Source organism: Sus scrofa, chromosome 7 (genome assembly GCF_000003025.6).
Source record: "Sus scrofa isolate TJ Tabasco breed Duroc chromosome 7, Sscrofa11.1, whole genome shotgun sequence".
Classification (NCBI taxonomy): Eukaryota; Metazoa; Chordata; class Mammalia; order Artiodactyla; family Suidae; genus Sus; species Sus scrofa.
In genome coordinates, this window is record NC_010449.5 from 53313139 (window position 1) to 53452166 (window position 139028).

The window sequence follows — 139028 nt, forward strand, 5'->3', positions numbered from 1 at the left end:
TTAGACCCATATCTTGACAGAGACAACATCAGGTCCTTAACCTGCAGAACCACAATGGGAACTCTGGACACAGGACAGTTTTGTTTTTCTTCCTCTGATATTAGATATTCCATTATGTTTCTGAGCTGGCTGTCTGGTTTGCCTGTGACCCTGGTACATCCCTTGCTCTCTGCCACCACCTATGTGCCTAAATTCTGATGCCTAAAGGGAAACCTGGTCAAGGTTACTACTAACTGTGCCGTTATAAAAATTATTGGAGGAGTTCCCGTTGTGGCACAGCAGAAGCGAATCCAACTGGTATCCATGAGGATGTGGGTTCGATCCCTGGCCTCGTTCAGTGGGTTAAGGATCCAGCGTTGCTGTAAGCTGTGGTGTAGGTTGCAGACGCGGCTTGGATCTGGCGTTGCTGTGGCTGTGGTATAAGCTGGCAGCTCAACTCTAATTCGACCCTTAGCCTGGGAATCTCCATATGCTATGGGTGCGGCCCTAAAAAAAACAAAAAATAAATAAATAAAAGATAGAAACTTTTGGAGATGGTTACTTTCCCCAGAAGGCACCTGCCTCATGTCAGCCAACCTCCTGACCCACTGGAGAGAGGACCACTCACTCCTCGGTGCCGTCACCTACTGTCGCCTACTTGTGCTCCACGTCTTCAGCCATGAGCTCTTCTCCGTGATGGTTACAGACAATACCACTCATCACTACATATACTTTGCTAAATTATCAGCTCATATCCTCCAACAGCATAACTGCCTGACCCAAGAAACATACGTACACATTATTATCATCCATACTTTTAACATACGACTCCACCAAAGTATTGTTGTCTTGTTAGAGACTGCTTGCAAAACGCCGCATAAACAGAAAACCTAGTTGTGGGCTAACTGAGAAGCCCTCCTTACACTTTCACCCGTATTCTACCTTTCTACTTTCATAATAAAATGTTTCCTTTGTTGTTTAGGGCAACATATGCCCTAGTCCCTGAACATCTCCTTATCATCACCCCAGAGTTTCCTTAACATGATGCCAAAGAGCCACAGGGCCAGTTGGTTCGTGTTTTCTTAGATTGTGTATTTGTCCTTTTGATGTCTATTAACCATAGGGTCAAATTAATAACCAAAAGTTGTTTACATCTCCCCTGCAATCTTGCTTTCGTGAGCATGGATGTCATATAACAAACTCTCCAACCAATCCCAGGTCTGTTTCCACAGCCACCTCCTTTAACTAATCCCACATGCCATGCCAAGATTTTCCCTGTCCTAAATCAACCCAGCGCCTTGTACCAGACATATAGGAAAAGCCCTTTTGCCTGAGGTTCAAAAGAATTATTTAAACTAGCTAATCATGGAGTTCCTGTCATGGCTCAGTGGTTAACAAATCTGACTAGGAACCATGAGGCTGCAGGTTTGATCCCTGGCCTCACTCAGTGGGTTAAGGATCTGACGTTGCCGTGAGCTGTGGTGTAGGTTGCAGAAGGCTTGGATCTGGTGTTGCTGTGGCTGTGGTGTAGGCCGGCAGCTGCAGCTCCGATTCGACCCCTAGCCTGGGAACCTCCATATGCCACAGGTGCAGCCCTAGAAAATACCAAAAAAAAAAAAAAAAAAAAAAACCACCAAAAAACCTAATCATTAGCTATTTTCCCTGATATAGCTTCTCTTTCCTGCAGAAACCCCAGGAAAGCCTCTGACTTAGACTTTCCCCTTGCTCCTTTCTGCCTCCTGACCAAGCCTGGTGCTTCTCCATGTGGCCCCAGGTAATGTGCCTCCTTGTCTCAGGAAATGTAAGCAATAAATTCTTTCAAAGGAATCACTTCTTTCCATGCCATTACTCTGTCACTTCCATAAATTAAAATTCTGCAGTTATAATTGAGTCAGGAGTTGCCACTACTGAGTTCTCAGACCTGGAACACCACCAGCCTTGTGCACATGTCTGAGTCTGTGTGTGTGTTGAAGTGTACGTAACATAAAATTTACTATTTAACCATTTCTAGATGTATGGTTCAGTGTTATTAATCACATTTGCATTGTTGTGCAACCACCACCATTCTCCATCTCCAGAATTTTCCATCACTCCAAACAGAAACATTACCTATTACCCCCCCCTCACCTCAAAATCCTAGGCACCACTGTTCTAGTTTCTCCCTCTGAATTATAGGTGTCTCACATAGTGGAATCAAAAACTATTTGTCCTTTTGTGACTGGCTTATTTCATTTAGCCTAATGTCTTCAGAGTTCATTCTTGTTGTGGTATATATCAGAATCCTTAATGTACGGAGCAAGACCAGGGATCAAATCTGCATCCTCATGGACACTAGTCAGGCTCGTTACCACTGAGCCACAACAGGAACTTCCAAGGATAGATCTTTTTATAAACTAACAGTGTTGTTCCTTATCTCAAAGACAATGAAAGGTATGGAGCCCTTATAGAATCAGATATCCCATAAAGGTGTTCTAGAAAACACCTCATTTTTTACTGGATACTCTGTAATGGTTTTTAGAACATCACGAAGTTTTTCAGTTTTTCTCTACATTACACAGTAAGAAAAGAGGAGGAACTACTGGTACACAAACATAGATGAAGCTCACAGATATTATATTCAGCAAAAAAAAAAAAAAGACAAAAAGGAATATACGCTGTATGATCCCACTGATCCTAGGTTACCTCTGGGGGCAGAGACAGACGCCACAAAGGAAGCTCCCCAAGGGAATCTTATGGGGTGCTGGAAATGGTACAGATCTTGATTTGGGTGATGGAGGTACATATGTAAAAGCATATATAAAATCACTGATTTTACTTAAGATTAGTACACAAATACTAATATGTCCCACTCGTCCTTTTAACAATTGCCATTTGCCTTCAGAGTGAAAACCAAACTGAGGTCTGGTATCTGTTTCCTCTCATTGTGTCATTTCCCTCTATTCCTCTTTTCTTGACAGCTTCTGAAAAGTACCTCGGGTTGTCTTTCCAGTCTCATGGCCTTTGCCTTCAAGTCACACGTGTTATTTATCTCTCAGGTGTCAGGACGCCCTCTGAAAACCTTACTTAACCCTGCAAATCTGCCCTCTTAGGTGCCTCCATAACAGGAGTCAGCATTATTACCGCTTGTGTTGTCATGATAAAGTGCACAAGTGTCTGCCTTTTCAAAAGCTATCTAAAAGACTCTGTGTTCCATGAACACTCCAGGGTGTAGTAGAATGCCTGGCACTAAACAAGGCCACAAAATTGAAGGACAGTGAAGAAGAAAAAAGTAAAAGGAGAATTCAGGCACTGTGTGGTCAAGGCAATTTCAGCTGACTGTCACCCCTCATTGAGTTCTGAGGGAGGATCCCTTTGATTCTAAATGTTAGCGGTAAATGATTTACATCTTGTTCTTTGTCCCTATCCTGCTTCCTATTTGGCCATTTTGCTATTAAAAGTCTGCCTAATTTACACTGCTTTTGCTTTTTCCTATAGAGAGTAACCTAACAATGATGTGCTTTGTTTGGCTGCATCATTTAGTTTTCTTTTTGTAACATTTTTATTCAATTTTTTTTTTTTTTTTTTTTTTGGTCTTTTTCTAGGGCCGCACCTGGGGCATATGGACATTCCCAGGCTAAGGGTGCATTCGGAGCTACAGCTGCCAGCCACAGCCACAGCCACAGCAATGGGGGATCTGAGCCATGTCTGCGACCTACACCACAGCTCACGGCATCTTGCGATCCTTAACCCACTGAGCGAGGCCAGGCATGGAACTGGCAACCTCATGGTTCCTAGTTGGATTTGTTAACCACCGAGCCACGAGGGGAACTGTGTAACATTTTTAAAATGGCAGTTTTCACACACAAAATAGGAACAAAAGTAAGATCTGGCATCACAAGGACCACAGTACCCTGTGAGAACAATCAGCAGGAACCTCAGTGTGGGTTGTCACCCAAGTACTGCACGTGTCCCTGGAGTCATCTGCTTGACACCCCTTTCGACATCATCAATTTCCAGAGCATAGACAGGGCAGAGGCCAGCGTTACTATGCAGTTGGAGAGGAGACAGCCAAAGCCCCAGAATCAAAGAGAGCTGGCCAAAACCTTGTCCTGGCCTGTGGGAAGTGGCAAATCTCAGGCTCTCCTTAAACTCTGGGGTTTTCAGTCCCTCCAAAGTCTGGTCCAAGGCACCTGTTTTATTTTCAGCCTTTACCAACACTGTGGGACACACTGAAAAACAAAGAACCGCCCCCTCCTTCCCCAGCCCTGGAAGCCAGGGAGTTTAACCGCGGTCACCTGACCTCGCGTTCCCGGCTCTGATTGGACTTTGGAAATACGTGTCTCTCTCCGCCCCAGCAGCCCAAGCGGGGCGGGGACAGGTGCCACGGGGCGACGGTATTGGTCGGCTTCTTCAGGACGCAGCCAATCGGAATCTGCCGACCTCAGGCGCGAAGTGAGCTGGCGCGCTGCGCGGGGGCTGCGGCGGCGCGGGGAGTTTGGATCCTGGTTCCGCCCGCTCCGACCTTGTGGGAGAGGTGAGTGTGGTCCCGTACTTTGCAGGTTCGCCTGGCCCAGTCCCATTTTCGGCCACCTGGCCCGGGGGTGGAGAAGAAGCCCTCGCTGGTTCCTCCAGTTGCCCGACCCGGTCCGGCTAGGCCTGCTGAGTCCACTTTTCCCGGGAGCAGCCTGTGAGGAAAGCACAGACGCACGTGGGTTCTTAGAGTGGGAAACAGAGGCTCGCGGGCGGCGGAGAGCTTTACCAGGGTGTCCCAGGGCGTTGTGGCAGAGCCGGCCTAGCACCCCTTATGTTCTCGTTTATGTACTCCAGTGCCTCCCCTGATGCCAGGCCCAGTGCAGTCACTACCCTGATCTCTGGCACTATCCCCGTTTACCTCTCGAGAGAAAACTAAAACTCTTCTATTTTTTCTATAGCCTTCCACAGTCATGGGCCAGGCTATGGTATTTTGAGTGTCTTCTATGTGCCACGTTCATGGCACCCCCTTTATCTTTGTGTGTGTGTGTGTGTGTGTGTGTCTTTTCTGTCTTTTTAGGGCGGCACCCGCGGCCTACAGAGATTCCCAGGCTAGGGGTCTAATCGGAGCTGTGGCCGCCGGCCTACGCCACTGCCACAGCAACACCAGATCCAAGCCGCCTCTACTACCTACACCACAGCTCATGGCAACGCCAGATCCTTAACCCACTGAACGAGGCTAGGGATCGAACCCGCGACCTCATGGTTCCTAGTCAGATTCGTTTCAGCTGTGCCACGACGGGAACTCTGGCACCCCTGTATCTTAACAATTGTAGTTTAACAATACCCCAGCAAAGGGAAATGGTTAAGGACTTGGGCTGTATCAGGTTGCCTGGGTTCGAGTCCCGGCTCTTTCGAGTACTAGCTCAGTGACGATTCAACTGTTACTTAAAGTGCCTTGGTTTCCTTCTGTCATTTGAGAGAAAGGACCTATTCTTCATTCTGGAGTTTTTGTTAGTATCGAACGACTTAATACTTGTAGTAAGTGCTTCAAAGAGTACTTGGTATATGCATAATAATGGTTCTGTTACCACCATCCAGAGAAGCAGACGATTGTTCTCATTTTAGGCGTGGAGACTCTATCCCAAAGAAGCATCTGATGGTTGAGTTCCCGTCGTGGCGCAGTGGTTAACGAATCCGACTAGGAACCATGGGGTTGCGGGTTTTGTCCCTGCCCTTGCTCAGTGGGTTAACGATCCGGCGTTGCCGTCAGCTGTGGTGTAGGTTTCAGACGCGCGGCTCGGATCCCGAGTTGCTGTGGCTCTGGCGTAGGCCGGTGGCTACAGCTCCTATTGGACCCCTAGCCTGGGAACCTCCATATGCCGCGGGAGCTGCCCAAGAAATAACAAAAAAAGACAAAAAAAAAAAAAAAAAAAAAAAAGAAGCATCTGATGGTTAAATGCTAGAGATAAGATTTGAACTACGTACTGCCTGACTCCAAAACATCTTACACGACGTGATTTCTCCTGTACACCTTAGGTGCCCTTAGGTTACTTGGAACTTTGAACGCCTAAATGGAGCCTGAGATGGAGCAAGGTGCCTGACAGCTCCTGGTGCTACCAGCGTGGATAAATAACACTCCTGTGCCTCTGTCAAGATTAAGAGGCAGAAATGAGGGAGACTGGGTGAGAAACCAGAAATTGGAGATGGGGAGAGGCAGAGTATTCTGTGTGAAGAATAGTAAATGGAATTAAATTGAACCAACATTTAGTTAGCCAGGCTGCTGTGAGAACGTAGCTTATAGTCTAGTAGGAGGAAATGAAATTTCTGGATCTTGAGTCCTTTTTGTTTTGTTTTGTTCTGTTTTGTTTAGGCCCACACCTGCGGCATATAGAGGTTCCCAGGCTAGGGGTCATTTTGGAGCTGTAAAGGCTGGCCTCTGCCACAGCAACGAGGGATCTGAGCCTCCTCTGTGACCTACACCACAGCTCAGGGCAACACCGGATCTTTAAAACCCACTGAGCAAGGCCAGGGATTGAACCCGCATCCTCATGGATATTAGATTCGTTTCCACTGAGCCACGATGGGGAACTCCTTGAGTTCTTTGCAGTGTCAGTCCCTGTGATAATCACCTTATACCTCCCAGTAACCAGGAGTGGTAGCCTTTATTTTACCAATGAAGAAACCCAGAGCGTAAAAATTGGGCAGACACCATAATCTAGTGTTGTAAAAGAACAATACACAGGGGAATTAGACACATCCAGTTTAGGTAGTCACTGTTACTGTCCATGAGGAGAGATAGAAGGGAAGGAAATAAGGGGAGTAAGATTTTAAATATATCTGAAATCTCTTAAGCTTTTAAAAAAGAAGTGGGATGGAGTTTAACTTCTTAAATTTGATTAGTGGGTACCTGGGTATCTATTTCATGTTCTTTTCTAAATGTTTGATATATTTAAAGTTAAAAAGAATATATATAATATACAATTAAATATGAACATCTTAAATATAATAATAGTTAAATATACATATTTATTTTTTTATAATTTATTTTAAATGTAACACATTACATTCTATTGAAGTATAGTTGATTTGCAATATTGTGTTAGTTTCAGATGTATAGCGTAGTGATTCAGCATTTTTGCAGATTATACTCCATTAAAAGTTATTTCAAGATGATGACTAATGCGCTGTTCAAAGTCAGAAAGAGACAAAAATCCATATGATATCACTTTAAGTGGAGTTTAAAATGTGACGCAAATAAATTTATCTACGAAACAGAAACAGACTCACAGACATAGAGAATTGTGGTTGCAGGGTGGGAGAGGGATAGACTGGGAATTTAGGATTGGCAGATGCAAACAATTATGTGTAGGATAGATACACAACAAGGAACTACTGTGTAGCACAAGGAACTGTATTCAACTATATCCTGTAATAAGCCATACTGGGAAAATATAGAAAAGAAATATATATATATATTTCACTTTTGCTGTCTATCAGAAACTAACAGCATTGTAAATCAACCATACCTCAATAAAATAAATTTAAAAATATATATATCCTTGTTACTTATCTAGTTTATACATAGTTTGTTAATACCATACCCCTAATTTGTTTCTCCCCTTTGATAACCTTCCTTCAATAGTTTGTCTATATCTGTGAGTCTTTTACTGTATGCACATGCATTTGTTTGTATTATTTTTTAGATTTCACATCATAAGTGATATCATACAGTATTTGTCTTTGATTTATTTCACTAAGCATAGTATTCTCTATGTCCACCCATGTTACACCAAATGGCTTTCATTCTTTTTTATGGCTGAGTCATATTCCTTTGTATACATACACCACTTCTTTTTTATCCATTCACCTGTCTGGTGGGCACTTGGGTTGCTTCCATGTCTTAGCTATTGTAAATAGTGCTGCTTATGAACATTAGGGTTCATGTATCTTTTTAAATTGGTATTTTCATTTTTTCTGGATGTATATCCAGGAATGGAATTGCTATCATATGGTAGTTCTGTTTTTAGGTTTTGGGTTTTTTTCCTGACTATTCCCACAGCACATGGACATTCCTGAGCCAGGAATCAAACCTGCATCATAGCAGCAACCCCAAGCTGCTGCAGTGACAACACTAGATCCTTAACCCACTGCATCACAAGGGAACTCCTGTTTTTATTTTTTGAGGAACCTCCATATTGTTTTCCATAGTGGCTGTATCCTGTCAATGGTGTACAAGAGTTCCCTTTTCTCCACTTCCTCTCCAAAATGTTATTTGTAGGCTTTTTGATGACAGCCATTCTAGTAGATGTGAGGTGATATCTTACAGTTGTTTTGATTTGCATTTCTCTGATAATTAACAGTGTTGAGCATCTTTTCATGTGCTTGTATGTCTCCTTTGGAAAAAATGTCTATTCAGGTCTTCTGCCCATTTTTTTACTGGGTTTTTTGTCTACCCAGCACCACTTGTTGAAGAGACTGTCTTTTCTCCATCGTATGTATGTTCTTGCCTCCTTTGTTATAGGTTAATTGAGCATAGGTGTGTGGTTTTATTTCTGGGCTCTCTACTCTGTTTTGTTGATCTCTGTGTGTGTTTTTGTGCCGATATCATGCTGTTTTGATTACTGTAGCTTTGTAGTATAGTCTGAAGCCTGAAAGAGCCTTGGTTTTTTCCTCAAGGTTGCTTTGGCAATTCAAGGTCTTTTGGTTCCATATGAATTTTAAAATTATTTGTTCTAATTATGTGAAAAATGTGGATATTTTGATAAGAAGTGTGTTAAATCTGTAGATTGCTTTGGATTATGATCTCTGTGTTCCTTTTAAGGGAAGAAAGGACAGAACAAAGAGGTCCAAGGTAATTGCAGGATTTGGGGAGCTAAATGCCAAAAGCCTCTGTGGGTCTCCATCGCCTTTAGCATGATACATGAGGACTTAACCACCTGCTATTCTACCTTTTACAACCTTCACCCTGTCTGGAATGTTCCAGTTGTGCTTCAAGGTCCATTTCAGTGATCTTTGAAAAGCTGCTCTATGATTTTCCTGAGTTTTACCTTCATCTGGGAAGCCATAAGACCTACCCCATTTCATGTAATTATTTATTGACATGTCTATTATATCATGCTGGTCTAGAAGCTCACTGAGGGGAGTAATTAGGTCTTGCTCATCTGTGTTCTCAGGTACCTCCTGTGATCTCTGGCATAGAGTGGAAAATACAAGTCGAAATCACCTAAAGGGAGTTCTTGGAGTTAGGACATGGGGACTTTTTTCTCTAGCATAGTAAGGAACTTTCGAATTTACTTTATCTGAAAAGTCCTCTATTGTTGTTGTTTTTCTTTTTTTCTTTCTTTCTTTTTTTTTTACAGCAGCACCCACAGCATGTGGAAGTTCCCAGACTAGGGGTCACATCAGAGCCACAGCTTTAGGCCTGTGCCAAAGCCACAGCAACACCTGTGGCTGAGCCACATTTGTAACATATACCGCAACTTGCAGCAATGCCTGATCCTCACTGAGCAAGGCTAGGGATTGCACTCACATCCTCATGGAAACCAGTCAGGTTCCTAACCCGCTGAGCCACAAGGGAACTCCTAAAAAAGTCCTTTCTCTCTTTTTTTTTTTTTTTTTGCTTTTTAGGGCCACACCCGCGGCATATGGATGTTCCCAGGCTGGGGATCAAATCAGAGCTGCAGCTGGCGGCCTATACCACACCAACTAGGGATCCGAGCCAGGTCTTCAACCTACACCACAGCTCATGGCAATGCTGGACCCTCAATCCACTGAGCAAGGCCAGGGGTCAAACCTGTGTCCTCATGGATACTAGTCAGATTTGGTAACTGCTGGACCATGACAGGAACTCCAAAAGTCCTCTCTCTTAATGAAACATATTCTCAGTGTCAAGAAAAATATTGCAGTCTTGGAAACACTTCACCCATTTTTATTTTTTCATGAAATTTAAATGTAAAATTTTCCAAATTTTGGCCATACAGATTTCTTAGATAGCTGTAACTCTAATGTGCTCATAATTTAGTGGATTTTTTTCAATTTTAAATTAACCCTTGTAGTTTCTCAGTCTTCATGGTTGTCATTTATCTTGTAAATTATCACAGTATTTCACTTTTCTTCTTGGTTTAACAGGTGTGAAATGTTGCTTCATGCTATTAATTATTAGAAAAGTTGAACATTTTTCCATAAGATTATTTTGTGTGTGTATATTTTGGTGAACTGTGTGTTTATATTCCCTGATCATATGTTCATAGGAACTTTATGTGTTATTAATATTAATCCTTTGGGGATTTTTTGGGGTTTTTTTGTTTGTTTTGTTTTTTTGTCTTTTTGCTATTTCTTGGGCCACTCCCGAGGCATATGGAGGTCCCCAGGCTAGGGGTCTAATTGGAGCTGTAGCCACTGGCCTATGCCAGAGCCATAGCAACGCAGGATCTGAGCCTCAATTGCAACCTACACCACAGCTCATGGCAATGCCAGGTCCTTAACCCACTGAGCAAGGCCAAGGATCGAACCCACAACCTCATGGTTCCTAGTCGGATTTGTTAACCACTGAGCCACAAAGGGAACTCCTGTGTGTGTTCTTATACATATGTCCTGGTGCACATGTTCCTACATTTGTATTTAAGTAAATGTAGGACTGTTGGGTCAGAGTATGTGCATTTCACTTTCTGATATAGTGCCATGTTGTTTTCAGAAGTAGTTGCAGTCCTACCAGTGTATTAGGCTTGCCATTGCCTCACACCCTTTCTAATATTTGGTGTTGTGTTTTTGATTTTTGTCTAATGGATATATATTTTTTTTCTTAGGTTTTAATAACCTGGATTTTTAGTGAAGTTGAGCACCTTGTTTGTATGTTTGTTTTAAGAGCCTCTTTAAGTTTTCTGTCTTTTCTATGGAGCTGTTGTTTTCTTATTTTGTAAGAGTTATTTTTTTATATTCCACATAATAGTTAATTTGTTATATATGTATATATAGATGTATATGTATTGCAGATATCCTCTACTCTGTGGCTTTTAAAATGGATTTAATATAATTGTAGTCAGCTATTTTAAAACACATTTTATTGTGAAATAACATATTTCATACAGAAATGTGCAAGGAAAATCTATATAAGCTGTGCAGGAATGAGTTAACATAGGAGGCCTGAGACTTATCTTTAGAAAGACCTGCTTACAAAATTGGCCCTTGGCAGGTGTCTGGGAACTTGGCTTTTGAAACCTTTCATAAGCTGATAAGATTGTTTTGCCCACCTGGGGCACTAACACTTGCTTTCATTCTGAGAATCTGGAATTTTGGTGTTAAAGAGTTCCTATATGACCAGCCCTGGATAAAAACCGTAGACAGTGTATCTGTAGTGAGTTTCCTAGGGCAGAAATACGGCACACACATAGCTGCACTTTCCTCGAGAGAGAATGTGCTGTCCTGGGAGGCAGAGAGCAAAGGAAGCCGACACATGGGTTCTTGCAGACTGATTCATCTTTTCTCCTTGCTGATCTGGCGAGGTGTCCTTACTGTCTGTTGCTGTAATAAAACTTAGCTGTCAGTAGGACTGTATGCCAAGTCCTGGAAGTTGTTCATCACTGAACATGAGGGAGTGGTCTCTGGGGATGGCAGAAACAGCAGCTTAATGACATTTATCAAAGCAAACACCTATGTCCCAGGTAAGAAATAGAACATTGCTAAAACCCTTAGAAGCCTCTTGTCTGCTGCTATCTCATCCTCTACCCCAAAGATAACTATTATCCTAACTTTTGTGCTAATCAGTACCTTGCTTTCTTTTATATTCAGGTGTCTCAAGTCTTAGTGCTATTTTAAGCTAGTTGGCACACAAAAGAGTATTAATTAAAATGTAATTCAATTTTCTAATCTTTTTTTTTTTTTTTTTTTTTTTTGTCTTTTTGCCATTTCTTGGGCCACTCCCAAGGCATATGGAGGTTCCCAGGCTAGGGGTCGAATTGGAGCTATAGCCACTGGCTTATGCCAGAGCCACAGCAACTCGGGATCCAAACTGCGTCTGCAGCCTACACCACAGCTCACGGCAACGCCGGATCCTTAACCCATTGAGCAAGGGCAGGGATCGAACCGCAACCTCATGGTTCCTAGTTGGATTCGTTAACCACTGCACTGCGATGGGAACTCCTCTAATCTTTTTCTTGTTAGTCCTTTTTGTTTCTTGGTTGAGCAATCTTTTTTTTTTTTTTTTTTTTTTTTTTTTGCTATTTAGGGCTGTACTTGTGGCATATGGAAGTTTCCAGGTGAGGGGTCAAATCTGGGCTTCAGCTGTAGGCCTGTGCCACAGCTTGCAGCAATGCTAAATCCTTAACCCACTGAATGAGGCCAGGGAGGAACCTACATCCTCATGGACAGTAGTCAGGTTCCTAACCCGCTGAGCCATAATGGGAACTCCTGAGAAATCTCTCGGAAGTTAGGAAATTATTCTTCTGTAGTATTTTCCAGAAAATTTATTGTTTTGCCCTTTACATGTAGATCTGCAGTTCACTTGAAAGTGATTAATGTGCATGGAGTGAAGTAGGGTTTAAATTTAATTTCTTCCCCATGTAGATATCTAATGTCGCAGCACCATTTACTAAGAAGACTCCTTCCCTAGTGCTCTCTAGTGCCACTTTTGTCATAAATTAAGTGTCTGTACGTTGGCTTGCTTGTTCCACTGGTCTGTTTGCCTGTCCTTACATCAATATCTCATTGCTTTTAAAGATTTTTAGTTAAGTCCTTTTATGTCTGTCAGAGCAAGTTTTCTCATCTTGTAGTTCTTTAGTAGTATATTGACTATTTTTAGAATTTTGCATCTCCATATAAATTTTACACTCAGTTATTAAGTTCTTCCAGGGGGGAAAAATAAAATTTGGATTGGAGTTGCCTGAAGTTATAGATCAATTTGGGAAGAATTGGCGTCTTGATAATATTGTCTTCCAGTCATGACTATGGTTCACATATTTGTCTTTTTCCTTAATTTCTTTTAATTATTTATAATTTTTTGAATAGTCATGGAGATAGTTTGGTAGATTTACTATTTTTAATATTTAAATTTGTATGCCATTGTGAGTGGTAAGTTTTCTGAAATTTTATTTTCTAAATATTGCTGGTATATAAAAATATAATTAATTTTTGTTATTATTTTTTAATAGTTATTTCCCCAACACAGTTTTTTTTCTACTGTTACACATACATGTACACATTCTATTTTCTCACATTATCCTGCTCCATCGTAAGTGACTAGACATAGTTCCCAGGGCTACACAGCAGGATCTCATTGCTCATCCATTCCAAAGGCAATAGTTTGTATCAATCCCAAGCTCCCAAATTACCCTACTCCCTCCCCCTCGGCAACCACAAATCTATTCTCCAAGTCCGTGATGTTCTTTTCTGTGGGAGGAAGGTTCACTTATGCCTTCTATTAGATTCCAGATACAAGTGATATCATATGGTGTCTGTCTCTCTCTTTCTGACTTACTTCACTCAGTGTGAGAGTTTCTAGTTCCATCCATGTTGCTGCAAATGGCATTATTTCGTTCTGTAGAATTAATTTTTATGTATTGATCTCATATCCAGCAGTCTCCCTAAACTCACTGCACTAGTTTTCTGCTGTAGCAGATTACCACAAATTCAGTGGCTGAAAACAGCACAGATTTATTATCTTACAGTTCTATAGCTGCAAAGTTGAATGAGTCTCACTGGGGTAAATTCAAGGTATTGGTAAGGCTGCGTGCCTTTCTGGAAGCTCTGGGAAAGAATCTGCTTCCTTTGCCCTTCACAGCCTCTTGAGCCTCCATTAATCTGAAGATACTTTTAGTTGTTCTGTATACAAATTGTATCACTTGTTAATGTTAATGTTCTTGCTTCTTTCCTGTTCTTGTACCTTTTATGTACTGTTCTTGCCTTCCTGCTCTGGCTTAAGCTTCCAGGGCATATCATATGGAAGTAAGGAGGGTAGGCATCCTTGTACTGCTCCTGATCTAAAATGATAAGCTTTCTGGAAGTTTCTATTGTGGCCCAGCAGTAACGAGCCCGACTAGTATCCATGAGGACACGGGTTTGATCCCTGGCCTTGCTCAGCAGGTTAAGGATCTAGTGTGCTGTGAGCTGTGGTGTAGGCCGGCCCCTGTAGCAATGATTCAACCCCTAGCCTGGGAACTTCCATATGCCACAGGTGCAGCCCTTTACTAGAAAGCAAAAAAATGAAATGAAATGAAAGCTTTCTAAATTTCATCTTACTGGAGGTTTGTTAATTTTTAAATTATGTATCGCCTTTGTAGGATTAGGGAAGTTCCCTATTATTGCTTATTTGATAAGAGTTTTCATCATGATTGTATTTCATTGTGAATGCATAGTTGATTTTATTATTCTGCAGCTCTTGAGAAAAATCATGATTTTTCTGCTTTAATAATTTATCAAACTATATTAATTGATTTTTTAAAAGGTTACCAATCATGATTCCTGAGACAATACAACTTGGACATAGTATATTTTATACATGGCTGGATTTGGTTTGGTAACATATTGTTTGGGATTTTTTTGTAGCTACATTTATGCATAAGAATTGGCCTATAGTTTTTCACTGCCTTTGCAGAATTTTGTACCAAAATTATGCTAGCGTCATAGAGTGAATTGGGAGGTTGGGTCTTTCTGTACTTTGGAATCATTCATAAAATTGGAATTTTAAATAAATTTTAAATTTAAAAACTGGGATACTGTCATAATTGCTCAGAAGAATTAACCAGCTCTCTACTGTTGATGCTATCTTTATAGGTAGATTTTTAACCACAGATTTTTTTTTTTTAAACTGGCTATAAAGGCTGTTAGGTTTTCTATTTCTTTTTATATGAGTTTTGATAAGTAACTTCGTAAAGAAATTTGCCCCTTTTGTCTAACTTTTAAATTTTATTAACACAGTTGTTTGTGACAACCTATTACTGTATTTTAACGTCTCTAGTATATGTAGTTAATTTTCTTCCTTTAGTCCTGATATTGACTTATTTGTATCTTTTCTCTTGTTTTTAATAAGTCTTTTCACAGAACAAACTTGGTTTATTGATTCTATTATATGTGTATCATTTTAGCTCTTTATAATTTCCTTTTTTTTCTGTTCTCTTTGGGCTTATTTTGTTTTTCATTTCCACGTGAAAAAGATATGAGAGATACTTTCTGTTCATTCATTTTCATCTGTCTTTTCTCATAATTAAGGCTGTATATTTCCCTGTAATTACTTCTTTTTTTTTTTTGCTTTTTTTTTTTTTTTTTTTGCTTTTTAAGGCTGCACCTGTAGCATGTGGAAGTTCCCAGGCTAGGGGTTGATTCAGAACTACAGCTGCCAGCCTACACCACGGCCACAGCAACACGGGGTCCAAGCTTTATATGTGATGTACAGCACAGCTCATGGCAATCAATGCCTGATCCCCAACCCACTGAGCAAGGCCAAGGATCAAACCCACATCTTCATGGGTACTAGTCAGGTTTCTTTCTGCTGCACCACAACGGGAACTCCTGTAATTATTTCTTTAGTTGCACTTCACAAGTTTTTTATATGTAGACTCATTATTGTTCAGTTCAGAAATATATTCTAATGTGCACTCTGTAATCTTATTTGATCTATGGGGTTTTTTTTGTTTTTTGTTTTTTGTCTTTTTGCTATTTCTTTGGGCCACTCCCGCGGAATATGGAGATTCCCAGGCTAGGGGTTGAATCCGAGCTGTAGCCACCAGCCTACGCCAGAGCCACAGCAACGCGGGATCCGAGCCGCGTCTGCCACAGCTCACAGCAACCCACTGAGCAAGGGCAGGGACCGAACCCGCAACCTCATGGTTCCTAGTCGGATTCGTTAACCACTGCGCCATGACGGGAACTCCTGATCTATGGTTTTTAAAAGAAGTATATTTCTTTATTTCCAAACATGAGGATTTTCTAGATCCATCTCTCTTTCCCTCATTTTTTTTTTTTTTTTTTTTTGCTTGAAAAATTAGGAGCTCCTGTCGTGGCTCAGTGGTTAATGAATCTGACTAGGAATCATGAGGTTGTGGGTTCAATCCCTGGCCTCGCACAGTTGGTTAAGGATCTGGCATTGCTGTGAGCTGTGGTGTAGGTCGCAGATGTGTCTTGGATCTGGTGTTGCTGTGGCTCTGGTGCTCCAATTAGACCCCTAGCCTGGGAACCTCCATATACTGCGGGTGTAGCCCTAGAAAAGACCAAAATAAAATAAAATAAAAAAATAAAACCTATGGAAAGGTAGCAGGATTAGTCCAGTAATAATATATCTTCTCAGGTGTGCATTTTACATCCATAAAAATGGCTCAGGAGTTCCCATCGTGGCGCAGCGGAAATGAATCTGACTAGAAACCATGAGGTTGCGGGTTTGATCCCTGGCCTTGCTCCGTGGGTTAAGGATCTGGTGTTGCCGTGAGCTGTGGTGTAGGTCGCAGACTTGGCTCGGATCTAGTGTTGCTGTGGCTGTGGTGTAGGCTGGCAGCTGTAGTAGCTCTGATTAGCCTCCTAGCCTGGGAACCTCCATATGCCATGGATGTGGCCCTAAAAAGCAAAAAAAAAAAAAAAAAAAAAAAGCCTCATATTAATCAACCTTAAAAATAAAATATCCTGGAGCTCCTGTTGGGGCTCAGCAGTAACAAATCCAACTAGTATCATGAGGATGTGGGTTTGATCCTGGCCTTGCTTGGTTGAGGATCTGGCATTGCTATGGCTGTGGTGTAGGTCGGCAGCTGTAACTCTGATTCCACCTCTAGCCTGGGAATTTCCATATGCCACAGGTGCAGCCATAAAAGAAAAAAAAATCCAACTTCAGTGGCTCTGGTTGTGATGGAGGCATAAGTTTGATCCTGGCCAGCGGAGTGAGCTAAAGGATCCAGAGTTGCAGCTTGGATTCAGTTCCTGGCTTGGGAACTTCCATATGCCATGGGTGCAGCCCTTAAACAACAAAAGAAAGAAACAATTTGAGCATCAATGTAAATAATGACAGTAATGGATTACAACCCACTGAATAAATTAAGAATCTCTATTGATAGAAGTTCCAGGCCAAGGATCAAATCCGAGTCCTTTGGTGGCAAAACTTCAACCTTTGCCACCACTGTGGCAACATGAGATCCTTAACTCACCTCACCAGGTGGGGGATGAAACCAGTGCTGCTACAGAGACAAGCTGGATCATTAACCCACTGGGCCACAGTAGGAACCCCCCACATTCACTTTTGGAATAACTTCATCAGCCCAGAGAAACTTCATACCCCTAGCCATCACCCCTCAATCTAACCAGCAGCCCTTGCCCCAGTCAGTCATTAATCCTGCTCTCTATAGGTTTGCTTATCCAACTATAATATTCCAAGTTTCATCATTATTGTAGCATTTATCAGTACTATTTTCTTGAATCTGAGGATTCGTGTCTCTTTCATTCTGGAAACTTCCCAGCTGTTACCATTTCAAATATTCTGTCCCAAGTTCTCCTCTTTTTCTGTAACTAGATTCCTAAGCTAGATTTATGTCAAACTTTCTTACTTTAGCTTCCATATCTTTTAACTTCTCATATTTTCCATGTGTTTTCTTTTTTCTGTGTATACATCTATTAAGTCAGAAACTATGAAGGCTCTTAAAATTTACCCTGCTTCTAATCTGACAAGTTAGCTTCTTACAGATATTTATACAAACACACACACACTTACACGTGTACTGCCAGGACGCAAGACCCCTGGTCAGAAATACGGTTGATTTATCACAGGAATATCTCACACCTACTCCCTGTACTCTGACTCCCACAAGGTGATGTGATGAGGGCTAGATGATACATGTGCATACAATTGAGTGCGTCATGGGGAAGGACCCCCCAAATTCAGAGACTCTGAGAACTGGCACATCTGCACTTCTTTCCAAAGAGATTACTTTCTACTTTCAAATGTAGGTGAGAGGGGAAGAGGCCTTGAGGTTTATAATGCTGAATGTAGGGCAAGGTCTCCAGGGAGAGAAAAGAAAGGGTTTCCTCTTAACTACTGTGAGACATCTCTGGAGGGGTAACTCCAGGTCTTTCCAAAGGAATACAGTATCTCTAGGTGCTGAGACCATTTGCTGCTTAACATGTCCTTTGCTCAGAAGGCTTGGCCTGTGTAGGAATGTGAGAAATCCTTGGAGACAGATCCTGGACACTTACTTCTGATTCTCCCCTGTTTGCTAGTTATCTCTTTAGCTGTGTATAGTCCATAGTCTACTGGTAAATCCACCTGCTGAATTCTGAATTTTGGTTATTGTATCTTTCATCCCCAGCAGTTTGGTTGGCAAGGTCAAATTTATAGTTTTCTGTTTACTGCAGGTATTTCCAAGCTTTGCCTTTATTTTTGTAAACATAAGTTTAATTGCCTTATCTGATGTCTGATACTGTTTGACTGTTTCTGTTACAACTAGTTCTCATTCCTGGTACCTAGTTTCCTTGTGTGCTTAGCTATTTTTGTCTGTGCTTGCTCCATTGTCTTGTTGTGGAAACTATTTAAGGCCTAAGATCAGGGATAATCCTCCAGAGACATTTTTGCATTTGCTTCTGCCAGGTGTCTTGGAGTTAGAACTACTTTAATCTAAATTCATGACTTGAATTTTTTTTTTTTTGATTATGTAGGTAATAAAAATTGTTTTGAGCAGTTTCTGTCGTGGCTCAGCAGAAATGAATCTGACTAGCAACCATGAAGATGTAGGTTCGATCCCTGGCCTTGATCAGTGGGTTAAGGATCTGGTATGGCTGTGGCTGTGGCATAGGCCAGCAGCTACAGCTCTGATTCGACCCCTAGCCTGGAAACCTCCATATGCTGTGGGTTCAGCCCTGAAAAGCAATAATAATAATAATAATAATAATAATAGTGTTGATGGGCGTTCCCGTTGTGGCGCAGCAGAAACAAATCTTACTCAGAATCGTGAGGTTGTGGGTTCGACCCCAGCCTTGCTCAGTGGGTTAAGGATCTGGCATGGCTGTGAGCTGTGGTGTAGGTCACAGATTCAGCTAGGATCTGGCGTTCTGTGGCTCTGGCATAGGCCGGCAGCTACAGCTCTGATTAGACCCCTAGCCTGGGAACCTGCATATGCCATGGGTGCGGCCCTAAAAAGACAAAAAATAATATAATAATAATAATTGTGTTGAGGTGATTTGGGGGCTTGTGGTTTCATTTAACTTCCTGTAAGAGACTTAGGATATTTAATAATTTCTTATTTTATCCAGCAATAATCTAGAGCAATTGTCAACAAGGCTTTTCTGTAAAGGGCTAGATAGCAAATATTTCAGGCTTTGCAGACTAGACATTCTCTGTTGTAATTACCTACTGGGTGCTTAAAGCAACCATCGGAAGTCTGTGAGCAAATGGGCATGGTTGTGTTTCAGTAAAACTTTTATTTTCAAAAATGGGCTGCAGGCCAGATTTGGCCTATGACTCATAGTTTCCCAACTCCTGATCTAAAATATATTGCTTACTGATTATTCCAATAACATTTGTTAAATATTGATTATTTTCCCTAGTTTGTTATGTGTCTCTCATTACATATTAAACATTATATTTTGGAGCTAGGTTTTTCTTTTTTAAAGGTGAGTACCATGCCATTTAAATTACTGTTCCATTTAATATGATTATAATATTTCTAATGCTAGTTTCCACCCCATTGCTATTTAATACGCTTGTCTCGTGCTTTTGTCAAGTGAATTTTTTTATTTTTTTTAATCTTATAATTAATGATTTTTATTTTTTCCATTATAGCTGGTTTACAGTGTTCTTTTAATTTTCTATTGTACAGCAAGGTGATCCAGTCACACATATATGTATATATTATTTTTTCTCACATTATCATGCTCCATTATAAGTGACTAGATATAGCTCCCAGTGCTACACAGCAGAATCTCATTGCTTATCCATTCCAAAGGCAGTAGTTTGCATCTATTAACCCCAAATTCCCAATCCATCCCACCCTCTCCCCCTCAGCAACCACAAGTCTGTTCTCCATGTCCATGAGTTTCTTTTCTGTGGAAAGGTTCATTTGTGCCGTATATTAGATTCCAGATATAAGTGATATCATATGGTATTTGTCTTTCTCTTTTTGACTTACTTCATTTAATATGAGAGTCTCTAGTTCCATCCATGTTGCTGCAAATGGCATTATTTTGTTCTTTTTTATGGCTAAGTAGTATTCCTGTGTGTGTGCGCGCCACATCTTTTTTTTTTTTTTTTTTTTTGTCTCTCTTTTGAGGGCCACACCCACAGCATATGGAAATTCTCAGGCTGGGGATCTAATTGGAGCTGTAGCTGCTGACCTATGCCACAGCCGCACCAGATCTGAGCCGCATCTGTGACCTACACCACAGCTTATGGCAACACTGGATCCTCAACTCACTGAGTGAGGCCAAGGATTGAATCCACAACCTCATGGTTTCTAGTTGAATCTGTTCTGTTGCGCCACAATGGGAACTCCTATACCACATCTTCTTAATCTAGTCATCTGTTGATGGACATTAGGTTGTTTGCATGTCTTGGCTATTGTGAATAGTGCTTCAGTGAACATGAGGGTGCATGCGTCTTTTGCAAGGAAAGTTTTGTCTGAATATATGCCTAAGAGTGGGGTTGCTGGGTCATATGGTAGTTCTATATTTAGTTTTCTGAGGTACCTCCATCTGTTCTCCATAGTGGTTGTACTAATTTACATTCCCACCAACAGTGCAGGAGGTTTTCCTCTTCTCCACACCCTCTCCAGCATGTTATTTATGTACTTAATGATGGCCATGGTTGTTTTGATTTGCATTTCTCTAATAATCAGTGATGTTGAGCATTTTTTCATGTGCTTCTTGGCCATCTGTATATCTTCCTTTGGAGAAATGTCTATTCAGGTCTTCTGCCCATTTTTCCATTGGGTCGTTGGCTTTTTTGCTCTTGAGTTGTATAAGTTGTTTATATATTTTAGAGATTAAGCCCTTGTCAATTGCATCATTTGAAACTATTTTCTCCCATTCTGTAAATTGTCTTTTTGTTTGTTTTTATGGTTTCCTTTGCTTTGCAAAAGCTTGTCAGTTTGATTAGGTCCCATTGGTTTATTTTTGCTTTTATTTCTGTTGCTTTGGGAGACTGACCTGAGAAAACATTTGTAAGGTTGATGTCAGAGAATGTTTTGCCTGTTCTCTTCTAGGAGTTTGATGGTGTCTTGTTTTACCTTTAAGTCTTTAAGCCATTTTGAGTTTATTTTTGTGAACGGTGTGAGAGTGTGTTCCAGTTTCATCGATTTACATGTGGCTGTGCAGTTTTCCCAGCACCACTTGCTGAGAAGACTATCTTTTTCCCATTTTATAGTCTTGCCTCCTTTGTTGAAGATTAATGGACCATAGGTGACTGGGTTTATTTCCGGGCTCTCTATTCTGTTCCATTGGTCTGTATGTCTGTTTTGGTACCAGTACCACACTGTCTTGATTATTGTGGCTCTGTAATATTGCCTGAAGTCTGGGAGAGTTATGCCTCCTGCTTGGTTTTTGTTCCTCAGGATTGCTTTGGCAATTCTGGGTCTTTTGTGGTTCCATATAAATTTTTGGATTGTTTGTTCTAGTTCTGTGAAAAATGTCATGGGTAATTTGATAGGGATTGCATTGAATCTGTAGATTGCTTTGGGTAGTATGGCCATTTTTACAATAGTAATTTTTCCAATCCATGAACATGGAATATCTTTGTATTTCTTTATGTCTTCTTTAATTTCCTTGATTAATGTTTTATAGTTCTCTGCATATAAGTCTTTCACCTCCCTGGTCAGATTTATTCCAAGGTATTTGATTTTTTGGGGTGCAATTTTAAAAGATAATGTATTTTTGTGTTCCTTTTTTTTTTTTTTTTTTTTTTTAATTGTCTTTTTGCCATTTTTCTTGGGCCGCTCCTGCGGCATATGGAGGTTCCTAGGCTAGAGGTCAAATCCAAGCTGTAGCCGCCGGCCTACGCCAGAGCCACAGCGGCCTACGCCAGAGCCACAGCAACGTGGGATCTGAGCCGTGTCTGCAACCTACACCACAGCTCACTGCAATGCCAGATCCTTAACCCACTGAGCAAGGCCAGGGATCGAACCCGCAACCTCATGGTTCCTAGTCGGATTCGTTAACCACTGAGCCACCATGGGAATTCCTTTTGTGTTCCTTTTTTAGTATTTCATTGTTTGTATACAGAAATGAGACTGATTTCTGAATTTTAATCTTATATCCTGCTACTTTGCTAAATATGTTGATCAGTTCGAGTAGTGTTTGGGTTGAGTCCTTAGAGTTTTCTATATTATTATCATGTCATCTGCATACAGTGACAGTTTTACCTCTTCTTTTCCATTTTGAATATCTTTTATTTCTTTTGTTTTTCTGATTGCTGTGGCTAGGACTTCCAATACTATTGAATGAAAGTTGTGAGAGTGGGCATCCTTGTTTTGTTCCAGATTTTAGTGGGGTGGCTTTCAGTTTTTCTCCATTGAGTATTATATTTGCTGTGTGTTTGTTGTAAATGGCTTTTATTATGTTAACGTATGTTCCCTCTATACCCACTTTTGTGGGAGTGTTTATCATGAATAGACGTTGGACTTTTTCAAATGCTTTTTCTGCATCTATTGAGATGATCTCGTAGTTTTTGACTTTTCTTTTGTTGATGGGGTGTATGATGTTGATTGATTTCCATATGTTGAACCATCCTTGTGAACCCGGGATGAATCTCACTTGGTTGTGGTGTATGATCTTTTTTACATGTTGTTGGATTCAGTTAGCTAAAATTTTGTTGAGAATTTTTGCGTCTATTGTCAAATGAATTGTAGAAGTGTTTTTGTTGGGTGTTGTGAAATATCCTTTTGGTGTTTTAATTGGAATTTTGTTAAATTCACATTAATTTATAAAGAACCATTATCTTTGTGATATTTGAACCTTTCATTTAAGAACATGAACTATTTCTCTATCCATATCTTTCTTTATTTCCCCCAGTAATATTTGGTCATTTTTTTTTTATATCATGAAGATGTATGGCTTTTGTTAGGTTGATTGGTAGTCATTTAATATATTTCATTGCTCTCGTTATTCAATGCTTTTTAAAAATTGTATTTTCTAGTTAGTTATTACTACTATATGGGAATACATTTGACTTTTGTGGATTTATATTTATCTTTTATTTACCCACTTTACTGAAGTTTTAATTATCTGTTGTTATGACTGATCTTCTTGGGATTGTGTAGGTATATAATCAAATTGTCTACGTGTAATGATATTCTCATCTCTTCTAAGTATTTCCCTTTTTTGAATATTTTTGCATTGGCAAGAGTGTCCAACATTAGAGAGAAAATAAGATAACAGTCTCATTTTTGCTCCTATTTTTAATGGAATCCCCCCATTGTAAAATATAAGATGTTGTATTGGGTCTTGATTTTTAAGTACTTCAAATATTATGTTTTAATGTATCTATTAGAAATTACTTGAGGAATTCCCATTGTGGCTCAGTGGTAACGAACCCAACTAGGATCCATGAGGATGCGGGTTTGATCCCTGGCCTCACTCAGTGGGTTAAGGATCCAGTGCGCCCGTGTGCTGTGGTGCAGGTCACAGACTTGGCTCTGACCTGGTGTTGCTGTGGCTGTGGCATAGGCCGGTAGCTGCAGCTCCAATTCAACCCCTACCCTTACTCTGGGAACTTCATATGCCACAGGTACAGCTCTAAAAAGCAAAAAAAAAAAAAAAAAAAAAAAAAGACTTGAGTTTGACAGATGCCGTTTCAAATATGCATTGATAATACATACTATGTGATTCCATATATGTGAATCAAAAAGTTCAAGAATAGGAGTTCCTGCTGTGGTGCAGTGGGTTAAGAACTGACTGCAGCAGCTTGGGTGGTTGTGAAAAGTGCCGGTTTGATTCCTCTGGCCTGGCACAGTGGGTTAAAGGATCCAGCATTGCCATAGCTGTAGCCTAGGATGCAGCTGCGGCTCAGATTAAGTCCCTGGCCCAGGATCTTCCATATGCTGTAGGTACTGCCGTTAGAAAAAAAGTTCAAAGGAGTTCCCGTCGTGGCGCAGGGGTTAACGAATCCGACTAGGAACCATGAGGTTGCGGGTTCGGTCCCTGCCCTTGCTCAGTGGGTTAATGATCCGGCGTTGCCGTGAGCTGTGGTGTAGGTTGCAGATGCGGCTCGGATGCTGCGTTGCTGTGGCTGTGGTGTAGGCCAGTGGCTACAGCTGCGATTCGACCCCTAGCCTGGGAACCTCCACATGCCGTGGGAGCGGCCCAAAGAAATAGCAAAAAGACAAAAAAAAAAAAAAAAAAAAAAAAAAAAAAAAAAAAGTTCAAGAATAGACAAAACTAATTTACAGTGGTAAAGTCAGATAGTGGTTACATCTGGAGTGTATTAACTGAGAAAGCATATTGAAGTGCTAGAAATGCAGCTTTTTTAAAATTTATTTATCTTTTTGGTCTTTTTAGGGCCACACCTGCACCATATGGAGGTTCCCAGGCTAGGGATCGAATTGAAGCTATAGCCGCCAGCCTACGCCAGAGCCACAGCAACGCAGATCCGAGCTGCATCTGCAACCTACACCACAGCTCATGGCAATGATGGATCCTTAACCCACTGAGTGAGGCCAGGGATCAAACCCGAGTCCTCATGGATGCTAGTCGGGTTCGTTTACTGCTGAGCCACAATGGGAACTCCATAGAAATGTACCTTGATTTGAATGTTTATACCGTTATATACTTAGGTAAAAGTATCAAGACATATGCTTAAGATCAGAGAAGTAGTCAGAGGTAATTCTGTTTATTACTGTAAGTGTGACATTTTTCTTGCTTAGCCACTTGTAGGATTTTTCTTTTAAGTATTTCCTTTTAGTTCGGTTTCATAAGACTACTTCTTAGTGTCATAATCTGGTTGGCAAATAAAGGTCTTCTCAGTTTCCAGCCTAAATTCTTGTTATTTGTTCAAGACACTGTTGAGATAGGACTCCTTTAAGCATTTACTCTTTGCATTTGGTTTCTTTTACTGCTTTAAGATGTCTCATTTGCTGGATATACTTTTTATATTCCAGCCCTGGATTATTATCATTCTCTCATAACTTCTTTTCACTGATTTATTTGTTCTTTCTTTATGTGGATATGGCTTTCTAATTTGTTTTGTTCAATAAATTTTTTACAGTGTTCATTCAGCTTTTTACTTATTTATATTATTTTGCAGTGGCATGATAACTCTATGCATGTGAAAGAAAATTTTAATAAAGTTTCTAAATTATACTTGTGATTTTTGTGTTAAGTCTAATTCAGAGGTTTATTCTTTGAGGTTTTCTGGATTCTCATTGCTTTGTTCTTCCTCTTTTTGTATTGTGAAACCTTTCATTAGTCTCTATTTATTTTCCATTTATTTCTCTCTCTCTCTCTTTTTTTTTTTTTTTGGTCTTTTCTAGGGCTGTACCCACGGCATATAGAGGTTCCTGGGCTAGGGGTCCAATCGGAACTGTAGCTGCCAGTCTATACCACAGCCACAGCAACGTGGGATCCGACCCTTGTCTGCAACCTACACCACAAATCATGGCAACGCCAGATCCTTAACCCACTGAGCGAGGCCAGGCATCGAACCCACAACCTCATTGTTCCTAGTTGGATTTGTTAACCACTGTGCCACGATGGGAACTCCTTCTTTTAATTTTATATCAGTGATCTCTCCTGTTGATGAACAATGTCTTGGGTCAGACAATTTTATTGATATTTTTTGCTTCTCAGTACTCACCAACTTCTTAAAAGCATTCCCATTGAAGGATATTGAGTAAGAAAACTGTATATTTGCTACCATGTTTTGGACTATGACTAGAGGATACCACTCTGAAGACTAAACCAAAGAGCAGTGTAGCTTCAAAGTAGGAAAGGGTCTCCAGGGTTAAGGTTGACTACATGCTAACTGTGAGTCTGTAATGTATCACTACAGTTATGAAATACTTAATCAAACATATGTAATATTGAGATGGCTAAATATACATATCAAACCATGCTAATGGTTTGATAATGTTACAGATCTCTATTAGAATATCATGACTAGTTTTGACCCCAAAATAAATAAAATATAAAAAATTTGTCGAAGGATGCGATAGGAACAACAAAAACTTAGAAGGAATGTGAGAAAATGTTAAGTAATGATACCATAGGCTAGTTTGTCCTGCTTTGTGTCTTAAGACTGAAGGTCTATGTGCCTCTGCCTCCATGTCAGCCATCTAATTGGTTGAGGTTGAAATTCTGAGAGAACTGAAGTGTGACTTCACTCTATCATTTATCCTGTGAAAAACTTCCATATTCGACAGGACCTTGGACAGAGCATACCAGTGAAAGGTCAGTGCTTTTAAACTGGATGCAAAGTATGGAGGTGCCTTTGGACATGCAGGGACTGTGGTCTTAAAATATTCTCCACTTAAAAAAAAAAAAAAATTAAAAATTGGAGTTCTGACTGTGATGCCGTGGGTTTAGAAACCAACTGTAGTAGCTCTGGTCTCTGCAGAGGCCTGGGTTTGATCTCCGGCCTGGTGCAGTGGGTTAAAGGATCTGGTGTTGCTACAGCTGCAGTGTAGGTAGCACCTGTGGCTTGGATTCAGTTCCTGACCTGAGAACTTCCATAAAAATTTTTTTTTAAAAATCAAGGCTCTTTGGGAAAATGGCTGATGCTGAGTCTGGGGCAAAAAAAATGCACAAGATAAGTCTGGGGTATCTTTTCATTCCAGATAGTAAGGAAGCTCTCAAAGACTACTAAGTTTGTGTGAAAGAACTGAAGAGTCAACTTGAAAAGGCTCCAACTAGTCAAACATGAAACAGTTTGAGAATCAATAAAAATGATAACTGGGAGTTCCCATCATGGCGCAGTGGTTAACGAATCCGACTAGGAACCATGAGGTCGGGGGTTCGATCCCTGGCCTTGCTCAGTGGGTTAAGGATCCGGCATTGCCGTGAGTTGTGGTGTAGGTTGCAGACACGGCTCAGATCCCACGTTGCTGTGACTCTGGTGTAGGCCGGAGTCTACAGCTTGGATTCGACCCCTAGCCTGGGAACCTCCATATGCCGTGGGAGTGGCCCAAGAAACGGCAAAAATACAAAAAAAAAAAAAAAAAAAAAAAAGATAACTGTATTGGATTGAAACATACCTAATATGTTTAATCCATGAGTTTATAATAATACTGAAAGAAAGAATTGACCACCACTAGAGCTTGTTAGAGAATGAACCCATTATTTTGAAAACTAATAAAGGAAAAGAATCTAACATTTATCCCATCCTTTCCTTTTCAGTTGACTACTGCATAACAAAATAGTAGATCAGAGAACATTTCTCTTGATAGAAGTATTTCAGCTAATAAATGAAGAAGAAATAACAACATTAAAATATCACTGTTTCGGGAGGTTGACTTCTAGAATGGTGAAGTGAGGATTTTGTGATGTGTGTATGGGTGATGGGCATGTAGGAGTTCATTACCCTTCTGTCCACTTAGTTTTCTTTTGTCTGTGCCCACGGCATGTGGAAATTCCCGGGCCAGGGATCAAACCTGCACCACAGCAGGGACAACACCATATCTTTAACCCGTTGAGCCACCAGGGAACCCCCCCTTATGTTTATTTTGATAACAACTTTATCAAAATAAAGTGTATGAATTAGCTATTTTACCTAAAGCATTTTAAAGAGTTAGAAGAGGCAGAAATCCTTTTTTCTTCTGGAGAAAGTAGAACAAAATCTATATCAAAATCATCATCATCAGGCTCAACAAATGGAGATTTCTCAGTTGAATGTAATTCTCTTTCTTCCAAGTTTTTTTTCTTTTCACTATTATCTAAAGTAAAACAGTATTTTTTACGTATTTAACATTTTTTTATTAAAGTGTAGTTAATATACAATGCTGTGTCAATTCCTTGATGTACAGCAGATTAAACCAGTCGTGTGTGTGTGTGTGTGTGTGTGTGTGTATACACACACACACACTCTTTTTCTCATATTATCTTCCATCATGTTCCGTCCTTAGAAATTGGATATCGTTCCCTGTGCTGTGCAGTAGGATCTCATTGCTTATACACCTCAAATGTACTAGTTTGTGTCTGCTAACCCCAGACTCCCGGTCTGTCCCACTGCCTCCACCTCAGCAGCCACAAGTCTGTTCTTTGTGTCTGTGAGTCTGTTTCTGTTTCGTAGACAGGTTCCTTTGTGCCACATTTTAGATTCCACATATAAGTGATATCATGTTATTTGTCCTTCTCTTTCTGACTTCACATAGTGTGAGAGTCTTTCGTTCTATCCATGTTACTGCAAATGGCATTATTTTGCTCTTCTTTACGGCTAAGTAGTATTCCATTGTGTACATGTACCACATCTTAAACCGTTCTTCTGTCAATGAACATTTAGGTTGTTGCCATGTCTTGGCTATTGTGAATAATGCCACAGTGAACATAGAGGTGCATGTATCTTTTTGTTTTTTATCTTTTTGAATTATAGTTTTGTCTGGATGTATGCCCAGGAGTGGGATTACTGGATGATATGGTAGTTCTTCATTTAGTTTTCTGAGGACCCTCCATACTGTTTTCCATAATGGTTGTACCAATTTACATTTCCACCAACAATGTAGGCGTGTTCCCTTCTCTCCATACCCTCTTCAGCATTTGTTATTATTTTTTGCTTTTTAGGGCCACACCCATGGCATATGGAGGTTCCCAGGCTAGGGGTCTAATTGGAGCTACAGCTGCTGGCCTACACCACAGCCCATGGCAACACCGGATCCCCAACCCACTGATCGAGGCCAGGGATCGAACCTGCAACCTCATGGTTCCTAGTTGATATCGTTTCTGCTGAGCCACAACAGGAACACTATAGACTTATTACTGATAGCCATACTGACTGGTGTGAGGTGGGACTTCACTGATTTGTATTTCTCTAATAATTAGTGATGTTGAGCAGTTTCTCATGTGCCTGCTGGCCATCCATGTGTCTTCTTGGAGAAATGTCTATTTAGATCTTCTGCCCATTTTTCAATTGGGTTGTTTGGTTTGTTGTTGTTGAGTTGTATAAGTTGTTCGTATATTTTGGAGATTAAGCCCTTGTCAGCTGGATCATTTGCAACTATTTTCTCCCATTCCATAGGTTATCTTTTCTTTTTTTTTTTATGGTTTCCTTTGCTGTGCAAAAACTTGTAAGTTTGATCTGGTCCCATGGTTTATTTTTGTTTTCATCTCTATTGCTGTGGGAGACTGACCTAAGAAAACATCTGTACGTTGTCAGAGAATGTTTTGCCTATGTTCTCTTCTAGGAGTTTTATGGTGTCTTGTCTTATGTTTAAGTCTTTAAGCCATTTTGAGTTTATTTTTGTGCATGGTGTGAAGGTGTGTAAAACATAGGTTATTTCTATTTTTATTTTTATTTATTTATTTATTTATTTATTTTGTCTTTTTGTCTTTTTGTCTTTTTGCCATTTCTGGGGCCGCTCCTGCGGCATATGGAGGTTCCCAAGCTAGGGGTCGAATTGGAGCTGTAGCTGCTGGCCTACGCCAGAGCCACAGCAACACGGGATGCGAGCCGCATCTGCCATCTACACCACAGCTCACAGCAACGCCGGATCCTTAACCCACTGAGCAAGGCCAGGGATCGAACCTGTGACCTCATGGTTCCTAGTCGGATTCGTTAACCACTGAGCCACAACGGGAACTCCCATAGGTTATTTTTAGTAATTAATGTGTGGAATATGATTTATGTAAAACTTCATATTTCTGTGGACATTATCTGTTGTTAACCCTTCTTCCTAAGATACTTGACATAAACTAAAAGGAGGTCTCTGGTAAAGATAGAATGGGAAGGAGGGAGTTCCCATCATGGCTCAGTGGAAATGAATCTGACTAGTATCCATGAGGACTCAGGTTCGATCCCTGGCCTTGCTCAGTTGGGTAGGGAGCCAATGTTGCCGTGAGCTGTGGTGTAGGCCGGCAGCTACAGCTCTGATTAGACCCCTAGCCTGGGAACCTCCATATGCCATGGGTATGGCCCTATACAGACAAAAATAAAATAACTTTTAAGGGAAATGCAGGTGAAAGTAAAATACATTAAAAAAAAAAAAAGAAAGAAAGAAAGAAAAAGAATGGGAAAGGGCCTTGAAACTCTCAGCTCAAATGAGAATTGTTTATACCCATAAAGTCTGGCTATCCTGTCTTCCTTTAGCCCCAGTAATTTCAGGGTGCCTTAAGCAACACATTATCCCAAGCAGTAGCTCAGCAGTATCACAATTTGTTACACAGGGGATGTAAATATGCTTGACAAAAGTATTCTTTCAGGTTGAAGCTAGGTAATTAGGAAGCATGGTATCTTGCTAGTAAACCATGGCTTTCGTTGGTGCTGCTTTTCCTTCTTTTCCCGATTTTTCCCTTGGGCAGAGAATTCAGTTACTCCTTTGTTCTTTGGGTTTTCGGTATACTTTGATCATTTTCTCCCACCTTTCTCACCATCTGACTTCCGTTTATTCTTCAAGCCTAGGCCAGGCCCCATTTTTTCTGCAAGCCTTTTCCTAATAAGCCCTTCCTTAACGTCTTTTGTGCTTATTTTAGCATTGGGGAAAAACCAGGTCATTTTGTTTAAGGCTATTTAAGTGAGCCTCAGTTAAAGATTATAGATTTCAAATATCACAGTTGTAAATGTCAGAACAGTTTTTTGACCAAAAAAAAAAAAAGCCTCATTTACTCTGAGCATAGTTAGAGCAGTGCTTCACACACATACACCCCCACAACTGAATATATATTGTAATTGATGCATATTTTTTCCCCTCACTTTTTAGGATCATGGCTGCTATTCCTCAGAATAATCTACAGGAGCAACTGGAACGTCATTCAGCCAGAAAACTTAATAATAAATTAAGTCTTTCAAAACCAAAATCTTCGTAAGTATTTTGGTTGGTTTGCTTTCGTATGGGCATTAACTCACAAGTAAAATATCTTCTTTCAACCCTCTCATCATACGGTTGAGGAAATGAGGCTGAGTGAGTCAGGGATTTTCCCACTTTGCAGATTAATAGTAGAGCAAGTGTTAGCAACACCAGGTAATAAATTGTTCAGCACTTTTGCGCAGTTGCTGGCACATGATATTTGCTCGGTATTTGTTGAATGGATGAATAATGGATCTTGTAAATTTGGGCAAATAGGGGTTTTTTTTGTTTTGCTTTGGGGGTTATTTTTTAGCTTTCATTTTTATTTATTGATAGATTTATTTTTGCTTTTTAGTGCCAAACCCATGTCATATGGGATGTTCCCAGGCTAGGGGGTGGAATCGGAGCTACAGCTGTCAGCCTACACCACAGCTCATGGCAACGCTGACCCGCTGAGCAAAGCCGGGGATCAAACCCGCTCCCTCATGGATACTAGTCAGATTAGTTTCTGCTGCACCACAACTGGAACTCCCAAATCGGTTTTTTAAAATATTTTAATATAACTTTACATCCTTTTCAATAACAGTTTATAAGGAAACTGTAATCCTCTAGTTCTGTTCTTTCCTCCACGCTCTAGTCCAAAGTCCTAACAATACCTAGTAATTTATAGCCTTTATAGTTCCCTTATCAGGTTCTAGATGCCATTTTGGGTGCTTGACTTTAAAGTAACTGTTGAGTTCCCATTGTCGCACATCAGAAACAAATCCAACTAGAATCCATGAGGATGCAGGTTTGATCCCTGGCCCCGCTCAGTGGGTTAAAAATCCTGTGTTGCCATGAGCTGTGGTGTAGACTGCAGACGCAGCTCGGATCCTGTGTTGCTGTGGCTGTGGTGTAGGCTGGCAGCTGTAGCTGATTCAACACCTAGCCTGGGAACTTCCATATACCACTGGTACAGCCCTAAAAAGACAAAAAAAAAGTCAAAGTTCCCATTGTGGTTCAGTGGTTAACGAACCCAACTAGCATCCATGAGGACGAAGGTTTGATACCTGGCCTCACTCAGTGGGTTAAGGATCCAGAGTTGCTGTGAGCTGTGGTGTAGGTCACAGACGTGGCTCAGATCCTGCATTGCTGTGGCTGTGCTGTAGGCTACAGCTCCAATTGGACCCCTAGCCTGGGAACCTCCGTATGGTGCAGGTGTGGCCCTAAAAAGACCAAAAAAAAAAAAAAAAAAAAAAAAAAGTCACTGTACACTGTAGACCTTCATGTCACTAAATCCAGCAGATGTCTGGGACTCTTACCTCTTTGACTTGTCTTTCAGATTTCATCATAGCTAGCAGTGTTTAAATCTTTTCCCCGTAAAAACTTTTATCACAGTAGCAACAAGTAGCCTTGTTGAGTTTCCTCTTTTTCATTATGCTGACCCCTCCCTCTAGAGGGGCTATTAATTAGGAACTACCAGCCTGAGAAATAAAGTAGTGGGTGGGAGTGGCCTGTATACTCTCGAGGCTGAATAATTAGCTTCTGAGTAGGAAGGATCATTGCATACAAAACATAATTTAAATTACCGTACACTTTTTAAAGTCAGAAAATCTTTGCTCATTTGTGATACAGTGAAGGGAGGTTGTTACATAAATTAGTAAAAAAAAAAAAAAAATCGAGTTGTTTTGTATAGTTGCTGGGTTTGTTAAATCCATCTAATTCAGTTTTTTATTTTTCAGAGGTTTCACTTTTAAAAAGAAAGCACCTTCAGCCAAAGACCTATCTATAACTAGTGTGTCAGTAGCAAAAACACCTGTGTTGAGTGACAAAGATGTTAATGTTACTGAGGCCTTTTCCTTCAGTGAACCTTTATCCCACACCACAGATCAGCACAAAAGGATCAATGACTTTAAAAATACTCCAGCCGGACAGCAAACTAAGAGAGTTAGTTCACAACAACCGTTATTACCAGATTTGTCCCAGGTTCCACAGGAAGTTTTGTGTACCAGCCAGAACACACCAGTTATAAAGGAATCCCGTGATGCTACTTTCAAGAAATTAGAATTTAGTTCTTCATCAGATTCTTGTATTACCTTCAATGATTGGGATGATATGGATGACTTTGATACTTCTGGAAATTCAAAAACATTTGTTACACCACTCAGAAACAACTTCGTAAGAGTAAGCACTGCTCAGAAATCAAAAAAATCTAAGAGGAACTTTTTAAAATCACAGTTTGATAAAATAAATACAGTAAAGACTGATTTGATTCCTCCATCCTCTGAGAGCAAGCAGGCATATTTGACTAAGAAACAGAAGGATGATTCAGAATGGTTAAGTAGTGATGTGATTTGCATCGATGATGACGATCCCAATTCCGAAGAGCATATAAATGAAGATACTCAGGAAAATCGCTCCTTAAAAACTCATTTGGAAGAGAAAAGAGGTAAAAATTACTATTTTGTTTCATTTCAATATGTTGATTGTATTGTATTAGTTTATTCAAAGCTAAGCATTGGGAACAGTAGTAAATATGATTTAGCTTTTGTCCTTAGGATATATGGCAGTGTTTATTGAACCATCTGTTGACCATGTTCTTGAGGCAGGACATACTAAGGAAATGAAAGATTTTATTCTGCTAATGAAATTTTTCTATTAACAACAAGGATAATTCTGTGATTTTAAATATGAAGAAATATGTAGAGAATATAATGCTTAGTGAAATAAGTTGGACAGAGAAAGACAAATACTATATGAGAATCACACTGGTATCTGAAAAAATAATAAAAATGAATCTAGGAGTTCCCTTGTGGCACAGTAGGCTAAGGATTTGGCATTGTCACTGCTGCAGTTAGGGTCAGTGCTGTGATGTGTGTTCAGTCCTTGGCCTGGGAACTTGCACCTGTCGCAGGCGTGGCCAAAAAGCAATGGATCTATATACAAATGTGAAACAGACTTAGAGAACAAACTTATAGTTACTAAAAGGGGAGAGGGAGGAAGGAGGGAGAAATTAGGAATATAGGATTAACAAGGTATAAACTACTATACATAAAATAGATAAGCAGTAAGATTTACTATATAGCATAGGGAATTATACCCAGTGTCTAGTAATATCCTATAATATGATCTGCAAAAAAAACCTGAATCACTATAGTGTACACCTGAAATTAACACAATATTGTAAATTAATTATACTTCAATGAAAAGAAAAGAAAAGAAGGTCCGTGGAACAGCTTAATGGTCTACTGACTGGTTGGTAGTAGAATTGGGGCATGTAACTAAATAAGCCTTTGAATTAAAATTCTCTTACGGCTTGCACTACCTGATATTGATGTCTAATATGAGCTAATCAGGCTATTAAAGTATTATAAATTACATTCAAATTGTTTTCTGTTGAGGTCTCATAGTTATTAGATGTCTAGAACTTCATAGCTGGGATTAGCCATATGTGGAGGTGCCCACCTTCTAAAACAGTTGTAAATATGAGACTAATGTTTTTAAACACCAGAATCCCATGAAGGTTCCTGTAGGGGTGAGAGAAAACTCAAAAGTGATTGATACTGAGCAAAACTGTAGCCTAACCAAATGTGTTGCTCTTTGTGAAGAGAAAATATGGTAAGAGGTAAATTAGAGAACAACAGTTTGGCATTGTTTTCCCAATAGCCAATAGAGGCACTGAATCTGGGAGACTTAAATAACTAGAACCCCTCTTTGGTAAAGTAGATTACTTATCAGGCTTACCTGTACTTTACCCTTATTTATTTATTTATTTAGTCTTTTTGTCTCTTTCTAGGACTGCACCCTCGGTATATGGAGGTTCCCAGGCTAGGGGTCTAATCAGAGCTATTCGCCAGCCTACACCACAGCTCACAGCAGCGCGGGATCCGAGCCACATGTGCAACCTACACAACGGCTCACGGCAACACCAGATCCTTAACCCACTGAGTGAGGCCAGGGATTGAACCTGCAGCCTCATGGTTCCTGGTCAGATTCGTTAACCACTGAGCCACAACAGGAACTCCTACCCTTAATTTAAATATGAGTGAAAAATAAAGGAGTTCCTGTTGTGGCGCAGTGGAAAAGAATCCAACTAGAAACCCTGAGGTTTCGGGTTCGATCCCTGGCCTTGCTTAGTGAGTTAAGGAGCCTGCGTGGCCGTGAGCTGTGGTGTAGGTTGCAGATGGGGCTCGAATCCTTAGTTGCTGTGGCTGTGGTGTAGGCCGGCAGCTGTAGCTCTGATTCGACCCCTAGCCTGGGAAACTCCATATGCCACAGATGTGGCCCTGAGAAAAAAAAATTTAAAAAATAGAGAAAGGAAAGTGCTGATACTAAGTATGGGATTCTTCATAAATTAACTGGAGACAATCTCGAAAATCCTTAAGCAAATCATCAGCCTCAATCCAGCATTCCTTGGCCTTAATCCTCTTGACTCACTCACTATTTATGAAGAAACAAGCCAACATTAATATGTGAAAGGAGAGCCTCATAGAGTACAGAGCAGGGGTGGTGTTTGTGACTTTCCTGAAGCATTCACTTTAAAGTGCTCACACCCTGTTCTTTTCTGCCTCATTAATTATTAAAATAACCTATGTTTATCAACTGTTTTAGATAATTGTGAAAAGGAGAAAAGCTTGGAAGAAACAGAATTACATTCAGTTGAGAAATCTTCATGTATTGAGCTCAATGAAGATGATTATGACATAGATTATGTTCCACCTTCTCCAGAAGAAGGAATGACTTCTACCTCTTCATCCTCTTTAAAATGCTCTAGGTAAAACAGCTAATTAATTAATAAACTATTGTTTGTTTCTGGGTTAGCTGAAATAATTTGTTATGTAGTCTCATCTCAAAATTAATTTCATGTTTCTGCACAGTTTCTGTGGTATCCAAATGAAAGTGTCAGAAAAAAATCCCTATTTATTTCATTGTTGGTATTTTAAAGCTGTAAAGTTCCATTATGATTAATTTCATGGAACCTCCAGTTTCATGTAGTTGATTTTGGCCTGTGGAATATAGTCCTAAAAATATTGTATTTCCAAACTCCTGGGCCTGAAATGACTCAAAACTAACACCTTATTGGCAAAGTGACTTAGTAAGAAATGTGTCCCCCTTTTTCGCCTCCTTTAAAAAAAAAAAAAATCCAAATAGAATTGAACATTGTATTTGTCGTTCACTGAATTTTGGTAAATTAGTGACATGATTGTGGAAAGAATAGAGTCCACATAGTTCATTACAAGCTTACAATACTAATAGTCATTGTTAGCTCCATCCTCACCCCAATCTAAATCATAATCCACTTGAGTGGTGGGTTATTTACTATGCTGTTAACCAGTATTTCGATGAGAAACAAATCCCGCTTAGTCTATCCCTATAGACTGTTCAAGGAAGGAAGGAAAGCAGGAAGGAGGTATTCGCCTGCATAACCTAGTTTCTCTGGGTTTTTGTTTTAACAGGTGGGTTGAGATGTTTAAAGAGGCAGGAAAGGTTGAAGCATGATTGTTCTTTGACAACAAAACTGAAAAACTGTAAGAGCTCCCCTCTTCCACTTTCCAGTAGAAATTCAGACAGCATTGTACAAAGTTAAAAACAGAGCAGGACTTCATATAGCATTCATCAGCATTCTCATTGAACAGGTGAAGCTGTTGAGGGAAGTGCAGGAGATGACCGAGGATGCTGCCCTGAATGGCAAATGGGCTAGGATCCAGCGGAGTGTTATTTCACAGCCATCCCATTTCTTGTTGATGGCCCGGCTTTTCTTTGTTTATTAAAAAAGTGTGCATTGCACAGATAACATTGTAACCACGTTAACAGGATACTTACTGGTAGGCTTACAGTTCCAACAAACCAAACTTTTTTTTTTTTGCTTTTTAGGGCCACACCATGACATATGGAAGTTCCCAGGCTAGAGGTCAAATCAGAGCTGCAGCTGCCAGCCTCCACCACAGCCACAGCAACACCAGATCCGAGCCATGTCTGTGACCTACACCACACCTCACAGTAATGCCGGATCCTTAACCCACTGAGTGAGGCCAGGGAACGAACCCTCATCCTCATGGGTCCTAGTCAGGTTTATTGACCTCTGAGCCATCAAGGGAACTCCCAAATATTTTCTTTATGCACATTAAGTTCTTTTATTTTTTTAATTGACATAGAGATGATTTACAGTATAAGTTTCAGGTGTACAGCCTAGTGATTCAGTTATTTTTTCTGATTATACTCCATTACAAGTTGTTTTAAGACATTGAATATAATTCCCTGTGCTATGCAGAAAATCCTTGTTGCTGATCTGTTTATACAGTTTATATCTGCATCCCACACTCCTAATTTGTCCCTTCCCCCTTCCCTATCCACATTGTTTTGTTCCTTCTCGACACGTGTGATTTTTGCATTGCCATAATTTTTCAGTCTGCTTTTTTTTTTTTTTTTTTGTCTTTTTGCTATTTCTTGGGCCGCTCCTGCAGCATATGGAGGTTCCCAGGCTAGGGGTCTAATCGGAGCTGTGGCCACCAGCCTACGCCAGAGCCACAGCAACGCGGGATCCGAGCCGCGTCTGCAACCTACACCACAGCTCACGGCAACACCGGATCGTTAACCCACTGAGCAAGGGCAGGGACCGAACCCGCAACCTCATGGTTCCCAGTCGGATTCGTTAACCACTGCGCCACGACGGGAACTCCTGCATTTTTCTTAACAATATTTTTAACACATTTTCTGTGTTGCTCTAGTCATTGTTTTTAATGGCTCCATAATTTATTGAGTGGTCATACCATAATTTACTTCACCTTGATCTTCAGCAGTTAGAAACTGGTTATTGGAGTTCCCGTCGTGGCGCAGTGGTTAACGAATCCGACTAGGAACCATGAGGTCGCGGGTTCGGTCCCTGCCCTTGCTCAGTGGGTTAAGGATCCGGCGTTGCCGTGAGCTGTGGTGTAGGTTGCAGACGCGGCTCGGATCCCGCGTTGCTGTGGCTCTGGCGTAGGCCGGTGGCTACAGCTCCGATTCAACCCCTAGCCTGGGAACCTCCATATGCCGCGGGAGCGGCCCAAGAAATAGCAACAATAACAACAAAAAAAAAAAAGAGACAGAAACTGGTTATTTCCCAGGTTGTTTACAAGGTAAATTTTCCATTGCAACCTTGTACACATACTTGTCTATATTATAAAACTGAAGTAGAATTTTCACAAATGGTACTTTATGTACAGCGCGCACTTAAATTTTCTATTTTATTTCATTTTAAAGTGCTGGCTGTAACTTCTGAATTAATTTCAGAGGTGTAATGGTCAGATAATATATAACAGAAAAGAGAACATGTTTTTGTATCTCTTGTATTCCTAAACTTCTTTACCTGGCCTTCAAAATCCTCTGTCTTCAGACCGCAAATTACCTTTACAGCTTCATCTCCAATTATGCTCTTAGCCTAAGCTCCAATAGCCTAATGAGATTAAACTGACAATCTGGAAAACATTACAAAAAATATAAGGTGGAAAATTTTTAAGTGAAGTATAATTATATTAACATTTTAAAAAACCAATATAAAACGTAGTCTCTCATCATTTTTGAATTAGTTAGAAGATTGCTTCAAAAAAGTACAGTGGAATTCCCATCATGGCGCAGTGGAAACGAATCCAACTAAGAACCATGAGGTTGCAGGTTTGATCCCTGGCCTCGCTCAGTGGGTTAAGGATCCGGTGTTGCTGTGAGCTGTGGTGTAGGTCGCAGACGTGGCTCGGATCCCACATTGCTATGTCTGTGACGTAGGCTGGCGGCTACAGCTCCAATTAGACCCCTAGCCTGGGAACCTCCATATGCCTCGGGTGCTGCCCTAAAAAGACAAAAGCCAAAAAAAAAAAAAAAGAGAGAGAGAGAGAAAAGTACAGTTGATTCCTGAATATTAGTAAATGGAATTATTCTTTTTTTCTTTCCTTCATTGTCACTTTTCCCATACCCATCATTCAAAATTTCCTCAAATCCTACCTTCTTGGTAAAGCCTTGTCAAGTTTCAGAAAGCATTATCTCTCTTTCTTAAAAAGATATTTATTTATTTATTTGGGGGGGGGCAGGAAGTAACTTGTTTTTTTGTGTTTATTGTTTTTTTTCTCCTCAAAGGAACATGTAATAGTACCCTCTCTTTAACACCCATTTGGTACTAACTTATTTTATTACTTTTAAAGTATTTTATATCCAGTTAGACTGACCATGTTTATATGTGTTAATATTTCTCTTTTTGGGGGGCTGCACCCGTGGCAAATGGAAGTGCCCAGGCTAAGGGTGGAATCAGAGCTTGCACCTGCCAGCCTACACCACAGCTCACAGCGCTGGATCCTTAACTTACTGAGTGAGGCCAGGGATCCAACCCACATCCTCATGGATGCTGAGCCACAATGGGAACTCCTGTGTTAATATTTTTTGTATGAGTTAATTATAGGTACAGATATACATATATACATGGTGGCATAATAAGAAAAGTCTGGATAAATGCTTTGGAATCTCAGAAGAGAGAGACGTTAATAACCACATGCTGAAGAAAGCAGAATCCATTTGGGCTGGGCCTAGAAGTGATTTGGGTAAAACAGATTGAAATGGTGGGTTTTCCAAATTGAGAAAAGAGCAGAGAAAAAAATCCCTAAAGCAGACAGTGCAGGGCTCTTGTGGAGAATGTAAGTGATACAGTGTGATTGGAGCATGGGTTATTGAAAGGTTTTTGAAAGGGCACAATTGGAAATACAGTTGAAAGGGTCTCATGGGTCCAGAAGATGGACAGCTTTGAGGGCCAGCTAAAGAGGTTTTAGAATAGAGGAAAAACAAACATGTTCTCTTTTCTGTTATATTGTGTCAGATCAGTTGTGGGAAATATTAGAGAAAAAGTAGGCATTTGGTCTATTCTGTACTATGATCAGTTTTATATTTTCAAACTTATAGTATGTTGAAAGATCTTGACACCTCCGACAGAAGGGATGGTCTTGGCACATCAGAGGACTTGTCAGAACCTGAGAAAATGACTTCACAGCAACCTAATCCAGAAACCAGCACAAACTGTGAAGGTACAAAAGTGTCTTAGAGATAACACTTTTTTGGCCACCCAGTGGCACTTGGGGTTCCCAGTTTAGGGATCAGATCCGAGCTGAAGTTATAACCTCCGCTGCTTCCGCAGTAAGGCAGGATCCTTTAACCTACTGCGCTGGCCCGGTGATTGAACCTGTGTCCTGGCACTGCAGAGACACCGCTGATCCTGCTGTGCCACAGCAGGAACTCTGATGTCTACTTACTTTTAAAGTAAGATTGTATTCTCAACCCATGACTGTATATATACTATAAGGTGGCGAATTTATAGTTCCTTTTGCTCTAATAGTGAGTCTTCGGTAACAACCAACCACCATGGGTTAACCAGCATTGGCTCAAACAACTCAGAAACCCATAAACTTGTTTTCTCACAAGATGACTTTCTACCAAGTAGCATTTTCAAAATAGAGAATGAATTATTTCTCTTATTGAACCAAAATCTTGTCTTCTTATAACTTTAATCCTGTGGTGAGATGTCTGAAGTGCCTAAGGCTACATCATATTAGGCCTTTCATGTCTTTATAGATACTTGTTTCTAGAGCTTTCTTCCTCCTGGTTCTCCTTGTATATACTCTGGGTTTGGTTCTTGGTGTCCACTTCAAATTGGATACTTTTTGTTTGATTTGTTTCTAATTCGTTTTCTAATTTTCTGTTAAATATCTAGTATAATCTTTTAGCATTATGACCTAGAAAAACAGCTGTCTCCTTTCCTGATAATTTCTACTTCCCAGAGGCTTTTTTAGTCTAGAGATTTCTGCCTTCTATTCTGCAATTGTTTTCTGGCATTATTCCTTCTTATTTTCTTACTTTCCTTTCCCTTTTCCCTTTCACTCTTCCTGAAACTTCTATTGTTTGGCTCTTAGACATCTATTAATTACCTTTTCTATTTTCCGTCTCTTGCTTTTCTGCTTTCTGGGAGATTTCCTCACTTTTATCATTAACTCCTCCATGGCATTTTTCACTTTTATCAAATTAGTTTCCAAGAGCTCTTTTTTATTCTGAGTATTTCTTTCTTTCTTTCTTTTTTTTTTTTTTTTTTTTTTTTTGTCTTTTGTCTTTTTAGGGCCACACCCATGGCATATGGAGGTTCCCAGGCTGGAGGTAGAATTGGAGCCGTAGCTGCCAGCCTACACCACAGCCACAGCAGCTCAGGGTCTGAGCCGCGTCTTCGACCTACACCACAGCTCACAGCAATGCCAGATCCTTAACCCACTAAGCGAGGCCAGGGCGAACCCGCAACCTCGTGGTTACTAGTTGGGTTCGTTAACCACTGAGCCAAGACGGGAACTCCTCTCTTGAGTGTTTCTATTCTTGTTTGATGGGTGCTGTTTACAGTGTGTGTGTGTGTGTGTGTGTGTGTGTGTGTGTGTGTGTGTGTGTGTGTACATGCACATGTATAGTGAGCTCTGGGTGTTGTTTCTGTTTTCTGTGAATATCTTTTTGTTTATTTTGGTCTCTGAATTTATCGTTACAGGTGTTCCTCAAATATCTGAGGTCATAGGCATTCTTCTAAGTGCCTTACAATATTAACTAATTTAATCCTCCCCATGATTCTTTAAGGTAGTTTCTGTTATCCCATTTTACAAGTAAGGAAACTGAGGTAGTCACAGTTAGGCAGAAGCAGAACTAGGATTTGAACCTAGCAGTCTTGAGGCTCTTGAGTTTACACTGATAGCCACCACATTATACTGTTTCTTCGCCATTAAGTGTCACTGATGAAATGGTTGGCCAGGACGAGAGCAAGGACAGAGTCCTCATATCCTCCCTCTCAGTCCATTCATCATCACTTCTTGTTCACCTTGTTACAAATCTGCCTTTGGACCATGTTTCTCGGTCTTATCCACAGTGATGCAAAAGATCCGGTCATATGACTTCAGAGGTTCAAGGTCTGAAACACCAAGAGAGGAATCGTATGGGACATTGGCTCTAGAGTGATGCAGGCCAAGAATACAAGGCTGCTTCTTCCCACTCGAGGCTTGTGTGACTGTGGCTAATTAGTTACGCTTCTCTGGCCCTCACTTTCTTCTACTAAAGGAGGAGAATCGTATCTACCTTGCCCAGTAGTTGTCAGAGTTCAAAATAAAACACCCAATGCACTGTAGGCTTTCGAAAAATCTTAGCTATTGTTACCTGCCAGTCTAGTAATCCTTTCAAAGAAGGAAATACGTTAAGATGGCGGGTATATTTTTATGAACTCTTGCTAACTCTGTATAATTATTTCCTCTCCTTTGAGCTCACAAAGCAGCCATTTGATAACATGTTCTAAAATTTTGCCTTGAATTAACTTAAAGATCACCAGCATGTAGCTTTTGGCATTCCCTTTAGAATTTTTTTCAAAATTAGAACAATATTTGCTTGTCTTCACTCTTCCATCAACTCTCCTGTTCATGAGACGCTTCATGTCTCAGTGAGGTTTTCTTTGCAGGTTTCCTTTGTAGTCTGAGGTGTAATCTATCTAGACAAGGAGACTTGAGCTCCTTTCCCTCCTCTCTCTGAGCCTGTCTTGGTTTTCATTTCCTCTGGACCCTTGTTTATTCTCCTCTTTCCAATCCGATTTCCGATCTCCTTGCAGAGAAAACAGATGTCAAACAGCAATTCAGCAAGTCCACTTTACCATTCCATACTTCACGACCCTGCTTGTCAGTCACTAGCAAAAGTCCACACTCCAGAGTCATTCCCACACTGACGCATGCATCCTCTCATTCGTGTCACCCCACCACCGCCACCTCTGTCCTCTGTCCCTTGCCTTCCTGCCCTTTAGACCCTTCAGCTGGCTGCCCTCAGTCAACAATTTCCCAGGCACCTCATTCTCTTCACTGACCATCTCCTGGGAATCTTGCTGCCTCTGCAGCCCACCCAATCTCTTCATTGCTCCCACACACCTTAGGCCGCAGGAGTGGGTAGGCATCTTCCTTGTTTCCCAGGGCTACCCTAACCCGTTTTTTTTCTTTCCTTCATCTATAGCCGCCCCTCCTGTGGCATTCTCTTTCTTAATTATGTAGCTGAAATTTAAAAGTGTGGAGTGGACTGGCTGTATTCAGATGTCTAGGCATTGTTATCAGGAATTTCCCTCTCTCACATCTGCTTTTCTCTCCTCTTTTTCATCCCATCTCTCCCCCACTATCTCTTATTTCCTTGGATCTCTGTATCCTGCTTCCCCTTGTGTTGGCTTTATTTTCAAGCAGTGTTCTCCCATGTGGTGGCAGAGATGGCCACCAGCAGCCTGTCCAGCTTGTTGAAGAGATTCTTTTCCAGTCGGTTCAAGAATTCTTAGACTTAGTCCTCATTGAGCTACCTTAGATCAGCTGAGGCTTTGGGGGTGGTCTCCAGAAAGAGAGTCTAAGTGCTGTGCTTTTATCATTGAATGGAAGCCTGGATGCCCGGGGCGGGGTGGGTGTCTTGCCTGTCTAGACTTTTATGATATGCTTTGTGTGGAAATGGTGAGATTTACACCTAAAGTTAGTAAAAAATGAATAAATAAATAAATTGATAAACTTGTATATCTTACAACATCTTTTGTTACCCTAAGAGAAATATTAAGAATTAATAGGAAATTAAATGATAACATGGTTATGGACTCTCATGATTTAGAGTAAAGACAATCTGATCCAAATTATTTCATAGATAGCTAATGTGTGTTGATATGGTTGTTTATAATCTTGTTTTGAAACTACTTCAGGGAGTTCCAGTCATGGCTCAGCTGTATCCAACTAGTATCCATGAGGATGCATGTTCAGTCCCTGGCCTTGCTCAGTGGGTTAAGGGTCCAGCATTTCTGTGAGCTGTGGTGTAGGTCGCAGACGTGTCTCAGATCCCATGTTGCTGTGGCTGTGGTGTAGGCTTGTTGGAAATTACAATAACTCTGTCTCGGGTCGTCAGTGTCAGAAAGTGAGACACATGGACAAGGAGAAATCTCAACAAGGCTCTTTACTTCTGCAGAAGGGTGCGGGCACTCCAAAAAAAAGTGTGCACGCTGAACAAAGGACCCTCCCCTATTTATCCCTAACGCAGGTGATTTACCTGTCCCCTTCCCATTGGTCGGGCCAGGGCGCACACTCTTCCCCGTTGGCTAATTTGAAACACGTTGTTACTGGGAGAAGAGGGAAAGGGTAGGGGTGGGGGTCACAGGAAAGCATTTCAGCAAAATGGAGTAACCACGATTTCCTTTTTTTTTTTTTTTTTTGTCTTTTGTCTTTTGTCTTTTTTGTTGTTGTTGTTGTTGCTATTTCTTGGGCCGCTCCCGCGGCATATGGAGGTTCCCAGGCTAGGGGTCTAATCAGAGCTGTAGCCACCGGCCTACACCAGAGGCACAGCAAGGCGGGATCCGAGCCGCGTCTGCAACCTACACCACAGCTCACGGCAACGCCAGATCGTTAACCCACTGAGCAAGGGCAGGGACCGAACCCGCAACCTCATGGTTCCTAGTCGGATTCCTTAACCACTGCGCCACGACGGGAACTCCCACGATTTCCTTTGATAGAAGAGACATTATGTTACTTCCCACAGGCTGGCAGCTACAGCTCCAGTTTGACCCCTAGCCTGGGAACCTCCATATGCCACAGGTGTGGCCCTGAAAGACAAAAAAAAAAGAAAGAAAGAAAGAAACTACTTCATGTTTTATATGCGTGCCTTTCAAAATTTTAAATCTTTTTTGTTGTCAAGGAAAAATATTACTTTATAATTAACGTAATTACTTTATAGCTGGACAGATAAATGTACAGCAGCAGCTTATCCGTGTGATGGACCATATCTGTAAATTACTTGATACCATTCCTGATGACAAGCTGAAGGCTTTGGATTGTGGGAATGAACTGCTGCAGCAGCGGGACATGAGGTATCTTGATTTTTCTCCTTCTGGAAAATATCCGATTACGTTTCTATCCCCATTCTAAGTCATAAGCATTATGGGGCAAGATTTCCATTGAATATCATAATTATCACTATGTTTTAAGTTTATTTACCTTTTCAAACTGTTCCTTTAAGCATTTGTATTCAGATTTTTGAGACTGGGGAAAAGAGGCTATATTTGGGCACGGTGTGGCATGGAAGCTAAACAGTGTGGCCTGCCACAGCAGACTACTCGAATGTAATACGGTGTTCTGTGCTCTCTCTTCAGAAGGAAACTCCTTGCTGAAGCAGATTTTAACACATGTGATGCCAGTGCCCTTGCCTTGCTGTGGAGATGCAGGCCTGCTTCACTTGGTAGCCCTGTGGCATCTGTTTCCTCACCTTCTGCATTTCCAAATGGCAATTCCTGTCCTACAGGGAATTCTGTTAAGGAGTTAGCTTTTCCACACTGTCTCTCAAATTCCTTCTCTTCTGGGGAGCATTTGCTGACTACTACCCCAGGAAAGACAGGATTCTCAGCCACCACGAAGACTGTCTTTGAAAGACCTCCATTCAATTCCCATTTACAGAAGTCTTTTGTAAGTAGCAACTGGGCTGAAACCCCAAGGGTAGAAAAAAGAAATGAAAGCTCTTATTTCCCAGGAAATGTTCTTACAAGCACTGCTGTGAAAGATCAGAATAAACACACTACCTCAATAAATGACTTGGAAAGAGAAATCCAGGCATCCTGTGATATTGATAATTTTGACATAGATGACTTTGATGATGATGACGATGACTGGGAAAATATGATGCATAATTTAGCAGCCAGCAAATCTTCCACAGCTGTCTATCAACCTATTAAGGAAGGTCGGCCAGTCAAATCAGTATCAGAAAGGATTTCTTCAGCCAAGACAGACTCTCTTCCAGTGGCATCTACTGCTCAAAATAAAAACTTCTCAGAGTCAATTCACAATTACACTGGTAAGTTTAAAATAAATTGAATGGTTATATTTTATTTGAAAACAAAACTGGTCAAAATAGGAACTATGTGAGAAAAACCATAGCAAATCCTCATTGCCTGAAAACGACATTGTTTCTATGCAAATTTCTGCTGATAATATGAATTACAAATCACAATTTCAAAAGCAAGTTGCTCCTTTGTCTCTGTAGCAGCTGTAGTTTTATAAAATGTGTAATTATAACCTATTGTAGTAAAGCTCTAAAGTCATTACAAATGTGCCTTGCCTTTAAATTAACATTTTTTAGTCTCTAAAACAATAAAGCTCATGAAGGCCAAGTTCGTAATGCTTTTTGGGGGTGGGTAAAAGCAAAGCTGAATTTATGTTAAAAGTGTAATTGTGTGTATTTTTAGAATTCTGGATTGATGAGAACTGATCAATTTATAAAGTAGAGAAACATTAAAATGTAGGGCAGCCTAGGAAAGATAATGAAGTCAGAAATTTCTTATATCAGTCAAATGATTTCTTTTGGTCTAAAATCATTTTATTTCTTTGAGTGCCCACTATGTGCCATGTTCAGTGCACAGGTCCTCAGAGTAGATGGATAACGAAGAGTTCCTGCCCTCTTGGAGCTCACTATTTAAAGAGAAGTTTTTTGGAAGAGTAAAATTAGCCATTGCAAAGACTGCAGAGAAAAGGCAAAATTAATTTTAAAAACTTACATCAGCCTTATAATGTTATCAAAAATTGGGATTTTTTTTTTTAGCTGAATCAAGTTATGTGAGTAAGATTTTGTAAAAGTACAGTCCTCTCTATTTTCGCCATTGATGACTTAATACCACAGAGGTTGTTCTTGCAGTTACGCTGTTGACCTTTAAAATAACCATCAGTGGGTTTATTTTTGCATCATGTTTGATGTGTCATACTTGTGTCAGCAATTATCTTTGAGGCAGTTGAGTGTTGGGGTCAGAGTAACTGCCAGAGCCAACGTGAGCATCTCTTGTTCTCTGTGCTGAGCCAGAGCTGTGACAGCAAGGGTGCAGAACAGGGGGCGGAGTGAGAGACGTTTCGGAAGAAGAATCAGAGGAAGCTGGCATGACTCTGAGGTTTCAGACCCGGTGACTGGGAAAACCAGGACACCAGGAACAGAAATAGGGAAGTCAGGAGGCAGAGGCAGATTTGGAGAAAAGCTGAGGAGGGCTGTCTTAAGGTTTGCTGAGCTTTAAGTGCTGGAAAGTCATTCAGATAGGAATGTCTTGCACACAGTTGGAGGTGCGGGCAGAACTGGAACTTAGGAGGGGGCCAGTCTGGTCTTAAGAAAGAGATCTTGGCATCTGGTACCCATCAGGAATGTTTAAGGTCATAGGACCAAAAGAAGAATGTCTAAAGCCCCCAATCCCAAGTGTGTGATGGATTTTGCCAAATTTAAGGTGCAGGTGGAGGAAACGGAGCTGGAAAAGGGAATTTAAAGCAAGTAGAAAACCAGTGATTGTCTTGAAGGTCAAGAGAGAATAGCAGTGGTAGGTGCTGCAAAAAAAAGTCCAAGAAAGACCTGAGTTTAGCCCTGAGGAGGCTTTGACGCTGGGCAGTGAGGAAACCCCCATCAGCAGTTAAAGGAGACCCACGCTGATGACTTGGCAGGACAAAGGGTAAAAATGCTGAAACTGAGCTGTTACAATAATACCCTGATTTCTCTTAACATTGATTATTTTCTTAGACAAGTCGGAGCAAAATTTAACATCCAGAAATCTGAAACACAAGCATTTCCAAAGTCTTAATTTTCCTCATACAAAAGAAATGATGAAGATTTTTCATAAAAAATTTGGCCTGCATAATTTTAGAACTAATCAGCTTGAGGCGATCAATGCTGCACTGCTTGGTGAAGACTGTTTTATCTTAATGCCCACTGGTATGTATTTTTAGATATGAATTGGCAGGAATCCATTGGCAGATGTTAAATGAATGCCCTTTAATAGAAATAAAAAGAACACCTACACAGTATTTCTATCATTTAGGGACCTCTAAACCTCCGGTGCTGTAGTTGGTAAAGTGTATTATCTCATATCTTCTGCTCTAGTTGTTGACATGATAATGTTTATAGCCCTTTAATACTTTCAACTCAAAGCTCATAGTGTTGAACTGATCTAGGATTTTCCTTTGGGAATTTTTCTTTTTTCTAGTCTAAATTAGCCTGGAACAAGAACAAAAAAATTACTGTCACAGACCGTGACCATTTCTGGCAATTTATTTGGCACAACCTAGTATTGCATGGTGGTTAAAATCGTCAGCTCTGGAGCGATGGCCTGATCTTAAAGCACAGCTCTGCCACTTCTTAACCATGTGGCCTTGAGCAAGCTGCCTCCCTCCCTGAACCCCAGCCTCCTCGTAATAACGAGGGGGTAATAATGAGGTGCCCACTTAGAGCGTTGTGAGGATTAAGGGAAAAGCATTGAGCGTAGTTCTTTCTCATCCTCAGTTTTGAAGAGTTCCAGGACTTTTCTTTGTGCTATTAAAGCTTATAACAGCTGGTCAATGATTTATATTTATCCAGGTAAGAATATTAGATGAGCCCTTGGGATAAGAAGCATGGGGACGTATTGTAAATCCACTGTACTTCAGTTAACAATGAAGAAGGAGCTGCAGCCTGGGGAGTTTGGAGCTTCATTACCTACTTGTAGCCTCCCCTCTGCCTTTCACTCGCCTGGCTGGGACTTCCAGCCATTGGTCGTTGCTATCATCGTTAAGTAATGTTGGCTGGGCATCTGAATTTTTTCATACTGATTTTAAATTTTAGACAGTGTAGTTGGTTTAATCAGCAGCACTTCATCCTTCATTAACTTGTTCCGTCCTGCCTTCTGTGTGGCCTCCAGTTTGGTATTCTAAAGCTGGATGGCACCCTGGCCCTGATCTCGTCCAGCAGGACTTTCTATGATCCTCTAGGGTTTGGGGAGCATTTTTCAGGGTCACGTAGACTCTCAAAGTAATCCTGCTGCATTTAAAATAGTTTCCTGCTCTGATTCTTGCTTTTTGCTGCCATATGTACCTACATAAGATGTCCTAAAAGATAATTTTTACATATTTAAATTGCCCAAATATTTTGGTTCATTCAAATATGGTGTATTTTTGGCATCATGGAGAATATCACTTGGTATCCTATTAGTTAATTACTTTAAATAATGTGACATTGTAACTTTTGCCTTCATGCTCTCAAGATAGAACCTGACAGATTTCTTGTTTTGTCATTTCTTTTAGGAGGTGGTAAAAGTTTGTGTTACCAGCTCCCTGCCTGTGTTTCTTCTGGGGTCACCATTGTCATTTCCCCCTTGAGATCACTTATAGTAGATCAAGTCCAAAAGCTAACTTCCTTGGATGTAAGTTAAAACAAAACACTACCCATTATAATAGAAATACTAATAAAAGCATAATTTAAAAAATATGTTTCTGGAGTTCCCATCGTGGCTCAGAGGTTAACGAACCTGACTGGGATCCATGAGGATATAGGTTAAGGATCCAATGTTGCCATGAGCTGTGGTGTAGGTCATAGACGCGGCTCAGATCTAGCATAGGCCGGCAGCAACAGCTCCGATTGGACCCCTAGCCTGGGAACCTCCATATGCCGCTTGTGCAGTCCTAAAAAGGCAAAAAAGACCAAAAAAAAAAAAAAATAAAGCATGACTGTTATATTAAGTTGTACATTTAAATGCAAGCCTTTGAGAATGCTGGAACAGATAACCTTCTGAAGTTCAATCTGATTTTATTCTAGAAGTACATATTTTAGTAAGAACTTTTAACCTAGATTTTCCTGATGTAAATTTTTTTTTTTTTCTAACATGGAAGGATTTCTTTTTTTTTTTCTTTCTTTCTTTTTTTTTTTTTTTCTACTACTGTCAGATTGGCTTAGTTCTCACTCCCTTAATATCTTGAAATGCATACACATGTGCATGCCCACACACAGATGTCCTTTCTTCTTCTGGCCAAGGTTAAGAAAGTATCCTGAATGCAGTCGACTTAAAATCCTACAGATTGTGATCAAACAGAACTGTTTTTGGGGTTATGAGCCACCATCCCTTAACAGGACCACTGATTTGATTTTTCTTCCAAAGGATGTCTTACGACAGTGATTCAGCCATTCATATTATGGTCTTTTCAGTATCGTTGTGCATTAAAACCCTAAAGATAAATCTACCTAAAAAATATATATATACAGCCATGCATTAGGACTGAAATCTCCTAGATGTTGAATTCATATTTGTCTTACAAATACAAAAAGTTAAGGAAGTAAAGAAAAGAGGGAAAAAGAAAAGGAACTAAACAGTGGAAAGAATATTTGACCTATGATTAACAGGGTTTTTCAAAAATAAACATTGATTTTTTGTTATTTTTATTATGTTGAGATTCTCTTTCCTTTGACAGTTTTGGTATGTGACATATTTATAAAACCTAAGGATAAATGTAAGCTCGAGTCAGATTCATGTCTAAAATTTAAATTGTTTACAACTTTTATTCTTAGATTCCAGCTACATATCTGACAGGTGATAAGACTGACTCCGAAGCTACAAGTATTTACCTCCAGTTATCAAAAAAAGACCCAATTATAAAACTTCTATATGTCACTCCAGAGAAGGTTTGTATTTATATCATTATTTTAAAATACAATATTGAAACTATTTCCGGGAGGAAAAAAAAAAACCAAAAAAACAGTCGAAAGACCTCCTGTGTTTCTCTCCTTTGCTACTCACATAGAATTTTTCACTCTAGTCACCTAAAATATGGAGATTTTCCCTTACATCAGGCAGTTCTCTGTGATACCAGTTGGGTGTCGTGTGGTACAATTTAACTCAATTCTGACTCTGTCTACCCAGAGAGAGTGTCAGATCCCACAGGTTAAGGACTCAGTCTTACGAGATTGGTACCAGTCTGCTTCAGATGCTGGGCCACAGGTTACCCACAACTTCTGTCAGACTTGGCTCCAAATCAGAGGTTCCCATGATCTCCTCCTGCTTGAATTGAGCAACTTGCTAGAACAGCTCACAGATTTCAGGGAGACACTTACTTAACCTTTCCCAGTTCATGAAAGGCGATGATAAAGGACACGGATAAACAGCCAGGTGAGGAGCTACACAGACCTAGGGCCAGGTCTAGGAGCTTCTGTCTCTGTGGGGCTGGGGATGTCAACCCTCAGTATGTGGCTGTGTTTGCCAGCCTAGAGGCTCTCTGAACCCCATACTTTTAGGATTTCACAGAGGCTTCCTCACTTGGGTGTGATCAGTTATTGACTCCATTTCTAGACTGACTCTCCTCTCTAGAGGATGGGGGTGGGACTGAAAGTTCCAAGCTTTTAATCATGGCTTGTTCTTTCTGGTGATCAGGTCCCACCCAGGAGCCCACCCAGAGTTATCTCAATAGAGCAAAAGATGCTCCTAGTACTCTTATCACTTAAGAATTTGCAAGGGTTTCAGGAACCCTGTGCCAGGAACTGGGAGCAGAGACAAGTATGTTTTTCTGTTACCTCATAAAAGCCTACTAGATTACATATATTTTAAATTTTTTACATAATTTATGATGTACAGTTTATTGCAAAAATTCCTGTGTAATGTTCACTGAGAAACCCCAAATGGTCACATTTCACTTGCTCTATTTTTCTTTTAAACATATGAGTAAGTTACAGACATGATATCCTTTTAACCCTAAAAGGATATCACATTTCCTAAAAACAAAGTATTTTCTTGCATAACCTCAGTACAGTTATCAAAATTAGAAAGTATTCATTGGGAGTTTCCGTCGTGGCGCAGTGGTTAACGAATCCGACTAGGAACCATGAGGTTGCGGGTTCGGTCCCTGCCCTTGCTCAGTGGGTTAACGATCCAGCGTTGCCGTGAGTTGTGGTGTAGGTTGCAGACGCGGCTCGGATCCTGCGTTGCTGTGGCTCTGGCGTAGGCCGGTGGCTGCAGCTCCGATTCAACCCCTAGCCTGGGAACCTCCATATGCCGCGGGAGCGGCCCAAGAAATAGCAACAACAACAACAACAAAAGACAAAAAGACAAAAGACAGAAAAAAAAAAAAAAAGTATTCATTGACGTAATTCTGTTACTTTGGGAGTTCTTGTAGTTACGAACCCTACTAGTATCCACGAAAATGCAGGTTCAATCCCTAGCCTCTCTCAGTAGGTTGGGGATCCCACGTTGCAGCGAGCTGTGGTGTATGTCACTCATCCGTCATTGCTGTGGCTGTGATGTAGGCCAGCATCTGCAGCTCTGATTCTACCCTTCTTAGCCTGGGAACCTCCATATGCCATGGTGTAGCCCTAAAAAAAAATTGTTAACCTGTAAACCTTATTCCAGTTTTACCAGTTGTCCCAATAATCCTTTATAGCAAAACAAAATCCTAGATTATGCATTGTATTAATTGTTGTGTCTCTTTAAACAATTTCTGTCTTTTGCGATCTTGACAGTTTTGAAAAGTGAAGGCCAATTGTTTTGAAGACTGTCCCTCCGTTTGAGTTTATGTTTACTCTTTTTTTTTTTTTTTTTTTTTTTTTTTTTTTTTTTTTTTTGTCTTTTCTAGGGCTGCTTCCCACGGCATATGGAGGTTCCCAGGCTAGGGGTCAAATTGGAGCTGTAGCCGCCGGCCTATGCCAGAGCCACAGCAATGTGGGATCCGAGCCACGTCTGCGACCTACACCACAGCTCATGGCAACACCGGGTCCTTAACCCACTGAGCGAGGCCAGGGATGGAACCCGTAACCTCATGGTTCCTAGTCGGATTCGTTAACCACTGCGCCACGACAGGAACTCCTGTTTACTCTTGATTAGATTTGGGTTCTTCATTTTGAGGGGGATGTAAATTTTTTTGTAACTGTAGGTATCCTGTTGTGGAATAACTGAACTATATAAATATCCTATTACACATCAGACTTTTACCCTAGAGTTTTATTGTCCATTGATAATTCCCCATCAGTTATCATAATGTGTGCCAAATGATGATTTTTTTTAACTTAGTTGGCATTGTGCTGTGCAAGGACAAGCTTTTCCTTTTACCCACATATTTATTTATATCGATATCAAATCAGATTCTTAATTATTCAGTGGGTTATAATTACCATTATGGTTTTTTTTTTTCTTCTTCTTTTTTTTTTTAACAGCTGTACCTGTGGCATATGGAAGTTCCCAGGCCAGGGGTCATATCAGAGTTGCAGCCGTTGGCCACAGCCACAGCCACAATGGATCCAAGCCACATCTGTGACCTACAGCTCATGGCAATGCAAGGTCCTTAACCCACTGAGTGAGGCCAGGGATCAAACCTGCATCCCCACAGACGCTATGTTGGAGTCTTAACCCCCTGAGCCACAACAGGAACTCCCCATCATCTGTTTTGATGTTCTAATTGTCCTAGGTTTAACCAATGGGAAAGCTCCATCAAACTGGCTTTTGTGTCCTTGTTACATATGTCAAGACATAGGGGCCAGGTATGGTCATTGCCACTAGGATGTCATTGCTTCTAGGCCCAGTTATGGACAGAGCTACAAAATGTAAATATATGTACGTGTGTGTGTGTGTGTGTGTGTATTTATATTCCCCCAAACAACACACACAGAGGTAACACACATCAGTAACCTTGCTCCCACTGTAACCGTGTGGTGGCCCCCAGATACCCAGAGGCAGAATAACTCTTAGAACCACTGGCCTAACGCATAACTGTTGGCTAAATGTGGGCGAACAGTCTGAGAGGTCTCATTTGCTGTTTTTCCATTACTTCTAATTCTGTTCATTGATTGAAATCAGAACCAATTTTATTTGGAGGTTTTAAAACAACTTAAGTCACAGTGGGACTTAGAGACAACCCAATCCTTAAGATGATGTGTTTCAGTGTTTTAAAATGTCTGATTGATGCATTTCTGGTCTAGGTCTGTGCAAGTAACAGACTGATTTCTACTCTGGAGAATCTGTACAACAGGAAGCTCTTGGCACGTTTTGTTATTGATGAAGCACATTGTGTCAGTCAGGTAAATACTGTTTTCTGTGTCTTGAAATAGCAATAAATATATACTACCAACAGTGTATGTATTTTCAGAACTGAAGAGAAGAAACATTGAGTGAATTATTCCGCTATTGCACTGAAAAATGAGGTTGTTCTTAATATAGTGAGCAGTGTTTGCTTTATGTAAGGAAGATCCAAATCGTCTGAAAAGCAGTATTTTATTTCCAACTAGTGGGGACATGATTTTCGTCCAGACTACAAAAGAATGAATATGCTGCGCCAGAAGTTTCCCTCTGTTCCAGTGATGGCGCTTACAGCCACTGCCAATCCCAGGGTGCAGAAGGACATCCTCACTCAGCTGAAGATTCTCAGACCTCAGGTGTAAGTTGTTGAAAGTTATTAATTTCAAAGCCTCAGGGCAGTGGCTCCCAGATTGCCACACGTTAGAATCATCTACAGAGCCTTAAAAATCCCAGTGCCCAGGTTGCACCCAGTGCCAATTAGATCAGAATTGGGGAGGTTGGGAGCTAGTATGTTTTTAAAAATCCCCAAGTGATTCCACTGTGCAGCTAGCTCAATTTGGGAACCTAGGGCTTTTCTTCACTCACTGAAGTTAAAACTCGATCCCAGTACCTATTTTGGAAGTAGGGCAACAGTGCTTGGCATACCTGTTAAACCCCGGGATAGTCTCAGTAATAAATCAGCTTTTATTTAGCCAGTCTTAGCTCCCATGTATCCAAGAGTATACATGACGGAGTGAACAGATGACCCTGCTTTGTCGTTTTCCTCTGAAGTCGCACTTGTATCCAGGAACTATGTTTAACGGCTTTGGTGCTTTGTTTTCATCTCAACAGCAAAGTGCTTCTTGTTGCCACCAAATCCATAGTTAATAAGTAACAAAAACTACTATAGGCATTCCCGTTGTGGCTCAGGGGATTAAGAATCCGACTAGTATCCATGAGGGTTCGGGTTCAATCCCTGGCCTCACTCAGTGGATTGGGGATCTGGCATTGTCGTGAGCCATGAGCCATGGTGTAGACCATAGACACAGCTCAAATCCTACATTGCTGTGGCTGTGGTGTAGACCAGCAGTTGTAGCTCCGATTTGACCCCTAACCCGGGAACCTCCGGGTGCCATGGGTGCAGCCCTAAAAAGCGGAAAAAAAGAAAAAGAAAAACCACTATAGAAAGTATCCCCACATATACAGGTTGTACTGAATTATTTTGTGCTCCTACATGACTTTGCAGAGACAGATACATTCTCTGATAGGTTCATTCAGCTCAGATATTTACTTAACAGCTATTGTCTGCTAAAGTTAAAATATTTTTTCCTTCTAATTTATTGGTAGGTGCTTTTAGATTGAGGAATGTCTGAAAGAATAATGACTAATGTATTAGGGTGAATTTTTAAAGCTTTGGTCATTTGGAAATGGGGATAATCTGGCTCTATAAATACTGTAATCAGTAAAAACACCAACAGCATCTCAATGGATTGTGAGAAGAACTAAAAGTGCTGTGTGATGGGTTATGGGTGTGGTGGGGGGAGGTTATGAGCTCAAGATAGCTCCAAAGACCTTTGCAAATTAAACTGGCAATCCTAAGCTCAAGAATTTTAAAGTCCTCAAAATTTTGTGCATGGAATCACAAAATTTAGAATGCGGTATTTGAATTTAATTTAATTTTGCTTCCATAATTAATATGCATTACAACATTATATTTAAGGTGTCTTGTACTTTAAGTTCTAGTGAAGAACCCACATGCTGGAAATTTGCTTCTACCAATACTGTTGTGCTCTTATAAAAGCTTTTTTTAAAAAAAAAAAAAACGGCAGCTAAAAGTTTTTAGCTTTTTTCCATCAATTTATGCCAGATGTAATCTGTTCTTTTATTTTTTAAATTTTTTTATTAAAGTATAATTCATTTACAGTATGGTGTCAATTTCTGCTGTACAGTGATTCAGCCATAAATATACATACACATTCACCTACTGTTCTTTTTGTTGTTGCTTTTTAGAGCCGCACCTGCAGCACATGGAAGTTCCCAGGCTAGGGGTTGAATTGGAGCTGCAGCTGCCGGCCTATCCCACAGCCACAGCAATGCCAGATCAGAGCCATGTCTGCAATCTACACCACAGCTCCCTGCAACGCCAGATCCTTAACCCACTGAGTGAGGCCAGGGATCAGACCCATGTCCTCATGGTTGCTAGTTGGGTTTGTTACCACTGAGCCATGACGGGAACTCCATTACTGTTCTTTTTGATCAGTAGTATTGGTTGCCAAATGCCCATAGCTAAAAGAAATGATATAAATTCAATTTACATTTTAAATAACTTTCTAAAAGTATAGAATTTATCCTTTTTTTTTTTTTCTTTTTTCTTTTTTTTTTTTTCTTTTGAGTAAACCTTGCACGTAGATGTTTAGAGGCAGGCACCTTTAGTATCTTTTCCCAGCAGTGTGAAGGGGAGATCTGTCTGGAAAAGTAAAAGACTATACATTTCCTGGGTCTAGCATGTGGTGCCCTGTGCATACTTGGCACCGAGTAAGAATGAATAATTGGAACATATGGAATAATTTTGGTAAATGTAGGTAAAATATGAAAATTTGAGCAGGTCTGTTGACTCCTTAATATATTTGGACTTCTACATTTGGGAGAATTTAAATCCCTGAGTGCAAGTAAAAGATTTTAATAAACACTTTCTGTTACTTTTTTTTTTCTGATCTTCTTTTCTGACAGTAGGCCCCTTGTTTGGATTAAATTTCCCAGCTACTGCTGTGTCATGGCCTTGGTGAATGTGGGTGTCCCTAGGGTTGAGGTCACAGGCCTGTGCTTCTTTGCCCATTGGTGGGAATATTCATCCTCTTTGGAAAATAGAAAGGTGGAAATAAAATGGATTGACTTCATTCCTTTTCCTTAGGCCCTTAAAATATGAACTGAGCCAATAGAAAAGAGATGGACATTTAGATAGTTAATACAGCACAGTAAGCACTAAATAAATGAGGGCCTGAATGCATGAGTATTTTGTTGTGATCTAATACTTTGTTGTCCAGTAAAGAATCAACGAGTGTATGGAGTTCCTATCGTGGCTCAGCTGAAAGGAACCCAACTAGTATCAGTGAGGTTGCAGGTTCAGTCCCTGGCCTCGCTTGGTGGGTTAAGATTCTGGCGTTGCTGTGAGCTGTGGTGTAGGATCCAAACACGGCTTGGGTCCTGCATTGCTGTGGCTGTGGCATAGGCTGGCAGCTGTACTCCAGTTCGACCCTTAGCCTGGGAACTTCCACATGCCTCGGGTGCAGCCCTAAAAATACAAAAAATAAAAAGAATGTGTACGTATAACTGAACCACTTTGCTGCAGTAGAAATTAACACAATATTGTAAATCAACTACATTTAAATAATTTTTAAAAATTCTTAAGCATAAATTTTGAATGAGAGAGTTCCCTTTGTGGTTCAGCAGTTAACGAACCCGACTAGGATCCATGAGGATGCGGGTTTGATACTTGGCCTGGCTCAGTGGCTTAAGGATTCAGCGTTGCCATGAGCTGTGGTGTTGTGGTGTAGGTTGCAGACGCAGCTTAGATCCTGGGTTGCTGTGGCTGTGGCGTAGGCCGGCAGCTGTAGCTCCAGTTCAACCCCTGGCCTGGGAACCTCCATGAGCCACAGGTGCAGCCCTAAAAAGAAATTTTTTTTTTTGCTTGGAGTGTATAACTTAATGAGAGGACTTTTTCCCAGTTCAATGTCTATGGATGAATCAAGTCAGTTCATATTTCTTATTTTTATAGGTGTATTTTATAGCATTGAGAAATGTCGCTCATATCAACATGCAGATGGGAATGGAAAGCATTTTATTATAGTATTAACACCCAGTTATTTAAATTCCTTCTGATGTATATGCCAAAGTTATATAATCTGTCATCAAAAATTATTTTTAATGATCTGTCAACTGACATCTCAATTAGGTCCTCCAAATTTTGTGAAAAGCAAAGAATTGGAAACCATCTGACTAGCAAAATAAGTCAGATCACTAGTTACTCACTTTACTTTTTCTGGGAAATATACCCTAAAAAATGCTTTACCAAAACTTTTCTAATAACTATTAAATTCTCTTGTTATTCTTTTACTTAAATGAATCCTATAGCCAGTGTATTTGGAGGAGTTAGGGAAATCAAAATGCTATTGGTTTCAGGACACCTTTCCTAATATAGTTTTGACGTATTTTTATTATCTGATATGCTTTTAAATGATAGTTTTGTCAAAACTTTGTAGCTGCCAATTCGCTCTTTCAAACAGTGGGACACTGGAGTTCCCATTGTGGTGCAGTGGTTAACGAATCCGACTAGGAACCATGAGGTTGCAGTTCGATCCCTGGCCTTGCTCAGTGGGTTAAGGATCCGGCGTTGCCTGAGCTGAGGTGTATGTTGCAGACGTGGCTCAGATCCTGCGTTGCTGTGGCTCTGGTGTAGGCCGGTGGCTACAGCTCCGATTAGACCCCTAGCCTGGGAACCTCCATGTGCCGAGGGAGCGGTTCAAGAAATGGCAAAAAGACAAACAAACAAACAATAGGACATAACTACCATATAACCTAGTTGGCAAGGCAAGCTTTCATTGTCAAACCAATTGGCCAAACTAGACTTATTTTCTTACATATAAAAAAAAAATTCTGGGGAGTTCTGTCAGAACTCAGCAGTAATGAACCTGACTAGGACCCATGAGGATGCCGGTTCGATCCCTGGCTTTGTTCAGTGGGTTAAGGATCTGGCATTGCCGTGAGCTGTAGTGTAGGTCTTGGACACGGCTCCAATCCTGCTTTGCTGTGACTGTGATGTAGGCCAGCAGCTGTAGTTCCCATTCGACCCCGAGCCTGGGAACCTCCATATGCCACGAGTGTGCCTTAAAAAGCAAAAATAAAGAATTTAAAATTCTGACTTTGTTTTTCAATTCACGTAAACTACTTAGAGCACACCCTCATGAGAGCTTCTCAGTTCCAAAACCAACAGGAGCTAAACACAAATTGATTTCATTTCCTGACACATCACTTAAAATGACATGAGTTTGACACCCTGGACCTAATAATATTTACTGTTTTCATAGCAGCAACAACAGTACTCCCTTGATGAAGATACTTTGGAATCCAAAGTTTAAACAAAAAAAATTGAGGTATGATTGATGCACCACAAATTTCACCCAGTTAAAGGTTAGAATTTAGTGCATGTTTTCATATTTTCAGAATTGAGCATCCATCCCCTGAATCTAAGTTTAGAACATTTTCATCACCCCAAAAAGAAATCTGGAACTCAGCAGTCACTCCCCGTTCTCTCCTTCTCATCTGCGCCCATCTGCTTCCACTGTTTATGTTCGCACGGGTCACTCACGTTGTAGCATCTTTTGGTACTTAGTTCCTTTTTTGCTGAGTAATCTTCCATTGAATGGGCATCCCACATTTTATTTATCCATTCATCAATTGACATGAGCTCACTCTCACTAGGATATTTAGTAATCCCAAACATCCTGTTTTTCAACAGGCCAAGTAAGATGTGCCACATGTAATGAACTCTGAGAGATTGATAAACTTTTTCATGACAACAAATTGTATGAATTCAGCGGACCCTTGAGCTACACAGATTTAAACACTGTGCAGATCCATTTATGTGCAGGGTTTTTTTCACTAAATATATGCTGCAGTACTACACGATCTGCGGCTGGTTGAATCTGCAGATATGGAAACACATACAGAGGACTGTCTATAAAGTTATGTGCAGATTTTTGATGGTCAGCACTCCAACCCCCAAGGGGCAGCTGTACTACATTTAGTTACTGGTCTGTCTGCTGGAGTTTAGTTAAACAGTCTTTTTGTGGTAGAAATATCTGTCTTGGTTTTATTTCTACTTGAGATTTTTGACTTTATATGCTAATCTCACATTGTGTAATGGTTTTTAATAATTTGGCTGAATTAGTAAACATTTTTTAAGTTTTCGTCAGTTATGTCACAAATCAAAAAAATTTTCACATCATATGCCAGGTGTTCTTAGCAGAAGTTTATTTAGATGTAATCCACATACCATACCGTTCATCTATTCGAAGTGTATGCTTTAATGGTTTTTAGTATAGTCAGAGTTCTGCAGCCTCCCCACAGTCAATTTTTTTCTCTTTTTAGGGCCGCACCAGCAGCATATGGAAGTTTCCAGGCTGGGAGTTGAAGCAGAGCTGCAGCCGCCAGCCTTCGATGCAGCCTCAGCAACACCAGATCCAAGCTGCACCTGCGAACTACACCACAGCTCACGGCAACACCAGATCCATAACCCACTGAGCAAGGCCAGAAATGGAGCCTGTGTCCCCATGGATACTAGTCAGGTTCTTAACACTGAGCCACAACAGTAACTCCCCCACAATCAATTTTAGAATATTTTCATCACCTGCCCCCCCAAATCCCTATATCCATTCATCGTTAATCCCCTTTTCCACTCACACTCCCACCCTCTCCCCCAACCCCACCAGCTCTAGACCACCACTAACCTACTTTCTGTCTATAGATTTACCAGTCTATAGATTGGATATCCCACGTAAGTGGAATCATCTGCTAATGTTGTCCCTTATGACTGGCTTCTTTTACTTAGCATAATGTTTTCAAAGTTTATTGCTGAATAATATTCCATTGAGTGGGTTTACAACACTATTTATCCCTCTGTGAGTAGCAGGGTTGTTTCCATTTTTTGGCTGTTATGAGTAATATACTGCTATGAACATTCATGTACAAGCTTTTGTACATATACCTATGTTTTCATTTCTCTTGAGTATATTGCCAGGAGTGGAATTGTTGGGTCACATGGTAGCTATTTTTTAACTTTTTGAAGAACTGCCAGACTTTTCCAAAGTGGCCACACCATTTTGCATTCCCACCAGTGGTGTACTGGGTTCTGATTCCACTGGCACTTGCTGTTGTTCCTCTTTTTTTTCACCCAAAGGTTCTTTGTTTTGTTTTGTTTTGTTTTTTAGTGCATAAAACATTGTTCTGACATTAAAATATAGGAAAAAGCAATAAAGCCATTCGTGTGTATAATCATTGTGGCATTCCTGTTGGTAGGGGGACTCACACACCATTCCCAGTCTAATCCTAAATCATGTCAAAAGTTTTAAGATTATCTCCATCAGTTGTATTCCTGGACAATTCTTTCTATGTCTTAATTTTATCAGGACTGTGGTTTCCCTTGCTGTGGCAGTGATTGTAAATAATTAACCAAGAATAATCAAATTAGTCTGTGTGTGTATCAAATCTTTTTATCTGTCGCCTTTTTTGCCACAATCTGCTACACATTCGCCTACCATTTCAAGCACTAAAAGAGATCTCTGAGTGTTTGTACGTGTAAATGGCATCTTAAGAGGGATGGTTTCAGCAGTTTGTGTGTGTGCGTGTGTTTGTTTTTTACTTTTTAGGGCTGCATCTTTGGCATATGGAAGTTCCCAGGCTAAGGGTTGAATCAGAGCTGCACCTGCCAGCCTACACCACATCCACAGCAACACGGGACATGAACCATATCTTCGACCTATACCACAGCTCTCGGCAACGCCAGATCCTTAATCCAACTGAGCAAGGCCAGGAATCAAACCTGCATCCTCATGGTTCATAACCCGCCAAGCCACAATGAGAACTCCCTCAAAGTATGTTTTAACAGTAATTTTGTTTTTCTTTTTGGTCTTTTTGCCTTTTCTAGGGCCACGCCCACAGCATATGGAGGTTCCAAGGCTAGGGGTCTAATGGGAGCTGTAGCTGCCAGCCTACACCACAGCCACAGCAACGCTGGATCCGAGCCATGTCTGCCACCTACACCACAGCTCACGACAACACCAGATCCTTAACACACTGAGCAAGGCCAGGGATTGAACCTGCAACCTCATGGTTCCTAGTCAGATTTGGTAACCACTGTGCCACGACGGGAACTCCAATAATTTCATAAGTCTCGGAGAGTAATGCGTTCTATGACAATAGGGATAAAAGAAGCAACTTCATAAAGTGAAAATCATCTTCTCTCCTACCACCTCACTTTCAGTATGTCTGAAATCAGAATATCCCAATAAAGACCAAAATACTTCATTCCTGATGTTATACTTTACTCTTCACACAAAACATTAAACACATAGAGACAACGAAGCCCTACCAAGTGTTTCTGGTACTTGGATTAAAGAAGGTGGAGTTCCTGTTGTGGCTCAGTGGCTCAGCAGATTAAGAATCTGACATGGTGTCAGGATGCGAGTTCGATCAGTGGCCTCACTCAGTGGGTTAAGGATCAAGCATTGCTGCAGACTGTGGTGTAGGCTGGCAGCTGCAGCTTCAGTTCGACCCCCAGCTCAGAAACTTCCATATGCCGAAGGTGCGGCCCTAAAAGAAAAAAAAAAGTTTCACCTGCATGCATACTATATTTCAGTATGTTTTGTTTGATGTGCTGGAGGTGTTTATATCCAGAACAATGCACAGCAATAAAGTTTAGAATGGGTGAAAAGTAAAGTGTGTTTTTAGAAAGTTAGAGTAAGAGGGAAAAAATGAGACAAGAGTAACCAACAGGAATTCTTGACTACAGGCATTCTCAGACTTACTTCTTTTATTTTTTTGTCTTTCTAGGGCCGTGTTCACAGCACATGGAGGTTCCCAGGCTAGGGGTCAAATCGGAGCTATAGTCACTGGCCTACATCACAGCCACAGCCACGCCAGATCCGTTCCTCGTCTGTGACCTACACCAGAGCTCACGGCAATGCCAGATCCTTAACTGGCTGATCGAGGCCAGGAATCAAACCTGCGTCCTTGTGGATGGTAGTCAGATTCGTTTCCACTGAGCCAAGATGGGAACTCCCTCAGACTCATCTTTTAGGGGGAAATACCTGTGAAAACAGAGGACCTGGAAATTGATGTTTTTAAAATTGTCTTTGCTCACGCACCTTGAGAAAGTCTTGGTGAACCCTTAGGGGTATGCATATCCCAACTTTAGACCACTGATCTGAAAGAAGTTGGACTGTGGTTTAGAACTCTGAAAAGAGGTCCAAGCTGAGGGTGAAAGTTGGGACTCGTGAGAATGATGGGGGGGTGCCTTGAGATGGGTCCCTGAAGAAAATAGTATAGGGGAAGAAGAAGAGAAGAGCCGAGCATGGGGTTGTGGGGGGTGCAGTTCTCGCTTATGGATTAAGCAAAGAAAAGAGAAGGAGAGGAAGAAATCAGAGAGGTGAGAGGAACCCCCACGGGAATGTAAAATTGTGAGCGCTAGTAGAGATTTTCGGGAAGGGTCGGCAACACCGTGGAGTGATAGAGAAATAGGAAAACGAGATTTGATAAAAAACCAAAGTGTGTATGGAACAAGGTCAGGAAATTAGTGCTGCCTGTTGCATGGCCTTCTTACCTGTCTGTGCAGCAGTCCCTTCAGGAACACCACTACCATCCACATTAAAGACGTTCTTTAATCCTAAAACTAAATGTTTATCTCACCCATGGCAACAAAACCTGGACCCACCTAGCTTGGATTTAGATACAAAAATACAAAGAATCAAAGATGGTTTTATTGCCCATCCTCCCTCTGTATATAAGCAGCCTCCTCCCTACAGGTTACTGCAATTTATGGTCCTTGTTTCTATTCCTAGGCACTGAGAAGTCTTCATTCTCTAACCTTAATTCATCCCATAGTGTTCTCTCTCCTTCTCCACTGGAGATGCCAGAACCTGGGGCGATTGGAGGGTATCTGCTGGGACAAGGACCCTGTAACATTTCCCTACCCTTCTTCAGATTTGAAAGCTTTGATTGATGGTAGAATGGTAATGGCAAAAGCCAGAATGGAAGTGTTGACATTGGATGCGTGGTTAGTTGGTTGGGAGCATAAGTGTCTTCTGAGAAACTTGCCTTTAGGGGGAAAGGACAGGGTAGGATATAGTGTAGTGGATGGAATATAGGGTGTAGTGGCATATAGGGTCACAAGAAACTTTTTTTGGTTTTAGGATTGGGGGTTCTAGAAGATAAGCAGAGATAAAAGGGAGGAACTCAAAGTTCCCTGGTAGCTCAGTAGGTTAAGGGTCTGGCATGGTCACTGCTGTGGTGTGGTCTGATCCCTGGCCCCAGAAGTTCTGCATGCTGTGGGCATAACCCCCCAAAAAAGGGGGGGGTGGAGAATTCCCAGAAGAGACTAAAACACAAGAGAGGACACAATGGAGAGGACGAGCTCACTAAGGCAGTGGGAGACCTAGCGCAGAAGACTAGCAAAAGAGGAGCACATGTGTCAATCAGAGTCAGGCAAGCCCCCTAGAGGCACAGAGCCAAAGTACATCTGTCCAGTATCAGGAGGCCTGAGCTCCTGCAGCCCTAAACTACTAGCAGCTAGGTCTTCGTGTGCTCGGTCAAATTTTGGGAATGTTTTCTCTATGATTTTCTTTCTTCCTTTCTTTCTTTCTTTCTTCCTTTCTTTCTTTCTTTCTTTCTTTCTTTCTTTCTTTCTTTCTTTCTTTCTTTCTTTCTTTCTTCTTTTCTTTTCTTTTCTTTTCTTTCTCTCTCTCTCTCTCTCTCTCTCTCTCTCTCTCTCTCTCTCTTTCGTCTTTTTAGGGCCATATCCGTAACATTTGAAGTTCCCAGGCTAGGCGTTGACTCGGAACTGCAGCTGCTGGCTTATACCACAGCCACAGCAATGCAGGATCTGAGCCTCGTCTGTGACCTACACTGGATCTTTAACCCCCTGAGCGAGGCCAGGGATCGAACCCTCATCCTCATGAATACTATTCGGGTCCATTACCGCTGAGCCACTATAGGAACTCCCAAGATTTTCTTTTTTTTTTTTTTTTTTTTTTTTTTTTTTTTTTTTTTTGTCTTTTGTCTTTTGTTGTTGTTGCTATTTCTTGGGCCGCTCCCGCGGCATATGGAGGTTCCCAGGCTAGGGGTTGAATCGGAGCTGTAGCCACCGGCCTACGCCAGAGGCACAGCAACGCAGGATCCGAGCCGCGTCTGCAACCTACACCACAGCTCACGGCAACGCCGGATCGTTAACCCACTGAGCAAGGGCAGGGATCAAACCCGCAACCTCATGGTTCCTAGTCGGATTCGTTAACCACTGCGCCACGACGGGAACTCCCCCAAGATTTTCTTAATCAAGTTTGCATTGTGGAGTTCCCATCGTGGCTCTGTGGTTAACGAATCCGACTAGGAACCATGAGGTTGCGGGTTTGGTCCCTGGCCTTGCTCAGTGGGTTAAGGATCTGACATTGCCGTGAGCTGTGGCGTAGGTCACAGATGCGGCTCGGATCCCATGTTGCCGTGGCTCTGGTGTAGGCTGGCGGCAACAGCTCCGATTAAACCTCTAGCCTGGGAACCTCCATATGCTGCAGGCGTGGCCGTAGAAAAGAAAAAAAGTTTGCATTGTGGAAAATCAGCATTTAATTTTTGAAGATGGCTAAACCTATATTTTCTAATAATAACAGAATTTTATGTTTGGGGCTTCTTTTAGGTTTACCATGAGCTTTAACAGACATAATCTAAAATACTATGTGTTACCCAAAAAACCTAAAAAGGTGGCTTTTGATTGCTTAGAATGGATCAGAAAGCATCACCCACGTGAGTACAGCCATGTGATCAATTATGTCTAGAAGTAATAAGTAAGCGTCTTTTTAGTAGCACAGTTGAATATATAAAATTGCATGTTAAACATGTCTCTTCCCATTATGAGAACACTAACTTTCTATTTATAGAGCAGAATATTGCAACTCTTTCAATTCTGGAAATTATAAAATCTCATTTGGTTTGATAACAGTAAACCCTTTGAAAAAAACGTATTAAATTCTCCCTCCTACACACCTATAGTATAATTTGTGGTTTCAGTGTCTTTCCTCTCGCTTCTATCAGCGTATGAATTACACAGAGCCTTCTCCCATGTGTGTTTGCCTTTGAGTTACAGCAACTAAAATAAGATTCTGAAATTCATGGTAGTTGTCCATGTAACCTCTTTTCTATTTTCCATGGGGAATTTTTTTTTAAGCATCTCTATTTCATTTCTTTAATTAGTATACATATTTGTTTGAATAAATCAAATGATGCAAAGATAGACCAAGAAAAAGTCAGTAATTTCCTTTTCCAGTCCCTCCTCTCCCAGCCAGTTAATATAAATAACTTTGTGTATGTATCTGTTTCTTGGGCTCTGCCAAGAGAGAGAACTTTTTCTTTAATACCTTTTATTTGCTGATTTTAGAAATAACCTACAGACAGCAGTAAAACTTAGAAAGCAACAAAAAAGGTAGAATCAAAAAGACAAAAAAAAAAAAAAAAGGTAGAATCAAAAGACAAACCTCACCTCAAGACACTTTACCGTTATCATTTTGGTTTATTTCCTTCCAATAATTTTTGTGTGTATTTTTCTTTGCATTAGCATACTACACATGTAGTGTTTCTACCCTTAACCTATTATATATCTTGAACGTTTTCTCATGTCTTTTTAAGAACCTAGAAAACAGTATATTTCTAAGTTGCATTATGTTTTATTTCATAATTTCCTTTTTAAAAAATTTTTGTTTTTAACTGCTTTTTTTTTTTTTTGTAATTTTTTTTATTTTTATGCCACACCTGCAGCATGCAGGCACTCCCAGGCTATGGAGTGAACCCAAGACACAGGAGTGACAACACCAGACCCTTAACGCACCGGTCACCAGGGAACTCCTAAACAAAACTTCTTACATAAGTCCTTGGACAACTTTGTTTCTTAGAAGGAAACTGAGTCCAAAGATAGAAGCAAAGCTGGCTTATGCTTTCTACTAAGTTATGTAGGAGTGCCTCCCCATCTTATAGCCAGTGTGAAGTAGAGCCCATGGTTCCTCCAGGTCTACCTAAAATGTCCTTGGGGGAGTTCCCATTGTGGTGCAGTGGAAACGAATCCGACTAGTATCCATGAGAATGCATGTTTGGTCCCCAGTCTTGCTCAGTGGGTTAAGAATCTGGTGTTGCAGTGAGCTGTGGTGTAGGTTATAGACATGGCCCGGATCCCGTGTTGCTGTGACTGTGATGTAGGCTGATGGCTACAGCTCTAATTGAACCCCTAGCCCAGGAATTTCCATATACCACTGGTGCAGCCCTAAAAGGCAAAAAGAAAAAAAGAGCCCTTCGGATGGACAGGATTAAAAGTTAGATCTTATTTCCAGTACATGTGATGACCCTTGCTTTGTATTACCTATGTGATTCTCCTCCAGTCTAAGAAAACCATGGAGGGTCTGCTTATGATTCAGATATTTCTAGGAACCTAATGTACGTTGTGTTGTTATTTATGTTAAAAGTCTGCGTTTCTCAGTACTGTTTTGGTTTCTTGGCAGATGACTCAGGGATAATTTACTGCCTCTCCAGGCGAGAATGTGACACAATGGCTGACACATTACAGAAAGATGGTCTCGCTGCTCTGGCTTATCATGCTGGTCTCAGTGACTCTGCCAGAGATGAAGTACAGCACAAGTGGATTAATCAGGATGGCTGCCAGGTAACATTTTTTTTAAATAAACAAGTAGAGGGGAGTTCCCGTCATGACTCATTAGTTACCAAACCCGACTCATAACCACGAGGTTTCAGGTTCAGTCCCTGGCCTTGCTTAGTGGGTTAAGGATCCCTCATTGCTGTGAGCTGTGGTGTAGGTCACAGATGTGGCTCGGATCCTGAGTGGCTGTGGCATAGGCCAGCAGCTGTAGTTCTGATTCCACCCCTAGCCTGGAAACCTCCATATACCACTGGTGCAGCCCTAAAAAGACAAAAGACAAAAAAAAAAAAAATTTAATAAAAAAAAAGTAAAGGAAAAAATATTTTATAGTATATAAGTCACCTTGCACATGCAGGATGGAAATTGTTTTTATCTAATGATTTTCTCTAATGATAGTAAACATCAAAATAAGACAAATTTAAAACTTCTTTTTTGAAACTCGTAAAGTTGCTTTTTCTTTCTTGAATCAAAATAAAAGCATTTTTATTGTGATACAGTACACATTCAGGAAAATTCATCCTTCCGAAGTTTACAAGTCAGTGGTTTTTAGCATATTCCCAAGGTCGTACAACCATCACCACTATCTGATTTCAGAAAATTTCATCCTGAAAAGAAATCCTATATCCACTCCCAGTCCCTCCTCACCCTCAGTCCTTGCCAACCAACCACTGTTCTGTTAACTACTAATGGTCTATCTTTATAGAGTTTCCTATTCTGGACATTTCATATAAATGGAGTCACACAGAATGTGTTCTCTTACTTAGCATGTTTTCAAGATTTAACCACATTGTAGCATGTCAATAGGTCATTCCTTTTTGTGGCTGGATAATACTCTATTGTATGGATGTACCACAATTTGTTATTCATTCACCAGTTGATACCTATTGGGGTAGTATCCACTTACTGACTATTGTGAATAATGCCTCTGTGAACATTTCTGTACAAGTTTTTGTGTGAACATGTTTTCAGTTCTTCCAAAGCAGTTACAAAATTTTGTATTCCAGAGTTCCCATCGTGGCTCAGCAGTAATGAACCTGACTAGTTTCCATGAGGATGTAGGTTTGATCCCTAGCCTCTCTCAGTGGGTTAAGGATCTGGCATTGCCATGGGCTGTGGTGTAGGTTACAGACGCAGCTCAGATCGCACGTTGCTGTGGCTGCAGTGTAGGCTGGCAGCTGCAGCTCCGATTCAGCCCCTAGCCTGGGAACTTTCATGTACTGTGGGTGCAGTCCTAAGAAGGCCAAAAAAAAAAAAAAAATTGCAGAGTTCCCTTTGTGACTCAGCGGTTAACAAACCCAACTAGGATCCATGAGGATGCAGATTTGATCTCTGGCCTCACTCAGTGAGTTTAGGATCTGGGGTTGCAGTGAGCTGTGGTGTAGGTCGCAGACATGGCTCGGATCTGGCATTTCTGTAGCTGTGGCGCAGGCTGGCAGCTGTAGTTCTGAATCGAACACTAGCCTGGCAACTTACATATGTTGCAGGTGCGGCCCTTAAAAGGAATAAAATAAAATAAAATTGCATTCCTCTTAGCAGTGTATGAGGTTCCAGTGTCTCCACCTCCTCACCAACAGTTACTGTCTTTTTCACTGTATCCATCCTAGTGGACATAAAGTGGTATCTCATTGTGATTTTGATTTGCATTCCCTAATACCTAATGATGTTGAGGATCTATTTCTGAGATGACAAGTTTGTCACCCAAGTGGATCAAGAATGAAGCTGAGAACACTCTAGGCATCCCATACTGTGGCAAATACCAGCCTTGGATAGATCCCTCTATAGATAAGGATGAATTTGAGGAGAATGACTCATGATTTCTTTGTAGCCTATAAAGTTTTTAGCTCACAAAAAGATAAATCATTACATGGAAGATTCAAAACAAAAATATCTCTCAAAATTATTTTCTCAGGGAAAACAAAAGGAAATCTTAGAGGATATCAGCTTAATATCCTCAGAAAGACTTAAGAAGACTTGACTTATTTGAACTAGAAACAGTTTGCTGTAAGAAGATCATAGGCTGAGATGAAGGGAGAAATAAAAATTCAGTTTATACAAATAAGAAAAGGCAAGAAAAAGAAAACAAATGGAATTATATATCAAGGCACAAATGGTTCGACTCAGTGGAGACATTTGAATCAATATTGTGAATAATTTGAGAATGCAAAGCGTAAAAAAAAAATATTTGTTGGCTTCAGGGAGTAGGGGTTCAGTCTGAGGATAATAATGTACCTAGGAAAGAAATCAGAATAGTTGAAGCAGAGTAGTCAAGTGAATTATAAATAAATACATAACAAATTTAAGAGTTGTCTGAAAAATCACTGGGAAAAGCTTAGATGTAGCCATAGTTCAGAACACTTTAATTTACAGAGTTACAAGAAATTATGTTCATGAAGAGAAATAGGTTACTCTACAAAGAATAGAACTTGAGGAAGTCTCACTCAGTTTAAAAAACAGAAGCAGGAGTTCCCATCGTGGCCTAGTGGTTAACGAATCCAACTAGGAACCATGAGGTTGCAGGTTCGATCCCTGGCCTCTCTCAGTGGGTTGAGAATTGGGCATTGCCGTGAGCTGGGGTGTGTGTAGATCACAGATGCGGCTCGGATCTGGTGGTGCTGTGGCTGTGGTGTAGGCCGGCAGTTGCAGCTCTGATTCGACTAAGTTCCATATGCCGTGGGTGTGGCTTTAGAAAAGACAAAAAAAAAAAAAAAGAATTAAAAAACAGAAGCAGACCATCTTCAGAATCAGAAGCGGGAAGGCTGGGACGGAAGAATTCCATACCCACCTCACTGTCATTTATGTTGAAAACAATAGAAAGACTTTTTCAGATATGTAAAAACTCAGAAATACTTCACTGAAGTAACCACTGGTGGCATTCTTCCCAAATTAACATTTAGCTAATCAAAATGCTAGCGTTTTTTTCCTTTGATAATCCTTTCGGAAGTTTGCCTGGAAGAATACTCGAGTGAAAATAATCAAAAGAATTGGGCAAGAAAATACTAATATGTGAACACTGGCTTTGCGTTACATTATAGATAGATCTATGAGACAGAAATCCAGAAATAGACTCGAAAACATGTAAAAACTCTATGATGAGGATATTTAAAATTAATCAGCAAAGGAAGATTATTCAACTAGTGGTACTTTTACCTGATGGGGAGAATTGCTCTGAATCCTCATATCAAAATTAATTACCAGCAAATTAAGGTCCCGATATTTTTAACTGTTTGAACCCTGAGTGAAAGAGAACCTAAGCTTAAAAAGAGCTCGAAAGGAAGCGCTAGAAATGAATAAAAACCTAAACAGCTAAACACTTCTATATCTGTAAATAAAAATTGAAGACAACAGCAGACTAAGAACTTTATCTTCAGCAAATCAAACATAATGAAGAGCTGGTAAAAATTTGATTAAAAAACATGAGTTTCACATAGTAAATTACCCTAGGCTGTCAGAGATGATTGGAGAGGAGGAACTGCAAAGGACTACATAACAAAATTTTTTTTAAGTGTCCTACAACTTCGCTAATAATCAAAGGAATTAAAATTTAAAACAGTGAGAGATCATTTTTACCTCTTGCATATTAACAAAACTTTTATTAACTGTCAGGGGCGATGTTGTAAGAGGCAATTTCCTATAGTACTTATGAGAGCCTTTTGGAAAAACGATATGGCAGACCATATCTAAGAGCTTCAAATCTGAAACTCGGGTGTGTAATTTTCATCAGTGTTTTGTGTTTTTTTGTTGTTTGTTTTTTGTGGGTTTTTTTTTTCTTTTTTCTTTCTTTTTTTCTTTTAAGGGCTGTGCCTACGGCATATGAAAGTTCCCAGGCTAGGGGGTCTAATCCGAGATACAGCCGGCCTACGCCAGGGCCACAGCAACACGGGATCCAAGCCACGTCTGGTCTGCGACCTGCACCACAGCTCATGGCAACGCTGGATCCTTACCCACTGAGAGAGGCCAGGGATCAAGCCCACAACCCCATGGTTCCTAGTTGGATCCGTAGGCCAGCAGCTACAGCTCTGATTTGACCCCTAGCCTGGGAATCTCCATGTGCTGTGGGAGCGGCCCTAGAAAAGGCAAAAAGACCGAAAAAAATTTTTTTTGAATGGAAAACCAACAAGAAAAAAAAGACAAAAGTCAGTTTTTTAAATTCTTTAATTCTTTGTATATAGTATAAATATTCTATAATATACATACATATGTATGTATTTTTATATGTAAAACACTGATGAAATACGTAATTTTTTTAGTCGCTGAGTTTAATATAATCATTTCTGCTTTCAGAGCAGTTAATCCTCACAGTCAAGGTGTAAAAATAGAACCAACCGGACAGCCTTGATTTGTGAGATAGAATAAAGCTTCGTTGTTTTTCTTCGTGAAGAAATGATGGTAGGTGTTCCCTTGGTGGTGCAGTGGGTTAAGGATCTGGCATTTTCACTGTTGTGGCTCAGATCGTAGCTGTGGTGCGGGTTCAATCCCTAGCCCTGGAATTTCCACATGCTATGTGTGCAGCCAGAAAGAAAGAGAGAGGAAGGAATGATGGTAGCCTGAAGTTTTAAAAGCAACACAAAATAAAGAAGGAAGTAACAAGTCAACAAAGCCAGTATTCCCAGTTCTAAGAAATAAAGGCATTCAGAAAGGGTTGGTGTTGTCACCTGATTAGCCTGCAGGCTGCCTCTCAGCCACGTGCTCGCTCGACCTTGGGAGATGTACCCAGGCTTCATGCAAACCTGTGGGCCCGTGGGCTGGCACACCTCGCTCTGCAGCCTTTCCACCTGTTCTCCTACCTCTAGAGGGGTCAGTAGCCTTGCCCTTTCCAAGGATTCGCTTTTGATCAAAGTGCCGTAAATTGAGATGGATGACTGACCTGGACTACAGGCCCCTGGCGTTTCCATCATTGATGAATGTGCCCATCTGCCATCCGTGCTCTCCATAGCCTGCGGTTCCCATCTCTGGTACTCACAGTTACTGAAATCATGTCATTAGCCTCAGTCTGGCTGCCAGATAGTCCACTTGCTTTTGAAATAGTCTTCTTGAAGTAGCAATTCATTTTTTTAGGTGCTAAAAAAAGACTTGCAGCTTTATTTGTATAGTATCATTTTGCCTGGAAATACAGTGTTTTCATCTGGGTTAAATAGTTCCTAAATTTGCAACTGAAATGATCATCTTGAAAATGATTTTTTACTAAAAGCGGATAGATTAAGCTCCTGAAATTTAACTCTCACCTTGCTTCCACTGAGTCATCTGCAGAGGCCAAGACCCACGGTCTCCAGCCTTTTTTTTTATTCCCTAGTATTAGTGACTCTCAGGCTTTTTCCCACATGAGTTTCAATAAAACTTTGATGAGTTTTGACTCTGAAATCAGCTGATGAATCCAGGGAGCTGGTGTTTGATTAGCTGCTGCCTCTGGAAAAACGGATGGCAAGCCCTGGTGCAGGTAAGGGTGCCATTGTTGCTGAATCATTGGAGAAGCTAGCAGCAGTGACCTCTGATAGCTCAAGCTCTGGGAACACCCGGGCTCCTGAGCCACAGCTTTATCAGGGCATCATGGATATTGAGGCTGTGTGAGCAACACCCCCACACCTCCATATTAAAACCAGAGGAGAGCAGACAGTGGCAGCACATCAAGAGACGACTGCTATTGATTCTGGCCCCCTTACGGGATAACACCGAGTCACACGAGCAAGTGCCTGCACACTGAGCCTCTCTTTCCTCCTTACATCTGAACAGAATGGCAAATTATCAATATGAGAATCCCACATTAGTCATGCTCAATAAAGGAACCAAGCGAAGACTCTTGTATAGAGTACATTTTAAAGTAAAATCGAGGATAAAGCTTTTAGAGGGTCTATTATTAAAACGTTCCTTTAAATGCGTTAATGAGCCTAATAGGCTTTTGCTCTTACATCAGGTTATCTGTGCAACAATTGCCTTTGGAATGGGGATTGACAAGCCTGATGTGCGATTTGTGATCCACGCATCCCTCCCTAAATCTGTGGAGGGTTACTACCAAGAATCTGGCAGAGCTGGAAGAGATGGGGAAATCTCGCAGTGCCTGCTCTTTTACACCTACCACGACGTGACCAGACTGAAGAGGCTCATACTGAGTAAGCTGAGCTCCCTCGTGGATGTGTTCTATGCTCAGTCTCATGACTGTCATCTCCTGCAAATGCTGTGCTTTTTGTCCAGTTTTCCTTAAATAGTCTAGAAAAATAGAGGCGCTTATATAGATATAGAAGTTTTCTTTTAGTTCATTTCATGATGAAAGTATTACATGCTTATTATATGAATCTCAAATGATATAGCCATGTTTATGACAGAAAAAATTTCAAACTGTGCCTTGAATACAGTCTGGCCCTAAGAAATAACTCTAGTTACTGATGTCCTCTGTACCCTTCCAGGTACAACTTCATGGATGCTAGTCAGATTTGTTTCCGCCGAGCCATTATGGGAACTCCATAAACTTGCCTGTTTGACACCACTTTTGAATGAACTCTGGCAGAGATGCTGAGCATGGGAAATGGCATTTACCAAGCTCTGTGCCAAGTAACAATCACCATATTTGCTCATAACCACCAGCTTTTGAGATAGAATTAACTTCAGAACGGCTCTGCGACTTGCCCCCAACAGCAGCAGCAGCAGTGGGGGGAAGGGTAGTGATAATGATAACATTTCCTCAGCACTTAGTATATGCTGGAGTCTTAAATGCTTTCCATGTATCACTTCATGTAATCTTCACAACAACCCTACAAGGTCCTGTTATTACTCCCCTCATTTTACAGAAGAGGAGAATGAGATACAGAGCTAGCAAGTGACACAGCCCTGATTGAACCCAGGGTCATTGGATTCCAAAGTCCATGTCCCTTGCACTATACCAAGATGATTCTCAGTGAAAAAATGAAATTTTTAAACTTTGGGTGTCCTTTTTTGTTTTTAAACAGAACCTATATTCGGTCCAAACAGTTTTAATAAGTATTGAAACCCTAAACACTTAAGAGCCATTTGAAAAAAATAATACTCATGAACTAGGAAAAACGTATTTTTATTTCATGTTTAATTTAACCACAATTGCTTGCAAGTAAAAAGTATCTCAGGAGTTCCTGTTTTGGCTTAGTGGTAAGGAACCCGACTAGGATCCATGAGGACGCAGGTTCGACCCTTGGCCACGCTCAGTGGATTAAAGGATCTGGTGTTGCCGTAAGCTGTGGTGTAGGTCACAGACGTGGCTCGGATCTGGCGTTGCTGTGGCTGTGGTGTAGGCGGGAAGCTGTAGCTCCGAGACCCCTAGCTTGGTAACTTCCATATGCTGCAGGTGCGGCCCTAAAAAGACAAAAAAGAGAGAGAGAGAGGAAAGTATCTCAAAAGTGTTTTTCTCACTGTCACCCTCATTTCATGTTGATGTTTCTGGAGGTACTTGTTTTTATCACAGCAACTGCCAAAAACTCATTTGCAATGTCATTGGAAGGGAAGAAGCGCATTATGAACTACCTCAAACTAGTAATTTTTGTGGTGGTCAGCAGATGTCATATGGTATTGCTGTGTTGTCCTTAAATTTAAAACACCCTGGAATTCCTATTGTGGCTCAGCAGTAACAAACCCAACTAAGATCCATGGGGACTTGGGTTTGATCTCTGGCCTCGTTCAGTGGGTTAAGAATCCAGTGTTGCTGTGAGCTGCAGTGTAGGTCACAGACACGGCTTGGATCCAGTGTTGCTATAGCTGTGGCTGTGGTGTAGGACAGAGCTGTTGCTCTGATTTGACCCCTAGCCTGGGAGCAGCCCTAAAAAGCAAAAAAATAAATAAATAAATAAGTAAAGCACCCTGCCAGTACCCCTCTGAGTTCATTGCAGCACCCACCCTGCCCCTCCCCCCAGAAGTCCTTGCACAGTTTCAGAACCACTGGCTTAACCTCTTTGATCCCAAATACTCAGGGAAATGCAAAGCCCACTGCCATAGCTCCATACTCTGCCTGCTTTGGATGTTGGGTTCAGAACATTCTTGTCTGGTAAATATAGTAAATATAATTCAAATATTTATCTTTGGGAATAATGAAGAGGTGCAAAAAATTTTTCCACTACTCCTGACAACCTACATTTATTCCTACAAAATGAAAATTTTGAGGATGGACATAAATATTCAGTTATAACATAGAATGATATCATGTTGACATATAATATTGTGAGTTAAAAATAATAATACTATGAGTAATTTTATTTAATGTTTAAAGTTACATGAATCATCTAAATATTTCTGTGATAGTCTCTTCCATTTTTCTACTCTAATAAGTATGTGTTACTATGTTCTTCATCTCTTTTAGTGGAAAAGGATGGAAACCATCATACGAAAGAGACTCACTTCAATAATTTGTATAGCATGGTACATTACTGTGAAAATATAGCAGAATGCAGGAGAATACAGCTTTTGGCTTACTTTGGTGAAAATGAATTTAATCCTAATTTTTGTAAGAAGTACCCAGATGTTTCTTGTGATAATTGCTGTAAAACAAAGGTAAACCAAGAAAGTTTTAAATTATTTGTAATAAGGAAATTGCCAATAATTTTTTTCTTCTCTTAATTTAGAAAAGTTAGATACAAGTTAGAGTATAGCAAGTGGACCCTAAGGGTTTTAACAAGAGAAAGATGACTTCCTCTATTAACTGGGAATGAAAACATTTTCATAGTAATTCTATGCAATATTCTTATAACTAGAAGCTCTATATATATATACATAATGGACCTATTTTTGTGATTATAGGATATTTTAGAAATACCATTAATCTGTAAATATCCAAAAAGATCCAACATGGGAAAGTAGAGTATTTTACATTCAACTAATTATATTTAAAGATCTCATTCTCAAAAGGGTTAAAACTAGTATACTGTTTTTGAATTGGGATCAACTGATTACTCTGTAAACCGGTTTTTAAAAAACTGTAAAGAATAGTGGCAGTAGCTACAGAATGAGTTTGGTAACCTTGGGAGGTTGTTAAATTCAGTCATTAGATACTTTACTGTGCCTGTCCTGGTAATTCTATGTTTTGTTTTGTTTTTGTTGAGTTTTTTTTTGCTTCTTAGGGCTGCATCCGCAGCATATGGAAGTTCCCAGGCTAGGGGTCGAATTGGAGCTGCAACTGCCGGCCTAAACCAGAGCCACAGCAGCACCAGATCCGAGCAGTGTCTGCTACCTACACCACTAACGTCTTCTGTACTTCACGGTTTACAGAGCATTTTCACAGTTGATAGATTATTTGAAGCATCTGTGTAAGGTGCTGGGGATTCACAGCTGAACATGGTGTAGGCCAGTTCATAGACAGGAGGGGAGGCAGACATGCATGTATTCATATCATTGTGATACTGTGTGATAAGTTACAAAGATAAGCAGTGCTAGCCAGAGCAGAGGGCGATTTACTCTCTCAGGGTGGAATCTGCGGATTCATGGCCATCTCCACCCACTGCACCCCACCCTATAGACAGTGCTAATCAGTTCACTCATTCAACAAATATTTACTGAGTGCCTGCTTTGTGACAGGCGCCGTTCCAGGAATCTGGGATACATCACTGAGCAAAATATAAAGATCCCTGCTCTTGTAGAGCTTTTTTTTTTTTTTGTCTTTTTGCCATTTCTTGGGCCGCTCCCGTGGCACATGGAGGTTTCCAGGCTAGGGGTCGAATCGGAGCTGTAGCCACCGGCCTACGCCAGAGCCACAGCAACGCGGGATCCGAGCCGCGTCTGCAACCTACACTGAAGGTCACGGCCGGATCGAACCCACTGAGCAAGGGCAGGGATCGAACCCACAACCTCATGGTTCCTAGTCGGATTCGTTAACCACTACGCCACGACGGGAACTCCTAGAGCTTTTATTCTAACAGGAGAAGTCTGAATAAAGACAGTAGACATTAGGATTTCCCGTTGTGGCTCAGAGGGTTAAGAACCTGACTAGTATCTGTGAGGATGCAGGGTCAATCCCTGGCCTCACTTAGTGGGTTACGGATCGGGCATTGCTGCAAGTTGTGGCGTAGGTCACAGATGCAGCTCTGATTCGACCCCTCGCCTGGGAACTTCCATATGCCGCAGGTGCAGCCCTAAAAAGAAGGGGGGGGAAAAAAGACAGTATACGTTACAAGTACATGTTTGGGGAAAGAACATTGGTGGAAAGTAGGGCAGTGTAAGGAGTCAGGAATGATGAATGGGATACAGGATGCAGTGGTCCAGGAACGTCTTACTGCAAAGATGAGACCTGAGCAAAAACTTGAAGAAGGGAGTTGGCTGAGCAGCTCTCAAATATGGGTGTTCTTGGCGGAAGCCAAGACCAAAGCCCTGAGGTGGAGGTATGCCTATGTGTTTGAGGGGTAGTGATGGAGCTAATGTGCCTGCAGAGCGCTAATAGTTAGTTGGGGGCCGGTGACAGCCAGCCAGAGCAGTACCTGGAGGGCTGGCTGACCCTCAGCTAAGACCAGAAAGGTTGTTTAGCAGGGAAGATGAGGACTTCAGTTTAGGGTGTCTTGAGTTAGATACATCTTAGATTCAGGAGTTCTGAAAAGATGCTGGTTAATACATACAACTTTGGGAGTGGCTGATATATAATTGAATTTGAAGTCAAGAAAGCAGAAGAAATCTTCAGGGGTTTAAGTTTAGACAGAAGAGGAGAGAACCAAAGACTGAGCTCTGGGACTTGAAGAGGTTGAGATGAGGAAGAACTCAGAAAGGAAATCGGAGAGAGAACACGTACAGTGGGAGGAAAACCAGGGCAACTGATGCAGAAGCCTTTCAGGGAGAAGGGAGTACCATTTGGTCACCCGCAGCTGCCAGGCCACGTCTGTGAGGACCGAGGCCTCACAGCTGGATTTAGTGCCGCAGGAATATGGCACCTGGACTGGACCAGTTTCATTGGAGGGGCAAGGTTGGAGGCAGTGCATGTAGAATATTCTGTCAAGTTTTGCTTCAGGGAAGAACAGGAAAATCAAGAGTAGCTGCCAGGAGAAGTGGAATCAAGAAAAGACAGGAGGGAGTTCCCATCATGGCTCAGTGGTTAACGAATCCGACTAGGAACCATGAGGTTGCAGGTTTGATCCCCAGCCTTGCTCAGTGGGTTAAGGATCTGGCGTTGCCGTGAGCTATGATGTAGGTTGCAGATGCAGCTTGGATCCTGTGTCGCCGTGGCCCTGGCGTAGGCCGGTGGCTACAGCTCCGATTAGACCCCTAGCCTGGGAACCTTCATATGCCACGGATGCAGCTCTAGAAAAGACAAAAAAAGAGAAAGAAAAGACAGGAGAAATAACATACTCGCCTGCTGATAGAAATGTGCCTGCAGGGGATGGAAACAGACGCACAAGAAGGAAGAATTGCTGAAGCAGTGTCCCTGAGTAAGTGAGGGCTTAGGGAGCTAGTGTGGATGAACAAAGAGTGGCTGCAAATAGGAGCTTGGCTAGTTCATCTGTAAAAACAGGAGGAGGGAGTTCCCTGTTGGCCCAGTGGTTGGGGATTTGGCATTGTCACTACTGGGGCACAGTTTTGACCCCTGGCTGCTGCTGTGGGTGTGACATATATATATATATATATATATATATATATGTATATGTATAGCAGGAATAAAGGAGAGACAGTGTGGAGATAAATGTAGGGAAGGAAGTTTCTGAAAGCTGTGTTTTGGTCGTTTCAGTTTCGTCAACAAAGTAGAAGACAAGGTCATCAGTTCACAGGACAGAAGTGGGGAATGACGAGAAAGGAGAAAGTGTGAAATTGTCACACTTTCGAGGGTAAAGGACTAGAGAATAAATATTTTAGGCTCTGTGGGCAGTGTCTGTCACAACTACTCAACTCTGCTCTTTCAGCCCCAAAGTAGACATAAACAATAATTACATTGATTTTCCATGGTTGTGTTCCAATAAAATTGATTTACAGAAATAGCTCATGGGCCATGATTTGCTGACTCCTCCTAACAGAGTGGGGGAGTGATACTCAGCATGTGTCATGATTACCTGGCAGCATTAAGGATCCGTTTGAGCTTGGTGGTCATGTATTGAAAGTGAAAACAGCATGGTTGAGTGTGTTTCTCCGGGAAGTTCAGCTACAAACGGATAGGCATGAAGTGGTGGAGATTTGGATCTAATGTGTTTTGTCAGGCAGTATGACCTGAGAGCCAAGGAGATGAAGGTCTGTGAAAGGTAGTGTTACAATGATTGGTTCTGGAATTTAAGCTGAGATAGGAGAGCGTACGAGGATGACAATCAGTGGATAGCCAGTCCCCATGGATTGTTGGAATCAGAAATCTAGATGGCATGTGTTAGAAAATTAGGAAGTGGTGGTCAGAAAATGGCAGGGTTGCCCTTACTAGTAAGGCTGAGGTAGTGGGTGAGCCCACGCGAGTGAGTGGCTGACATATGTGGAGGGCAGGACCTGTGGAGCACAGGGGATCCCATTGCCCAAGGCCACAGCATGGGGAGATCATCTCTGTGCCCTACATCACCAAGAGTTAAGATAGGAATGATGTCGGCGAGCATGACGGGTACACTCTTTGGTGATGACGCTATACAGAGCCTCAGAATCACTACCAGTTGTTAGTATAGGACAAGAAATCTGTCTGTCTTCCAGAATGTGGCAGATGAACAAGGATCAGAAGGTAGAGAAACTATCTACAGAGGCACAGAAGCATGACTCAGCTTTTGAGAACTGCAGCTGCTTAGTATTGCTACCTTAGAGAACTAGGATTCGATGATAATAAAAGATCATATAGCGATGGGGGCTTTAAAAAGTAGGCAGAGTATGGAGACGGCTGAGGGGAATGAGAAAGGGAACTGACTGGAGATACTAAAAAGGATTGACTGCAGCGCCAGACACAAAGGAGATCAGAACTCAGGTATTTGCATGCTTAGACAATGTTTTTCAACCCAAAGGTCACCATCCAGTAAGGGACAGAGAAGGTAGGAAGGGTTTTTTCAAAAGAATATTTCTACCCAGAGAGTGCCTACAGGTAACTGTCTGTGAAACAGTAATGAAGTGGATATAGTCGAGTGCTAATTGTTCTAGACACAAGGTTAATAAAAGTACTTAGAAAGGAGTGAACATTTGGGAGTTACCATTGTGGTGCAGCATAAACAAATCCAACTAGTATCCACGAGGACACAGGTTCGATCCCTGGCCTCACTCAGTGGGTTAAGGATCCAGCCTTGCTGTGAGCTGTGGTACAGGTCGCAGATGTGGTTCAGATACCATGGATCCCGAGTTGCTGTGGCTGTGGTGTAGGCCAGCGGCTGCATCTCCAGTCCGACCCCTAGCTTGGGAACTTCCACATGCCACATGTGTGGCCCTAAAAAGCAAAAGAAAAGAAAAGATTAAGCATTTGGAACTTTCTTGGGTTTTGGTCTTGATTTTAGTCTACAAATGGTTTTTTGTGGGACTGTTAGAGTTCATATTAAACCCTAGCAGTCTAGGTATCATTAATTATAGCAAAAGGTAATCTCTTTTTATTCATAGGATTATAAGACAAGAGATGTGACTGATGATGTAAAAAATATTGTAAGATTTGTTCAAGAACATAGTTCATCACGAGGAGCAAGAAATATAGGTTCTTCTGGGAGATTTACTATGAATATGCTGGTCGACATTTTCCTGGGTAAGTCATCTGTTTTATTCTTTGAGCTACAGCAATTAAAATAGAACATCTAGGAGTTCCTGTTGTGGCGCAGTGGTTAACGAATCCGACTAGGAACCATGAGGTTGCGGGTTCGGTCCCTGCCCTTGCTCAGTGGGTTAACGATCCGGCGTTGCCGTGAGCTGTGGTGTAGGTCGCAGATGCGGCTCGGATCCCGCGTTGCTGTGGCTCTGGCGTAGGCTGGTGGCTACAGCTCCGATTCGACCCCTAGCCTGGGAACCTCCATATGCTGCAGAGGCGGCCCAAAGAAATAGCAAAAGACAAAAAATAAATAAATAAATAAATAAAATAGAACATCTAAAGAATTAATTACAAGCACATAGGAAAAAAAATCCTTTGTTTTCTTACAGAACTTAAGAATATTAGAATAAAACCTTTTTGAGTAACAAAAGAAAATTAGTTTTTATGATTTATACTGATTATTTTCATAGAATTTGTATAAGTCACAAAGATGAGTTTTCATAAATATAAAGGAAGATAAAACTTACACAATTTCTTTTTTTTTTTTTGTCTTTTTGCCTCTTCTGGGGCTGCACCCGCGGCATATGGAGGTTGCCAGGCTAGGGGTCGAATCAGAGCTGGAGCCACTGGCCTACGCCACAGGCACAGCAATGCCAGACCCAAGCCGCATCTTCAGCCTACACCACAGCTCATGGCAGCACCAGATCCTTAACCCACTGAGCAAGGCCAGGGATCGAACTTGCAACCTCCTGGTTCCTAGTCGGATTCGTTAGCCACTGAGCCACGACGGGAACTCCAAAACTTACACAATTTTATCTGAGTGAATGGAATAAAACTTCTCTGGAAAATTACCCGTTGACTAACTTCCAGTTCAAGATGGTAGCCTAAGCATAAGTATCTGTCGTTTTTTTTTTTTTGGCCGCACTTGTGGCATGCAGAAGTTCCCAAGCCAGGGATCAAGCAAGAGCTGTAGCAGTGACAATGTCAGATCCTTAACCTGCTGAGCCACAGGGGAATTCCAGTATCTATCTTCTTTTTTTCGCTTGAGGTCCTATTAAAATAATAGTAAAAATAAAATAAAATGAGGAATCCTCATTGTGGCTCAGCGATAATGAACCTGACTAGTATCCGTGAGGATTCGGTTTCCATCACTGGCCTCTCTTTTGAGTTAAGGATCTGACATTGCCGTGAGCCGCAGCATAGGTTGCAGACACGGCTTGGATCTGGCTTGGCTGTGGCTGTGGTGTAGGCCAGCAGCTGCAGCTCCAATTGTTCCCCTAGCTTGGAACTTCTATATGCCACAGGTGCAGCCCTAAAGAAAGGAAGAAAGAAAGAAGGGGAAAAAAGGAAGTATAAGTCTGTAATAGCATGGAGAACTGGAAAGAGATCATCAGAAAGGTTTTTAAAATCTTTTCTGAAATGGATGGAAGCATACTGATAAATGGAATGAGATGCATTAAATTGCAATGCAAGATAACGTGTAGGAAAAAGGGCAGAACAATCAAGCAGAACACCATTATCACCAAGCCTTGGACTTGAAGTCTAGACGCCTAGGGGGTGGGAGTCAGTAGCAGAGGAGCCAAAAATAGGAAGGAACAGTTTAAAGAAAGACCACTCACAAAAGAATTGCATGGAATACCAGCCTGCAATTGATTTTAGAACAAAGATAAACTGAGGAGTAGAAAGACAGCTGAGTTGGGGGCTAGAGCTCCTACGTGGCATTTGGGAGCCACCCAGCCCATCTGCCCTAAAGCAGACCTGATTGGCTCTCCCCATTCAGGGGAGGAATTTGGGGGGAAAGAGATCAAGATATAAATAACAGGAAATTCCCCTAAAAAGTTTAACCTAGTCCCTGAAGATTAAGTATAAATAGACAGTCAAGAGAAAGACCAAATAAGTAGTGTGTTTGACCCTAGGAATAAAGACAATTCAGAAAATAGGCAGTTGCCTTGAGGAGAAGGGAAGGGAAATCTTAATATCTTCACAAAGACTTAATAAAATGTTATGGAAAGGAAACAAAAGACTAAGAAAGAGCTGCTAAATTTTTTAAATGACCAAGTAAACTTAGTGGAAAGGTTGGAAGATAAAGTCAAGAAAATCTTCTACCTGACCAAAGTGATATATGGAAAATATGAGAAAATGGCAATTAATTCTTAGGAAATGGAAGATCTGACAAAAAAAAAATTTTTTTGAAATAGAAAATAGAAGCATCAAATCCCCTGATAAAATTTTCCAGAATAGAAGAGTAAAACAGCTTCTGATTAAAATGCCCATTGAGGAAGTTCCATTGTGGCTCAGTAGTAACAAACCTGATTAGTATCTATGAGGATGTGGGTTCAGTTCCTGGCCTCACTCAGTGGGTGAAGGATCCAAAGTTGCTGTGATCTGCAGTATAGGTCACAGACAAAGCTCAGATCTGGCATTGCTGTGGCTGTGGTGTAGGCGGGCAGCTGCAGCTCCAGTTCGACCCCTAGCCTGGGAACTTCCATATTCCATGGGTGCTGCCCTAAAAAGATAAAAAAAAAATTTTTTTAATGCCCACTAAGGCGTTCTCTGGTGGTGCAGCAGGTTAAGTATCTGAAGTTGTCACTGCTTTGCTGCGGGTTCGATGCCCAGCTCAGGAGCTTCCACATGTCGCAGATACGGCCAAAAATAAGTAAACTAAAATAAATAAATAAAATGCCCACTGAATGCCTAATAAGATGCTTTATAAGATGAGATTTAAGAATACCAAGAGTAAAAAAATGTTAGGGTGCATTTCCTCTCCCCTGTTATATTTACTTGTTGGGGGCAGATTAGCGAGAGAAATTTAATCAGGTATGTACGAAGTTCAGAGAAAATGTGACTCAAAGTGGCAGTTAGAATTTGGGGCGTCTATGCCATTTATTTAGTCTTTTTAGGGCCACACCCACGGCATATGGAAGTTACCAGGCTAAGGGTTGAATCAGAGCTGCAGCTGCCAGCCTACACCACAGCCACAGCAACACTGGATCCTTAGCCCACTCACTGATCGAGGCCAGGGATCAAACCCAAATCCTCATGGATACTAGTCGGGTTCACAACCAGCTGAGCCACGGCAGGAACTCCCATGTACCATTTTAATAGGGGGAGGAGAGACAAAAGGGACACTTAAAGGAAAACAAGTGATTTTTTGGAAAGATAAGTAGGCCCTTTGGTGAAACATGGGAGGGAGACAAGATAGTTTTTGTGACCATGTCTGTTTCGGTTTGATGTGGAGACATCTCTTCTCCCGTGAGAGTCTACCTTCTCTGATTGCCCCTGGGGAAGGTTTATGTGACACTTGACTTCTTTCGGATGTCTCTGGTTTTGGCAGATATATTTCAAGAACTCAAATGCCTTCTGCTTAAAATAATTTTTATACCACCGTGGCATATTCTGGACTCCTTCATAGATGATCCAGAAAACTTTGGAAAGAAAAAACTAAAACCAAACTGACATTAGATTACTATCAGCAGCCCTGGAAACTAGAAAGGAAAGAAGGTGATATAAGTCTCCAGCAATATAGAGAAACAATAAGAAATTTTTTTTTTTTTGTTTGATTATTTTTTTTGTTGTTGTTGTTTTGTTGTTTTTAGGGCCACACCTGCGACATATGGAGGTTCCTAGGCTAGGGGTCAAATTGGAGCTGGCCTACGCCAGAGCCACAGCAACACGGGATCTGAGCCTCATCTGCCACCTACACCACAGTTCATGGCAACGCCAGATCCTTAACCCACTGAGCGAGGCCAGGGATCGAACCTGCAACCTTATGGTTCCTAGTCGGATTGTTAACCACTGAGCCACGATGAGAGCTCCAAGAAATGAATTTTTTTAATTGATGGCAGTGAAGAAAACAAATGTTATTTTTCAACAAAAAGAGGAGAAAAGCATTTAGAAACTCCAGGGGAGGGAGTTCCCTGGTGGTCTAGTGGTTAGGAATCCGTGCTTTCAACACTGCAGCCCAGCTTCAGTTCCTGGTCTGGGAACTGAAATCCCATATCAAGCTGTTGCATGCTGCTGGGGGCAGGGGGGAAACTCCAGGGGAAATGTTATGCAAGAGAGCCAAGGTCAAATATGAAACAAAGGAAATGGTTGCACCATTTTGAGTAATTGATAAAAATGTACAGAAAATAATCCGTTTGGTTACAGTAAACATCTGCCTTACAGTTGCACAAGAGTCATGAATTCTAAGTAGAGAAGGAAACTTGCCATAATAAACACAGCTGATTAGTTAACAGTAGTTAGAGTTAACATATGTGGTTAGAGAACAGGACAGGATATAGATGTTAACCTCGATGTAAAAATAAAAGTACAGTAAATAAAAGAAAAGGAGTATATGGACGGACTGGGGTGCTGATGACTTCCTACATTGAGGAGGGAGAGTTGTCAGAAGCTCTGTCTAAAGTTACAAAAATAACTAGCATATACTCTGGTTTCTCTTCATATTGTATAAATCTTTCGCCTTTTACAAAAATAACTAGCAGGAGTTCTCATCGTGGCGCAGTGGTTAACGAATCTGACTAGGAACCATGAGGTTGCGGGTTTGGTCCCTGCCCTTGCTCAGTGGGTTAACGACCCGGCATTGCCGTGAGCTGTGGTGTAGGTTGCAGACGCGGCTCAGATCCCGTGTTGCTGTGGCTCTGGCGTAGGCCGGTGGCTACAGCTCCAATTCGACCCCTAGCCTGGGAACCTCCATATGCCTCGGGAGTGGCCCAAGAAATAGCAAAAAGACCCAAAAAATTAAAAAAATAAATAAATAACTAGCAGATGAAATAATATTATATAACCAGCAAAATTTGAGGTGGGGTAAAGTGAAGGAGGTTGTATAAATGAGATAAGGCCTCATCTTTCATTGTGAAGGGTCAGTAAATAAATGTCAGGTGGAATGTCTGGCCAGTGGAATGACAGCAAGAATTAAGGTTCCTTGTAGAGGTAACCACCAGAGACCTGAAAACAAGCTTTTTCTTTTTTTATCTGCGGCATATGGAGGTTACAGGTTAGTAGTTGAATCAGAGCTGCAGCTGCCGACCTACACCACAGCCACAGCAACACCAGATCTGAACCACATCTGCAACCTACATCACAGCTCATGGCAACGCCTGACCCTTAACCCACCGAGCAAGGCCAGGGGTTGAACCCACGTCCTAATGGATGCTAGTCAGATTTGTTTCCACTGAGCCACAATGGGAACTCTGAAAACAAGCTATTTAAAAAGCGATTGCTGAAATTCCCATTATGGCTCAATGGTAATAAACCCAGCTAGTATCCATGAGGTTCAATTCCTGACCCTGCTCAGTGATTTAAGGATCCGATGGTGCCAGGAGCTATGGCATAGGTCACAGGCGAGGCTTGGATCCCAAGTTGCTGTGGCTGTGGTGTAGGCCAGCAGCTACAGCTCCAATTCAACCCCTAGCCTGGGAACCTCCACAATGCTGTGGGTGTTGCCCTAAAAAACAAACCAAAAAATGTGATTGCCTTGGAGTGAGACTGGAGAGGGGCAAGGTGGAACTGAGAAATCTTGCTTTTAATTATAAACCCTCCTGTACTATATTTTATTTTTTCCCACATACATGTATTACTTTAATTAAAAATTTAGGAGTCCCCGTCATGGCGCAGTGGTTAACGAATCCGACTAGGAACCATGAGGTTGCGGGTTTGGTCGGTCCATGCTCTTGCTCAGTGGGTTAACAATCCGGCGTTGCCGTGAGCTTCAGTGTAGGTTGCAGACGCGGCTCGGATCCTGCGTTGCTGTGGCTCTGGTGTAGGCCGATGGCGACAGCTCCGATTTGACCCCTAGCCTGGGAACCTCCATATGCCGAGGGAGTGGCCCAAGAAATAGCAAAAAAACAAAAAAACAAACAAAAAAAAATCTATAAAACAATAGCCTAGATTGGAATAGGAAGACAGCTTGCTCAGTTTCTCAGCTGTTTCTTCTGGATCTGCACATTCTTCTGGCTAAAGCAGATTTGATTTTTTTTTTTTTTTTTTTTTTTTTTTTTTTGGCCTCTTCTAGGGCCGCTTCCAGGGCATATGGATGTTCCCAGGCTATGGGTCGAATCGGAGCTGTAGCCACTGGCCCACGCCACAGCCACAGCAACACCAGATCCAAGCAGTGTCTGCATCCCACACCACAGCTCACGGCAACACCGGATCCTTAACCCACTCAGCCAGGCCAGGGATCGAACCCGCAACCTCATGGTTCCTAGTCGGATTCGTTAACCACTGCGCCATGATGGGAACTCCCTAAAGCAGCTTTTAATGTTGGTCTTCCCTTTCTTGATTCTTACCGTCTCCTACTTTTGACTCTTTGGGGGACCTGGAGAACAAGGGGTTGCAGATGAAATACGTTATTAAAAGAATGATACCTGGGAATTCCCTGGGGGCTCAGGAATACACATCACTTAAAGGAGGAAAAACTTGAGTCATCCAGCACCTGTGACTGGAAGCCACCTGAAATTTACCATAATGTAATCATTTGGAACTCTTAAAACAGAGCTAAAGCTTTAGAGAAGTAACTGTTAATTCTGATTATAATTAATGTCAAAACCTTCTTAAGTAAAACGTTGTAATAAAATTGTGTTTACAATGAGAACATCAGTAATTACAGCAGCTTGGATGTAAAACCAAGGATCCAGCCCAGGGTAGGGCTCTCGGCCAGCAGGAGGAGGAGGGAACTGTACAGCTTTGTAGAGTTACGCTCTTGTTTTGGAATTTGTGTAGGTTTCATTTGTGAGGGTGACCAAAAGTATGGACTTAAATACTTTGATTGTAAAGGAGTAGCAATTTCCATACAGGACCAGAAATAATATTTATAAAATTAATTGTCAGCATGTTTTGTAACTAGATCAATAATGCAGCTTTCCTAATATAGCACAGTGATATGAAGCTATTAAAGTTTATATAATCTTTTTCTTTGATTTTTTTGCTCTAATATAATTTTATAAGCTAGGGAGTTCCCTTTGTGGTGCAGCAGAAACAAACTGACTAGGAACCATGAGGTTTTGGGTCCGATCCCTGGCCTCGATCAGTGGGTTAAGGATCCAGCGTTGCAGAGAGCTGTGGTGTGAGTTGCAGACGAGGCTCAGATCCTGTGTTGCTGTGGCTGTGGTGTAGGCTGGCAGCTGTTGCTCTGATCCGACCCCTAGCCTGGGAACCTCCATATGCCACAGAGGCTGCCCTAAAAAGAAAGCAAAAATAATAATAATAATTTTCTAAGCTGTAAATGCAACATCTTTAGGATCAACTTAATTTTGCTGCTGTTTTTGGTCAATGCCTCTTACAAAAAGGTGAGGAAAAGTATTATACAGTTATAGAAATTTTAGATTTCTCCTCAGTCTCATTTTCTGGAAATGAGTGTCTATTTGTGTCATAGGTTTTCCTGCAGAATAAATTCTCTATTCCACTTATCCAGACTTGTCCATAAATGACTTTTTTAGCCTTTTCTGTTAGAGTTATGATATACCCACATTTACTAATCCAGTTTCTTGTACTTTCTTACCAGGGAGTAAAAGTGCAAAACTTCAGTCAGGGATATTTGGAAAGGGATCTGCTTATTCACGACACAATGCTGAAAGACTTTTTAAAAAGCTGATACTTGACAAGATTTTGGATGAAGACTTATATATCAATGCCAATGATCAACCAATTGCATATATAATGCTGGGAGATAAAGCCCAGGCTGTACTGAATGGTCATTTAAAGGTATGGTATTTTAAATGTTTGTTTTATTTTATTATCTCACAATGAGAGGACAAAAATACATTACTTTAGATTAAAGATATCTTTTCCAAAGCTTATGGATACTTAATTTATATAGACTATTCTCAGATGAACATACTCCATTCTTCTTAATTTGAAAAGAGATCTTAAAATTGAACCCAAGTAATATCTGTCAAAATGAATTGAGTAGGTTATCATATCAATAAATCATTATTCATTAAGGGAACATTTATCAAAAAGCTCTTCTGGGAATTCCCCATCATGGCGCAACAGAAACAAATCCGACTGGGAATCATGAGGATGCAGGTTCGATCCCTGGCCTCACCCAGTGAGTAGGGGATCTGGCACAGCCAAAGTGGGGGGGGGGAGCCATTCTGTGCTAGGCACTGGAAATAGAAGACAAGAATGTACAGCCCTTGTTCCCAAGGGGCTCGCTCTCTACTTAGAATAACAAATACCCCCAAAATGCAAGCGTTAAATAAAGACTCTGTTCAGATACAAGTGTGCATGCACCCATTCCTGTACTCTCTTTTTCTCTCACAAAGGTAGACTTTATGGAAACGGAAAATTCCAGCAGTGTGAAAAAACAAAAGGCTTTAGTGGCAAAGGTATCTCAGAGGGAAGAGATGGTTAAGAAATGTCTTGGAGAACTTACAGAAGTCTGCAAATCTCTGGGGAAAGTTTTTGGTGTCCATTACTTTAACATCTTCAATACCACCACTCTCAAGAAGCTTGCAGGTTGGTATGAGTGAGTCTTCCGTTTTGTGGCATAAATTAAGGGCCAAAAGTTCATCTTGCTAAGAAACCTTTCAAGAGCGTAAATATGTCTGTCTTTTTTATCTGTGAATTGAAAGCTCAGAGAAATAATTTAAAGTTATTCTTGAGATGAAATACATTCTTTAAGATATATACAGTTCTTTGTTATTCAGCCATTAGACCAGCCATGCTTTTGTTTAATGCTGCGTGTTAGGATATGGATAGTTGTCATCTCTAACACCAGATGTCACTGATGATGTTGTGTGCATTATTTGCCTGCCTTAGGATGTTTGTGTTGTGTGCACATGTCTTTGTAATGGGGAGCTAAGTTCCTTATAAAAAGAGATGGTATTTTATGCTTCTGTGTATCCAGATCTAGCACATTGCTGTCTAAGTATTTTGTGATATGTACTTGTCGATCTGAGTTATTTATTTTCAAGGCTTCAGACAGCTCAACCCAGAACTCTAATAGCAAAGTCCCTGGAAAATAAACTGGTCACGTAGTTGACTGATCAGTGTACGTTACCTTCCACGCTCTTCTTTCACAAAAGCTCTTTTTTTTTTCTTTTTAGGGCTGCACCCAGGGGATATGGAGGTTCCCAGGCTAGGGTTCAAATCAGAGCCGGAGCTGCGGGCCTACACCATAGCCACAGCAATTCAGGATCTAAGCCTTGTCTGAAACCTGCACCAGGGCTCACAGCAACCCCAGATCCTTAACCCACTGAGCGAGGCCAGGGATCGAATTTGTGTCCTCATGGATGCTAGTCAGATTCGTTTCCACTGAGCCACGATGGGAACTCCTTTCACAGAAGCTCTTAATCATCACCTTCTCTCTTTCCCATTCCCGTTCCTGCCACCATAGTTCATTACTGTACTTCATCAACTTTCAGGTACCACATTGTTATTTCATGGACTCCTGAGTGAGAGAAAATCCTGCTAATTAAACTGACACAATGCTTTTATTGAAAGAATTGTTTTTTACTTTTTAGATCTTTATCATATATAACTGTGAGTATATGGAACATGCATGTAATCAAAATAAATTGATTTGGGTATTTGTAAGAGTCACATTCCAAGCCTGACTCTTCTGAATCATGTTTTGACTCCGTTGTCCATGTCTTTGTTTTCCCTCATGTCATCAGGACATGAGCCTTTTTAGCCTGTACTATTTTCCCCAGTATTTTAATCAAAACCTCTGTCACCCATTCTGATTTGAGGGCGGTGTTTTCTTGATGATGACAGGAAGCGTCCACGGAAGGGGTGCACATCTCTCGTAACACCAGTATAACACAGCCTCATCTACTTCTGATACTTCTTTTTTTAGATCCTATAAAGCACTTGGTTGTTGTTTGCAAGAAACTTGGATATTGTTCTTTCCTCCAAGACAGATACTTGCTTGATTAATGCCAAATTTATTCCCCATTATTCCATGCCACACCCATGGCATATGGAAGTTGCCAGGCTAGGGGTCGAATCGGAGCTGTAGCCACTGGCCTATACACCACAGCCACAGCAACAGGGAATCCGAGCCATGTCTGTTACCTACACCACAGCTCACAGCAACGCCGGATCCTTAGCCCACTGAGCGAGGCCAGGGATCAAACCCAAGTCCTCATGGATACTAGTCAGATTCACTTCCACTGAGCCACACCAGGAACCCCACCAATATTTTTTTTTAATCACTTATATGCAGAATCTAAACAGTCCAGTCTATTTGAAGACGTTTCGTTTCATGTGGCGGTTAAACTCAACATGCAGGAGCCAGGCAGTGTACAGGCAGTGACAGCCTCAGGACAGCTGCCATTTGGCCGTCAGCACTTGTAAGACACACCTTGACCTCAGGAATGCTAAAACGTGTCTATCTTAGAATCAAATGAAATCCAGTGTTTTGTTCCTAGGCTGTTAGTGTAGTTTCGTAACTGGCCTCCTTAACTCCAGATATGAAGACAACATACATTTTCATCTTCCAGATACTCTGCTCAAACCACAGCAGCTCTCCTGATAAAGGCCAAATTCTATCTGCATTTCTGCTTGCAGCCCCCCCACACACTTTGTCTTCCACTACCCCTCTCCATAAACCTTCTGGTCTGCCTCTCGGATCTCTTCTTTTCCTCTAAACATAGAAATGCTGTGAGAAGCACAGATTGGAAATCTACCCTTTGCTCAGGTCACATACGAGGGAAGTTTTACTCCCTCACTCCCCGTAGCCAGTACATCAATAAATCCTCCAGACCCAGCCTCCAAAATTTATCAGCATCTTTCTTCTCTCCATCTCCCCTGCTACCGGCAAATTCACTGAATCCTTCCTGGGTCCTGCAATGGCCTCCACCAGGCTCTGGCTTCCTCTCTCTCCCTCACAGTCCATTTTCCATACAGCAGCCAGCATAGTCTTTTAAATATCAGTCTTGTCTAGGCTCAAGACTGATGTGCCTTTTCTGTGCAGAAGACTTTTTTTTTTTTTTTTTTTTTGTCTTTTTAGGGCCGCACCCTCGCGCGGCATATGAAGGTTCCCAGGCTAGGGGTCTAATTGGAGCTACAGCTGCCAGCCTACGCCACAGGCACAGCAATGCCAGACCCAAGCCGCATCTTCAGCCTACACCACAGCTCATGGCAATGCCAGATCCTTAACCCACTGAGCAAGGCCAGGGATCAAACCTGCGTCCTCATGGATACTGGTCAGATTCGTTTCCACTGAGCCACAATGGGAACTCCCTGTGCCGAGGACTCTTAACAGCCTGCTTGTTCAAGTCAGCACACAGGACTGGAGAAAGGACAGGTTTGGGTTGGGCTGGAGGGAGGAAGGAGAATTCAGCCATGGCCGTTCTGGAGTGCAGGGGAGAAGTCGGAGCTGGAAGTACAGATGTGGATGTTTTCTGCAAACAGAAGGATCATCATCTTTGCAGCTAGACGAGTCTTCGTTGTGAGAACACTGGGCCAGATAAAGTCGTGTTAAACCGAGGCACACCGCCCTGGCCCCCGCTCTCCCATGCCCCCCACGGCCTTTGCCGTCTCCATTCTCTGTCCTGACTTAATGCCCCTCTGCTGCTGGAATTGGAGGATGGGCGCCTGCCCTCTGGGCCTGTCTGCTGCCTCTGTTGGCACTAACTGCCTTGTAGAAAATTGGCCCATGTACCCAGTGCTCTGCAGTTAGTTGGCACTTTACAAACATGTGCTGAATTGGTGAATGAGCATAAATTCAGAGGGTTTTCTATGGGTAGTAATTTAAATTTCTAATTTTATGCCCATGCACAGAATCTTTATCTTCTGATCCTGAGGTTTTGCTTCAAATTGATGGTGTTACAGAAGACAAACTGGAAAAATACGGTGCAGAAGTGATTCCAATATTACAGAAATACTCCGAATGGACAGTGCCAGGTTCAGTATGCAGCCAAATACATGTTTTCTGAAAGCCTCTTTTAATGTGAAGCGATGTGTCTCACTGGATTAGAATTATGTGGTTTCGGGGTTGTGTTAATGCTTTTCCTACGCCTTGTCACACAGACGTCCAGTTGTCGGAGTAGACCTCTTCGAGGACACTGGTGCTTAGGCCCCCAGGGCATGCAAGTTACTGAACTTGCCAGTAGGACCCAAAGGAGGCCCCTTGGGCCCAGGAACTGCTGGTTCTGTTAAGGCAAGCACCCAGGGATCTGCCACCATCTCACTGTGTGATCCTTGGCAAGCCACAAATAACCTCTTTGTGCTTCAGTTTCCTTATCTGAGGGAGGAACGTGTTATCTGACAAGCGTGTCTAAAGATAAAGTTCAGAAGTGGAGTTTAAATGTTTTGGAAAAATGGACATGTAATCGGAACACTGGAGAGTCTAACTGTGATTAGCCATTGAAAGAATCTGCCCAGTGAGTGCATCATTAGCGGGCTTCCCAAAGGTCACGCGAGACTTGTCATGCAGCACCTCTAATTAGGCAACTCCTCACTGAGCTGCAGAAAGCATGGGCTCGGGGAGAATGCAAGGACGAAGAAAGATTTCGATGCGGCAGATAGGACAAGTCTTGTACAGGAGTCCTGGGCCTTCCTCCAGCGTATTGCCATGCAGACTAGCCACAGGAAGTGTTTTCCTGTTTGGTAATGGACCTCAGGGGTGGGGCTGGCACTGCTAGGTCCTTCTCAAAGCTGAGGATGAGAAATGAGTGAGCTGTATGTCAGGTTCTCTCTCCCCACAGTCGTTTTTTGTTTTTAGGGTTTTTGTCCATTGACAAAATGCCCAAGAGTTTTCGTTAATTCCTCTGTGTAGTAGTTATTCCTAGAAGCCTTATTTCAAATATGTTGACCTCTTGGTGGGTCATTTGTATACATTTGTTTAGTGTAGTAACTTGTGTGGAAGGGCATTTTGCCCACATAAGACAGGGCTGCTCTGCAGAAACAGCCCCAATCGAGAGAGAGACACTCCTATTCGCCTATTTTGTGCTATCCTCTTAACAGCCATTCAGAGGTGAAAATGAGTAAGGCCTTTTCATTTCCCCAAAATCCCATGGCTGGGATGACAGCTCTTCACCGAGCTGTGCTGCTTCCCCCTGTGCCTTTCCTCCCAGGCGGGGGCTGGCCTGAGGGTGAACCAGGCCAGCCAGGCAGGAAGTATCTTCAGAAAATGAACCTGATCCCTGTTGACTTATGGGAAGATTCCATGCTTTGGGGGCGCCTTAGGTTGCGAATGCCTATAGAAATTACCATCTTCTCTGCAAATGTGTGCTTTCGTACAGACCCATTTCCTGAGTGGTATGTGAAATGTTCACAACTATTATGCAAAGAGTAAAATATCTAGAATTTTCTGACACTCATTTACTATCGTTCAAAGATAAGATGCAGAACATAGTTATGTTTTCATTATACTGGGTAAATTTTTTTAGCATGTGTAAAATGACAAATAAAATTGCCTTTTATTTAGCACTTTATACTTTTCAAAGAGCCTAACAGGATTAACTGCCCAAACAATAACAGGGGTGCAGGCCACAGATTATGGGCTAATAAACCTGACATCTCTAGTCAAGTTAAAGAGCATCATACATTTTCTTAATGAATTCTGACCCCCTTTCTTTAAAAATAAATTGCCATTGACCACTTTGGGACTTTGTGGGGTGGGGGGAGTTGATTTCTGGTGGAGTTGTTGAATCCACGTGGCAGGATTCAGCAGGGAGGCAGCTAGGCATCAGCTGAACTGTGGCCCTGTGCTTTGTATCCACATCTAGGCTGTGACAGCACTTAGACAAGCACAGCGTCACTTAATGTCTGCGTTCTCCTTTTTTAGCTGAGGACAATTCCCCACGGAGAAGCCCCTCCAGCTGCAGAGGCAGTGGAAGAAACGCCCCCGAGGAGTTGGATGAGGAAACACTCATATCTTCTCACTACTTTGCAAATAAAACCAAAAATGAAAGAAAAAGGAAAAGGATACCAGCCTCCCAAAGGTCTAAGAGGAGAAAAACTAGTTTCAGTGGTTCCAAGGCAAAAGGGTAAGTTCTGCCACCTTTTCTGCAGCGTAGAGTAGAAGAGAGAGAAGTTCAAAAGTGCAACTGGGAGTTGCCCTGGTGGCGCAGCAGAAACAAACCGGACAAGCATCCCTGAGGACACAGGTTCAATCCCTGGCCTCACTCAGTGGGCTAAGGATCTGGCATGGCCATGAGCTATGGTGTAAGTTGCAGACGAGGCTCGGATCTGGCATTGCTGTGACTGTGGCATAGGCCGGCAGCTGTAGCTCCGATTCGACCCCTGGCCTGTGAACTTCCATATGCTGCAGGTGCAGCCCTAAAAAGCAAAAAACAAAAGTACGACTGCTCTGGTTTGCTCTGAAGCATTTGTTAAAGTAAGCCATTGTTAAATGTTGCCTCTCCAGTTTGTAAAGTGAGGATTGAGGTTTGACTTGTTTCAGAGTTTTAAAATACCTGCTCTGGGAGTTCCCGTTGTGGCTCAGTGGTTAACGTATCCGGCTAGGAACCATGAGGTTGCGGGTTTGATCCCTGGCCTCACTCAGTGGGTTAAGGATCCAGCGTTTCCATGAGCTGTGGTGTAGGTTGCAGACGCAGCTCAGATCTGGTGTTGCTGTGACTGTGGCATAGGCGGGCAGCTGTAGCTCCGACCCCTAGCCTGTGAACTTCCATATGCCACGGGTGCAACCCTAGAAAAGACAAAAAAAAAAAAGAGAGAGAGAGAAAATAAAATAAAATACCTGCTCTGAAGTTGATTATTACTAAAGTTTTCTAGTTTTTAAAAGCTTCTGGAGTTCCCGTCGTGGCGCAGTGGTTAACGAATCCGACTAGGAACCATGAGATTGCGGGTTCGATCCCTGCCTTTGCTCAGTGGGTTAACGATCCGGTGTTGCCGTGAGCTGTGGTGTAGGTCGCAGATGCGGCTCGGATCCTGAGTTGCTGTGGCTCTGGCGTGGACTGGCAGCTACAGCTCCGAAAAGACCCCTAGCCTGGGAACCTCCATATGCCGCAGGAGCGGCCCAAGAAATGGCAAAAAGACAAAAACAAAAAACAAAACAAAACAAAAACTTCTCCAACTTTGACCTTACCTTAGGGGGAAAAAAATTTTTTTTTTCCCAACAGTTGCTCTTATGAGACTTTTCCACCTTAAAATGCTGTAAATTATATACCAGCTACATAAAGCAAGAGTTTTATTTCATCACTCAGGATTTCAACAGCATTTGCCGCACTGCTTTTATCACTCCACATTCCCTGCTATTCAGTAACCCCCGGGAGAGCCAGCCTCCCAAGCTTTGCAGGGTAGCAGAGAAGAGACCACAAAAGAAAACTCAAAAGGTCAGTCCAGCCGTGCCATCTTCCCTTTCCTGCATCTGCCTGGCCCCTGGGCTGGGCCGCATCTGCTCTGGGGTGCTCCCCGCTCACCAGCGTGGCAGTGTCAGATCCTGGAAATGAGCTGGGCAACATTCTTGTTTCTTCATAATTGCCCTGCTTCTGACAGCCCCTTTTTCCTGTCTTCTACAAGGACATCCTCTGCCCTCGCCCTGAAGGTAAGGTTGGGCAGGATGGAGACCATCCTGTTAGTCTGGAGAGTTTGGCCTCACGTGTCTGCGAATTGTTACAGAAATGCTTATTGCAAAAAAGGGGAAACAGGTCCTCGGTAAACTTGTGCAAGCTCTTGTGTTTTTCTTTTCTTGTTTTTTTAGTGTTTTGTTTTGTTTTGTTTTTGGGGTTTTTTTGCTTTTTAGGGCTGCACCCATGGCATATGGAGGTTCCCAGGCTAGGGGTCCAATCAGAGCTGCATCTGTGACCTACACCACAGCTCATGGCAATACCGGATCCTTAACCCACTGAGCGAGGCCAGGGATTGAACCCGCATCCTCATGGGTACCAGTCAGGTTTGTTACTACTGAGCCAGTAGTACCCATGAGCCACGGGGGGAGCTCCTCTTGTGTTTTTCTTTTGCAGTTTTTCTACCTCTTTTCCTTCTATGTTATAAAAGCCAAAAATTGGATGGGGGAGGAAAAGAAAGGCAAATGTTACCAAATTGTCATTTTCTTATTCAGTCCATAAACAAACACCTTGTGTGTGCTAATCCTTCTGTCAGGGGTCAGAGATTAAAGGCATTAGTAAGTATTCATTTAATTTTGAGGTTTTTATTTTTTATTTTATTTAAACATAAACAAAAAAAAAGCTTCACCCACTTACATTACACCCCACCCTACCCCTGCCTTTGCAACCATCATTGTATTCTCTGCATTTATGAACTTGGTTTAAATAATATATGTATTTAGATTCCACATGCAGGAGAGATCATACAGTGTTTGTTTTTCTCTGTCTGACATACTTCACATAACATAATGCCCTTGAGGTCCGTTCATGTTGTCACAGTGGCAAGATTTCATTCATTTTTACAGGTGAATAATAACTTTTGTGGTTTTTTGTGTGCAAGGGACCAGCAGATGTTCTTCAGTGGGGACGTTTTCTTATTTTCTTCACTGATTCCCCTGTTTGGGGAAATACTCATTTCCTCAGGCGTGCATGCAGCCTAGGAGACCTTAAAAGGCCTCTGGTCCAGCCCCCTGGGGTTTATGACGAGGAAGCAGAGGCCTGGCCTGGGAAAGACTTGTGTGAGGCTGTCCACAGCCTGATCCCAGGCTCACAGCGGGGACTGGACCCTGGCTCACCCAGGCTGCCCAGAGCATTTCCACTGCTGCGCATCGTCTGTGGAGTTTCCTGAAAAAACATCATGATCTTCTCGTTGTCACATGGTAGAACCAAGCAAACCAGGTTTTTGTGTTCGCTGCCATTGGCTCCCTTATTGTTTTCACAAATTTTGTTTATAAAGAGGTAGGCCCTTTCCCCTGTGGCGTAGAGCCAAATCTAGTAAGTAGTAAAACTCACCCTTGAACAAAAGTCAGTACCAGTTGTTGGGTTTTTTTCTCTGCAGCATATGGAAGTTCCCAAGCCAGGGGTCGAGCCACAGCCGCTGTAGAAGCGATGCCTCATAGTTATGCTGCAAGCCACACCGAAAGTCCGAAGCACCAGTTTTGATGCTGGTTTTTAATTAACCCGTGTGTTGACAGTGGGCTTCTTTTCTAATGCCTACTGGCTAAAAGCAGTAAGTTGTGTAACTTTTGCTTTGCCATGCAGTAGCCTCTTTGGTTCTGTGCTGCGTTCTCCTCGTGCCCACTGAGCCACCCTGCAAGGTCGTTTCCCACATGTCCAGGCTGCTCACCTGCCCGAGAGGCTCTGCACAGCCACGGAATACACATGGCTCCTTGCCAGAGTCCTCAACTCTCCACCCCACCCTCCGAGTTTGACATCTTCAGAGGAACGCACAATGAACCTGTTGTGTTCTGGACTCTGAGTGGGAGGGAGATGGATGGCTCTGGTGAAATGGAGGCTGCCGTTGGCAGATTCATTCTGTAAATCAACATAAACAGCAGGTTTTCGCTCGGGGCTTAATTTCTCAGCAGGAAATCAGCATAGGGAAATTTAAGGCTGCTTCTCTGCTGGTTTAGCAGATCTTTGCCAGTTCTGCAGTAAAACTGCCCTCAAGCAAGAGTTCAAAAATGTTGAAAAACCACTTTGCATCCAGCCCCACCAAAATGTTTTCAGCAGATTCGTGGCCCTGATACCCTACGGCCCCTAAATTCACAGATAAGAGGCCATTTGCATGCCCTGGTGCCGGAGAACGAACACTGGGCCTGAATTCAGCCACTGGGCCTGAATTCAGCTGGGTTATGGAGCGGTGGTGGGAAAGGCTTCTGCAGAGCCTGCTGCCTTGCTAGTCTTGTAAACATGCTGGCCCTGTGATTTTTTTTTTTTTTAATTTTTTTACAGTTTATTTGAGGTGGGGGAGAAAAATCTGTTATCTTCTTCAGATCAGTGGGGGAAGTGAGGTGCTAGGAGGACTTTGTGATGGGCTGTGGCAGGGACTTAAAGGCAACGAGTGGGAGGTGAGAGTAGGCAGATCTTGGAGCTTAGACAAGCGAGCCAGCCACTGGCAGCGAGGCCCTGACGGAGATCTGCCAGCCCTGAGCTGCTCCGGGGCCCCCAGGGATCCACATCTGCAGCCTTCCCCGCAGGGGGGGCCCACTCTGCCCCCCACATCTCCACCCACCTGCAGAGATCCCTTGCTCTGGGAGTAATTCCACAGCCTATTGTCCAGGCACTGGGGCCTTAAAACCAGGAATTCTCACTTGCTTTCAGATGGGGGGTGTGGAAGGAGGGGTGGGAGGGAGGGGTCTGGTTATCAGCTGTGAGATGGAAGAGAAGGCACAGGGGGTTAGTCTCAAGTCACAGAATCCTTGACATTTTAGGAATACAAATTTATGACAGATTTGTGTCAAGGGCAGCCTTCCTTTATTCCTTGAATGGCAAAGGAAACTTACCTCACCCAGGGCCCTTCTAGGTCGAAAATGCACAGACATGTATAACCAAGGAAAACTGTAGCTGATACAGCTATTTGCAGGTTAAGAGGCAAAAAGACTGTTCACGTTTGATTTTATTTAACATTTTAATATTCTTTTCTTTGCCACATTTTAGGGGGTCCGGCACAAGCAGAAGGATATCTTCTAAAACTAAACCTTCCAACGTATTTGGATCCCGTTCAGCTTTGCTTGGTTCTCAAGCAGCATCAGGAGCCAGTAGAAAATTGGGGATTATGGCTCCACCAAAGCCTATAAATAGACCGTTTCTTAAGCCTTCGTATGCATTTTCATAACAACCAAATCTCAACATACATAGATCTTAGTTCTTGTTTGTCAGCGTCTGACCATCTGTGAACATAAAGCTGTTAGTTTTGTTCTACCACTTGTAATTTTTACCCATATCTATTAATATTTAAATAAATGCTTGGGGTGACAGTTCTTATTTTTAAAATAAACACTTTCTTTTGAAATGCAAGCATGATTTGCTGCCACTGCAAGCGTTTTGGCCGTTGTTTCTCAGAACATGTAAAGCAGCAGCTGAAGCATCTCAGTGAAAGAAATTCCAGGCACAACGTGAAACACAGAAGCCAAAGGAAAAGACCACATAGGACAGCACGAAACTAAAACTTCGTATGGAAGACGACATAAAGTTCCAACATAAATGACAGAGAAAAAGGGGGAAATACATGACAAAGGATTGCTATCCATGATATACAAAGAGTACCTATAAATCATTAAGTAACAAGAAAGTTCCCATCATGGTGCAGTGGAAACGAATCTGACTAGGAACCGTGAGATTGTGGGTTCAATCCCTGGCATTGCTGTGGCTGTGGTGTATGCCAGCAGCCGCAGCTCCAATTTGACCCCTAACCTGGGAGTCTCCATGTGCTGTGAGCGGGTCCCTAAAAAGACAAAAAAGATATGGGGAGGAAAGAAAAAGACATTTTAGAAAAATGAACAAAGGATGTGAATAGGAGAGGAATGCAAGAGTCAGACATTTCTCTTGAGAACATATTAGATGCCAGCGTCATCCTTGAGGATCAAGACAACTTTTACCTCAAGACCCTCCATGAATAGGCCCATTGGTCCCGTCTTCCAGTGGGATTTTGGCACCATTTTCAGAGTTCTAGTACTTATTTTTTTGGTCTTTTTGCCTTTTCCAGGGCTGCTCCTGCAGCATATGAAGGTTCCCAGGCTAGGGGTCTAATTGGAGCTGTAGCCATCGGCCTACACCACAACTCACGGCAACACCGGATCCTTAACCCTCTGAGCAAGGCCAGGGATCAAACCCACAACCTCATGGTTCCTAGTCGGATTCGCTAACCACTGAGCCACAATGGGAACTCCTCCAGTACTTCATTTTTGCAAACATCTTTTCTTAGCTATACCGTTAGTGACACCTGTTCGGTGTCCCACTTCCCTCCTTGGCCTCTGTCAGGAGGGTGGAGCTGAGGCCAAATGTACTGAAGACCAAGTCGGCGGGAAGCCTTGTGGCCTCGGTCTGGGACTCAGTGCTGAGGCAAACCCTGCACCCTCCCCAAGGGGACGCCCTGGGAGCCACACCCCTACCTCGTCCCTCCCCAACCACCCACCGCCTTGAGCTTTGGGCCCCTCATTTAAAGGAGCCTGGCCAGACAGGAGTCAGCAGAGGGCTGCATGCTATTACCTCAAGGAAACTTCCAGAGCTGATGTTTTCAGAAACCAGCCTTCCAGCAAGCCCTGACTCCAGGGGCCAGAACAGCATACTCAGGGTGAGGAGAGGAAGTGGAGGACGAAGTAGCCAGTCGTCAGGGCTGCTGGGATAAGGTCTCCAGGCATGAAGTCTGCCTGGAGAGTTGGCAGTGCACAAGGGCATCTGGTCACATCCTTCCACCTGCAGTAGCTCCTGCTTTGGGCAGGGGAGGGGCGGGGGGGCAGCCTCCGCACAGAGCTGATGCCACAGACATAGTGTCACTTCCCGGCTCTGACCTCATTTATTCATCCCTTTACTGAGCCTCTTCCTGGACACTGGAGAAAGCTGTCCCCTCAGCAAGCCCTACTCTCTCTGAAGGGTCCTGGGCAGTGGGGAGGACCCGAGGGTAGTGGGTAGAGGGCAAGTTCAAGCTGGGCCTGCACCACCCACACCTGCACCTTTTTTTTTTTTTTTTTTTTTTGGCCACACCCATGCATATGGAAATTACTGGGCCAGGGATTGAATCCAAGCTGCAGCTGCAACCTACACCACAGCTCCAGCAACACCAGATCCTTAACCCACTGCACTGGGCTGGGTATCGAACCTGTGCCACTGCAGAAATGCCACCAGGTCCAGTAGGTCTTCTCACCATGCACTGAAGAGGGCCTTCCTGCAGGAACCAGAGGCCCGGAGACTAGGACTAGCCCAGGGAAATGGCAGAGGCAGGACCCATACCTACCTCTTAAAAAATTCTGGGTTGGTGCAGGCTCTGTTTAGTTTCTCAATTCCCAGGAGCAGCCACAGAAAATGCAGGCCACCTCCTTCAGTTCAGCCCCCAGCCACCTTCCTGGACCCCCACCCTCCGAGAACATTGCTGCGTCCACACTGGGCTATGCCAGGAGATCAGAAGCTCACAGACTTTCCCGGAACCCAGACTGAGATCTCTGGCAGCCAAAGATGCATGGTGGTAGCAAAGCCATCCCAGGCGCTGATAGGAGTCCTCTGTAAGCACAGAAACACCACGCAGGAGAGGTGGGGAAGTGACACGTCCACAAAAGAGCTCCAGCTCAGGACTCCTCACTGGCCCATCCTCCCCAGGTACAAGAAGGCCTAAGGGGGGGAACTAGGGTGCTCACCCTGGCCCCCACCCCTCGGGAGGGCACAGTGAAAATGGTAATCTGACTCTCCAGCCTTCACTGGAGAACAAACCCCCGAGAGCCCACTTTGTGCCCAGGGCCGTTCAGACATTTTGACATAACTTAATTCACTCCTTTAATCCCTCCAGCAGCCCTGGAAGGCAAGCACAGGATATCAGCCTTTTTTATGCAGAAGCCAGAATTGAGAGAGGTTATGTAATTGCCCGAATGCACACAGCTAGGAAAAGGTAGTAAGTAGGGTAACATACTCTTGGTTTGCCCTGAAGAGCTCCAGTTTGCATCTGCTGCCCTGTGTGATAATTAAAACCGCTCCTCTTCATTCTTGAAAGTGCTCCAGTTTAGATGTAAATTATAGGGAATCCAGGTCTGAGCCCTTTCCGTGGACAATCCAATCTCTCCCAGCCCCATTTTTTCCATCCAAAGCCCCAGGGGCCATCTGCTCAAAACTCAAGGCTCCTGGAGCAGGCTCCAGGGACAGAAGCTGCTGAATTATCAGCCAGCACAGCTGAGCTGTGGTTTCTCTGCAGAAGAGGAAGCAGAGGCTGTGGTCCAGGCCCCTTGCTTTTCCTAAGAAACTGCTTTTCCTTCTACTCTAAGCTGCTCTGATCCCCATGGAGTGGGAGGGGGGTATGCTATGCTTAGGAGGCTCCCAGGGTCCTTGCCCTGGCTCTCCTGCTCTGAGCAGCTACTTGGGTTGGCAGTAGGCGTGAACCTCACCCAGCCCTGGCCTACCACACTGGCAGAGGCCTCAGTAGAGGGGCAATGGCCTGGGGGGCCCTTAGGAGAGGCCAGGGTGGAGTACCCAAGAGGCTCCAGCAGCCACTTCTCCCTAGGGGCAGCAGTCACGTTCCCTGCATGGCCTCACACTATTTAGAGGAGCAGGCTGGAGGGACATGCTCAGGGCACCCAAGCCCTGACTGGCCCCCACCACTAGTGCTCCAGGCTATGGGTCAGGCCCCATCAAAAGCTCAGTTTCTGCAGATGTGCAGGGCACCACCAAGCACCCTAGCCCTTTTTTTTTTTTTTTTTTTTTGGCTTTTTAGGACCACAACCTTGGCATTTGGAAGTTCCAGGGCTAGGGGTCAAATAGGACCTGCAGCTGCCTGCCTACACGAGCCACATCTGCAACATACACCACAGCTCACGGCGACGCTAAGTCCTTTACTCACTGCTCCAGGCCAGAGATCAAACCCGCATCCTCACAGATACTACTCAGATTCACTTCTGCACCACAACTGGAACTCCCACCCTGGCCTTTAGAAAGCTCCTGCTTTGCAAAAAGTATTCAGTCTTCTGTTCTTCCCGCCTCTAGAACAGCTTCCCTGTTGGCCAGAGAGAAAGGAGGGAGGGAATAAAATCCCACCGAGGCTGGAGGGGGCTGCTGGGCCCCTGTTCTGGTTACTGGGCTGAGGATAGGACAAGAGAGTAGACAGAAGACTGAACTTGAGTCCACAGAACCCTGGGGAGGGAGGCAGCTCCCAAGCAGGAAGGAAGGCTTGAGGCTGTGTCTCCACTGCCCCTATGTGTGGAGGATGAGGCTTGGGTGTCATCACAGCTCAACTGCATGGCTCCACCATCCCATGGAGGGTCCCATGACCACTGGTGACCACCGGTGGCTGGGATGACCCCTCAGCCCACTCAGGGTGCCAGAGCTCACCAAGCAGGCCTCTGGGGCAGAGCAGAAGGCTCAGGTCCTCGCCTCCCGTCCCGGGGCAGAAGCTGGTGCACTGCCATGGGGAGGGGCGACTGGGCAGCCAGACCCTGCAGCCTTGACTGCTCTCAGGAAACCCCAGCCTGAAAGAAGGCATGTCTGAGATATGAGACACGCGGTCAGAAGAGTCCTGATCACATGCAGTGCCCCCAGGCCTCCTCCTCAGCAAGGGCCCTGGAGCCTCTCCCAACCTGGGGGTGCAGGGAACTCTGTTAACCTCAAGACGGAAGCCTGAACGGCTGCGGTGGCTGTGGTTTGACAAGTAGTGCTGGAGAGCAGGCCGTCCCCTCCCTCAAGCCTGTGGGCTGCACGCGCACACCGCGATGGAGACCACCATCCACTTGTCACCTGCGAGCCCTACGCCCTACCCAGCGGCCCAGCTCCCCTCACATTCGCTGGGTGACCTTTGTGAGCCTTTCTGAGCCTCAATTTCTCATCCGCATGATAAGCAGCAGCTGGCCCTGCCTCTAGAGGCAGTCGTGGGCACCTTCTGATCAGATGTCCCGTAAACCTTTGCTGGTGCAAACACAGAGACTCAGGCATGGCCCTGGCCCTCAGCGAGGTCACAGTAACCGCAAATGGTCACCCCAGGAAAAGGAGACAAGAAGTGGCATCAGGGAATCAGGGTGCTGCGGGACCCCCCTCCCCATGTTCACTTCCCTGCCTGGGGGGCTCAGAAGTGAACATGGAGCCTCGGGGAATGAGTAGGAACTCAGAACAAGAGGAGGAGACAGACCCAGGCGAAGCAGAGGTAAGGGCTGGAGAGGTGATAGAGCCTGGCCTGGGAGTTAAGGACGGGCTGCAGGAGGCGGGAAAGCCAGTGGAGATGGTCCTAGCTGAGGATCGGGGACCTGTCGCCAGGGAAAGCTCTGAAGCAGGAGAGAAACACGATCCAAATTGAGTGTTAGGAAAACTGCTCTGACCACAGGATCAGAAAGGGGTGGCAGCAGGTGAGGCTGGACGCCAGCAGGCAGGAGGCTCTTGCTCATCCAGCAAGAGAAGTAGCAGCTCTCAGGGTAGCAGGTGGCAGGAGTAGACAGAGGCCACTGCCAAAGGGAGGACATGCGGCAGGGCCGGGGCTGCCAACGTGCCCTGAAGACGTCCTAGAGGGAAACCCTTGACACATCAGTGATACCAAAACAGGTCCTACCCTTTCCAGTCAGGAGGATGCTCTGTGGCCTGAGGGGTCAGTTTGTGGCCCCAGTCCAGGCCCCAGGTGGGCCTGAGGGGCCCAGGCTTTCCTGCAATGTATGGGGGGCTGCATGTGTGTGAACCTGACAGTGCTCTGACCTGGCCATGCTGCTTACAAGTAATTCCTCAAAGGCTATACCACCCCCCTACACACACATAAAAAAAGCCAACTCTGTGCTAATTTATTTTTCATATTTAAGAGCATGTGATGAACGCTCTGCTTATTGACCTAGAAAGTCATCCATAGCATGTTTTTGAGGAACCCAGCAGAGTCCTTCTGTTTTGCTATAAATCCCTGCCACTGGGCTGCCCAGCCTGGGACAACGGGTCCCTCATGGGCTGCAGGGAGAGCCATGCCATGAGGTGCAGCGTGCTCAGCAGTAAATGGCTGCTCTTTTTCTTTTTAAGCAAGCTACAGAACAATATTTTTTTAAAAAAAAAAAAAAAGGTTTTTTGTGGGTTTTTTTTTTGTTTTGTTTTGTTTTGTTTTTTTTTTGCTCTTTAGGTCTGTACCTGAGGCAAAGTGAGGTTCCCAGGCTAGGGGATCAAATCAGAGCTACAGCTGCTGGCCTACACCCCAGCCACAGCAACGCCAGATCCAAGCTGCACCTGCAACCTACACCACAGCTCACGGCAATGCCAGATCCTTAACCCACTAAGCAAGGCCAGGGATCGAACCCACAACTTCATGGTTCCTAGTCGGATTCGTTTCCACTGTGCCACAACGGGAACTCCAAAGATTTTATGTAAAGATCTTATTTGTCACTTTACCTGTGTGTGTGTTTAGAGGGAAAGGGGGGTGGAGAGAAAGAGAGGTTGCTCACCAAAATATTAAGTGGTGGGATTGAGATGGTTTGTGCTTTTCTGAACTGCTTGACCTTGTACAAAAAATCTCTTATCCTTTTTATAATCAGAATAAAGCAAGGGACAGCCACTCAGCCATCTTGGGGTTCAGAAGGGCTGTGGGGTTGGAGCCTCCAGCAGACTAGGAATAAGCTGTGGGACCAGAGAGAGCACCCCTCCCCGGGCAAAGCCCAGGGCCAAGACCAAGCAAAGCCAGCAGGAGGCAATGGAGTTTCACTTAAGCACAGCACAGCCCAGGAAGCTGGGTGGCCACGTGGCCTCTAGGCTGGGATCCCAGGGTCTGGGCCTCCCCAGTGGGGCCACCCTGCCCCCACCTGACCATCTTCCTCACTCTGAGAGGACAAGCACCCTGGGCTGGGTCACCTGCCTAGGTGACAATGGGGAGCCGTGCAGGAACTCTGACTCAAGGAGAGAGTGTCACACAGAGGAAGCAGGCCCAAGGTGGCCTGCACGAACTGCCACCCTGCACCTCCTGCCTCTCCTCCACAGTCCTCAGCTGGTGTCTGCACTGCCACCCCGGATCAGGGTTCTAGCTGGAAGGATCTAGCACATAGCCGGTGCCTAATAACATTTGTTGGATGAACGGGTAAAGGCCCCCTGTGAAGGCATCTGCCTAGACTGCCCACCCCCACGGGGGGATAAGATGGGAGGGTGGGAGCAAGGCCTGGAGCCTCCTACCTCTTGGGTGCTCACTGCCCAGCTGGCACCCCCAGGCCTGTGGAGCTCGGTGGCATAGGGTCACTGGGGTTTCCCCCTTCTTGGCTTCTAGAAGGTGCCTTCCTTACAACTTCACTTACAACTTCTTTTGTGCGTTGCTGGTTTTGGTTATTCGTGTCTTGTTCTCAGAAAGCTAGCTGATTTCCCCATTTAGTGATTTGGAGATGCACCATTTACCATGTGCTAAGATTAGTACAACCACCGGCGTCTGTTGCCAACTCCCCCTTTCTTGCCTGTTTCTGGAGTCCACTCACGTGTGGGGAAGTCTCTGGGAAGGACCGGGATGCAGGGCAGGGTGGGAAGCCAAGCTCCTGTCCTTGCCGCCTGCTCAGGGGAGAGGCAGAAGCTGAGGGCAGTGGTTCCCAAAACCTCAGCATCCCTGGAAGCTGGTTAAAACACAGTTTGATTCAGAAGATCTGGGCTGGGGCCTACGGGTCTGCATTTCTATCAAGCTCCCTGGTGTAGCCGAGGCTGCCAGCCACCCAGGGCCTTCATTTTGAGAACCACTGGCCCCGAACAGAGGCCAGGGCAGTAGGGGTGAGCCCTCAGGGTGAACACAGACCTCAGCAGTACATCTTTTTCTTTTTTTTTTTTCCGGCCACCCCCACGGCATTTGAAATTTCCCCAGGGCCAGGGGTCCAACCTGTGCCACACCTGTAACCAGAGTTATAGCTGTGGCAATACTGGATCCTTAACCTGCTGGGCCACCAGGGAACTCCTGGCATCCCTCTTAAGAGATCCAGCAAGAAGGAAGCAGAAGCAGGAGCGCCATTTCCCACAGGCATTTTACAGAGAGCACCGGAGGTAAAGCAGAACTTAAAAGCGGTAGAGGAATTCCTGTTGTGGCGCAGTGGAAACAAATCTGACTAGTATCCATGAGGTTGCGGGTTTGATCCCTGGCCTCTGCTGTGGCTGTGGTGTGGGCCTACAGCTGCAGCTCTGATTCGACCCCTAGCCTGGGGCACCTCCGTATGCTATGAGCGCGGCCCTAAAAAGCAAAAAAAAAAAAAAAAAAAAAAGTGATGGATGAGCTTAAGCTGACATTTCCCAGGCCTTGCCATCCTGTGGGATCAAATGGGGTCATGTTACCAGCCAAATTTTCCTGAGGGCAGAGTTCTGTCTCTGTGCCAAGCCAGACAAATGCCACTTCATGATACACTCTGTCAAGGAGTGACAGAGATAGGGGTTTTGGGGTGCCAGCGTGAGGCTCTCCAGAAAACCATCATTTTGCCATCCACTTAAGGGCCTGCTCTCTGCCTCAACCCTACAGCATCCAAAGTCAAGCCTCAGAACAGGATGGGGCCAGCACCCACACTGCCCCCACCCCCGCCCACCCCACCCCTCGGCTGTGTGTCACCAGTTCATAGGCAGGAAGACCATCAAGTTGTTCTGGAGTCAGAGTGCTTGAGGTCAAAGGCCAGTGGGGTCAGTTTATTGTGTGACCTTGAGTAAGTTACTTAACTTCTCTGGGCCTCAGTGATCATAATAGCAGAATCCTATGAGATAGACTGTTTGGAGGTTTAATGAAATAATCGATGATCAGCATGTAGCCCAGTGCCCAGCGCTCACTGAACATGAGCTATTGTTATTGTAGCATAGACCCACTCTCTGTACTGGTTGTCTGTTGTGTATACCTGTACAGAGGTTGACAAGTGGGGAGTTCCCATTGTGGCTCAGTGGTTAACGAATCCGACTAGTATCCATGAGGACGTGTTTGAGCCCTGGACTTGCTCAGTGGATCTGGCGTTGCCATGAGCTGTGGTGTAGGTTGCAGACGAAGCTCGGATCCCAAGTTGCTGCGGCTGTGGTGTAGGCTGAATTCGACCCCTAAAAAGGGTGCAGCCCTAAAAAGAAAAAAAAATAAAGTTGACAGGTGAATCAACTGGAAGCCATGTTCCCTAAGTAGGCTCAGCCATTCTCAATTCGATTCTTTTATGAAATTGCTCTCTCAAAAAAAGAAGCCTCGGAGTTCCCTAGAGGCTCAGCAGGTTAAGGATCGGGTCTTGTCACCGCTGTGGTGCAGGTTCAATCCCTGGCCCAAAAACTTTGGCATGCCGAGGGCCTGCCCCCCCCAAAAAAAAGCCTCCTTCAAGCACAGACATATCCAGCTAGCCAATCATCATAATCATCCAGATTCTGGGTTCTGGAGATTGGCAAGCAGCACGTCCTAACATAGAAGTTATCGATGCAAACTCTAGGAACCCCTGGAAGATTCAGAGATGGATATTGGAGGGTATATAAACCCTTCAAGTGCATGTACTATTTTTGTATATCTGCAAAGATTTCTGGGAGAAGGGTGACCATGTAAACACATGGTCATAGTGTCCAGCACCCCTTAAAGATTAAGAGACCCTGCCTAAGAGAAGCTGAAGACCTCCCTGGACAGTACAGCCCCTCCCAAGAACACTGCGGCGCCCTGAAACAAAAACCTGGGACAAAGATGGGAGCAGTCCTTGGAGTTCCCGTCGTGGCTCAGTGGTTAACAAATCTGACTAGGAACCATGAGGTTGCGGGCTCAATCCCTGGCCTTGCTCAGTGGGTTAAGGATCTGGCGTTGCCGTGAGCTGTGGTGTAGGTTGCAGACAAGGCTCGGATCTGGCGTTGCTGTGGCTCTGGCGTAGACCAGCGGCTACAGCTCCGATTCGACCCCTAGCCTGGGAACCTCCATATGCCGCGGGAGCGGCCCAAGAAATGGCAAAAACCAAAAAAAAAAAAAAAAAAAAAAAAAAGATGGGAGCAGTCCAGATCTGCATCTCCTTCCCTGAGAGGTAAGCCTTCTCCAAGGTGAGGAGAGAACCACCCTAAAATGGTGAGAGCAAACTAGGAAGGGTAAAACCCCAGGCAACCAAGTCTGAAGACAGTCGTGATGGCACCTGCCTACGTTCTCGCGAGATCAGCCTCCGGGAAGATGGAGTCAGAGGCTCCACCGCAGACGAAGCCAGTGGCGCTCCGCGGGGTGGCCGGGGCAGCCGAGGGATGGGGCGTGGAGGGGCGTACGGAGTCGGTGGTGCTGCTCAGACTGTAACAGTGGACAGAGCTACAGAACCGAACCAGGTAAGCCCGGGCTCCAGGGAGCGAAAGCCCCACGAGCTCTGCACTTCCCTTAGCCCTGCTTCTTCATCTGAAAAACGGGATTCTGTGGTTGGTGGTAGCTTCCTGGCCTGTCCCCTCCCTGGCTTGCTGTCAAGAGCCAAGTAGCCCGTGACTGTGGCCATGTGTTCAAGGTTGCCTCAGCAGCAGCTGCGGCCTGGGCGGTCTGGGTCTGAATCCCGAGTTGGTGCTTCCTCCCTGGGCACTCCTGTGTCCACTAGGGTCCGGATGGTCCTGCCACCGGCGTGTTTCCTGTACCTCCCAGTGTGTGGCAGGCACTGGGCAGCCACCCAGCCACCGTCATGATTCACACACTCCCGGAGACGCACTCCAGGTCAGGGCTGGGAGAGGAGGAGGCGGGGGTTCAGCAAGGAAAGATCAGAAGCGTCCAGGGGAGAAATTAAGTTGCAGCTCTAGGAGTTTCTGCCGTGGCTCAGCGGTAACAAACCCAACTAGTTAGTATCCATGAGGAGGCAGATTCGATCCCTAGCCTCACTCAGTGGGTGAAGGATCTGGCGCTGCCGTGAGCTGTGGTGTAGGTCGAAGACACAGCTAAGATCTGGTGTTGCTGTGGTGTCGGCGGGCAGCTACAGCTCTGATTCGACCCCTAGCCTAGGAATTTCCATATGCGGTGGGTGTGGCCCTAAAAAACAAAATAATAATAATAGTAATAAATTGCAGCTCTATGGAACAATCAGGTTCCTTTTCCCCATCTCCTCACAAAAATACTCCAACAGAATATTTCTTGTTTCCTTGTGGATTGGATCCATTTTGAGCTTCGCTACCAAGAGCCCCTGCTTCTGCAGGAATCAACCCTCCCCACAATCTGAGAGAGGGTCCTGTTGCTCCCAGAGGCAGCTGAGCCTGAAACCAGTCAGGGCCAGGCCCTCATTCTCTGGCCTGATGTCACCTGGCTGGTGGGGCAAGATGAGAACAGGCCAGGGGCTGACAATACCCAGGACAGCCCAAGGGTCCCAGCCTGTCCTCCTGATGGAATGTCAAGCCGCACCACCCAGTCCTGGCCTAAACTGCTTGGGGCAGAAAGGCCCAGCCCAGTGCTAATCCCAGGTTCTCCACCTGTTCTGATTCTGTTTCCTTGCCAGGTCCTGGGCTCATGCCGAGAGCCTGATTTCTGGGAAGTGGAAGAGTAGGGTGAGGCAGGCATGAGGGGCTATGCGGTCACTCCTTCTGGCAGGCTGGGATTGGTGCTGTGCCTCCTGTGGCCACCCTCCCCTCAAGACACTCCTGGTCAAAGTTCCCCAGGGGAAGAGCCACAGTCATACCCCCTCCTCAAGGAGGCTGCTCATGCCACTGGCAAAGACCTTCTTGCCCTTGGAGATGGGCTACCCTGATCCGGAGGCCCCAGATCTGGGGTTGGCATTTCCTGTTCTTCAAACCTGTCTGTTCAGTCCTTTAAACCTGTTGCTGACTTGCTGTGTGACCTTGGGCAAGTCACTTCCCCTCTCTGGGCCTCAGGCTTTACCAATAGAATGAATGATCCAGTCTGCCCACCTACTGGGACATTCCAAAACTGTGAAATGTTCATCACCATGTGATCTTATGTAATCAGAGCCGCATTCCTTTAATTTGACAAAAATGCACATGGTCCCGATGGGTGACTCAGCAGTCCTCAGCTCTGGCCTGGACACCCACGTCGCTTGGGGTGGGGAGGAACAGGTCCTACCCAGACCCACAGAATCAGAGTCTCTGGGCCTCTGGGCCTCTGGGTGGGCAGGACTTAGAGATTTGCATTTTTAAGAGGCCGCCTGGGGAGTCCCCATTGGCCCAGTAGGTTAAGGATCTGGCGATGTCATTGCTGTGGCTTGGGTTGCTGCTGTGGCTCAGATTTGATCCCTGGCCCAGGAGCTTCTGCATCCCATGTGCATGGCCAAAAAAAAAAAAAAAAAAGAAGAAGAAAAAGCTGCCTAGGAGGTCAGACTTTAAAGGGCAGGAGAACCTAGACTCTCGCTACCCCAGTACTTGACAAGATGAGTAATAGCACAGTGGCAACTTGTTTATAAAGAAAATGAGCCAACACACTGAGCAGACAATCTCCACAGCGGTGGCCTTTGGTGCCCTCTGCCCTCATGGATCCTGAGCGGCCAGGGACATGGGAGCAGGACACAGTCCTGGCCAGGCAGAGGGGGCTGGGGTGCAGGGTGTGTAAGAGGCAGCAGGAAACGGAAGGCCTGCACCCTCAGCAAGAGTGGCCTCCGTGGGGGAAGTCTCCCCGCCCACCCCTGCACATTTGAGCTCCTGAAAAGCAGGTTGAAAACCACACAGCTCTCCCAACTGTCCCTCCAAGGGAAGGCAGCCTGGTTCCCCTGTGAGAAGTAGAGGGTCTGCAGGAGATGCTCGAGTTAACTGAGCAAGGTGAAAAGAACACCCAAGGCTACTCTGCCAACTGCCATGAAGAGGCTGGCAATCACTGGAGGGCGTGGCTGGAAGGGGATGGGGCCAAGGATCAGAGGCAGCTTCCCTGAAACTAATAGCTTCAGGACAGGAGTTCCCATCATGGCTCGGCAGAAACGAATCTGAGCAGCATCCATGAGGACACAGGTTCCATCCCTGGCCTCGCTCAGTGGGTTGAGGATCTGGCATTGCTGTGAGCTGTGGTGTAGGCCGGCGGCTACAGCTCTGATTTGACTCCTAGCCTGGGGACCTCCATATGCCATGGATGCAGCCCTAAAAAGACCAGAAAAAAAAAAAAAAAAAAAAAAGCTTCAGAACAGAGAAAAGCTAATGAGAATATGAGTTGGTTATGAAAAAAAAAAAAAAAAAATAGGCATTCCCCGTTGTGGCACAGTGGAAACGAACATGACTAGTATCCATGAGGATGAGGGTTCAATCCCTGGCCTCACTCAGTGGGTTAAGGGTCTGGCATTGTGGTGACTGTGGTATAGGCTGGCAGCTGCAATTCTGATTCCACCCCTAGCCTGGGAACCTCCACATGCCTTTGGTCTGGACCTAAAATGCAAAAAAAAAAAAAAAAAAAAAAAAAAAAAAAGGCACAAAGAAGAGATAACTTTAAAATAGCATCAGGATTAAAAAAATAAATAAATAAAATAAAAATTAAAATAAAAAAATAAAATAGCATCAGGAGATGCAAAAAGAGCTTGAGGAGAGGAGGCGGCCCACTGAGGATCCGAGCAGGACCACTGCACATCTAAAAAACGGCCTCATGACACACTTCAGAGAGAGAAGACCCATAAATTCAAACGATTAGAGAGATGATCATTATGGAACCCCGACCTTCCAGCCTAAGAGGGTGGGAGTCCCTGAAGTAGATTATCCAACAGGTAAAGCAAAACAATATTTAGAGATAGGAGTTCCTGTCGTGGTGCAGTGGAAATGAATCCGACTAGGAACCATGAGGTTGCAGGTTCTATCCCTGGCCTCGCTCAATGGGTTAAGGATCCGGTGTTGCCGTGAGCTGTGGTGTAGGTCGAAGACGAGGCTCGGATCCTACATTGCTGTGTCTGTGGTGTAGGCCGGCGGCTACAGCTCCATTTGACCTGTAGCCTGAGAACCTCCATATGCTTTGGGTACAGCCCTAAAAAGACAAAAGACCAAAAAAAAAAAATTTAGAGAAACTCTCCCTGAGCGAAGGAAGAACCAGTTATGTGGACTCAGAGAGCACAAGAGGAATTCAGACTGATCACCATCAAGGGGAATCTTGATGTCACTTATATTTGGAATCTAATACATGGCACAAATGAACCTTTCCACAGAAAAGAAACTCATGAACTTGGAGAACAGACTTTTGGTTGCCAAGGGGGAGGGAGCAGGATGGATTGGGAACTTGGGGTTAATAGATGCAGACTATTGCCTTTGGAATGGATTAGCAATGAGATCCTGCTGTGTAGCTCTGGAAAGTATGTCTGGTCACTTATGATGGAGCCTGATAATGTGAGAAAATAGAATGTGTACATGTATGTGTAACTGGGTCACCATTCTGGACAGTAGAAAATTAACAGAACACAGTAAACCAGCTATAATGAAAAAAATGAAAATCATTTAAAAAAAGTAATAGATTAAAATAAATCTCATGATAGATTAAAAACAAATCAACCAGGCTTTTTTTGTTTGTGCTTTTTTTGTTGTTGTTTTTTCTTTTTTTAGGGCCACACCTTTGGATATGGAAGTTCCCAGGCTAGGGGTCGAATCAGAGTTGCAGCCACCGACCTATGCTACAGCCATGGCAACTCAGGATCTGAGCTGCATCTGCAATCAACACCATAGCTCAAGGCAACGCTGGATCCTTAACCCACTGAACGAGGCCAGGGATCAAACCTCATCCTCATGGATCCTAATTGAGTTCTTAACCCACTGAGCCACGATGGGAACTCCCAGTCTGGCTTTTTGAAAGGAAAATGAAAATGGAATTGATATGGCTAAGGGAGCTCTAAACTGGCGCTGGAGGCCGCTGAGGAAGTGTGACTTATGGATGCCTCAGCCCACATGGAGTCCTGTCGTCATAACACAGGCATCCAGGACACCTGCCCAGTGTTCCAGAAACTCCAAATAACCTACTAGACCCTCACCCTAAAATAACTCATGACAGCTACACGCTAAGGACAAATTTCCTTTCTGTTGCCTTTGCAGACCTCTTCCCTGGAGCACTTTGTGGATTTTACCCAAGTCTGTGTCTCCCGACCTAAAAGTCTTACAACCCCAAATAAACTCTTATTTGTAGCCTTCAGTAGCTTTTTGGGGTTTTTTTTGGTTTTTCGGTTGACAGCCTCAGATTTTTCCACAGCAGCGTTCAAGACAAGGGAACTGAGTGTTCAGAGTGGTGTGGAAAAGTGGGAAACCAAGAACATTACACCCCAGTGAGGCTGTTTAGATTCACAGACAACACGGAAAGGGTGGAGGAAAATAGCACCCTTGAGCCTTTCTTTAAAGAGAGAGAAAAAAAATTACTCAGCCGTGAAATCTAGCTGTTAAAAGTGTCTGACTCTAGGAGCTGCTCAGTGATAAACAAAGCTGGGTGATATACGTGAGAATGAGAGTTCGAACCCTGGTCTCGCTCAGTGAGTTAAGGATCCGGCGTTGCTGTGAGCTGTGGTCTAGGTCACAGGTGGGGCTCAGATCTGCCATTGCTGTGGCTGTGGTGTAGACCAGCAGCTACAGCTCCAACTTGACCCCTAGCCTGGAAACTTCCGTATGCCTTGGGTGCGGCCCTAAAAAGACAAAAAAGGTGTGTGTGGGGGGGTGTCTGACTCTTATACAATATAAAAGGAACATATCAAAATTTTTATTTAACTCATTATGTAATTAGGGAACAAGGAATATTTTACAACTGGTCCAAAAGAAAAATAGTTCCCGTCGTGGCTCAGTGGTTAATGGATCTGACTAGGAACCATGAGGTTTCAGGTTCGATCCTTGGCCTTGCTCAGTGGGTTAAGAATCTGGTATTGCCATGAGCTCTGGTGTAGGCCGGCAGCTGTAGCTCCAATTAGACCCCTAGCCTGGGAACCTCCATGTGCCGCAGGTACAGCCCTAGAAAAAGACAAAAAAAATAAATAAATAAATAAAAGGAAAAAAGAAAAAGAAAACGACATAATACATATGTAGGCAGATAAGAAATACTGAAATGAATTTACCTACCCGAGCAAAACTGATTCGATGGCCACAGGCAATAGGCAATACATTCCATGGGCCAAAATCCATTTGCTTTTTTTTTTTTTTGTCTTTGCCATTTCTTGGGCTGCTCCCTTGGCACATGGAGGTTCCCAGGCTAGGGGACGAATCAGAGCTGTAGCTGCCGGCCTACAGCACAGCCACAGCAATGCCAGATCCGAGCCTCATCTGCAACCTACACCACAGCTCACGGCAACACCAGATCCTTAACCCACTGAGCAAGGCCAGGGATTGAACCCACAACCTCATGGTTCCTAGTCGGATTCGTTAACCACTGTGCTACGACGGGAACTCCCATTTGCATTTCTCATGGACAAGCATTGCTATAGGTTTTCTATGACTAAGATTTGCTCAAAGGCTGTGAAAGGCACAAGTCCCTATATATAGAACACTCACCAGTCTTTTTTGCGGGGGGATCCACTTCAAAGTCTTTCACAATTTTTCCCCATTCAATCAAGAGATGACTCCAAATGCAAAAACTCAGGGACACAATGTGCTTAAAGAATGAATGGAGGCATTCCCTTCGTGGCTCAGTGGAAACGAATCCCACCAGGAACCATGAGGTTGCGGGTCTGATCCCTGGCCTCGCTCAGTGGGTTAAGGATCCGGCGTTGCTGTGAGCTGTGGTGTAGGTCGCAGATGCACCTTGAATCCGGCATGGCTGTGGCTGTGCTGTAGGCCAGCAGCTGTAGCTCTGATTTGACCCCTAGCCTGGGAACCTCCATATTCCCAAGGTGTGGCCCTAAAAAAAAAAAAAAAAAAAAAGGGAAGAAAAAGAATGGGATGGAATGGAATATATTTATACAGGACTAAGACAAAATACTAAGAGAATCATGGCTGCAGAGTGTTGCAGACCTTGACAAACTGAAAATATTAGCATCAAAATCAGGAGCTATGGGTAGTAGGGAGGGAGGGTGTGCAGAGGAATTGATCACCTTTTTCATCTCAAGAAGAATTGGAGCCTGCCCAGAGTGAAGGGTTTATTCTTTCTCCCCAAGACTCCAATGTCTTAATGAGTTTCATCATTTTTTTTCCCTTCATGGTGGAGGAATTCATTATCAACTCTCATCTCTGTGGAAAGTAAAAATTTATTTAACATTCAGGAATTTTTTCATTTTCTTTCTGCTAAGCTCAATTACAGTTAAATATTTTCATTTAAAGTATAGCAGGTGCGGTACAGTCTCATGTTTAAAAATTGTTTCGACCTCTTTGCCTTGCTTTCTGCCTGTACGTCTTTGTCTCTCCAAAGTTCTCCGTGTGTAGGTGACATTCACCAAATGTTAACAGTGGCTGTTGGGCTGTATTAAGTAAACAGCCCTGCACCAGGAAATTCTAGGTGCTGGGAATACAAGAGAACAGAACAAATAAAAAGACTGAGCTCAGGGGTTCTTGCTGTGGCTCAGTGAGTTAAGAACCCAGCATAGTGTCCGTGACGATGCAGGTTCAATCCCTGGCCTCACTCAGTGGGTTAAACATCTGGCATTCCCACGAGCTGTGGCATAGGTCACAGAGGCAGTTTGTATCCTGCGTTGCTGTGGCCTTGGGCTAGGCCAGCAACTGCAGCTCTGATTCAACCCCTAGCCTGGGAACGTCTTCATAAAAAGAAAAAAAAAAATCCTGTGCGCAGAAAGCTGGCATTCTAATGGGGGGATGTGTTGTCCCCTCTTTGTACTTTTTGTATTGCTTGCATTGCTGAGAATGCGCCTATACCATTTTTATAAAAACAGTGGTCAAACCTTCACACACCTCAGATGATTCTTCTGAACAGCCAGGGTTGAGAACCACTACATTTTAAGCTATATGAGTCATTAACACTTTAGTATAAATAAGGTTTGAGGAAGACAGTGTGAGGACCCAGAATCTCTGCAGATCCCAACATGGGCACCTGAATCCTGGGAGGAGCTTAAGGGGGAACGGGTCCCCAGGGTCTTCAGCCCCTCTCGGTTGGAAGAACTATTGAGCTTGTCACCTGAGTTCCTCAGCCAGAGGTTCCTGTCCTTAGCCTGGGATCCTAAGCCTGTAGGACAGACTTTATTTTTTGTTGTCGTTGTTTTTGTTTTTTGGGGGCCATGCCCAGATCATGTGAAAGTTGCCAGGGATTGAACTCATGCCACAGCAGCAACCCAAGCCACTGCAATGACAACACTGGATCCTTAATCCTTAACCTGCTGTTCTCACAAGAGAACTCGTGTGAGACAGATTTTAATTCTAGCTGGCACTGGACCTAGGCAGCAGGGGGCCTGGCCCGGCCTTGGTCAATATCTGGGACATGCTTGGCTAAGGCCCTTCTCCCTGTAGCCTTGGGGGCACCCGAACCCCATCTGACTCCACTGCCTCACCTCCCAATCCTCCCTCTTGAGTGGAGCCCTGACCCCATGCTTCTCCATTTGCAGCCTCACTATAGTCACCCTGGCTCAAGGTCCCCTTTCCGGCACCACCCAGCCTTTGCACATGCTTTTCCCTCCATCAGATTCCCCTCCTTCACCCCTCGATCCCAAGACTCATCTCTGACTCACCTCCTGACTCCAAGGTCAGGCCCACTGTGGGCTGTGAGCGCCCCCACCCCAACACCATGGTGTGCGGGTGAGAACAGCCTTGACCTCTTACCAGGGGGTGACCTCAGCCAAGTTCCTTGTCCTTGCTGACTGTTTCCTCTTCTGAAGAATAAGAGCATGGTGAAGTCTTCCTCCTGGGGTCCTTGAAAGGAATCGAAAAGACAACGTGGGGAGTTCCCATCGTGGCTCAGGGGTTAACGAACCCCACTAGTATCCATGAGGATTCAGGTCCAATCCCTGGCCTCACTCAGTGGGTTCAGGGTCTGGCATTGCCGTGAGTTGTGGTGTAGGTTGCAGACGCAGCTTGGCTCCCGCATTGCTGTGGCTGTGGTGTAGGCTGGCAGATGTAGCTCTGATTTGACCCCTAGCCTGGGAACCTCCATGTGCCGCGAGTGCGACCCTAAAAAGACCAAAAAAAAAATTTTTTTTTTAATTTTAAGCTTTATTAAAAGAATAACAACGAGGTATGAGCTTAAAGGAGGAGGGGAAAGCGAAAGAGGGAAATTACCAAGTCAAAAAAGGAAGAAAAATGACAGTTTAATTGGGAGAAAAAAGTCTGACTCTGCTGAGGGGACAGAGTCTCCCTGTGGAGCCAGCTGAGGGTCTATGGGTCCAGGGGGTTGACACAGTCAGACCCCATGGAGGATTCTGTGCCCAGCTGGGTCCCCTGCCTCCAGACTCCGAGGGAACTTCTTTCTCAGATCCCCCGTCTCTTCCAGCTCAGTACCCTGAGTGCCACCCCCCCGCCGCCACGCCGTGGCCACCAGCTCCCACAGAAGTTCCCCCAAATCATTCTATTCATGTAGTGAGCTCGCTGAGCAAATGCAGTTCCAGGGCAAACCCCCAGCACCTGTGGGTGTACTGAGGTCACCCACATCCCGGCAATATGCGGGCGACCTCAGGGCAGGGGGTGAGGGTGACGGATGGGGCTGTCACCCTGTGTTGCCTCATGTGCCTTCTTCTCCCTCAGAAAGTCGTGGCATGACCTCTTCCCCTCTGCAGGGGCGGCCCGACTGCTGTGGGGGTGGCCCAGGGAGCTGAGTGAGCATCCCCAACAGGCACACAAAACATGTGACAGGCAAGGCGAGCGCCTGAGCCTCTGCTGCTCCTGGCCCACGGCTCCCCCTCCTAGCCTTGGGTCTGCACCCTGACTGGTCCCACCGGGTAGAACTTAAGTCATTCTCACCTTTATGGGACACCTTTACCAATCTCAGCAGATCAAGTGCTCACCTTCAAGGGAGGCAAATTGTCACCATTTACAGACTGAGGCAAAGAGCAGAGAATGGGTTGCTCAAGGCCACACAGCTGGGTTTGACAGCGCCGTCCCCCAGCCGCGCCGCCCCCTGCAGGTCTTCCACCTGCTCTTCTGCCCCAGCCCCCGAGGGCTTGATGGCTGGGAGGCTGGGACCGAGTCCCGAGAACTCGGGGGGTGGGGGGGTGGGGGGGTAACTGAGGGAGGCTGCAGGGGGAGGGGGCCCAGCTGAGGCCATTGTGGCAGCCTCTGAGGCTTGGCACGGAGCCCACATCGGCACACAGGAGCTGCCCCCTCCCCGTGAGCCCCCTCTAGGGAACCTCATTCTTTTGTGTGTGTGTGTGTGTTTTTGGTATTTCTTTGGGCCACTCCCGCGGCATATGGAGGTTCCCAGGCTAGGGGTCTAATTGGAGCTGTAGCCACTGGCCTACACCAGAGCCACAGCAACGCGGGATCCCAGCCACGTCTGCAACCTACACCACAGCTCACGGCAACGCCGGATCGTTAACCCACTGAACAAGGGCAGGGACCGAACCTGCAACCTCATGGTTCCTAGTCGGATTCGTTAACCACTGCGCCACGACGGGAACTCCGGGAACCTCATTCTTTTTCCAGGCTTGCAGCCCTCCACTGAAGGCTGCCCAGAATCCTGGTGCCCTCCCCACTGTTGGACATGCAGGTTATTTCTAGTCTTGCTAAGACAAGCAGGGCTCTGAAGCCAAACCCTGTCCTACCTCCCTTTGCCTGTGTGTGTGTGTGTGTGTGTGTGTGGGCTCTCCAAACAGCCCACAGATGGGACACTGGGCCTCACTCCAGCAGGGCCTCTCACCTGGGACAGACCCCAAGCTCACTGCCAAGCCAGCCCATCTCGTCCCACAGAACCAATTCCTCAGAAAGACGGCCCAGGAACCACCAACGGCCTTTCCTCTTGCCAGAGATTTGTTTGGTTGTTTGGTTGGATTTTTTTTTTTCTCTTGGTCAGAGGGCAGTGCTGGGCTCAGCAGCACGAAAGGTTCAGAGCTGGTCTGGGCAGATTGTTATGCAAATCAAACAAGGAAGTAGAGCTTGAGGAGTGAAGGGGTTCCTGCTGGGGTGTCTGCCAGGGCAGTAGGGGACATCAAGATCCCCACCCCCTGCAGAAGACCTGAGGGATTTGGGGAAGGGCAGAGTGACAATCTAGTCCCAGAGAAATGAGGCCAGATGTCGCCCCCAGCCCCTGAGCTCCAACCCCTGGGCTCCTGGGAGGCCCTTGAGTGTCAATATGAGCTCAGAGTCCAGTCTGGTGGGAGTTTGGGGTTAGTAGACACAAACTATTACATTTATTTATGGATTTTTTTCCTTTTTTTGGTCTTCTTAGGGCCACACCCATGGCATATGGAAGTTCCCAGGCTAGAAGTCGAATCACAGCTGCAGCTGCCGGCCTATACCACAGCCACAGCAACACGGGATCTGAGCCTCCTCTGTGACGTACACCAAGCTCAGGGCAACACAGGATCCTTAATCCACTGAGCGAGGCCAGGGATGGAACCCACATCCTCATGGATGCTGGTCGGGCTTGCTAAACACTGAGCCACAACGGGAACCCCTGCATCCTCATGGCTGTCAGATTCAAGTCTGTTGAGCCACGATGGGAACTCCAGGAGGGGTGATTCTAACAAGCATTTGCTGAATCTCCCTGGTTTCAGACACAGAGCATCACATGTCCCCACTCTGTTCTTGGTGAGTTTTGCCTACGTTTGTGCGCATTAAACAAAGTGGCCAAGCCCATTGACCTCCCTGCTGGTGAAGAAGGACGGCTTCAACTGCAAGGTCAGAAGATGTACTGGATCCCACTGAGGAGGTGCGTTCGGTTCCCCGGCAGACACATCAATCAGGAGGCGACCTCGAGCAGCGAAATCCCCCTTCCATGCAAATCAATGCCTGGTGATTGATCACTAGCATGTTTTCATTTTACCCTAACTGCCTCCATCCTCCATGAGTGGGGGGCTGAAAATCCAGCCCATTTCAGGAATTCCCACCATGGTGCAGTGGGTTAAGAATCTGACTACAGGAGTTCCCGTCTTGGCTCAGTGGTTAACAAATCCGACTAGGAACCATGAGGTTCAACCCTGGCCTCACTCAGTGGGTTAAGGATCCAGCGTTGCCATGAACTGTGGTGTAGGTCGCAGACACAGCTTGGGTCTGGCATTGCTATGACTCTGGCGTGGGCCAGCAGCTGTAGCTCCGATTAGACCCCTAGCCTGGAAACCTCCATATGCCGCGGGTACGGCCCTGGAAAGGACCAAAAAAAGACAAAAAAAAAAAAAAAAAGAATCCAACTATAGTAGCTCAGATTCAATCCCTAGCCCGAGATTCCATATTCCATGGGTGTAGGCAAAAAAAAACTCATTTCAGCAGCTCCCAGTGATCTGCTCAGCTGAGGATTAGGGTTGGGCCACCAGCTGCACAATGTCCAGTGCTGAGAGCAAGCCTCTGGGGAGGCCAGAGTACCCCTCTGCTTGGGGAGCCTCTAGCTACCATCTTTATTTTTTTTCTTTAATGCCGCACCCACAGCATATGGAGGTTTCCAGGGTAGGAGGCGAATCAGAGCTGCAGCTGCCAGCCTACACCACAGCCACAGCAACATGGGATCTGAGCCAAGCCGGCAACCTGCATGCACTACAGCTCACGGCAATCCTTAACCCACTGAGCAAGGCCAGGGATTGAACCCATGTCCTCATGGATACATGGATTCATTACCTCTGAGCCACAACGGGAACTCCTGCCATCCTTTTTAAAAGAGGTAAAATCATGACTGTCCCCGCACATATAAAAATGAATGTGGGATTCCTCGTCATGGCTCAGTGGAAATGAGCCCGACTAGTATCCATGAGGACACAGGTTCGATCCCCTGGCCTCGCTCAGTGGGTTAAGGATCCAGTGTTGCTGTGAACTGTGGTGTAGGTCACACACACAGCTCGGATCCGGCTTTGGTGCAGGCTGGCAGCTGTAGCTCTGATTCAGCCTTTAGCCTGGGAGCCTCCATATGCTATGGGTGTGGCCCTAAAAAGACAAAAAAAAAAAAAAAAAAAGTGTGTTAAAGAGTTTATTACACTCCAGAATCAATGGGGGAAACAAGAGATATTGTAATCAGTTCAAAAGAGCATGCAAAGACACGTTTCTGGATTGGAACTATTGAAATTAATGTGGAAATGGAAGCAAAACCGAGGAGGGGAAGTCAGTGATGGAGGACAGGTCAGTTCAGAATCCCCTTGTAGACAGGAATTAGTTTGCATCACTATCATTTACCTACGATTTGCAGGGTTGTAAAATACCCTTCATAGACGGGAATCTGATAATCCTAGGCGTGTCCTGCAGAGTTGAGATAATGCAAAGCTTTTGCACAGATGGACAAAGATTTGCCTGCAGCCCTGACCACCCAACGCCCTTCACTTGGCCTGCTGAGGCCACGGCTCCCCCATGATGCCCTCACTGACTCCCAGATGGAGGTAGGTGCCATCCACTCGGCTCCCTCAGTCCCTGGAACTCCTGATAACACTGTTCTGTCTCCTCCATCAGACTATGAGATTCTTAAAACAGAAGTTGCATCATCTCTGCTTTTCATTGTGCCTGTGAGAACTCAGGAGACATTTGTGGAATGAATGAATGAGAGAGCAAAGGATGGTAGTCCACAGGGCGCCCCCATAAAACAGCACAAGACCCGTGATGCAGCAGTCGAAGGTCAGAAGTGCCGCATGAAAATATGTATTGTTCCAGCTGATCTTCCTGAGGGCATCTCAAAAATAAGGCTCCGAAAGGAAACAAGCTTGGAAATGCTGGGTTAAACATAAATAGATTCTTGGAGTTCTTGTCAGTGGAAACGAATCTGACTAAGAACCATGAGGTGGTGAGTTCAATCCCTGGCCTTGCTCAGTGGGTTAAGGATCTGGTGTTGCCATGAGCGGTGGTGTAGGTCGAAGATATGACTCAGATCTGGCATTGCTGTGGCTGTGGTGTAGACCAGCAGCAACAGCTCTGATTAGACCCCTAGCCTCGGAATCTCCATATACCAAGGGTGTGGCCCTAAAAGGATAAGGACACACACAAAAACAAAAAAACAGAAACAGATTCGTTGCTTTTCCCCTTTTAATCCCAGCACATCTGAGAGCCTTTGATATATCAGAGTGCCTTATGAATCTCTCAGGAAGAGAATGCAATGTTCCAGCATTTTCCACACTTATCTGATGATGAAGCAATTTTTTTAAATGGAGCAATGACAAGGATTCTGGAGAATTCACATTGAGAGAGACACCAATTTAATCCAACCGGTCTGATGGAGTTATTGATACATAAATTATTATCGCCTGGGACAGATTGCTGGCCCCAGCTTCAGTGTCCCTGTGGCCTGGATGTTTTTCATCTATAAAATGGGACTGAAAAGAGAACTCACCTCAGTAATTTGTGAGGGATTAAAGGAGTTACTCTTAGCATAGAGCCTGGAACAGGCCATACTCAATAAATGTGAACCATTATTATTTATAAAAACACCAAGAGCCTCCTGGGTATCCCTCCAGAGTAAACCATGACTCGCAGACACACATGTACTCCGATGTTCATTGCAGCACTCTTTTCACTAGCCAAGACACGGAAACAACCTAAATGTCCATCGACAAAGGAGTGGATCAAGAAGATGTGGTACATATACGCAATGGAATATTACTCAGCCATTAAAATGAATGAAATACCAGCATTTTTAGCAATATGGATGGACCTAGAAATTATCATGCTAAGTGAAGTCAGCCATACAATGAGACACCAATATCAAATGCTTTCACTGACATGTGGAATCTGAAAAAAGGAGAGAATGAACTTCTCTGCAGAACAGATACGACCCACAGACTTTGAAAAACTTATGGTCTCCAAAGGAGACAGTTTGAGGGGTGAGGGGATGCGCTGGGGTTGTGGGATGGACATCCTATAAAATTGGATTGTGATGATCATTGTACAACTACAAATGTAATAAATTCATTGAGTAATAAAAAATAAAAAAAAAACAAACACCAAGAGCCATTTATTGACAGTGCCTCTGCATGATCTCATTGGATCCTCGAAACAAGCCCAAGGCTAGAGGAGGAAGATGAGGCAGACGAGGATAGAACGCTTGGGAGGTGAGGTCACTGGCCTGACGCCTTAAAGCCAGCAAGGAGCCAGCATTCTGGGACGAGGCCGCGAGGCCCCAAAACAAGCTTAGCCGAGAGGGCTTGGCATGAAGTAGCTGCTTAATAAAGACTGGTTTCCCCTTCAGCACCCTCCTTCCTCCTTCCTTTCCACCCAAGAGTCCAGCTGAGCCCCATCATGAAGGTCACCCCTGGCCAAGGTCATGGTGGGATGCACGGTGCTCAGGCCAAGGGCTCCAGGGTTCACAGGCAGCACAGAACCCAGGCTGAAGTCTGGCTTTCCTCCCCAGCTCCAGCTGACACGCTTCCTTCCCTTTCTCTTCCTCATCGTCCCCGCACCTCACCCCCTGGCCCCCAACACATCCCTGTGGTTATTTGGGGCCTCGAGGATCCGGGTCCTTCTCTTTGCTTCAGCCATGCTGGTGGACAGGGCTTTACTCCCAACACGCACAAGGGGCTTAACATTGTTCTTTTTTTTTTTTTTTTTTTGTCTTTTTAAGGCCATACCCGCAGCACTTGGAAGTTCCTAGGCTAGGGGTCCAATCGGAGCTGCAGCCGCTGACCTATACCACAGCCGCAGACACACCAGATCCAAGCTGCATCTGCCACCTATGCACAGCTCACAGCAACACCAGAGCCTTAACCCTCTGAGCGAGGCCAGGGATTGAACCCCCACCCTCATGAACTAGTCGGGTTCATTCCCCTGAGCCACAACGGGAGCTCCCTTAACATCGTTCTTGATTCAGTGAATAAACGAGTGAAGCCTGTACGCTGGGGCTGGAACAGGCCAGCCAGGCCACCTGGGGCTGTCCACAGGCTAAACACAGGCCTGCAGAGCCCCACCCCAGGCCTGGCCCAAAACACAGCCCCAGCTGAAGGCTTGCTCAGAGAAATGACTCAGCTTGAGCGCCCAGATGCAGTTTTCCACGTTTTATGGATTAAAGGTGTTTTCATAACAGCTGGGGCTGATGAGCCAGCAGCAGGCTGTAAACAGCAAAAAACGCCCCGGTCTGAGGCCCCACCCACGAGCAGGGCCTCCCAGACTGTAAGCTTCTCCACGGGGGTGGCGGGACCTCCTTCCTTCATCCTGGAAAATAGCACAGACCGCATCCCTGCCCCAGGACACGGAGTCTCACCCAGGCCACTTCCTTAACTGAGGAGAGAAGTAAGTAGCAGAGTAAGTAAGTAAGTAAGCCTGCAGCCTCAGGACCGGCTCTGTCCTCCCCGGGGCCTCAGGCCTCCCATGGGTCTGGGAGCCTTTGCCATGAGCCACAGTCCTGGGACCAAGAATCCAGGGACTCTGCGATGAGCCGGGGGGGGGTGGGGAGGTACCACCACTCAGGCAGGGATACGTCCCTCCCTGTCTAGTAATGACCGTCCTCTTTGGGGGAAGTGACACACAGGCTGAAACAACTGATAATGTGAAACAAGAAGGCTGGTGCTTTATGCTCCCTGGGGAGTCAGAAGGAAGGACTGTAGGAGGTGGAGGGGCCCCATCCACCCATTCACACTTGTCTGCTCCCTACTCATTCCTTCCTTCATTTAGACAGTCTTGTGGTTTTTTTTTTTTTTTTTTTGCTTTTTAGGGTCACACTCGCAGCATATGGAGGTTCCCAGTCTAGGGGTCAAATTGGAGCTCCAGCTGCTGGCCTACACCACAGCCACAGCAACACCAGATCCGAGCCATGTCTGTGACCTACACCACAGCTCATGGCAATGCCGGATCCTTAACCCACGGATCAAGGCCAGGGATCAACCCGTATATGCATGGATACTAGGTGGATTCAATTGCCCTGCGCCAAGACAGGAACTCCTAGGCAGTCATTTAACGGAAACTTTCTAAGGGCCCACCTGTCAGCTTCACTCCAGGCTCTCCCATCTCAGCAAATGGCCAAAAAACAAGGAGTCACCCTTGAGCCCCAGATTTTCTGATCATCTGCAAATCCTGTCCGCTTTACCTCCACAACACATCCAACATCAGCCCACTTCCTGGCCAAGCTGTTCACCTCTGGCTTGGATGCAGCAGCCCCCAACTAACTGGATTCCTGACCCTTTGGCCTTGGCCTCTAAAATCCATTCTCCACTTATCAGAGCGACCTTGTCACAGCATCCTTCTAACTCTGCCATTGCAAATCTTCCACTGGGCCCCACCAAATATTACAACTCTGTAAGGAAATTCAGCAGGGCAGCTTTGGCATCAGGCTCTATAGCGATGAAATGAACAGAAGAAGGGCCCAGAGGCAGAATTGTCCATAAATGAGGACTTGCTATATGACAGAAAGGCGTCACCAACCAGTGGGGAAAAGACAGACTTATAAATGGTGTTGGGACAAGTGGTGATCCATATGGGAAAAGTAAAATTAGATCCCTAACTAACACCACACGCACAACTCCAGGTGGATTCCAGGCTTACATGTGAATAACAAAAAATTTTAACACACTTAGAAGAAAATCTAGGAGAATATTTTTATGACCTCGGGGTAAAGAATGATTATAAGTGCACAGATCCATAAAATTTCACAAAGTAAACCCAGCTTTGTACCCTGCACCCACGCCAAGAAACAGGATGGCACCAGCAACTCGAAAAGCCTCCTCGTGACTCTGGCTAGGAAAGAATATCTTACGTGCAAAAAGCATCAGCTGTGAAGGAAAATATAATGAGTCTGATGACATTAACATTCGAATCTTCAGTTCAAACAAAAAATATCATCAACGAGATTAAAAGATATGCCACAATCTGGGAGGAGATATTTGCAATACATACAGCCAGCAGGAGATCCGTTTCCAGAATATATAAAGGATTTCTGCAAATCAAGAAGAACGACACCCAACCCAACAGAAAATTCAGCAGAATTTTTGGAATTTTGTGAACAAATGCCTCCTAGGAAATGCAATCCATGTAGCTGATAATCATATAAGGCTCTACCTTGAAGGTATCAGAGAAATGTAAATTAAAACAGCAACCAGGGAGTTCCCATTGTGGCACAGCGCAAAGGAATATGACTAGCATCCGTGAGATTGTGGGTTCGATCCCTGGCCTTGCCCAGTGGGTTAAGGATCCAGCGTTGCCATGAGCTGTGGTGTAGGTCACAGACGTGACTTGGATCCCGCGTTGCTGTGGCTGTACTGTAGGCTGGCAGCTACAGCTCTGATTCAACCCCTAGCCTGGGAACCTCCATATGTTGCAGGTGAGGCCCTAAACACAAAACAAAACAGAAAACAAAAGCAGCAATGAGATATTATGTCTCACCCATCAAACTGGCAAAAATTAAGAAAGAAAAAAAAGCTTGGGGGAGGGGGAGGGAGTGGGATGGACTGGGAGTCTGGGGTTAATAGATGCAAACTATTGTCTTTGGAGTGGATAAGCAATGAGATCCTGCTGTAGAGCACAGGGAACTCTATCTTGTCACTTGTGCTGGAACATGATGGAGGATAATATGAGAAAAAGAATGTGTGTGTGTGTGTGTGTGTGTGTGTGTGTATGACTGGGTCACATTGCTGTATAGCAGAAATTGACAGAGAACTGTAACTCAAGTATAATGGAAAAAATAAAAATCATAAAAAACAGCACATTTAAGAAAATATAAAAATTGAAATTAAAAAAAGAACACATTTCAATTTTAAAAAAAAGTTGATGCTACCCAATGTGGACCCCATGGCTGGTGGACGAATAGACTAATAAGGCCACCTGGCAGGGACACAATGTGGCACCTTGCCAGGTCAAAGGCGAGCGTATCGGTGACCCAGCTCTCCCTCCCCTGGGTACAGACTCTACATATGAGTGCCCTGCGGGGTGGGGGGGAGGAATATTGGAAAGATCATCAAAGTAGGAGAGAGTCATGCAGTGGAAATGGCCTGACAATTAAAGTAAGCAAAATAAAAGTGAGTTATCAAGTAGATACAGCAAACAGGGCATGTGTGCAAGGTAAGACATGAGTGCTGGGAGCAGAACCAAAACCTTTGGGGGGAGAGAGAGCCCACCTGAAAGCGCTGATGCTGGGGAGAAGAGACACAGGCTGGGCCGTAAGCCCTGCGGAGAATTTATACCCCTAAAAAATGGGAAAAACAGTCATTTTCTTTTTGTCTCACTCAGTTTACAGTTAATAAAAGTACACTCCAAGAAGGGAAATGACTTGCCCCATTGGTGACCAAGCTGAGATGGTAACTGGGCTTCACCTGCAGTTGTGTGTCCTTTCTATAGACCCTTTCTATAGATCCCTCCTCTCCTCCCAGTCCCAGGGCCCCACCTCACAAAGGCTGGACTGGGGCAGTAGCCTCCCCCTTGGGCTCCCTGCCTCTTGTTCTCTGCTCTGCACATGGCCTGAGAGGCTTTCTGAGCCCAGCATCACAGTCACATGGTTCCCCTACTCAAAAAGCATCCACAGCAGCTCACAGCTCCTGGCTAAGTCCAAGCTCTTTTTTGTTGTTGTTGTTGTTGTTGTCTTTTTAGGGTCACACCCACAGCATATGGAAGTTCCCAGGTTAGGGGTTGAATCAGAGCTGCAGCTGCCAGCCACAGACACAGCCACAGCAATGCCAGATCCAAGCCACATCTTCGACCTGCACCACAGCTCACTGCAAGGCCAGCTCCTTAACCCACTGAGCAAGGCCAGGGATCAAACCTGCATCCTCATGGATGCTAGTCAGGTTCTTTCCCACTGAACCACCCTGGGAACTCCAGTCCAAACTCGTAGTGGTCTCCTACTGGAGGGAGTGAAACAACTATTACCAGGTTCACAGATATTGTGAGCCAAGAATTTGGACAAGGCTTAGGGGGGAACAGCTCTTTTCTGCTCCATAACACCTGGGACCTCAGCTGGAAGACTTGAAAGCAGAACCCGAAGGCCCCTTCATTGCCATGGGGTGATTGATGCTGGAGACTGATCAGCAGAGATCCTTGGGCACTGGCTGGAAACTTCTACATGAGGCCCTGCTCTGTGTCCTGGGCTTCCTCACAACATGGCAGATGGAATCAAAGGTAGACAGAGAAGACTCACTATTTTTTTTTTTTTTTTTTGTCTTTTTGCCATTTTTTTGGGCCGCTCCCACGGCACATGGAGGTTCCCAGGCTAGGGGTCTAATCGGAGCTGTAGCCGCTGGCCTACACCAGAGCCACAGCAACTCGGCATCCGAGTTGCATCTTTGACCCACACCACAGCTCACGGCAGCGCCGAATCCTTAACCCACTGAGCAAGGCCAGGAATCAAACCCGCAACCTCATTATTCCTAGTCGGATTCATTAGCCACTGCACCATTACGGGAACTCCAAGAAGAGTCATTATTTTTTATGACCTGTCCTTGGAGGCTACACTGCATCACTTTTGCTGCATTTTCTTCCTCGAAGCAGCCACAAAGTCCTGCTCACTTTCAAAGAGAGACAAAATGGACTCTACCTCCTGTGGGGGGAACAGCAAAGTTTTATAAGAATGTGTGGCACCAGGAATATTTCTGTGGCCAGTTTTAGACAGTAGATATAGGAAAACATTGGTATTTAGAGCTGAAATGAGTTGAGGTGGAATCACAGCAAGCCTTGAATTGGAACCCCTCAGGCCGTGTGCAGAGTGGAGAACAAGAGGCAGGGAGGGAGTTCCCATTGTGGTTCAGCAGGTTAAGAACTTGCCTAGTATCTGTGAGGATGAGGGTTTGATCCCTGGCCTCCCTCAGTGGGTTAAGGATCCGGTGATGCTGTGGCTGTGGTGTAGGCTGGCAGTTGCAGCTCTGATTTGACTCCTAGCCTGGGAACTTCCATGTGACGCAGATGTGGCCATAAAAAAAAAGAAAAAGAAAAAAAGAAAAATCTCTTCACCCTGAAAGACCTACTCTTGATCATGTGAGCCGCCCACCTGGGTAAGGGATGGAGCATTAGCTCAGTCATTCTGTGTGGGGACATTTCGGGGTGTCACAGTGGTTGGGCATCTGGTGGGAGGGGGTTGCTGCAAAGCATGGAACAATTTTACATGAAGAATTGTCCCCTCCCCTCCAGTGCCCAAAGCAAACCCCTCTAAAAACTCTAAAGTGCTTGGCGGAAGCAGCGAAGGAGGAAGAGTGGAGAACTCAGGCAGGTCACCCATGCTGGGGCTGTTGCAAGGTGCGTGGATAAGTGTTCAGGTCAAGGCACAAGCAAATGTTGGGGTCCCCTGAGGACCCAGAGACTGCAGCTGAGGCCCTCAGAGACCAGAGCACCTGCCCGGCCTCGTGGCCAAGAGGAAACACTGCGAAGACCCAAACAGAGGACCAGGAAGGAGGTGGCTGCACGTGGGGACACACAGAACTCCTCTGCCTGGCTCTGATTTTCCTCGGAGCTTCTTGCTTCTCTTTGAAGCCCTCCTGGACCTCCGGGGCTGCCTGAAGTGTGTCGCCACATCCTGCTGTGTCATGCCACATCCCACCGGCTTTCCCCAAAGGGACCCTGGCCGCAGGAAGTGGGGGAAACGTCACGGCTGCCTGTCACCACGTCCGTCCGCCTGGCCCAGTTCCCGGCAGGCAGGGAGTCAGCATCCCCCCCTCCCCCCCAGTGGGCGTGGGCCAAAGCCACAGCCCCACCGACGACAGACCAGCAAGATGGCTGGCGGGACACGTGCTGCCTTCACTGGGGAATGCAGGGGTCTGGGGAGCAGGCCTGTGTCCCCTCCCCCCTAGCCAGGCCTGAGGGACAAAGAACCAGATCTCACCAGTCCCCAGGGAGGACCTGGCCCACCCCCGCCCGAGGGTCACCACCCTGGAGCGCAGGTCAGGAAGTTGGCCCTCTGCTCACAGCTGGAGCCCAAACTGTAGCCTTTGTGTACTTTTGTTTAAAGATAGTGGGTTTTGTTGTCGCTCTTCCAATGATAAAAGCAATGATAAAAGCAATGATCAAATCATGCTGACTGTGAAAAGTTTGAAAGACACAGAAGAAAGTCAAAACCCAGCCTCCAGCCAGTTACCCTGGACAGCCCTCCTCAGCCTGCTGGTACATTTCCTTCCAGTTTTTTCCAAGTGTATACAGAAACTGCATTTTACATACTATTTTATAACCAGCTCCTTTTTAAAACGTAAAACTAAGTTCCCGTAGTGGCTTAGCTGGCTAAGAATCTGACTATTATCCATGAGGATACGGGTTCGATTCCTGGCCTCGCTCACTGGGTTAAATGATCCGGTGTTGCCATGAGCTCTGGTGTAGGTTGCAGATGTGGGCTGGATCTGGCGTTGCTGTGGCTGTGGTGTAAGCTGGCAGCTGCAGCTCTAATTAGATCCCTAGCCTGGGAACCTCCATATGCCACAGGTTTGCCCCCCCTCCAAAAAAAAGAGTTCCCGTCGTGGCTCAGTGGAAACAAATCTGACAAGTATCTATGAGGTCCCAGGTTCAATCCCTGACGTTGATCAGTGGGTTGGGGATCTGGCATTGCCAGAAGCTGTGATGGAGGTCGCAGATTTGCCTTGGAGCCCACGTTGCTGTGGCTGTGGCATAGACCAGAAGCTACAGCTCCAATTCCCTTACCATAGATGTGCCATCCTTAGGTGCGGCCATAGAAAGACAAAAAAAGAAAAAGAAAAAAGAAAAAAAGTAAAACTACATTATTTTTGCTTTACAAAGAAAAATAATGTGATTATTACTTTTTTTTTTTTTTTTGCTTTTTACGGCCACGCCTGTGGCATATGGAAGTTCCCAGGCTAGGGGTCTAATAGGAGCTGTAGCTGCCAGCTTACACCACAGCCACAGCAACGCCAGATCCTTAATCCACTGAGCAAGGGCAGGGATCGAACCCGCAATCTCATGGTTCCACTGCGCCACGACGGGAACTCCTCCTACATTATTTTATTTATTTACTGCATTATCATCAGTCAATGCCAACTCTTCCTCCCCCCCATCCCAGTGCCATCAATGTCCCCTTCCCCACATTGTCCAGGTAATGTCGGTGGGCACACAGAGTGGCAGTCCCAGCAACGGCCCTTTGGAAAGCAGAGGTGGGCACTCCTCGTCAGTGCCATTTTCCAAGCAGGAGATTTGCTGATTCACCCACCAAGTCCTGGGCTGCCAAGGGAATTCCCTCCGTGAATGGGAGGGCACCTCTGTCCAGTGCTCCCCCCGCTAACACGTAAAAGAGGCCACAGGACCTGGGCACTAGGGGCAGCTGTTTGGGAACCTGGGCAGCTCCTTCTCCCTCTTGCCCGTCCCCCAATTCAGGAGACATCAGTTTTCTCACCCTCCAAAGGTGGCCAAAGTATTTCAGTTCTGGTGATCAGAGAGCCAGTGTGAGATAGTTTCCTGCAGGAAGGTGGGCGGGGTTCTTGGAGCTGGAAAAGTCATCCCGCTGTCTTCCCTGAACACCTGTTGTGTGCAAGAACTTACGCCAAGCACTTTATAGAGTTTGTTCATACCCTTCTTGTGACATAGCAGCAGGGGAGGTATCATTACCCCATTTAATGAATGAAGAAACTGAGGTCCAGTGAAGTTAAGCCACAGGCCAGCTTCCTTTCTGATGCATCAGGCCTCTGGGGCCAAGAGAGCAGAGATGATCCGCCCAGAGTGGGGACCAGCCTAAAGCAAGGTTTGTCCCTGGGAAGGGGCCTGGCTGCCTCTGTCTGAGGGTCCTGGGAAGTTTGCCTTGGACACAGGCCAGAGACCAGGTCTCAGATGCATATGTCAGGCTCACAGCCATGTTCTAGGCACTGCGCCTCCCCAGCCTTTGCCTGCTGCTGCCGCACTGACTCGTGGAGCCGAGAAAGTCCAAATTTTATAAGGTCAACCCAACCCACCCTGGAACTTCGCCCCCTGCATTTGTTGACATGAGGGACCACAATAGCTGCTGCTGCTGCTGCTGCTTTTTTTTTTGCCATTTGCCTTTTCAGGGCCGCACCCATGGCATATGGAATTCCCAGGCTAGGGGCCTAATCAGAGCTGTAGCCACAGCCACAGCCACAGCAAGAGCCACACCAGATCCGAGCTGAGTCTGTTACCTACACTGCAGCTCATGGCAACACCAGATCCTTAACCCACTGAGCAAGGCCAGGGGTCGAACCCACAACCTCATGGTTCCCAGTCGGATTTGTTTCTGCTGCGCCATGACGGGAACTCCCACAATGGCTTCTTCTGCTGGGCGTGTGGGCACAGGTCTGCTCTTGCATCACAGGCCAAGGCTTCTGGGCCAGGAGTGGGAAGACCAGAATTCCAGACCCTCCTCCCCCCACTAACACCCCTTGTGACCTCGGCCGGGTCCCTCTCCCTCCCCTCATCTGAGGATGCCTAACCCTGTGATTCCCTGGGGTCAGGATGGTGATGACATGGTTCTTCTGCCCCACGCTCAGCAAAGGCTCTTCCACCGCTAATGGCCATCGTGTCTTTACCTGCTGTGTGAGTTCTGATAGATTAGCGGTGACCCTCTGGGACACTGTGGCGAGGAGTCCACCGCTGGGTGGTGACGGATTAGCCACGTCTGCTGTGAGCTAGGACAACGAAGTGGTGGCCTGTGGGCTGTGTTTGCCATATCGTGCTGTCCCAAGGTCCCCATCCCAAGTGAACCCACAAAGAGTTCCCCAAACGTTTCCCCACAGGTGAGGTGCCCTACTAACCTCCTTTCAGTGATGTCTGTTTCCTTGCAGAAAGTGTGCAGTTCTCGAGAGGGGATTTCTCATTGGTTCATGCTTCCCAGAGCCACTTCCTGTTCCAGATAACCGGCTCCGGTACCTGCGCTGGGGTTTATCTATGAGGTCACTGCTGCCTTGAGGTCTCCAGTTCTGAGGATCCCTGTCATGGAGAACAGTGCTCATCAGCTGCCTACTTTCCTGGCAGTGCCCTGGCTTCTCAATGCCCCCTGTTACCAAAAATTTATGCCCCTGGGGTGACCCAGCTGACATGCAAATTCAGACCTGATTTCTGCGGCTGAGATGGTGGAACGCCTGACTCTCCCAGGAGTGTGTGCTGAAAGCAGAACCTGAAGCCTAGCAGTGGAATTCCAGACACTGCGGCAGGTTCATGGGGACACAGCTGAAGATATAAGGATGGCTTGATAGTCCTCAAGTCAGCTGGGCTGGTGAGCAGCTTCCCCCCCACCTTTGTCACTGTTTGCTGCACCCTGAGCAGGTGTCTGCTGGGTTTCCTCCTGGGACAGTCTTGTTTGGCTCTGATAGATGATTTCATTCCACCCTGTTCCCCAAATATTCTGGGCTGTAGGGCTCTCCGCTCAGTGCCAAGGGCCAAGGGAAAACCCTGGGCTGGTCAGTGCCTCTAAATCTCAGAGGATGACCTGGGCAGTTGTAAGCAGATAGGGCAGGCGGTCCCCAGACAAAGACAATCAAGCCTGGCTTTCTTGATATAAGAGAAGCCATTTTGGGCTGAAGCCATTTTGGGCCGAAACCATTTTGGTTTTTCGTTTGTTTGTTTGCTTTTCTAGGGCTGCAGCTGAGGCACATGGAGGTTCCCAGGCTAGGGCTTGAATCAGAGCTGTAGCTGCCGGCCTACAGCACAGCCACAGCAACACAGGATCCGAGCCGTGTCTGTGACCTACACAGACAATGCCAGATCTTTGACCCATGAGCGAGGCCAGGGATCGAATTTGTGTCCTCATGGATGCTAGTCAGATTTGTTAATTGATGAGCCACCACGGGAACTCCTGAAAGCATTTTGTGATCTAAACCTGGCCACAATGCTTGCCCTTGAACAGGTCTCAATAATTCACATGATGTTGGAGTTCCCTTGTGGTGCAGTAGGTTACAAAGATCTGGTATTGTCGCTGCAGTGACTTGGGTTGCTGCTGTGGTGCATGTTCAATCCCTACCCCAGGAACTTTCACATGCCACAGGCGCAGCCAAAAAAATATGAATAGTATTTGTGATCTTAAGCCAGTGGCTACACCTCTCATTCGACCCCTAGCCTGGGAACCTCCATATGGTGCAGGTGCAGCCCTAAAAGGCACAAAATAAAATAAAATTATAAAAGAAGCTCAGGAGTTCCCGTCATGGCTCAGTGGTTATCGAATCCAACTAGGAGCCATGAAGTTGCAGGCCTCACTTAGTGGGTTAAGGATCCAGCATTGCCATGAGCTGTGGTACAGGTCGCAGATGCGGCTCGGATCTGGCATCGCTGTGGCTGTGGTGTAGGCTGGCAGTTGTAGCTCTGATTAGACCCCTAGCCTGGGAACCTCCATATGCCGCAGGTGCAGCCCTAGAAAAGGCAAAAAGACCAAAAAAAAAAAAAAAAAAAAAAAAGAAGCTCAGACAAGCGCCAAGATTTGGAAACTGGGCTTGGGCTGAGGCCTCATCTCCAAGCCTACCTGTCTGTCTCTCTTGGACTTGGAGCTACGGGCTGAGGCTGCAACAGGAAACAAAGACAGGCCTGAGACAGGGAATGAGCAGACAGGCATTGATGGAGGGGGGCTGGGAGAGAAGGTGAGGTAGGGCAGGAGTCGAGGAGGGTGGAGAGCCAGATGGAGGTGACAGCTACACAGTCTGCACTTTCATCCGGAGCACGGCCCAGCCCCAGCCCAGCCCAGAGAGCCGGGGACTGTACATTCAGGACTCTTAGTCCTTCTCCAGAACCTGACAAAGTGTCACTGTTACAGTCACTAGTCAAGGACATAGATCATCATCTTCTAAATGGTATTTTTGGCCCGTGTGTGTGTGCGTGTGTGTGTGTGTGTGTGTGTGTGTGTGTGTGTGTGTGTGTGTGTGTGTGTATGTGTATGTGTGTGTGTGTACTTTGCTATTGAGAGAGAGGAGGCAGGGTCACATAACAGGCTCAGCACACTTTCACCCCAGGACTCGGGGACAGGGACCCAGGGAGTCTAGGCCCCCAGAGGGCCTGTGACCCACACACTCCCCTTCTGTCCCCCGCCCCAGACCTCACATAATATGCCAGGTCCAGCCCAGCAGCGCCTAGCCAGAGTGAGCAGTTCTGGCCAGCACCTGGTGGCAAAGTGGGTATCAGGTCCCTGTCCCAGCTGCCAGGCCTTGCAGGGATCACATGGGTTTGAATTTTTTCTTTTTTTGTTTTTTAGGGCCGCACCCGTGGCACATGGAGGTTCCCAGGCTGGGGGTCAAATCAGAGGTACAACTGCTGGCCTAGACCCCAGCCACAGCTATACCAGATCCAAACCTTTCTTCGACCTACACCACAGCTCACAGCAATGCCAGATCCTTAACTCACTGAGCGAGGCCAGGGATCAAACTCGCATCATCACAGATACTAGTTGGGTTTGTTAACCACAAAGCCACGCAATAGAACGCTGACACGGGTTCATATTCTGATTGTACCACTTCCTGCCTATGTGACCTTGAGCAAGTTATTTAATCCCTCTAAGATTAAATGTTCTCATCTGCAAAATGGGTAGTGCTTACTTTATAGGGTTGTTTGAAGGATTACTTTTTTTTTTTTTTTTTTTTTTGTCTTTTTGCCTTCTCTAGGGCTGCTCCCACGGCATATGGAGGTTCCCAGGCTAGGGGTCGAATCGGAGCTGTAGCCGTCGGCCTTTGCCAGAGCCACAGCAACGTGGGATCCAAGCCGCGTCTGCAACCTCCACCACAGCTCATGGCAACACCGGATCCTTAACCCACTGAGCAAGGCCAGGGATCGAACCCACAACTTCATGGTTCCTAGTTAGATTTGTTAACCACTGAGCCATGCCGGGAACTCCTGGAGGATTACTTAAGGCCCTGCGTGTCAAGCATTTGGCACGGGGCCAGCTCATAGCAAGTACTCCACAAATGTTAGCCACTATGATCATTTTCATCATCATTACTGTCGGCATGACCACCTTACAATCTCCTGTTGACACAGGATTTCGCTGCTCGAGTTTGCATTCATGTTTATGATGGTGTTGGCATCAAGCCGTCCTTCTTAATTGCTGCTGGCTAACAAGAAAAGAACAGAGGCGGATTTAATGCGTAAATGATGCGCTGAAGCCCAGTGCCGGCCAAATGATGTAACAGCCAACTGTACAAACACAAGTATTGCAGTAATTCAAATAGAGAAAAGTAGTGGGAGAACTGAGTCATTCTCTAGCACATGGCAGCATCTAAAGGCATGTCACACTCAAAAGAAGATCTGCTCTCATTGGTCAGCCCCATAGCATTGCAAGTGGCAATCTGGGTTCAGCCAAACAACATCATCCTTCCCATTAAGCTAAAGTTGTCCCTTTGAATTGTCCTGGGTTTGTAGTTTTGTTTAATCTATTTATTTACCTTTGCAATCTTTGTCCTTTTTAAAAAATTTGTTGTTGAAATATAGTTGATTTACAATGTTGTGTTAGTTTCGGGGTTCCCGTCGTGGCACAGTGGAAACGAATCTGACTGGGAGCCATGAGGTTGCAGGTTTGATCCCTTGCCTTGCTCAGTGGGTTAAGGATCTGGCATTGCTGTGAGCTGTGGTGTAGGTCACAGAAGCGGCTGAGAGCTCTTGTTGCTGTGGCTCTGGCTTAGGCTAGCAGCTGTAGCTCCAGTTAGACCCCTAGCCTGGGAACCTCCACATGCCACGGGTGCAACCCTAAAAAGACAAACAAAACAAAACAAAACAAAAAACAATGTTGTGTTAGTTTCAGGTGTACAGCAGGGATTCAATTATATATACATAGGTCCTTTTTAAGATTCTTTTCTGTTATAGGTTATTATAAGATATTGAGCATCGTTCCCTATGCTATACAGTAGATCCTTGTGGGTTACCTATTTTATGTGTAGTAGTACAGACACATGTACATCCCTTGTTTATTTTTATTATGTAAACTTCTCCAGAATACATTGCTAAGTAAAACAACAAATATTAATACGCTATATTTTGATTTAAAAAGGAAGTATATAAATAGGAATAAATGTGTGTACATAGAATTTTCGTTCTGCGACCTATACCACAGCTCACGGCAATGCCAGATCCTTAACCCTGAGCGAGGCCAGGGATTGAACTCGAGTCCTCATGGATGCTAGTTGGATTCTTAACCACTGAGCCACGATGGGAACTCCTGTTCTTTTTTTTTTTTTTTTCCAGAAAGAAAAATTGGAAGGATAAATCAGAGCTAATGAAAATCGATACTGAAAGGGACTGCACAAAAGGGGTGAAGGTAGGAGCGAGATTGCTTTGTGTTTTTTTCTATCTAGTTTTGACCTTTGAATCATTTTGGATTGATGTTTGCTTGGGAACAAGAAGGAGTGTACCTAATAAAACAAAAATGATTTGCCTCAATCAGCTCTGGGGAGGCAACAGGGGTCTCTTTCTCATAAGGGGATTATGGTTGGCTCAGAGGGTTAAGGATCTGGTGTTGTCACTTCACTGCTGTGGCACAGGTTTGATCCCTGGCCAGGGAACTTCTGCATGCTGTGGGCACCGAAAATTTTTTTCTTTTTTATAGTGATTTTTATTTTTTCCATTACAGCTGGTTTACAGTGTTCTGTCAGTTTTCTATAGCACAGCAAGGTGACCCAGTTACACATACATGTACACATTCTATTTTCTCCCATTATCATGCTCCATCATAAGTGACTAGATACAGTTCCCAGTGCTACATAGCAGGATCTCATTGCTTATCCATTCCAAAGGCAATAGTTTGCATCTATTAACCCCAGACTCCCAGTCCATCCCACTCCCTCCCCCTCCTCCTGAAAATTAAAAAAAAAAAAAAATAACATAAAGGAAATGTACAAGACTCAGAAACCCACTGTCAGTGATAAGCCCCCGTTCTTTCAAGGAGATTGCTCTTCCTTTATAAGAAAACATTTCTGCTTTTCTCTAGAAGGTCAGGAAGATCGGCCCTGCAGGACTGTGTAAGGAGAACTTAGCAAGCCCAGTGATGTGGCCGGTGTTGGGAGAAAGAGTAGCCACCAGTCCCCATGTGGCCAGGCTGCCAACCAGGCACCCTGTCGAGAGCATTGCCCACTTACATGCCTGATATGGGTTCTAAGCCCCCAGCCCCCAAGCAGGTATCAAAGCGTAGGGTGAGAGCTGCCAGCAAGACCCCACCAGTCTCAATCAGACTGGTCCCTTTACCCCAGCGGCTGCCCACATTGTCTGCGTGTCATGATGT

General features: G+C 44.2%; 1 protein-coding gene across 6 annotated transcripts; it reads left to right on the top strand.

Moving 5' to 3' along the window:
• On the top strand, positions 4377-99511 carry BLM (Bloom syndrome RecQ like helicase). 6 transcript variants are annotated; one of them, XM_021097881.1, is made up of 23 exons: positions 4378-4492; positions 5968-6113; positions 30726-30827; positions 32534-33240; positions 35403-35565; positions 39714-39835; positions 44556-44688; positions 44971-45665; positions 47361-47552; positions 48896-49014; positions 50154-50267; positions 53547-53645; positions 53853-54001; positions 65081-65187; positions 66930-67090; positions 72993-73188; positions 75399-75589; positions 80555-80693; positions 88195-88394; positions 88958-89150; positions 92421-92543; positions 94429-94630; positions 99152-99511. In XM_021097881.1, exons 2-23 carry the CDS (start codon positions 6100-6102, stop codon positions 99327-99329), a joined length of 4299 nt encoding a protein of 1432 aa, XP_020953540.1. In that variant the 5' UTR covers positions 4378-4492; positions 5968-6099; the 3' UTR covers positions 99330-99511.

Coding starts and splice junctions, on each gene's coding strand:
- BLM (XM_021097881.1), top strand. Junction 33,241..35,402: donor TCATTTGGAAGAGAAAAGAG/GTAAAAATTACT, acceptor CAACTGTTTTAG/ATAATTGTGAAAAGGAGAAA. Junction 65,188..66,929: donor GATCAGAAAGCATCACCCAC/GTGAGTACAGCC, acceptor GTTTCTTGGCAG/ATGACTCAGGGATAATTTAC.